The sequence below is a fragment of the Paramisgurnus dabryanus genome, chromosome 1 (assembly GCF_030506205.2).
Source record: "Paramisgurnus dabryanus chromosome 1, PD_genome_1.1, whole genome shotgun sequence".
NCBI classification, from domain to species: domain Eukaryota; kingdom Metazoa; phylum Chordata; class Actinopteri; order Cypriniformes; family Cobitidae; genus Paramisgurnus; species Paramisgurnus dabryanus.
The window spans coordinates 39,874,369-40,010,575 of NC_133337.1; the positions used below are offsets into that span (position 1 = coordinate 39,874,369).

Here is a 136,207-nt window from a genome sequence, read left to right on the forward strand (position 1 = left end):
ACAAAGCTGAGTGGCGTGATAAGCTGTTAGCAAGCTCTAGCGTCTCCCGCTGACTGACGGCTGGGCGGGGTTTTCCGGGGGACGTTTTCCGGCGGAAGCCCATATAAAGAAGTGATACGTATCGAAAACCCCTGAAACGTCAGTTAGAACCGTAATCGAAAAAAAATAGCCGAAACTTGTACGAACCCGGGCGAAGTGCATTCGGCACAGAAATACTCTGAAACACGCCCAACTGCATTTTTGACACTTTGCCTACGTATAGAATGAGGAAACAACTCTATAACTGTGTTAATAAGTCAGAATGCTTGAAATACCATTAAACCCCCCCTTTAATAACACTTCATATGTTTGTGTGTGTTTACATACATACATACAATGTTGTGGCCGAGTCCACCCCTAGTCTAAGTCAAGACCAAGACTAGACCCTTACAAAAATAACTATGTTTTTTGTTGTAAAAGTGTAGTTACCATGGTTTAATCTGGTTTTTGAAAATTTTCAAAAGGGGAGATCGAGTCCGAGGCAAGACCGAATCCAGATAAAGCTGGATGTGGACTCGAACTCAACACTCGATCTCTGGTCTTTGTCTTGACTCGGATTCAACTACAACACTGCATACATACATATCAAATAATACGCTTTTCCTAGTACTAACAAGCATGTAAAATTCATAAAGAAAAAAGTTCTAATAAAGTGAACAGCCCATGAACTATCATCCGCATTTGCGAGAAAATCTAATGTGCCAGCTTTGTAATAGTTTGTTTTGCCATTGCACGTAGCAGAAAAGCTGCAGAATAGATGATCAAGCTTCCTGCACATGGAAAACAGCAGATTTGATCCACTCCATTCAGTCACACACAGGGAGGCGCCATTACCATCGATAGACGCCCTCCCTGCGCTAGAAATGAGCAATTGACCCTGGCTGCTTCTCTCAAACTGGCGCATTATCAGAACCTGAGGGAACATGTTGTCAACCGAATGAGATAAGTTTATTTTCTTCCGTCCGGCATTTGTTCCGATAAGCAGGGAGTCTACACGGAGAGAGGAAGAGCAGCGGGGAATCTGTCCCCAACACACGCTGCGAAAAACAAGAAACGGCCGTGAAATGTTTGGCCATCACCCAAATCTCTGCCTCCACCTTCTGTGCAGGCCCCCAGCATCGGAGTGAAACAGGAGGCGGCAACATTGTGGAACAAATTTCTCCTAATGTGAACCTGCTGGTTGGGGACTCCAGGGAGGAAGGTGGGCTCTTCTGTGTCATTGCTGCTCTATACACGCACACACACAGAGTCTCTATTCAGATGTGCGCTTCACATTTTATATCACTGACTTCATGATGGTGGGATGCTTTTGGGGGCTGAGATAACCAGAAGTCTATGACTAAAGGTTAGTCAAACCCTTCATTTGTATGCCTCTCGTCTGATTCACCTGCAGGGAAACTTTGCCCTTTACATTCCCCTACAAGTCCCTATAGCCATTATAAAATACAAATTTGACCCTGGACCACAAAACCAGTCAGAAGGGTATTTTTTTCTAAATAAATAAGCTTTACAATGATTTTGTTAGGCTTGTTATAGGACAATATTTGTCCGACAATCAATTCATACATTGATTTTGTATAGACGGTTTCAGCAGTAACAACATAAACAAGCGGCTTTCGTGGTCAACACGTAACTTCCGGTAAACTCCGCTAAAGAAAATAACAACAAAGTCATTTTAAAGTAGTTACATTTATATAACAAGCAAAATAAACAACACATAGATTACCTAGAAAACCAAAAATTTTTTTACTTTCGACAAGGTATTTGTTTAAGAGTTTAGTTTTAGCAACCAGTCAGATCATTAAACAAACACAAACCGGAAGTAAAGTTCCTACCAGATGCATAATCGCACCGAACGTGCATCCATTGAAACTGTCTATAAATAATTTGAAAATCTGGAATCTGGGGGTGCAAAAAAAAGTCAAATTATTGAGAAAATGAAGTCCTTAGCGACACATATTACTACAGATTAGTGATAGACCGATATATTGGCCGGCTGATATATCGGGCCGATTTTTGCGAGTTATATGGGTATCGACATTGGTCTATATGTGGCTGCTGTGTTCGCAGATTTTCTCCGGCATTATTTACAGATAGAGTGCTGGAAGCCGCAAGCGATTGCAGGTCATGTGACTAAAAACAACCAATCTTTTCATGAAAACATCGAAAGCTCGGCCTACAGTAACAGCTGATCATAGCTGGACAAAGCGGGTTTTTATTTCTCATCTATATGTGTAGAAGTAAAGTGTTAGAAATCAATACCCTTTGCTGATAGTTCCTCGTCATTGTAGAGAGTACAGATCATGGTTCCCTAGCACCCTCACCTGTTTTTACTATTTGTTAAATATTGTTTTTTTTTTTTTTAATTGAGACTTGTAACATTTGGCATCATTGTGTCATTTTAATGATGTAAATTGAGTGAGCAAAAGCAGTATATTATCGGCTCAAGAAAATCGGTAGCCTGGTCATCGGCTAATGCTGATGAAACAAAAATTGGTATCGGCATCGGCACTAAAAAAAAAATCTGGTCGATCACTACTACAGATCAATTAAATTTTAATATATTTAAAGGTAGGAAATTTACAAAATATATTCATAGAACTTGATCTTTACTTAATATTCTTTTTGGAGTAAAAATAGATAATCAACAGTTTTGGCCCATACAATGTATTTTCGGATATTGATACAAATATACATGTGCGAAATATGACTGGTTCTGTGGTCCACGGTCACAAATTCGAACAAAATCTTACTTTCATTTTTTTTAAATATGAAATTGCATTTCACTAAACCTTTAAAAAGTTAAGTAGGAAGTTTACATTTACATGAATTTTTATAAAGCACAATTATCTATTTGTAGGAGGAAAATCGTTTGTTACAACTTTATCCAAATTAAACAAAAACAAAAAAAGAATATTAGAAATATAAAAAATGCATTAATGCTACATGCATACAAATGAATTACATTTTCTTCTGATATTATGGGGAAATGTGGGTCATGTTCTTGTTATATCAAAGCACTGAAGAGTCTAGATATTCTCCTTTTAGCAATGCAACCCTTATTAGTTCACTTGTACAGTCCAGTTATTATAACAGAAAGGCATAAGTGTTTTGTTTTTTGGGAAAAGTTGGTGAGTGTCATGGTTTTCTATTGAAACAGTGGAGACCCCAGCTGTCATGGTGTCCTGAGCCAAGGGACCATTTAACCTATAAGCACGAGTTTAACTGTGGGAGTTCAGGGTCTATCCGAGCAGATTTCTGCTTAAAATGCAAAGATGAGGACCCATGGGACCCGCAGCATCGGGGCTGTGTCACACCAGGCAGACAGGAGATGCACACTAACTCTTTAGATATAATTAAGCTTCAGGCGTGCAAGCTACTGAAGAGAAGGCAAAACAAGGAATTAAAAGAAAATCTGACCTGTGGAAAAAACAGTGCTGTTCTCTCGGCACTTATACTTTATATTCTTTACAAAAAATATTTGCACACAGCAAATAAATGAGATTTGTTAATATTGCAAGTGTTTATCGTAAGAATTATGATTAAACGGTGTTGATAAATCAATGGTAAACATCTAAACGTTGTTTTCAAAGGTTGCCTTTCATGACGTACATGTTTCAACTTTTGTCATTAAGTTTTCTTCTAAAATTCCTTCAACCGACCACGGTAAATTAATGTAAATAATATAGCTGAGATAATTTCGTTTTATTTGCATTAACCGTGGCACTCCCCACTGTCTATGAGAAACAATTGAGATATTATAGAAATGTATCATTTTAATGGAAATTGCATACAAATTCTGATTGATGCATATATCAATATCTTCAGTGTCGCTTGCGTGCCCTGCTCTCTCATAGATCATTATAAACGTGTGAAAGTGATGTTCAGCTATGCATTATTAATCTGCCTTTGTTCTAATTATCAAATCGATAATTTTAGACACTGGTAAATGGGCTGTTTGGTCAGGTCATCGGTGACAACCTCGCTCTGAATATGCAGAGAGTATTTGTGCCCTGTGATGCATTGCCTTTGACAGCTCAGACATAATGCCTCTGTTGTTTTGAAAGGGAAAACGCCGTATTGTCTCGGCCGGTCCCCTTCTGGAGTCGCTAATCAAACGGCCGTTTCTCACTGCAGCTGGTTTTCAGGAGGTAACAGGGAGCTGACCTCTACCTCCCTTTAAACCGTATGCTCTTTCTCTCTCCTCCCGTGGGACACTTCAGCCAGCTTTAGGGCTAAAATGAGGTGTAAGTCTATTAAAAGGCTGTTTGTGGCTCAGTCAGTGTCCCAGTGGGAGTTCCTGCCTTCTTATTCAGGTGCAGCTAATTTCTCTTATTCTCCTCTTGGCCTGACATACGGCAGGACAAGACATTAATAAACGATTAGAGAGATTAGACATGAAAAAGATGAAGGTCTAGGCCAGACCCCTAAAGATTATCAGAGAGATTGTCCCATCAAGCCTTTACACATTATTTGCAAACACAACACTGTTAGAAAACAAATGTGGGGTACTGTCACTAGGGCAGTACCCTTTAGAGAGGTCCTAATATGTATCTTTGGTATACATTTGGTACCAGTAAGTACATCTGAGGTACTAATATGAACTGTTTAGATTTAAAGTTTAGATACTTTTTTAATGTGTGCAGTACAGTGACAGCTAATATGGTTATATTAAGAACCTTTTTAAATCTGTTTCACAAAAGGTTCTTTGTAGAAGAAAATGTGTTTTTTTTTTTTTCGACTGAATGGTTATTTAAGAAACCAAAAATTGATCTTTTTCTACATCACTGCAAAAACCCTTTGTAGCATCTTTATTTTTAAGAAACTCATTATTCAGTCCTTCCAGAAAAACGTGATTATGCGATCGCATGATTCAACGCATAATCCGCCAAAGTCCGCATATTTATGGTGAGGCCGCGTTTTTAAATACGCCGCACTTTCGCAGCATAAATTGCAGATTTCCGTGCGCAAAATATGCTGGGCTTGCATGATTTCATAACCTCCGCATTTTCGTAGCAAATATCACATATATCTTAGCAGAAAGTTGAAAAATGTTGCATTTACTTCACACAAGCGCAGCCATGTCCCCTGTTGCCATGGGGACGTTATGAAGTGACTACCCAGTCTCACCCCATGGCGTCAATATTTGACGACACTTGACCATGCGTCAATATGTTGACGAGGAGGGTATACCTTTTGCGTCATTTTTTGACTAACTGGGGACTTCAATACTATTAAGTCCGTTGCATTCTCTTTCCTATTTTCTTACCATTTTCGCGTCGGTTTAGGGTTAGATTTACATAATGACATCCCTACCCAAACCTAACTCTAACCCCAACGCCAGGTGACAACTGTTTAATTTCGCGTACCTAACTTTAACCCCAATGCCAGGTGACAACTGTTTAATTTCGCGTACCTAACTCTAACCCCAACGCCAGGTGACAACTGTTTAATTTCGCGTACACTGTTTAATTTTGCGTAATCTAACCCTAAACCGACGCGAAAATGGTAAGAAAATAGGAAAGAGAATGCAACGGACATAATAGTATTGAAGTCCCCAGTTCGTCGAAAAATGGTCAAGTGTCGTCAAATAGTGACGCCATGGGGTGAGACTGTGTTAGAAGTGACGTGATTATATGACGTAAACATCATTGAAAGTTCCCTCAATTTCAATGCATAAAATTGCATAAATATCCCCCATATTCCATTGCATTTTTTAAGAAAATGTACCGCAAGATCAAGGATTTTTGCTCGCAACAATCACAAAAAAATTCTGCATTTTTCTGGAAGGACTGATTATTTACTCACCCTCATGTCTTTGAACCCTAAATGTTATTCCTTGTTCTTCAGAACCAAAACCGATTTTTTTTAAGTGTTGTTTGGGGTTTTCTGGTTACTATGGAAGTGAATGGTGACCACCTCGGTCACAATCCACTCCCATAGTAACCACAAAACCTTTCAAGCTTCAAATTGACCCAAAAGTGATATAAAAAAGTAACTCCACCACCCTGTATTTTAAGTGTCCTGAAGGCATTGAATCCTCTGCTTTGTTATTGTGGATATCGCTATTGTTTTAGTTGTTACACATGATTTAAAAGTAAGTGTCCTAAAACTGCCTAAACAACAAAGATGAAAAGTAATAATGTACTTAAAGTGCTCTATTTCCACACACTAATCTTGTACTTAATATACTAACAATTTTACTTTAGTACTTCTCTTGGGGCAGTTTATTTAGACCAAAATAAATGTAGCTTTCCAAACTTAAAACAACTTGCACTGACATATCTAAAAAATACATTAGTGCCCTCTGTTTTGCCTTTAAATGCACACAAGTAATGTTTTTAGTAAGACATGTTTGTTAAAACTAGTTATATTTGATCGGGCACTGAATCTTATCTCTAAAAAAAGTTCTTCACAAAAATTGAATTATCTCTTTAAGCTGAAAATTTGAGAGGTGATAAGAGAACAAATAAAGGTAGGATGAAAAGGTTTTTTTTTTGTCTTTGTTTCTTTGTTTGTAAGCGGAGGGTCTGTTCTTTCATTTTATATATTTATGTTTATTTAAAAAAGATAATTTTTCTGGAAGCCATTAAACTAAAACTGTGTGGCAGCTTTTTTTAAACGCTGACGGAGAAAAGAGTTCAGCATGCTTCTAAGCATATTTGATCATCACTTCAACAGTTGCACGATATAAATGTTAACTTATAAATTTAATGAATGTTGATTTATGAAAATAAACACCACAGTCTTTAATCAAATTTTCATTGTTTCTTTGCTGCCTCTGTGTTGCTTGTTTCAGCCACACTTGATTCTGAAGAACTACTTTGTTTGGCAGAAGAGTAATATTTGTACTATTATAATTACAACTTATTAGTGTTTTATTTTATGAAATCCTGCTATGCATATGAAGTAACCGTTTTATAAAAGCAATAAGCCCCACGGAGCAGTGGTGTTACAGGGCATTTTATAACAGCTAATGGGGGTTGCCATTGTGCCAAAACAACACCCCTTAGCTGTTATAACCGACTGCTTCTTGGTGCTTATTGCTTTAGTATATTAAGTACAAAATTAATGTGCAAAAATAGAGCAGTACACTATGGAAGTGTACTACTTTTTCACCTGGGAACAGCTTAGACACAGATAATGCTCACTGACAGAAAGACAAACCATTCTTTTTATAAATGCATATATGATTTGAAAATCAAACAAAGACAAATTTGGGGGATTTAAATGACATGAGGGTGAGTAAATAGTGAGTAGCTGTCCAAACTGAAAACAACTTGACTGACATATTTTAAAATACATCAATGCCCTTTGTTTTGCCTCAAAATGCACACAAGTCATGTTTTTAGTAAGGCATGTTTGTTATATTTCCTAAACTAAGGCCTAGTCCTGTCTTAAACTAATTCCTGTCTGGGAAACCGCCCCTTTAAGTGTGTGTGATTTTAATTTTGGTACGTAACTTCTCCTAAAGAACCACTTAGCAACAATACATTTAAAGCCATTCAGAATACCTTAGCAGCCAATGAGAGTACCTTAGCAACTGCATAACAACATCCTAAGGGGCTGAACACACCAAAACTTTTAAACGCCGCTGAAAACGCCTTGAGGACGCCGAATGCCAGCTGTTTTTCAGCTGAGTGCCAGCTTTCTTCCGCTCTGCACTTTGGTAGCTGTGATACTTCAGCTGCGAGCTGGTTGGTTGCTGTGGTAATGTCCCGCCCCTCCTCCACTGTGATTGGGCGGCCGTGTGAGAACTGACATTGACGAGCGGAGCTTTTCTCCCCAAGTTGAATCTCTTTCAACTCTCGATGCTCAGCGCCGAGCGCGGAAAAACCGCCGAGCGCCGGTTTTCAGCGCGGAAAAAACCCACTAGCTTATTTGAAAAACGCCGAGCTTCCATTGGAAACAATTGAAAACATGGGCCGGACGCGGGCGTAAAAGTTTTGGTGTACACAACCCCTTACAAAACAATGAACACCCTAGCAACACAGAAAGAAACACCTTAGCAACCCACTGGAAACCACCTACACTTTAACATGGCGAAGGCGATTTTTCTTGTTTCTCATTCTGTTTAAAAATATCATAAATCAGCCTGCTATCTTCTTGTGCAAAGTCTGAAGGCCAAGCTTATGGTTTTCATCACCTAGTTTCATTGTCTTTAGAAAAGTGGTGAACAATTTCAAAATTAAAATCATCTTTAGATCTGATCTCATGAGAATTTATACATTTACGAAGTGAAATCGTGCAAAAACATACGATTACCATGAATTAAAAAAATTACAGTGCAACCGCAACTTCACGTGGCAAGAGCAAATCGTATAGACAGATGAATGTGGTCATGAATTAATACGAATTAACCACCTCGTAAAAAATCCATATGAATTGCCATAAGATAGCATTGATTTGACTTAGAGACCTCTGGCCTGCAACATAATAAAACCCATGGCACACGCGAAACATACAGATCATATCACTCCTTCACTCACTAAAAGGAAGCACATTTATCAGGGCGAAAAAGTATAAATGGCAGCGATCTTCATTCAGGCCGAAATGGGATCCCTGCTTTATCAAAATGAAACGACTGCCAAGATTGGGAAAGTAACAATTGCATTCACGCTCCTCTTCTTCAAAGAACTAATTAAGGACAGGCAATTTTAGCGCTGCACATTCAGACTCTTTAATTGAAAAGAAAATAAATACCAGCAGGAAGGAGAACGTGAGTGAATGTGGAAGGAAGGATGAATTCAGTGACGGAGGCAGATGGCAACAAATAGCTGAGAATTATAAAGTCAATGGCCGCTCCCAGCATTGTGTGCGCTGATGACTCAAGGGCAACTCCGCATGGTATCAAAAAAAGCCAATTGAACCTTTTTGAATTCGAGCTCCAATCTGGTAAAAGTTGAACTTTAATTGAAAAGTTTATTTTCATTTTTAAAGCGACTCTGTTCTTTGAAGATTTGTGAGACCAGTAACGGGATGTGTGGCAATAAACTCCAGACTGACTTTGTCCTTTTCTTTTGGCTCGGTTTTCACTGTGTAATTGTTTGATCATTTATCTCGGAGGTCTAATTTACCCCCTGTTGGTTGGGCTGTATGTTGCTCTGTTTTTGTCGGCTGGCTCTGATATGGACCAGTGTCGAGAAACGCTGATGCTCTGCAGGTGGGCATCGATTTAAACACAACAGTCTGTGCGTCACCCATATTAACCCTTTAGGCCTCAGTCACTTATATGCTAAACATGCAGAAAGTAAGAAAGTGGATTTAACAAAGTTTGAAAAACATTACTTGACTTAAGGACGCATACCAGTCCATTTTGAAAGAATAATTTAGCACAAAATTAAAATATTGTCATCATTTACTTTTCTTTTGTAAAAAATACCAAGCAAACTATTCCCATGATCATTTCTGGTGCTTTGTTGTCCTTATAGACTTTTGCTATAAAATAACTGGATAACATCTGATTTGTATTACAAAAATAACTAAATAAAAAAATAATATGGGCATAAAATGAGGATAGACAACCAGATTGTCACTTTTGTCTAATTATATATATTTAATGATACAAAATTCACACGTCATTCTACCAATTTACATGTCTGACTTTATGATTTAACATTGTTATTTCATTATTTATAATGGTTGACGCTCTAAACTGTCCCAGTCTAACCGGAGATCCCTGCTGTTGTTTTTCTTTAACCTGTCAATCAAACATCCTCAAAAATAGACCACACCCACACTCCTCTTTCTGTCTGAACCACAGGAGGCCTATTAATCTGAAGTCAATTCTCAAGAGAACATCATACATTCAAATAACATGTGGCCCTATTGTTAACACTCATTTACATCAATAGCCTCCAAATTTATGTCATTTTATTCTGACCTTATGATACACACAGACAGAAAGATCGCATGCTTTAGATTTCAAGACTTTACCCAAGATCAACATTGAATGGTACATTTTTGAAGCTCCAGATATCCCTCTCCTCCTCAAATGCATTCGTTTTGTACAAATCTCATCAATCTGAAAAGCAATGTGTCCATGATTGGACAGCCAATCTGTACGTGTGATTGGTCTGAAAACCTCTTGACGTCAGCCGAAAATGTGACGCTCCTTACCATGTTTGAAAGATTCATTCACAATGCATAACAGGAGTTAACTTACAGGCTGTGAGTCTGAAGCGGGAGGAATTATGATAATGTCGGTCTTGTCTACATCACCAATCCCAGGAAGTAAACTGTTACCTACAATCCGTGTGTTTGTTGTAGTCCAAGAAAAGAGATTTATGTTGGAAATAATAACTTGCATCATTGTTTACCTTTTGCACATTGTTAACATGTACTAATACACACTTACAAACCAAAGGAAAAATGGTGAATCAGACGATAGTTGCTCTTTAAAAACCAAATTAACAAGTATTCAAAATTAGATTAAACAAGCATTCAAATGAGCTAAAACAACAACAACAACAACAACAAAAACATCTAGATATTTCTTAGGTGTTTGATTATTTTTGGAAAGAATATGCATTTGTCAAGCTAAAGTATATTTTATTTGCTAAAAATTGTGAGTTTGGGGGCCTTCAAATAATGTTGTGGAAAATAGGAGGGCCTTGAAGTGATAAAGGTTGAGAACCCCTGGTGTAGTGGACATGATGTTAAGATGAAAGTCACTCTCATACGGGTTTTCTGCGGACATCAGACTGTGCTTTTGTCAGGACACTAGTACAGAAAGCGGTGTGATGTGCCATTCACTAGATTTTCCAGACATTATGCAGCGTGTGTGGAGAAACGGGGCAGATTTTCCCATGAGCCTTTCACACGCTGCTTTCCATTACAAGCGACAGGATGAATTCTGAACCCAGTCGAAATGTAACGGGAAGGTTCGGTTAATGAAAGTACCGTGCAGGGAACAGTCACACATTCACATACACAGAAATGTGTTTAGCATTACTATAAAAGTAATAATGTGAGAGACAGACCTTTTTAAGGGCTGATGATATGGAAATCTAGATCATGTCCAATCGTGAACAATCTGTCACCAGGAAATGCTGGGACAGCAGAAAACACACACTGTAAAAAACCGTAGATTTAAATTTATGTTATTTACTGGCAAGAGTTTGTTCAGAGTTAAATACATTTTAAAAATTAACAAGTCTTTATCTTTACAGTATAAAACTATACAATAACAGCCTCATGCAAAGCATTCTGGAAACCAGAAATAATCATCAACCTTTTTCTGTTTTTTGCTTGATGCTGTTTTTTAGTTTTACTCGGTAAAGACAAAGACTTGTAAATGTTTAATGTTCATTTAACTTTGAACAAAATGTTACCTGTAAATAACATAAATTTAAATGTACGGTAAGTTACCGGCAACCCAGCTGCAATTTTTACGGATTTTTTTAAAACAAATAGCTGTAATTATGCAGCTGGTTGCCAGTAACTTACTGTAGAAGATAAAGGCTGAAAATGTTTCATGTTCATTTAACTTTGAACAAACTGTTGCCAGTAAATAACATAAATGTAAAATCTACAGTAAGTTACTGGCAGCTAGTTGCAGTAATACCCAGTAATACTATCAGAAACAGTATCAGTATCAGAAACAAAAACTGGCATCAAATATTTAAAAACAATTATAAAATATGGTATTATTTTTGAAACATTCTCACATACCAGCTTATTTTCCACAAATGCCTAAAACTTTTCACCGCACTGTATTTATCAGGAATGTTGTAGCTTCCACATTGGTGACATTGCAAGAAGAATGTTTAGAAACCTAATAATGATATTTTTTACTGATGCAAAAGCAACAATTTAAATAAACATCTTAAAAACTATTTTTAATAAAGCATCTAATGTTGTGTTAATGACTTTGTACAATACTATACAAGGCAACAATACAGTAAACAGTAGGGGGTGGTTTCCCCAGACAGGGTTTAGATTAATCCAGGACTAGGCTTTAGTTATTTTAGGACATTTCTACAAAAATATATTAAAAAAAATATATATTCCTGGTGTGCATTTTGATGTGCAAAACAATTGCACTGAAATATGTTACGATATGTCAATGTAATGTCAATGCAATGCATGTTTTTATTTTTTAGGCAGCTCAAATTCTGGGACTAGCCCTGTCCAGGAAACCGGAAACCCCACATAGATGTTTAAAAGATACAGTAATGTTTTAAAAAAAGGTTTCATTCTAAAGGTCACAGGGTAAATCAAAAATCTGATTAAAATTTTAATTATGATTATGTGTAAAGTGTGTATACACACCTCACAATATACTAACAGAATAAATGAAACTCAATGTTTGGATGTAAAATCCAAAATGATTGATGTTTGACTTAGATAACTATTAATACTAGCACACTGTGTGAAACTAATACAAAAATAAATCTGTTAAATTAGAAAGCAATATGGCCCTACATCCACCCTTTGATAAGAATGAAATGGTTTGCTCCACCGCTAGATTGTCTGTGTCTGGAACAAAAGAAAACTCTTATGGGGGGAGTCCCAGTGTTTCTCATTCAGACATCATCAGCGTGGTTGTAAATCTAAAGAGCGCTGGTCAGATGTTAACATCAGCATATGTGTGCAGTTTTCACAACATAAGGGGTCTGAAGCTCAACCTGAGATTATTGATCTTTCACCAGTCCATTTCAACTTAATTACCCTTGAAATGAGGTTCACTACCTGCACAAAGAAACCCTGATGGATTGAATGGTTTGATATTCCACCTTGTCTTTTACTATGTTAATTCATTCATTCAGGACAAATAACGTGGGTGCAGCCATAACAGACACACCAGTTAAAGAAAATGAAAAACAACACACAGTATTAACCTGATAACATACACAGTTTGATGCGAACTGCAGACGAAATTAGACAACACTGACATAAACAGTTAGCTAAGCCTACTAAACAATGCAAAACTACCCGCAGTATTCAAGCTTTGACTCAAAAACTAGTTTTCATCTTCTGTTAAACACAAGACTATGCTGTTTTCCATATAAAGAAAGTGTTGTATAAAACTGAATAAATTAACACTACACTAATTGTTTTGTTTAACCGAAGCTTACAGTAAACATCTCATAATGCGTTTCACCAAATGTGGTTGAGTAAATAATGACAGAGTTTTCATACTTGGGTAAATTTTCACTTTAACAGCATGTTGGTAGAATTTGACCTTACAGCGACCCGCCTGATCCAGCATAGATTCACAACCACACAAATAACCACACAATTACACACAAGTGTCTCGCTGTGGCCTGTTTAAACCAATGAATACACACAAACAAACAGCAGAGAAGCATTTCACATACACAGCAGAGGTACAGCAGACTTCACAATATAGTGGTGCAAGTACAAACATAGTACTGTATATATTATTTAAATAATACTAATGTATAAGCTTGATTATATCAAATGATAACACATGTAGCAAAATGTCTTTACTGTGGGTTCACACCAGACATAATCGTACGCACATCGTTGAATTTACTACTAAATTAACTACTACTATACGAGTTCAACGATGTGCACGAGTAGATTACATACAAAGTCAATGCAAAGACGCGATCAGACGTATCCTCGCTTGGGGCGATACAAATGACGCGATATGGGCGGCACGTTTGCCACAAAAACACATGCTATTCGCCTTAAACGCGTCTTTGCCCAAGTTGAAAATATTCAACTCGAGCGAAAAATTTGCATGACACAAAGTTAAATCCCGCGAGTAATCTAGAGAGTGAGTAACGTGATGCCCCGCTTTTGGTGTGTATGTAGCATAATCCTGTTTGGTGTGTACGCAGTGTGCACACCAAAGGCGAAGCATAGATTTTCAACTTGCACGAAGATGTGTTTGAGGCTAATAGCACATGTTTTCGCTGCAATCGCGCCGCCAAATCGCATCATTCGCATTGCCCGATAGGAGTTATCGTCTACTCACATCTTACTGTGGGTTCACACCAGATGCGAGTTCAACAATTTGCGGAAGTAGATTACATACAAAGTCAATGCAAAGACGCGGTCAGACGCATCCTCGCGTAGGGTGATGAGAATGACGCGATATGTACGGCGTGTTCGCCGCAAAGGAACATAGTCTTCGTCCAAGTTGAAAATATTCAACTCGAGCGAAAAAATTGCATGAAAACAAATTGAATTCCGTGAGTAATCTAGAGAGCGAGTAACGTGATGCCCCGCTTTTGGTGTGTATGTAGCATAATGCTGTTGGGTGTGTATGCAGTGTGCACACCAATAGCGAAGCATTGCGTTACTCGCTGTAGATTACTCACAGGATTTAACTTTTTGTCATGCAAATTTTTTGCTTGAGTTGAATATTTTCAACTTGCGCTAAGACGTGTTTGAGGCTGATAGCATGTGTTTTCGCGGCAATTGCACCGCCCAATTCGCATCATTCGCATTGCCCCATAAGAGTTCTCGTCTACTCACATCTTACTGTGGGTTCACACCAGACGCGAGATCAACGGTTTGCGTGAGTAGATTACATACAAAGTCAAAGCAAAGACGCGGTCAGACGCATCCTCGCGTGGGGCGATGCGAATGACGCGATATGGACGGAGCATTTGCCTCGAAGACACGCAAAAAATTGCATGAAAAGAAATTGAATCCCGTGAGTAATCTAGAGAGCGAGTAACGTGATGCCCCGCTTTTGGTGTGTATGTAGCATAATGCTGTTTGGTGTGTATGCAGTGTGCACACCAATAGCGAAGCATCGCGTTACTCGCTGTAGATTACTCACAGGATTTAACTTTTTGTCATGCAAATTTTTTGCTTGAGTTGAATATTTTCTACTTGCGCTAAGACGTGTTTGAGGCTAATAGCATGTGTTTTCGCGGCAATTGCACCGCCCAATTCACATCATTCGCATTGCCCCATAGGAGTTTGCATCTACTCACATCTTACTGTGGGTTCACACCAGACGCGAGTTCAACGATTTGCGGGAGTAGATTACATACAAAGTCAATGCAAAGACGTGGGGCGATGCGAATGATGCGATACGGACGGCGCGTTTGCAGCAAAAAAAATTAATCCCACGAGTAATCTAAAGCGAGTAACGCGATGCCCTGCGTTTGGTGTGTACGTAGCATTAGCATGGACTTTGTATGTAATCTACTCACACAAATCATTGAATTCGCGTTTGATGTGTAGGCACTAAACACAGTTTTCCAATTACATTACATGAATGTGGAGAAAACATAGTTTTATATTACTAGATTGGTTGTTGTAGTTTTTAGTATAAAAAAGACTAAGCAACTGAGCACAAAAGATTACAAAATCAACTCATTAAATTCATTACTAATACTTATTGTTTGTTTGTGCTGTTGCTTTCCCTCAAAAGTGATGTCACTTCCTGTAGGAGGATGTCATCGGGGAAACAGGTAAAACCTTTAGATGTATTATATAATTTTAAAAATATATTAATTACTTACAATTAAATTATAAGATGCAAATAAATAAAAAAAACTAAATAAAACAATTGAAGGTACCAGATGAAGGTAATAATAACAAAAATAGTATTGATAAAAACTTTAAAATGGATGAAAAAATAAATAAATAAATAAAGTTAAAATAAATAAAAATAGTTCAAGTGCAATTGTACTATTAAATTATTTAAATCATTAAAATCTCAGGGGGTAGGCTACCTCAAGTAAATTAAAAGGGGGTTCGGTTGACAAAAACATGTGAAAATAACAAACAGTGCTATTGCTAAACATCCCAGAATCATTTTACAAAAATAAACAAAACACCCAGATCATCAATGATGAAAACAAAGAGATTTTCGTTTAACTAAAAACTGTGTGAATCATCTGTAGATCATGGCTTTGGTGTGCACTTGACCAAACAAAGTATTTCTGTAGAGCAGGAACCCAGGGGCCACTTGTACCGCAATAATAGACATAAATAAATCAAAACATGTGTATTAGAGAAACATTAACACACACTTATACACACAGGAGGAAAGATTTAATTTGCATGGCAGATTAGGGGTCTTGTGGTGAGTTGGTGCCGCAGGCTGCCCTCCAATGTAATGGGATCTAGTCTCTTAAAATCCATTAAAACAATTGAACAAACCCAAATACAATCCACCCTGGGAGCGTTTGACTGGTAACCCACTGCGTCCCCAGAGAGAGAAACACACACACATATTGTGTTAATGCCTGAGGCCAAAGCTACTGGATGAGTAGAAGAACAGAGGATGAAAATAAAAAAGAGAGAACATCAGACTGATTAACTTCACACAAAGGTCACATTTCAATATTTGTGAACCTTTGTCACATTTATGATCCAGTTAGACAGTACAAAGTCAAAGTCATGCATATTTACAAGACAATTGATTCTGTGTTTTGGATTTTGGTTTAGCTCAATTGGAACAAAATTGGTTGGGTACATTTGTGTTTCAAATACATTTTATTCCTATTTGATCTGAATGCTTTCTCATAATATCACAGCACAAATGACAGGATTTTTAATCTACGTTTATGTCTATTTTGTCTGCAAACTATAAAAAAATGTCAAAAATGGCCCCTAGCTGTCACTGGGGCCAAAAAGGTCCCAATGTGTACCATTTAGGTACAGATATGTATACATTTGGTACTAATATGTTCCTCTGATGTACTAATATGATCTCTTTAGATGCAAAGATATACCAGTAACAGTTTTCTTCAGAAAGTGTACCTGGGACATGGGCCAGGGGCATCATGCACCATATTTTTTAAGGGGGCACAGTGTGCACAGCTCACAGAAATCTGTGCATACACAGACATCAAGCGAAATATTATAGAGCTTTCAGTCTTTTCCATGGCACTTACATTTCTAACAATTTGAGCGCATTCATGCAAAAACCTCCAAAATAAAAGTGTTGACTAACTTTTATATCAAATACTATTCAAGTGGATTAATTACATATTGGCATCATATTTACATCTGAAACGGCATGTTTTGTTTAATGACTTGTTTAATTGTGTCATTAATGCATTTTGCACAACAACTGCATTATCCTATAAAATTTATATATTTTTAAATACATATAAACAACGAAAATTACATAAACTATAGCCACATGATTGAGTTTAATGTTCAAAAATGATAAAAAATATACGTTTAGATAAAATTATTAGAGGAACGGATTTTGCATTAAATTTTACCTCATATGAGCATGTGTGTCTGCAGCGCCTGCCGTCAGAATAAAGTAATGTAACACGATCAAAACACTATCAAAATGGCAATAATCTCTGAAAAGTGACAAGGATGCAGCACAGAATTATTAATATTTTGCATATTAATGTATATGAAAAGAAGTAACAGATTAATGGATGCTTCTTTGATTTTGAGGTTACATGCAAAATCCAGAGGGGGGCTCAGTTTGAATGGGCATGATTTTTTTTTTATTTGATTTTTTTGATTTGATTTATTTAGACAGTAACAATGATAAAATGCATAACAAGATACCATCACAGCAACATTGTACACTTATTAGAACTGTCGAGGATAACACAAGAAATTTAAAAAAAAACTTGTTTCCATTGTGGTCCTCTATACGCCTCTGACATGGGCTTATCCAGACTTTCCCATCTGAACATGTTTCAGACTTTGACCAAACACACACAGATACACTGAATCATACGATAGGACTTATTTGCAAAAACACCTTCCTGAAAAACTTGCCAGTGCAAAAAAAATAGCCATTTTAGGTTTTCTAGACAGTCACCAAAAATCTTTCTCATTGTGGCCTCCCATTCAAAACCAACAGAAAAAAAGTCCTCTTCAGAGAATTTAACAATTTATATAACTCTCCAATTATCAAAGTTTTGGGTCCAGGCTGTGTTTACATGACTCTGGCACAGTGAAAGGAAAAACAGCAGTCTGGCCACATGACACACACACAACTGAACTGCTTTATGCCCCAATGCACTGCTTTTGTGAAGAGTAAAACAGCAGAAAGTCTTAAAGAGCGGTGCTAACAAAGAGAAACAATAGGAGAGTACTAAACATTGTAAAAATATAAGAGAAATTAGCTACAGTTTTACATTTTGTTTACATTTAAGATACATTCTATCAAAACATTTCTTAGTGAATTACTTCTTCAAATATGTAAAGCAATGGGCCATTGTTTCGTAAACAGCAGTGATGCTCTCAAGTGTGGAGACTTGCGATGGTCAGACATTCATCAGAGCTCCATGATGCTGTGTGTGTGTGCGTGCATGCATGCACGCATGTCTGTGTACCACTGTCTGTTTCTGGGTGGTCTAAGATCTCAAACTCTTTTGTATCTGAGAGCTCAATGTAAGGTGGTCTCCATTACCTGTGAGACATATGAATAGCACATGTCTCCATCAACATGGAGCAGAGGTTTTCTGAAAGCAGTGCTTTGTTTCTTTTGGATTTGGACTTGTAGTTTTGGATATTTTCAAAAAAAAACTTAAATAAAATTAACCCAAAATTTGTTTTTACAAACTTAAGTTAAATGACAGACTGCTGTTGGTAATATTGTGTATGTGTGCATTTTACCCAAATGACTGCTGATCAGTGGTCATCTTAAGGAAAGCACGCCCTCCCGTGGACAAAAATGGAACTGCATCATCCTCTGCATTTATGTGAGATACAAAACAGATAAAAGATCATGAAAGATTGCTGAAACTTTTAGCATCTTAGTATGTTTTATAGAGGTCTTAAAAGCTTTGAGCTGGAGCTCAGCAGAGCCATATGGCAGCTGTGTGTGCCGGCATGTGTGTGTGTTGTGCGGTCCGGCCCTCCTCCTCCTCCTCAGACCTTTGATATAGATCATGAATGAATGAATGGTCCTTCTCTTCTAAAGAGGCTCTTCCTGAATGCTAAGAGCTGTTTAGTTTGTGAAGTGACTCTTTTGAAGAGTTTGATAAGCCTCGTTATGTCCAATGAGCACCTAAAGAGCCACAAACACACAGAGAGATCAGATGAACAATTTCATTGTGTGAAAACAACATAAGAATATAATATTGTTTAATGCAAATATAGTAGTAATAGCATAGTTTTTGCTTACCTTTTAATTTGTGCCTATTATCTAGCACACTTCAGCCTTAAAAAAATGTATAAATGCTAAATCAGATATATTAAAAAATATGTGCATAATTTTATTCATGCATTGATACAGCAACGGTAGCTTTTATAAGCCTTTGACATCTTGTTGATGTAAAGTGCTCTTTTTTAGTTTATAGCCTAACCTAGAGCCAAAATGTAAGACCCCTGTGTGATCAGATAACTAAAAGACATTTCCCATTAAACATCCTTAAACCCTTAACTTCTCTTCTGTCATCATGATTCAGGAATGTTTGTAAGTAAACCTGATTTCTCTCAGCTCACAGACTTCACTGTTTGCATTTCCACCAGGAAACGTCCTAATCTGAAGAGCTAACTGGATTTTCTTTGTCTTCAAGACAACAAAATATTTAAAGCTAGAGACACAAAATCCATTTATAACTAAGCAAATACTTACACTTATTGAAACAAACACAGTCGAGATTTCACAGTGTGGCCTTACAAAAAGATCAAATCTGTAAATCTGTGTTTAAAGGCCCATAGCTGAAATGTTTGCACAGCGTAAGGAACTAAATGATGTTAGTCTCCATCTTCTGTCTCTGTCAACTTTATTTAGGAGGCAATTGCATTTTTCTTGGACACATTTTACTTAACCGCTGAACTCATCAACTTAAGATGAATCCGTTTTCAGTAAGTCACCTGATTCATGTATGCATTTTTATCCAAAGCAACTTACAATGCATTCGAGCTGTACATTTGATCAGTTTATGTGTTCCTTGAAAATCAAACCCATGAACTTTGAGCTGATAACACAATACTGTATTATCAACTGAGCTACAGGACCACGATTCATGTAATGCAAAGCTATGTCTGCCTACAAAAATTGTAGCTATGCATTGTTTAAAAAGAATAAAATGTCTTACTGAAAGAAAAGATTGATAAAAGTTTTTTCATTGAATTAGTTCATTAAAGTTTATCAGCTCACATAAAATGCAACTCACCTCTGATGTCTTCATAACAGCAGTGTGTGGTCAACTGATTTATATATACTGTCTATGAACATGTCAAGTTTTAGAACAATAAATAGATTTTTTTACTTTTTTATTAACATTTATTGATCATAATATATTTTATAGTGAAACACCCCTGTTAAACACCCTCTGGATAGTGCAGATTAAGGGGCGATATTATCCCCTTCTAACATCACAAGGGGAGCCAAATTTCAATTTCACATATTGCAGACAATGGTTTACCAAAACGAAGTTACTGGGTTGATCTTTTTCACATCTTCTAGGTTGATAGAAGCACTGGAGACCCAATTATAGCACTTAAACATGGAAAAAAGTCAGATTTAGAGTATCTGATATCTCGTTTAGGATTCTATGAATATTAATCCAGAATACTTGTATTTTATTGCAAAGTGTGGGCCAGACAATAAATATATTTCTATTGTTTTATTTTGAGCCAGATGAATTATGCTCCGGATGTATAAACAAAAAAGTTTTAGTCATATATGTAAGGAATAATTCACAACGGGCCGTTGAATTATAAGAAAATAATGCACACCCAAGGTGGATATGCAGCACAACGTGAAGCGGAGTGCCGTTACTGTGCGTTCACACCAGACGCAGTAGAGGCGGCAAAAACACAGTATTTGCGTGTAGTTGGACGCTTGAACATTTTTTGTTTACTCGCTTCATTCACACGTGAAAGCTGCATGTGAATTTCTAGTCATGTAAGACATTCATGCTGAATTGAGTGTCATGAGGAGCTCCTGCAACTCCGATCACTTCCTGTCATCACTTTACTACTAGAGGAAGCTCCTGATTGGTTGACGCGGCGCAATTTTCCACCAAAGTTTCGATTTTTCAACTCTCGCGTGCGTTTCCCGCGGCGACACTCAATTCGTGTCATTTACCGAACTAGACACGCAAATGAGACGGATTCGCATCTACAGTGCCGCGCTAAACGCCTCATTCGGACCACGAGACCTCCAGATGTAAACGCGTCTTTACATAGACTTAACATTGAAATAATTTGCGCCAGATGCTCTATTCGCATTGGGTGTGAACGCAGCATTACAGCGGGGGTGTGCATTATTTTCGAATAATTCAAAGGACTTATACCACGGTTACCAAAAACATTGCTCTGGTGCCTATATTAAAACATTTGACAAGTTAGGTGTGGCGTTTACAGAAAAATTATCAACATCAATGGAACATTTCTCCGCCAATAAGAATAAAGGATTCAACAGCCCCAGGGTATAATGAAAGATTTCACCTCTTTGAATAACTTCAGTTTTATCTTCTTTTTGTGTAGATTATTTTTTTTATTTGTTACTCACTTGATGTTTTGAAATAGTGTGAAGGAAGATTCAGCAACTCTGTTACCCTTCATGTATTTCAACCACATTCAGAAATATCGTTCTAGACATAACATCACAATCGTTTGTGTAGCTACAAGCAAAACTCACTGAACCTACAAGAACAAGAAATATACAGAGTTGTATGAATTGTTTGGTGAACACACACACACACACACACACACACACACACACACACACACACACACACACACACACGCACACAAACACACATACAGTACAGTACAGTACAGGACAGTTTCTCTCTTTCTCTCTCTCTCTCTCTCTCTCTCTCTCTCTCTCTCTCTCTCTCTCTCTCTCTCTCTCTCTCTCTCTCTCTCTCTCTCTCTCTCTCTCTCTCTCTCTCTCTCTCTCTCTCTCTCTCTCTCTCTCTCTCTCTCTCTCTCTCTCTCTCTCTCTCTCTCTGTGTGTTGAGGACAGATGCTTTGGCAGTTGTTGACAGAACTCAGTGGTGTCTGTGTGATTACTGGACTATCACACTATACACGCATCACTGTGTATGAATTAATGAGAGAAACTGCTGCTACAGAGATGTGTGAGTCTGTATGTGTGTCTGTAACAGCATATGTCACTCATTTACTACTAGATGTGATACGAATATAAAATTATACTTTTTTGCTACATTCAGAAACTTTTTCCTTAGCATATTTGTTTTAGATGAAGTGAACTGGGCCGGATTTTGCACCCGATGGAAATTGTTGCATGTAGGTGTGTTGGTTAAACTGCTGGCCATAATTAAACTAGCATTAATCTGCAATTAACCTAAAGATCAAAATCATTAACCATCATGTGCTAACCTTTCACATAAACACACAAAAGAACACACCATCCCTGAAATTAACTTTGTTTGATTTTTTCGTGTGTTTATCATTTATCCATCTTAAGAAAAAAAGAAATAAAGAAGGATTGTACTGTATGTCTGAAAAACACAGATCTCCATGAGATCAGCAAGTGAACTTTGACCTTTGCTTGTTGAAGTATACAATATTTCATCAGTAAATAATGGTATCTGAAAAACAAACAAAAAATTAAACTTTCTGTGATGCATTGATGTTATACATTTTAACTTAAATTCAACAATGATGAAAATAGATCAATGTGGTCATATGGGTTGGAGGATAGGTGGACATGGTCACACTTTGAGATGTCATTGGTCTTTTCCCATTTGTGATGGTGTTACTTTTGTTTAGGTTTACTGATCTTTACATTTCTTTCCATAACACATTTATTTATCAATCAGCGAGTCAATGAAAGTCTGTGTTCATTCAAATGAAATGTATGTGACTCTTTGACCATTCAATGTTTGTCAGAGGATCTCATGCTGTCATTGATTATTGAACAGGGCTCACAATCACACTTCTTCTAAATGTCAAAATATTTTGTGCTGTTGAACTCTGCTATAGTACCGTTTACCCAACAGCCCTGACAGAGAGAGAGACAGACGGGTTTAGAGAGAGAGAGAGAGAGAAAGAGAGAGAGATCATTTAAATGACACTAATCCCCTTTCTGGCCAAAACCAAACACTGAATTTAAAAAAGAAAAGAAAAAACCCATTTGCGTTTCAAATAGCCTACTTGGTTATTTTACTATTTATCATGAATTCTTTTGCATACTTTTAATGGATTTTTTTATGTAAATGTAATATTTATTATTTTTTATTGCTTTTTATTAGTTTAGATCATATTTTTATTGTTTATGTTGGAAGTAATTATTTTATCATTTTTAGAGGAAAATAATTAACAAGCCCACATAATTTTATCAAAAAGTTGAATTAGTTTTTGATAGAAAAATTTGTATTTTATTGGCCAAGTTATTAATGTTTAATTAAAATATAAAGTCTTGTAGGATTTAGGTCAATTGTGTTTTGTAAAATAAGATATTGATTTTGATTAAACTAACATACCACAAACACAAGAAACTGAAATGCATTCTGCATTTTAATTACAAATCAGATGTTTGAAATAAAACAAATAAATAAAAACAAGGTCTGTATACTACAAATGAAAGTAATACTAAATATAAAAATAAATTATGACTTAAGTCAATATGATTTAAACCGAAATGATGTGTTAAAGGACCAAAACTGTATTTATGCAGGACCACAGTAAATCTTTCTTGTTTTTTGAATGTTAATGTCTGATGTAAAATCACAGAAGATAAATGACCACATGACCTGAACCTGACAGACAGACAGCAGGGGAACATACTGTAGACCTTTCCAAACTATTTATTACATTATTTTACAAAAACTGATGTGCTTGAATCAAATTTGCTTTTTGTATTGATTTCAGTCAAAACTAATGATTTCTAATCAGTAACGGCTGTAATTTAGGTAAGTGTTTCTATTAAAGAGCACAGGAGACTTAAAAAAATATATATATGTGCTGGTCAAACTCAGACACTTAAAGTTTTATATTATATTAAAATAACTTTTGCGTCAGTGAATATACTTATTGCTTAGTAAAGAACTGACAATAGCAATTAGTAAATATTTTCTGAAACATTAATATTATCAATAAAGGTTTAAAATACACCTCATTTAATTGAACAAAAATTTAACATGACTGTGTAACAGACTAAACAAATGTTATTTTTCACCCAGTCTGATTCATTTGCACCAAATAAATGATGATATTATTAAATGTGCTCAGTCAAGAGCTGATGGCACCACATGTATGCCAGATGTTTCTTTGAGTTTGACAAGAATCACTCTGTGATTTTCTTCCCTACAGTCACACACATGAGTGAAACTAAAAAAAATCAAACTCAAAATTAATTCATTAAATATGACATGCAATAAAACACATATATGCATACGCACACACATACACACAAACATGTGATACATTTGTAGATATAAATGTACTTATAATGTAAAATCTTTTCTGTGATATAGCAAACAAAATGTTCTCTTATTTAGATAAAGCGTCTGCTAACTAAAATTTATTTCTTATATTACACTTTTACATTTTTTGACACAATTACAGATTGATTGCAAATGACAGTCAAATATTAGGATAAATGAAAATAATCTTGAGCCAGAGACAAGGGTAAAACAAAAAAGTTATTTGAAAAGTAGCAAAAATAAATGATGGTGATATGGTAACAAGATTATAAGACAATGTGACCTCTGTATAAATTACTGAATAAAAATCTGTTTTAATAAAAATCTGGGACAAAATGGCCAATGTTGAAGAAATGATGAGTACTTGATAATTTTATGCAAATGAGATCTCTATGATTCCAGAGAAAGATGGGCTTGTAATTGATCAGTGATTTGCCCAAGTGTCATGTCATCGACAGGAAGATGAACTAGGGAGGGGCGACCACGTCAGGACGGATACACTCCTGTACTCCATCAGCCTACCGAAATGACTTACTGGGATATAACAATAACAGCATGTTATTTTTATCCTCACTGTAGATCAATGGTAATGCACAGAAGTCTACGGATGATGGATGAACTTGGCCGTGTTTTTAGATCTTGGAGAAATTTGGTTTTACAGGCCCGTTCAGCTTCTGGTGTTTTCATTGACCTCTAGTACATCGCTCATGAGTGTACACACTTGCATGAGTTTCATACTGGATCTAAACACTCACACTTTAAAGTCAGAAAGTCAAAACAAAAATCTATAAATAATTTTAAATCTAGTATGCATTGATTGACAGCAGAAGCACACTTTCAATGCTAAATATTTAACGAAGAGATTGTTAGGTTTTAAATAAAAGATGCAAATAGGTAAGCGTGTTATACATCTAAATATGCATAATTTTTTATGAATACCGTGCATAAAAGTTGATTGTTCTGCCTATATTAAAAAAAAGGTGTAAACTTCTACTCATTTCTCTCTTTCTTAACAGGTAGTGTCTTCATAAAATGCTCAAACTTTGTAAGCTGAAAATAACTTTGCACAGCACTTTTCATACAGTTTTATTGCTTATGACAAATCGCTACTCAATTTACTAAGTCACTTATTATGCCTAAATGTAAATGTAATGTAATAATAAAAATATTTAATGTCAGTACTAGATGCTTTGGGTTTACAGACATGACATCATTAATCAAATAAACGACACCGGTGTTCACTCTGCTGGGACACCTAAAACAAATTTGCTCTTTAAGATGTGTTTAGGATGTGCTTATAATATGATTTTTTATAACACACAGTGCATCCATTAGACAATCATTATTTAAGAATCATATTGCTCAGTAAGTTTTGCTTGCAAAGCTGCAGTCAGCCGTCCTGCATTCATAAATCAAAGTTCAGGCACAAGGACACATCATTGACTCTTATGTCTGTGTTAGGTGTGGTTATAACTCTTTGTAGTGTGTGTTGTTGTTCTGTAACAGATGATACAGTGGGGTACAGGACCGCCGTCCACCCTCTGAACACAAGGAGGATATGAATCAATAAATCTCACAGCGTTGTAACTCAGTGAGATAAATCTAACCTGCTACTGTGGTCACTTCTCTGTAGCTGCTACACTGATGATGAAGACATTTCACTTGACATCTGGTCATTTATAATTTATTTCTTGACATGAAGTGGACCGAAACAAATAACGGGTTGCATTGTATGCAATTTGAATTATTAAATGTAAAAATGAAAACATCTATGGAAATGTCCTGGACATGTCTAACATTGTGATTGGTTAATTTATGTGACATGCAGTGCCGGCCGGTGACTGCGCTTCTGAGGGGGGGCGGATTCCAAATATGTGTTTGCTGTGTTATGTGAACCATGTTCATCATGCATCTTGTCTAAATACGTGCCTGCTGCACATGTGTCGAAAGGATTTATGTTTAAATGTAACACTAAACTCTGATTACACGAGATTAAGCGAGTATCTGGCAAAAGTGAGTGCTCTTTTATCATAAACCTTTTCGATGCGTCTGCAGCAGGCTTGTATTTTGACAAGACGAGTGATGCATATGGTTCACATGACGCAACGCACACATATGTTGACATGACGAGCCACACACATGTTGTAACGAGCCTCACATTGTGCACCCTCGAAAAAGAAATCACCGGCCAACACTGGTGACATGTCCTGATTATTGTATGTGAACTATTAGCTTATAAAGTTTTGTAGATTGTCACTAAACACACAACATAATAAGTCATTGTCATGTTTTAAAAATCTTAATTATAAAGGCAGAAATGAAGAGAGTTTACATACTTAAAACCCTGATAAGTTGACTGAACTCATTTGAGTGAGTGAACTCGTTCCCTCAATACAATTAAGTAATGGGTCTCCCAAAAACCTTAAGTTCACTTAATTTGGTGGCTACATACTGTAGACTAAACTTTAATTGTTAAGTTTACCAAACGTGGACTTTGTACAGTGCTCTTAAACAATTATGTTCACAGAGACTGAACTTAAATTATCATTTAACTTTATATAGCAAGATGTAATGAAAGGTATTCAGGACAAGGTTTTCAAATGTCAATCAATGAATGAACTTAATTCTTCACAGAAGCACCCAACAAACTGCAATGTTCACGTGCATCTTCATTATAGACGAGAGAAATACAATGAAGTGAATGTGGTGCATGCATCACATGCACGTGCATGAACGGTGACTTAAATCTATAATTTATAACAAAAACCATCACTAATGCTAAAACATTTTAGTATATGTCCCATCAGTTGTTATTCTTTAACCAAAATTAAATCATTCAAAATTCTCAGGCGCAAGGGCTTATGGGGATTTTTAACTGATAATTTTATGTTAATTGCACTTGCATTTTTAAGTTTACTGTTTTTGTAAGTTAAAAAAAGTTACAGGAACAAAGATAGTTAAGTTATGGATCCAAAATGCAAAATTTTGGTCATGATTGCTTGACTTTTTGAGTACAAACAGCATTAGGGCTTTTGTTAAAGCACAAATATTCAGAGCTGTCAGACCTGCTCAAGGCTTAAAGAACAACTACTGCCGTTTCACTTTAATTTAAATGTTTCACCAAAGACAACAATTACATTTAATTACACACATTCACATTCAGAAACATGCAAATGCTCCGGTAGTGACATCTGAAATATGTGCAGGTCATTATAAAGCTGCTCAAACCCACATTCACATGCAATTAAAAACCGCATGCGTCTGTCTGTGCCAAGAAAAACATTTACTAAACACATTTACTAAACACAGAAACATTTTCTAAACACAGAAACATTTGCTAAACATTCACAGAAAACCTTTATTTTTTCCTATAACATAATTTAAACATAATGAAATATTACACATAGCAACTATTATAAATGTTTAAGCTTATACTGCATTTTGATAATCACAGCTTTACTTTTGTTTTTGTCAGATTTGTTTCTAAAACTTAAAGGAACAGATCAAATGTTTTAGCTGTTCAGTATTCAGACTGCCCAACACTGCCATCTAGTGAAGAATCAATAGCATCAAAGATGCCACTGCCCTCAAATCTCAGCACATTATCCATATTTTTCAGCAGTATTTAGTTATGAGTACGGTGTCCCACAACGCAATGTGCTCAACTAATGAATAGTTTTTCTTGAATATTTAATCAGATTGACACAATTTTATAGAAGCTGTTTAACTAAAATTATTTGTGCACTTAAAATTAATTGAATAAGAAATCATTTTTGTCTCTTTCCCATGACACCAAAATAAATCGACAAAACATTATATAGAGTTCTTATAGACATCTTTATTGTTCTGGCAGGTGTCATGATGACATCATTGAGGTATTGGGTGGGGGGGCTCTTCTCTCAGTGGGCGGTCTCAGGTCAGGAGAAGATCTGAGCGAATGCACTAAAGATCAGATTTGGTCCTGTCCTCTTCAGATCCAGCTCAGCTTCTGTGGAGTTTCCTGAGGGGTCGTCACTGTGCCACCTCACTGAAGAAGAGTCTTCATTGTATGCATAAACCTTTGTTTTGTAATGGTCTGCAATCCTGAGAAGTCTGGTGTTTAGACATTGATGAGACTGAGCATATAACACGGGGATGAATCCTAAATCAAGAAAGTGCCCCAGTCATATTTTGATCCAGACAAACAGCTGCTACTTTGATGGCGTTGAAGCCACATCTGTGTGATTGCAAGATGAATCAGATACTTGTGTTATGTGTTATGATGTGCGGTTTCTTTGCAGGAGTATTGCAATATCTTGCTCCACTTCTTCAAAGGGACAATGAAGGTCATACCTGCAACACAATATTCATAGGAGATACTTAAAGTATTTTTATTTATGGCTGGCTGACTAAACACGCTACAATATATATGATTCTGGTATAGCATTTTTTTTGGGGGGGGGGGCACTTGACAAAATCTGAAATGTGAAATGTAAATCTTCACACCGTTTGTAAGGAACTCCGTCTGCATTGATGAGGAACTTCTCAAAGTTCCATCGAATGTCATTGACTTTAATGGGAGACCAGTAAAGTTTCTTGATGTCTCCGATGACAGGGTTTACAAATGGAAGAGATTCCTGAAACAACCAAGTTATGAACAATGGAATGGTTTTCCAATTGCAATGACTAAATTAAACTGAATTTAACAGAACTGGTATTATCTTTAAAAATGGAGACAGCACACTGCATAAAACAACTCAATCCTATTGCAACTAATTATCATTTTAATCTGTCTGCTACAATGCACAAGGTCAAAATCTGCACAAAAACTTACAGGGGTGAATATATCTTTATATAAATGCATCATATGTTTGTACTTTTCAACCAGTCGTTACCTTTAGAAAGACATACAGAGGACTCTCATTATCGCCATTCACCTCAATCTTACTGAAGATGGGAAACTGTGGTGTGTAACCTCCTCCTGGTCTCACACACCTCAAAACATTTAGGGTTTCATGGTTTTCCTCTGAAAAAGAAAACTTAAATTATACTGAGAATCTTCAGGTTTTAAGGTAAACAATAAAATGTATGTACACTAAAATACTGTATACTCTTAACAATTTCTGTAGAAATTACAGTACGTAGTAGCCGTTTGCCAGTAACCTACTGTAGATTAAGGTTATTTACTGCCAATAGTTTGTTCAAAGTTAAATGAACATTAAACATTTACAAGTCTTTATCTTTACACAGGGGTGCTGTAAAGGGGGGGTAAACAATGACGATTCTCGCGGCCCACGAGTAAGAGGGGGCCCAGAGAAGCCCCCAAAATAGCGCTAAATTACTGCCTGTGGACGTCATAGATAGAAATGATTGTATTTCTGTTTTTATTCACACAATAAATATTTAAACTAGTTTTAATGAAAATTCATGTATTTTTAGGAAAGGTCAGAGAGCAGCAAGGCTTTATGATTTCTTTAGACAAAGTTATTGACTATGCAAATTTCAAAACGGTCAAAATGACGCCTTGTTCATTCTAATGTTAAAGACAATTACCATAAGTTTAAATGTTGCGGTTAAAATGACTGCTGGTGGCCGTTCTAGTGTTAAAAGTGCATGATAAGGGAACTCAATTTTCTCCCCATGTTAAGTCAAGAAAATGCTGGAAAAAATAACAATACACAGTTTTAGTTAAACGTTCAACACTGCAAAAAATGACTTTCTTACTTCGTCTTGTTTTCAGTAGAAATATCTAAAATTTATTAAATTAAGATGCTTTTTCTTAATGAGCAAAATGACCTAAGTAAATAAGTCTAGTTTTAAGACAAATTAATATACAATTTAAAGTGCGTTTTGCAGGTAAAATTTTTCCACGAATTTGGGCAATTTGCTTGTTGATAATAAACATTTAAATTGTTATCCATTGTATTTTATGTTGTTGGTTATCATAAAACGGAATAAAAAACGAAAAAGTACAGCGGTTTGCAAGGATTCTCCTTTCCCCCTCAACGCACTGCATGACGTCACGTTGGGGAGAGAATTTGCCTTAAGAGCATTGAGAGTGACTAGAGAGATGAGTAAAGTACAATATTCAGATTATATCAATGCAAATTATAGATAAATACATAGATATAGATAGACTAGATAGATAGACTAGATAGACAGAACGACAGATAGATAGATAGATAGATAGATAGACAGACAGACAGATAGATAGATAGATAGACAGACAGACAGACAGATAGATGGGCTAGCTAGAGATAGGCAGAAAGCCAGATAGCCTTAGCATAACTTCGTGTAGAAAGTAAACAAACAATTAACATACTCGTGCATGCTGGTTTGAGGGGGACCATAATCCTGCTGAAATGGGTGTATGCGATCTTCAGCACAAACGAATTCAGGCAGCATGACTCAAATCCTGGAAGCTGAGTGAGGCGTCACGTCGTCACATCTGGTCGCGAGGTAAGAGCCTCGAACACCGATCAAAACGCACACATTTCCCTACAGCCAGTAGCGGAGTTTCAGTCGGGAGAGTCGGGACTTTCCCGGTTGGCCGGTCTGATAATAGTTATACATTGGGAGTTATATTAGCAACACCGTCTGTCGGTCTGATGTGCGGCCGGTTCCCGCAGCCCGCTGGTCAAACTATGCAGCCTCTCTGCTCAACAAATATAAAAGTGCTCAACCCGTTCGGCCGGTCCAATCATGTCCAGGATTTATAAAAATACGGGGATCAGTGATTGGTTTCTAGCCTGTCATCCTTTGATGTAAAAAGCCGACGAACGCCTGTTTATTGCAGTATGCGGTTGGATTCAAGCCCGCTGCAGCTGCTGACCGCTGCTTCTGTGTATAAAATGATCGTGTGATTCGTTATGATCGCATAAACAATATAACAAAACTTCCTTTTATTTCACATAAAAATATATTTTAGATATTATATGATAGACTAGTAAGTGTGGATTAAGGATGTTTAAAACTCTCTAGCCTGGTGGTCAGGACATGAATGGATTGAATCAGCAGATTTGCAAAGTTTTATTTATCTCCACATATATCATAAATAATAATTAGCAGGGTAACTTTGCAGTATACCACATTATATATTTCCTATTATGTATATATGATTTCCATATTATAAACGTAAGTATTAATAAAACGGCAATAAATGTCTCATCTATTTCTATGGCTCTGGCTGAGGCTTTCATCTACTTCTACCCAACGTGACGTCATCGCCGAATTGCTTAAAAAAACCGTTAATACCAAAAACATTAAAAAAAAGGGTCTTTAAGACCTTTTTTGAGACATTTTAAAAATGATACACATATCTTGAGTGATTTATGTACCCATTAATCAACAGTGGTGGTTAACCTGCAACACGCCCTTTAAGTGAAATTGTCCTTAAAACAAGCAAAATTATCTGCCCATGGGGTGAGAAAAAAATTGTGAAATAAGATTTCTTTTTTCTTTAACACTTAATTCAAGTAAAATTTTCTCACCCCAATGGTGGTCAAAATACCATAAAAGCGCATGATTTTATGTTAATTAATATGAAAAAAGTCTCATCTGTGTTGGGGGCCCTGTCAAGATTCTTTTCATGGGGCCCAAAATCCTTAGCAGTGCTCCTGTCTTTACACAATAAAACTAAAATAACAGCCTCATGCAAAGCATTCTGGGGACCAAAAAAAAAGAAAAAAGTTGATGATGATTTCTGGTTCCCAGAATGCTTTGCATGAGACAGTTATTTTAGTTTTATTATGTAAAGACTTGTTTATTGTTCATTTAACTTTGAACAAACTATCGGCAGTAAATAACATGAATCTACAGTAAGTTACTGGCAAACAACTGCATAACTTGTTTACAGGGGGAAACAAACAAGGCAGTACTGTATGTGATAACAAAATATTCAAACCATATTTCATTCAAATCAATAGCCTGTATTTAATACATACTAAACATTTTAGTTGACAGGACTTAGACAATTTTTTTCACTGAACTATAAGTGATCTCACATATGTTAAATCAGACTGCAAGTCTTACCAGGTGCCTGTAGTCCAAACTGATTGCAAGGAAACCCAAGGATGATGAAGTTATGGCCTTCAAACTTCTTCATAAGTGCATTCATCTTGTGATACTGTTTAAAAATAACAGTCAGAGGATTTATGTTAGTTCTGAAACAAAATACTTGCATTGCTTTTAAGGCATATATTCTCTCTACTACACAAATATCCTGTACAGTACACATTACGTGTTTCACAAAACCATCCTTACCTGTACCTAAAAGTATTATACAATGTGTAAGTATGTTGAAAGCCATTACATTGGTATTTTCACCACATAGCGAACCCCTGTTTAACCTCATGAATGTTTATCAGTACTGTGCATTTAAGGTTTGTTTAGTTTTAGCGTTTTTACAACTTTCCTTAAATCAAAATGCTTGTTTAAAATTTTGTTTTTTTTTGTCTTACATCCTCTAACATTTAAATATAAAGGGATGCACAGTTACCTCTTCAATGGTGGACCCTCAGAAGGTCGCCACATTTACAATGAGAAGAACTTTTCCTCTGTAGATGCTGAGTGGAGAAGTCTTCCCCTCCAGTGTCTCCACGGTAAAGTCAAAAACTGAATGTGATGTCATATTTGCTGTAATATCTCTTGTCCTATAAGCTTGTGTATCAAAGTGATCAATCTGTCCTAACCCGTGTCCCTCGGCTGTGTTTCATTCAGTGTTTTGTAGCTCTTGGCTCAGCAGTGGTTCTGCATGGATGAATCTTTTGTTTCTCAGCATCCCTGTGAATTGAGCTGTGCATTTTGTGTTTACAATGCCAACCCTAAAGCTCATGTATGAGGCTATTCTCATTTCCAGGTTCCAATTGTAATAGTATCATTAGTCAACAGAATCCTTGCATGAGTCAGGTTAAACATTTTTTTTTATGATTTACAGGAATAAAACTTACATTTTTCTAAGTAATATTTGTTTTTTGTAAAAAAGGTTGTTGTATATTACATACTTAATTATCAGCCAAAAATAGCTAAATTCAAACATAGTTATATGCTGTTATATAAATGTGTTTCATTATCTATTCTTTTGGTTACTAGGGCTGTTCAAAGATTCATCTTTATTAATCACATACAAAATAAAAGTTTGTTTTTGCATAATATATTTGTGTGCATTGTGTGTAATTTTTATGTATATATAAATACACACATACTGTATATGCATACATTATTTTTTTATGTATGTATATTTTTAATTTATAATATAAAATATATCAAAATCTAAATAAAAAAGAATAATAATATAGCACTAGTTATTGTAATCGTTACTTCTCTTCTGTTCAATAATAACAGGTTAAAGGTAAAATCAGATAGAGACAGCATTTAAGTAACAAGAGCGCACTTCCTCCTCCAATCCGTTAGGTGGCACCAGTGAGCTGCGCGCGTTCTCGTGAATCCAAATGAGCGCACGCAGAAGCAAAACACGGAAGCGTCAGTCAGCTGTTTGTCAATGATGACAAATAATGTACGAGTATCAGAGGAGAAACTCAACATGGAGCAAAAACCCGATGATCGCATGCCATGCAATAGGTATATTTAATCTTCCTAAAGGGAGAATAATGAAACGGAGGTCAAAACAACTGTGCATGTAGTTATTTATTTATAAACAAATACCCATCCTCTCCTGCATCCTCACTAACGCATTCATGCATTCAGTGAATAAATTAGATGCTCGTGCAATCTGGAGTGTCAGTTTAAACACTGATCTTGCACGTGACTTCACTGTTATGCATGCTCGTTTGTAAAGCGTATGTGATAACCACTTAAGTATTTTCCATATGCCTATCTGTAATGTCCATAATCTAAACTGTTTCTGTTTTGCTTGTGTGACAGCTGTCAGTCTTTACACCGAAACAATATTTATAAATATGTATCTATAAAATCAGATTAAGTTGTCAGATTAAGCTGTGTGTTTTGTGTTATGACAGCTGTCACCTTCTGGATTTGCCATGGGAAGATGTTTTGGTGACACACGTCTTCTGCTACCTGCCGCTGCGTCACCTGGTCAGCCTGCAGCGCGTCAGCAAGAGTTTTCGTTCTCTGGTTCAGGTGTACCTGGACAACTGTCACACATTTGACCCCGCACAGGTGAGACACTTTCACACCTGCATATATGAATTACATGTGGATTTTTACTGTGTATGACAGTCTGAATGTGACACACAAACTGTGGTATCTAATCTATAATATAAGAAACATGAGGAGCTGTATTTTTAATAGCTAATGTTGATATGAATAGTTAAAGGTATTTATTGTCAAAATATGCACAATACAGTAACGGTTCAAAAAAAAAAAAAATGGACTTTGTTATAATTTCACTTATAATTTCAATATAATTTTCAACAATTTTCAATAAAATTTTACTTAACATGAGCAGCGAATTGTTACTTTTGACCCTGTCAGCTGTGTTACACTTGTTTTTAGTAAATACACATGACTATGACTTTGTTAATATGTAGATGCAAATATATTTTGTCATTTATCTTTGTAAAAAAAAATGAAATTTCATTTTCATTTTAAATTTCAGTTTTATCAAAAGAAAACAGACACTACAAACTTGAATTGTTGAGAATAACAATTTTTTTCAACAGTATGAACACTATGAACTCCTGACATTTAAACCCGATTTACTTTTATTTTGGAAAAACTTTAAAAAGTCAAACTTCAGGATGTGTTAGGTCACTAAATAACCTGTAGATTGATCCGTATCGTAACAGATGAAACCAGACACACAACACATTATAAGAAAAAAATGACCACTTTAGAAATTTACTTATCATGGTTGAAAACACCTTTCTGGACATACACGCAGAAAACTATGACGAAATAACGCAATATTTGTCAGCTCTGTCAAGGTTTGTGTGCAAAAGATGATGTCATAGTTGCAAATGCAAATGTAATCAGGGTTTGGAGAAAATCACTTTGTACTTTCACCCCGGTTCTCCCCTACTGAACAAAACATCCATTAATGTAATCCAAATGACTCCATGGTTTAATATATGATTTAGCAAAATGTTATATTTGTGAGAAATTTTTTTTTTTAAATCAATAACTTTTGACTCTCTATTGCCATCTCTGTTTTAACTATAAAATTGCAGTTATCTGTGAAGTAATTTTCTGTGCTTCGACTAGCCATAATTCTTCAATATATATGAATCTGTCAATATACATCGACATGACATTTAAAAGTATAACGTAAAATATCATAAAAGTATGATATACTGTATCTGTAAAAGTCTCATTAATCTGACATCTTTGTTTTGACTAAATGAAAACTTAAATGTTTCAAAGTAAATTTTTGAACTTGGATGCATGGCCGTCGCCAGAACATACAGAAGGGGGGCATTTTGTTTCCATGGGGGGGGGGCACACTTCATAAAGCGAGAAACAGAATGAACAACTAAAACTCATTTGAAAACTCATTTTAAATAGACCAATACGAGGCTGTCCAGTCTACAATGACAATAAAACAGATAAGAGACCTCATGCCGATACATGATTTACCAAGAGTCTTCAGTTCCACAACAACGCAAAAATAATAACAATACATACCAGGTAGCAATTAAACAAACGTGATTTGTAGCACATTAAAGTGTACTCACCTTAAACTAATCTCATAAAATCTTATAAGAACTTAATCTTTCCTCTCATATAGATTTTTGCACGTGACTTTTTCTCAGACATGAGCTGAATGAGCTGATGATGGCACAGAACCACCAAAATTTTATTTTAAGTAATATATATACTGTATGCTTACTGTATAACCATCTTATATCATTTAAGTGATATAAATGGCATACCCTAACAAGGAATGTTACTGTTGGAGATATTGTGGCTGTGTGATCAGAATGCATTGAGGGGCCAGTTCAAGCTTGGAAGAGTTGTTAGTGTTAACCCTGACCCTGGAGGTGTTGTGCGAGATGTAAAGGTTGGAATCGTTCAAAGCTGTTGTGTCCCTGTTGCAAAATCAACACCCAAGCATCCTGTTTCTAAAGTCCAGAAGGACTTTCAGTCCACAATTTTACACAGGGATGTCAGACGATTGGTTGTCTTGTTGCCAGCTGAGGAGCAGCTAGGAGGCCTAGGAGAAAAGCTCTGATTAAGCCGCCATTGAACTTGCGATCTTTCCAGCGGTTTCTTGGAAAGATCGAGTGGGAGGTGTTCTGGCAAGCTACTGGCGCCCCCTCTCAGCCAGATTGCACTAGTTAGAATGCACCAGTTCGAATGCATCAGCCAGCATGCACCAGGTGAAGTTGATTCACTAATTAGCAGGGCAGACGCAGAGGTAGCTTTAGAGTAGCAGTTTTGAGTGATAACAAGAAACAAAGCAGAACTAACTGAGAACAAAGCACTGCAAGCCTGCCATTTCTTGGATTTAAAGATCCTTTGTGCAGAATTAAGCTACTACAAACAATGAAGATGTAGCCGGTGAGCTTTTATATCTTTATTCTATGGGTCATTCTTAAAGTGCATTTGGACATTATTTGTTTGGTTGAGGTATTAAGCTTTCTAAAGTAAATTGTTTTGTATAAAAGACAAATGTTTAAAGTATTAAATCTTTAGAATTTAGATGTATTTACTGTGTAAGTGGCCAAATATCTGCTGTTATTTAAATGGTCTGCTTTATGGTAATTTAAAATTAAGCATTTGATCACTGTTAAATCATGTTTGTATGAAATGGTATTTGTCTGTTTGTTTTTAAAAAATAATAATATTTGTATCTGTATTTAAAGGTTTTTCACCTAATTGGTTGACTGAATGAACACTGCATTGAATTTCCAAATAAAAAAGGGAAAAGGAGAGCAAAAGTGTGGTCAATGAGTGAAACCTAGTTGGATTCTTCTTGTAGTGGGCTGACTTTTTCAAGTGAAAGAATTCTGCATATTGTTAACCTTGCAAACAGTGAGGAAGCACTTGACACCTACTATGTACCATACTACAACCAAACTCTTTTATTTTAATAAACAGAACGTCTAAAACAAAATATAAACGTATTGAAAGGTATGCTGCTGGAGACTTGCCATTGGCTGTTGTTGTATTTGAATAAATAATGAGGTGAGTCTAAGAAAGGATTACAGGGGCTATTTTGGGGATATTTTTCTATAAATATTATTCTGTTTCATATTATTATGTCTAATGTAATAACGGTAAAATGATCTGGTTAAAATTTTAAAGATCTTTTTTTTTCAAGTTACTGATGTAGGTCCTTTCCTGTGGTTAAAGAGAGAGCGTTTATTGACCGAGAGAGAGTGAGAGCATTCATACTAAAAGTGCTTAAGTTCATGTCATATTTTTTTGTCTTAAATAATAAGTTTGACCATATGATTAGAAGGGCACACTGTGCCATCTGGGGCAGGGCACTGCCCCCTAATGCCCCCCCCCCCCCTTGGCGACGGGCCTGCCTGGATGACTTACATGATCATAGGATAAAGTTATCTCTGTGTCAGTATTTTAATCCCTTCATGTGTTGAAAAACCCTGCTGATATTGTTTTAGCTCTGCAGAATTCCCCTTTTTGATTGGAGTCTCTCTGCAGTTTGAGCTTTTATTCTTTTAACAAAAGATAAATTCCTGGATGTAATAAATTGACATTGAAATCTGACAAGATCAAGCAAATTACCATTGCAAATTGGGGTACATTATTAGCTCAATTATCTAAATCTATCATTATTTTAGCACATTTTTAATGTACTCTCCTTGTATTTCTCCTCAGACCGGACCTCACATTCCCAAAGAAGCTTTCTGCTCCATGCTTCATAACAATCAAGTTCTCCATCATCTCTGCATCAATAACTGTTCTGATTGGATCACCGATAAAGAGCTGCTGCCCGTGATTGGTCAGAACCAGAAAATGCTGCGTGTGGACATGCGTGGCTGCGTCCACTTAAGCCGTCACGCCCTGGTAGCCGTGTCTCTCAGCTGCCCGCGTCTGCAGCACCTGAGCCTCGCTCACTGCGAATGGGTTGACGTCCTGGCTCTGCGCAGTCTGGCGGATCACTGCTCGGACCTGCGCTCGCTGGATCTGACCGCCTGCAGACAGCTGAAGGATGATGCCGTGTGCTATGTGGCTGGGAAGTGTCCGGCGCTGCGTTCGCTATCCGTGGCGGTTAATGCAAACATAACAGACACGTCTGTGGAGGAAGTGGCCAAACGGTGCAGAGAGCTGGAGAGCCTGGACCTTACTGGCTGCTTACGAGTACGAAACGAAGCTATCAGGTGTGCAAACTTTAATTGAAACTAAAGTGCAAAAATTTTTTCTTCAGAAACAGCACATTATGGGGTCATGATTTTTATTATTACTGGTTCCGGTTGATAAGAAATTGTCTTTATGATTCGTTGTGTGTGTTTGCAGGACACTAGCGGAGTACTGCCCCAAACTTCAGTCTCTTAAAGTCAACCACTGTCACAACGTAACAGAGTCCAGCCTCGGTGTCCTCCGTCGACGTAATGTAGAGATTGACGTTGAACCTCCACTGCAGAGGGCGCTCGTGCTGCTCCAAGACGTTGTGGGATTCGCTCCATTTATTAACTTGCAGATTTAACAGGTGAGATAATAGACCAGAACTAACTTCCACATCATCTTCTTGACTATTTCCCCACCATTGACAAGTTATCTCATCAATTAAGAAAAAAAGTTTCCCTGCCATGGGCAAGTTTTTACGGCAATCCATATTTCCGCTATTATCCACTAAGTGGCGCTCTTACACGAGAAATAACCTACCCATATTTGAGAGGTGATAAAAAGAAAACAAAAAAAGATAGGATTAAAGTTTGTTTTTTTTTAAAGCAGAGGGCCTGTTCTTCCATTTGGTATGTTGTATGTTTATATATTTAAAGAAGAAAATTTTAGGGAAGGAATTAAACTTCATAAAAAATCCTGGTGCTGGTGGCAACATTTTATAAAAAACGCTGGCAGGGAAAGAGTTAATGTACTTTACTAGTTTGTTGTGTACACTGATTTCATGTGCATTAGGGCTGCAAGATATATCGAAATTACTAAAATAATAAAAGTGCTTACTACAATATGCATACTGCAATGCTAGGTTTTCCCAAACTGGGGTTAACGAACCCCTGGTGGTTCTGAGGGAATTGCAGGGGGTTCGTGAGTTGATGAAAAACTATTAATTAATTACCATCAAATCTTAACATGTAAAACATTACTTTATTAAAAATAACTTAAAACACTAACAAAAATATATATTTTAATTGTTTAATCTGCATGTCATGTGACCATAACATAACACTGCAAGAAAACTGAGAACTCATGCAAAATGGACAGATAAGTTTTATGTACCAAGGTCCAATAATAGTAAGGTCCAGGTACTAATAACAATAACTATGTAAAATAATACTGATAAAAACTGTAAAACGAATAAAAAATAAAAGTCTTTAAAGTTAAACATGCAAATGTATCGAGCCACTAAGGTGACATTGGAGTAAAAAATCTAAAGTTTAGTTTCATGTGCTCACGTGAAACTTTCATGTGCAGATTTTTTTTTAAGTTTAGTTTTGTGTCCTCACGTGCGCACGCGAAACTAAACTTTATTTAAATTTTGCTCCATGTCCCCTTAGGGGCTCGGTACAAATGTGCTAATAAATGATTTAAATATTTACCTAAAATCTCAGGGGCTAATTGAAGTAATGATTTATGTAAATGGGGTTCGTTTGACAAAAAAAATTGAAAAAAATAGCTGAATTACTGTAGTACTTTAACAAAGTTATGTATAATCAAAGTTTAAGTCGATGCAAACACCAGAGAGAATAGCGAGACAGAGCGAGGGATGCTTTTTTTTTTCAAAAAAAGCTAGCTGAAACATGCATGCTGGTTATAATTTTCATTTAAGTATATTCTTATATAATTTAAATGGATTTTAGAAACTAAAAGCATTATTGTGTTGTATATCATTTTATTTAACAAGTTATTGCATTGTTCTTCATTACAGTGTGGTGTGCATCATTGCAGATAACTGTTGACCTTGTAATCTTTCATCTCATGCTTTGCTGACTTCCCCTAGGCTTTGCAGGCTATTTAGGAATGTTAAACAATTGCAAATAGTTATTTTTAGACTATTGTAAGTAATTTTACTCTGCTAAAATCTTGCCAAATATTTCAATTCATAGCTATGCAGCTTTAAAATATTTCTCAAAATAGATGTTTCATCTTGACTTTAAATTCACAAACGTAATGAACCCATTTCAGATTAAATCAGATAAACATTTTATACAGATTCATTAAATTACATGAATGAAAATGATTAGATTTCTGTATTAATGTATTGTTTTGTTTTATAGGAATTCTCTCGTCCATGATCTCTGGAATAGACTGACTTTTGAACACGCACATTTTTACACCAATGCAATATCACTGGACATGAAATCCACAAGTGCTTGTTTCATTTTGTGTGTTTTAGCATTCAGAAACGGAAGAATGATGGAAAAAATTGATCTTATTTATTTATGCAGCTTGTTTGTTTTTGTGCAGAAACCAAATGCTGTATAATTTTGCACTTATGAAATATTGAAATACTTGCACTTTTCAGGACATCTGATGGATTAACCACAACCCCCAGCAATATTACCTCTCATTTCCTCTCTGCTTTATTTTACAAATCAGAAAACAGGAAGGCAATACTTACAAAAATGAATCCAGGGAACAGTTATGGTTTACAAAATGCACACTAGTTAGTAGATGTGTTGATTTTATTTTTTATTACTTTAAACATGAAAAGTAATGTGTTGCCATTCTAAGAATTCAACAACTTGGATTCTTTTTAGTTTGCATTTCAATCAATTTAATAAGAACTCAAGTGAAAAACAATCAAGTTATATTTCCAACTTCTCGATTTAGGGTAATTTTGCCCTCAATTTTCTTTCTCATTTATTACAGTGTTATAGTTTGTTCAAGTAAGACAAATTTTATTATATGTCCAAAAAAGTTCCTTTGATAATATTTTATGAATATCCAAAATGAGCAGAACTCGAAAAATAATAATCAGAAAGTGTCACAGTGTTCTTATATTACAAGCTGGGGGTCTTTCAGGACCACTATACTATATCTGTAGCTTTATTCTGAATATTTTAATAAGTATAAAGACAAAAGGGTAGTTTAGTTTTTCTTGGATTTTTGTTTTGTTTTTGATGATTTTTTATTAACATGATTTTACAGTATCACAACATTAATTGATGTTTGCACATTATGCTTGCTATGTTTTTGTATAATTCTGTGAGCACTTGTTACAAATGGTTATAAATTATTAAGTGCATAATTGTTTTATGCAAAGTACTGAGAAATTATAAAGTCTTGCAAGTCGACTAATTGGATGTGTTGTTGGGATGATTGACATTTAAACATGCAGGCTTTTATTGCAATGATTAACCACCAGAGTGCACTTTACTAGATGGATGGATGCAGTGTTCAAATTGAAGGGGGGCTTGGGTGGTCCTGGAACTTTAAATTCCATGCTGGGCTGCCACTGTCCATTATTTGTCCCGCAATTTCACAATAAAGTAATCAAAAAGATTTCTGTATGAAATAAATGTAAACTATTAAGTGTGCCTCACGCTGTTTTCTGGAGAAATTGACAGACTTATAGATTTAGGATTGGTTTGGGGGGCTCAAACTATTATTTCACACTAATTTGAGGGGCAAAATTTGTTAGGGTTTCTTTGATTAAAACATTGATCCAGGACCAACAAAAAGAATGTTGATTTAGGATCACATCTTAATTTGTAAAATCACGGTGACCCTATAATGACGAGAGGAAGGGGGCTTGGCCAGGGCAGCTTAGATGGGGACCCCCATAATCTTTGACATAATTCGAATACTGGATGGATGGGTAGATGATTGACGGACAGACCAACATTGCTCAAAATATCTTTAAAATAATTTATACAGGTCTGTAACAACTTGAGGGTGAATAAATTATGACAGATTTTTTATTTTTGGGTGAACTATACCTTTAATTTTCTCATGACGCACGAGACAGACTTGTTTTGCAGGTCTTTTGTGTGCCACTTAGACAAAGAATTAAAAATTGAACACACTGACCTTTATTTTAACAGTACAATTTTTTAATGTAAGGTCAGACCAGTGTTTTTAGTTTGTGCCTCTGTTGAGACTCGACCTGAAAGTCTCGTCACACCTGTCACTGAACTCAGCACGAGTGCGCGCACCGAGCATTGAATAATACGCACTGCTCGCACACTAGATCTAGAAATAGAGTTAGCATATAGAAAAGATATTAAGATAAAACAGGTGTCAAAATGGGCGTGACTTAGTGTCCCGTAAGTTATGTAATAGCATATGAATGACCTTTAGAAAGATGCACGTTTAATTATAGGTTTTAATTAATATATTTAATTTGAATTATTTAACTTTTCATTATGTATGCACAAAAATCAGATAGTAAGATAAATATCAAAATAAAGTAATCATGAAAAATCCACATAAAGTTTATACAAAACGCAATGATGTGTTATAATTCGTTATTAGCTTGAATTGTTCAATAATTTCCATGCCCTTCTCTGCGCAATTTAACAATAAGCTTTATTCCAATGAAGGCTTTGGGTTTTTTGAGCCTCCAAGCGCCACCTGGAGGGAATAAAACTTTATCTAACATACAACAGAAAGAGTTTGGCACACACTGCACGATTAATAGGAGTAGTGCGGTAGCGCGTAGTTACCGGCGGGGCGGGTGCGAGTGTATGCGCGTGTGTGCGCTCTCACGCCAATGCGCGACTCTGAGTTACAAACACACTCTGTACTCTCCGTATCCTTCCCGACAAACACGAATGCAGGACAGTGGCGTGAAGCAGTTCACTTCAGATCTACAAACCCAGTTAAAGACCCTGGATGATAGAGATGAAGAGGATGATGATGATGACGATGTGCGCACGCGGACTGCAGTAACAGCAGCACGGACCGCATTCCTGTATCCATCCATTCATCCCTGCACCTGAGTCCCCGGTGAGAGTTTGTGTTTTTTGCATATCTGTTGGGTTATAAATAGATCTGAGTATGATACGCATTTGTGATTGTGTTGCATGATGCATGCAGACGCGTTTGAATCAGTGTTTGGTTAAAAATCCTGTTGATTTTTTTGAGATTTGGCCTGAGATTGCATGTCTCAAAGGACATTATACACACGGCCCTAAATGCAATAATTAAATATTAATGTGGTACTAATGTTAGGGACTGGGTTTTTATTTTTTTGCTGAGAAATAAGGCTGGAAGTTCTTCAGCGAGGTTGTAAGCGTCAACCAGTTGATCATGCTAGGACATTGAGGTCATAATAACTCAGAGATGTGGGACTGATGTTCTGATGTATGATGTTTGTGTGAATAATTTGTTCAGATTATGTTCAGTTTGAGCCTGAAGTGTGTAGTTTTGAGCTGATGTGTGAATTATGTGTTGCTGATGGTATATGATGTGCTGTAGCTCACCTTGAAAAAGTGCTGCAGGTGTTTGGATGAGACTATTAAGTTTTCATAATGCTGACAGCAGGTGTTATCAGAGCCTTTAAAAATTATTTCTTGGCTTTGAATTGAGGTAGAAAACAATATGGTGAATTCTAATTCAATTTTAATGTGCAATTTAAAGAGCTCCTGCCTCCCAGCTATTTTAAGTTTCAATTTTAGGTAGGGTTGCATATAGTCGGAACTGGAAATGTAATGGAAATGTATGGGAATTATTTGGAAATTATAGAAACTATATTGTATGTAAATAAACGTTTTGTTTGGCCATAAGCAGACAGGCATGCAAGGTAATACAAATTTTGAAGAATACTGTTATGCTCATTAAGCCTGGATTTATCAACAGCCTTTCAGAAATAAATTTAATATTAACACACAGCACAAGGAAGTTTTAAACAAATTGTGTAATTTATGTAAATACATGGAAATATGGACATTACTTTGTGTGCAGGATTCAAGAAATGATCTGTGTATGTTATGAAAGAATGCAAGTACATGTAGGGGGTGTGGCCTCAATGGCCTTTCAGTACACAGTGTGCTGTGTGCATGTGACTGAGGGACGTGCAGGGTAGAAATTCAACTGATATCACATTATATCTTGTTGTTTTTAAAAAAATATATATGCTGCAAGATTTTTTTACTACATTTAAGTTCCCTGTTATAGGCAACTCTGCATTTTTTCAAATTCCCAGTTTATTCCCACATATTTCTGTTAAACCCCAATCCCGTTAATCCCCATATATTCTCCATTATTCCCCATTAATCCCCATATATTCCCCATTAATCCCCATATATTCCCCATTAATCCCCATGTATTCCCCATTAATCCCCATATATTCCCCATTAATCCCCATATATTTACGTTATTAATTCCCCATATATTCACGTTATTAATTCCCCATATATTCACGTTATTAATTCCCCATATATTCACGTTAATTCCCCATATATTCTCGTTAATCCCCATATATTCCCGTTAATCCCCATATATTCCCGTTAATCCCCATATATTCTCGTTAATTCCCCATATATTCACGTTAATTCCCCATATATTCACGTTAATTCCCCATATATTCACGTTAATTCCCCATATATTCACATTAATTTCCCATATATTCACGTTAATTCCCCATATATTCTCGTTAATCCCCATATATTCATGTTAATTCCCCATATTTCCACTTTGATTCCCCATAGATTCATGTTAATTAATTCCCCATATATTCACGTTATTTCCCCATATATTCAAGTTAATTCCCCATATTTCCACGTTAATTCTCCATATATTCATGTTAATTCCCCATATATTCCCGTTAATTCCCCATATATTCACGTTAATACCCCATATATTCACGTTAATACCCCATATATTCACGTTAATTCCCCATATATTTACGTTAATTCCCCATATATTTACGTTAATTCCCCATATATTCCCGTTAATTCCCCATATATTCCCGTTAATTCCCCATATATTCACGTTAATTCCCCATATATTCACGTTAATTTCCCATATATTCTCGTTAATCCCCATATATTCATGTTAATTCCCCATATTTCCACGTTGATTCCCCATAGATTCATGTTAATTAATTCCCCATATATTCACGTTAATTCCCCATATATTCCCGTTAATCCCCATATATTCCCGTTAATCCCCATATATTCCCGTTAATCCCCATATATTCCCGTTAATTCCCCATATATTCACGTTAATTCCCCATATATTCACGTTAATTCCCCATATATTCACGTTAATTCCCCATATATTCATGTTAATTCCCCATATTTCCACTTTGATTCCCCATAGATTCATGTTAATTAATTCCCCATATATTCACGTTATTTCCCCATATATTCAAGTTAATTCCCCATATTCCCCATATATTCACATTAATTCCCCATATTTCCACGTTAATTCTCCATATATTCATGTTAATTCCCCATATATTCCCGTTAATTCCCCATATATTCCCGTTAATTCCCCATATATTCACGTTAATACCCCATATATTCACGTTAATTCCCCATATATTTACGTTAATTCCCCATATATTTACGTTAATTCCCCATATATTCCCGTTAATTCCCCATATATTCACGTTAATACCCCATATATTCACGTTAATACCCCATATATTCACGTTAATTCCCCATATATTTACGTTAATTCCCCATATATTTACGTTAATTCCCCATATATTTACGTTAATTCCCCATATATTCCCGTTAATTCCCCATATATTCACGTTAATTCCCCATATATTCACGTTAATTTCCCATATATTCTCGTTAATCCCCATATATACATGTTAATTCCCCATATTTCCACGTTGATTCCCCATAGATTCATGTTAATTAATTCCCCATATATTCACGTTAATTCCCCATATATTCCCGTTAATCCCCATATATTCCCGTTAATCCCCATATATTCCCGTTAATCCCCATATATTCCCGTTAATTCCCCATATATTCACGTTAATTCCCCATATATTCACGTTAATTCCCCATATATTCACGTTAATTCCCCATATATTCATGTTAATTCCCCATATTTCCACTTTGATTCCCCATAGATTCATGTTAATTAATTCCCCATATATTCACGTTATTTCCCCATATATTCAAGTTAATTCCCCATATTCCCCATATATTCACATTAATTCCCCATATTTCCACGTTAATTCTCCATATATTCATGTTAATTCCCCATATATTCCCGTTAATTCCCCATATATTCCCGTTAATTCCCCATATATTCACGTTAATACCCCATATATTCACGTTAATTCCCCATATATTTACGTTAATTCCCCATATATTTACGTTAATTCCCCATATATTCCCGTTAATTCCCCATATATTCACGTTAATACCCCATATATTCACGTTAATACCCCATATATTCACGTTAATTCCCCATATATTTACGTTAATTCCCCATATATTTACGTTAATTCCCCATATATTCCCGTTAATTCCCCATATATTCAAGTTAATTCCCCATATATTCACGTTAATTTCCCATATATTCTCGTTAATCCCCATATATTCATGTTAATTCCCCATATTTCCACGTTGATTCCCCATAGATTCATGTTAATTAATTCCCCATATATTCACGTTAATTCCCCATATATTCCCGTTAATCCCCATATATTCCCGTTAATCCCCATATATTCCCGTTAATCCCCATATATTCCCGTTAATTCCCCATATATTCACGTTAATTCCCCATATATTCACGTTAATTCCCCATATATTCACGTTAATTCCCCATATATTCACGTTAATTCCCCATATATTCATGTTAATTCCCCATATTTCCACTTTGATTCCCCATAGATTCATGTTAATTAATTCCCCATATATTCACGTTATTTCCCCATATATTCAAGTTAATTCCCCATATTCCCCATATATTCACATTAATTCCCCATATTTCCACGTTAATTCTCCATATATTCATGTTAATTCCCCATATATTCCCGTTAATTCCCCATATATTCCCGTTAATTCCCCATATATTCACGTTAATACCCCATATATTCACGTTAATTCCCCATATATTTACGTTAATTCCCCATATATTTACGTTAATTCCCCAGATATTCCCGTTAATTCCCCATATATTCCCGTTAATTCCCCATATATTCCCGTTAATTCCCCATATATTCCCGTTAATTCCCCATAATTCCACGTTAATTCTCCATATATTCACGTTAATTACCCATATATTTACGTTAATTCTCCATAATTCCCCATATATTGACTTGCCATTAATTCCCCATATATTCACGTTAATTATATATTCATGTTAATTCCCCATTATTCCTGTTAATTCCCCATATATTCCAGTTAATCCCCATATATTCCCATTAATTCCCTATCTATTTCCGCTAATTCCCCATATATTCACGTTAACTCCTGTTAATTCATGTTAATTCCTATGGAAAGTTTCCAGCCTTGAAAGTTCCCAGAATTTTGTAACCCTGGACCTGCAGTTTTTCAGAATGCTGTAATTGACCACAAAGTCTTCAGAAGGAAACAAATATCATAAGATATCCATACTTTTGATGTTTTTTCTTGTAAACTAAGAAGTTTTCTATTCCTACCCGTTTTGTTGTTTTGAATGACTAAGGTTTAATGTATGTTTTATCTACAGTTCCTCCCTCTATTATTCCAATTCAACATTTTTAGGGGTGTGACCGTATTTAATTAAAATACCAACCCAATCATTAAGACTAATTCTTTAATTCAATAATGTGCCGTGCCCTGACCAGCGGATCGTTCCTGTTATCTCATGCTCTTTGAACATCTTAAATTCTGTTAGGTCTGGTTTAATCTCATTCAACAGCTCTACCTTAATTTGCTCTGTGTTAAAGAGATATAAAGCCCCGCTATCTGTCTGTTAATGGCGGGTGGAGCAGATGTTGTCCTATGAAAGTCATCTGATGCCTTAAGAATGATGAATTACAGAGCTGCAGGATCCATCGTTGTGGGATACAAATGGTGCATCTTTTAGCATACCGAGAAAGGAGAAAAAAGTGACAGACAGAGGCTTCAAACGGAGGAAATGGAGAGTGATGAAATTGAGCAAATAAAAGGTTGTGGAGTGTGCTGTCTGTCTGAAGGCCAGCAATGATGTTTTGTCTTCATTAGTTGGTGCTGTCTAAGCTTTCAGACAGCTTGAGGAAACAGAGATGTTATCCCGATGCAAACCCATCACATGACCTCTCAAAGCCAGTCAGCCTGTCATTTTATCACATTATGAAGATCAGATGTTGTGCTGGGAAAATATGCAGATTTGATAAAGGTCCGTATGTGAACCTGCCAGTGAAAACCCAGCTAAAACAACATGCGCTAAAGAGACTGCCCTGCGCTTTAGTTATCACTGTTGTTGTTATCGGCCATTAAAAGCCTTTTACTGGTTAACCACTAGTTTACATGTGCACAGAGACGCTGGATTCATAATTTCCTGCCTGTTGTCCTCTACTGTATTACAATTGTAATCAGGCCTGAGAAAGTGAGCCGTCATGAAAACCTCTCTCTCATTTTTCCGCCTGCAACCCACACGAGCTGCTTCTTTCTCCTTCACACCCTTAACAACCTTTCATAGGTTTTCATTCACACACTTTCTCCCACTCGCTCCATCTGTCTCCAAATGAAACCAATCATTCCTTTAATTTAGCTCTGAAATGCATCATGACATTAAATAAAAGAAAGATACATCAGCGTGTCATGCTACAGGTGTGTTTGATGAGATTTGTTTTCCTGAAGGATTCATTGATGTTCTGGTTTATCTGTGACTTCCCAGGTGATGTGAGTTCAATTTCATGCAAATGTGCGGGCACAACCGATGAAAGTGCAGATGGTGAAGCTCTCATGATCCTCCACCTGATATTGCAGTCGAGTAAGGGCGTACTTACCCTGTACTGAAAACTTTACAGAGTCATACCCAAGTACAATTACATCAATATGATGCGATTGTTTTGAAGACCGAAAGATATGTGGTGTCTGCACAATAGACTTCATTGTAATTATAAATTTGTGGTTGATTAGGTGTCTAGGACATTCATGTAACACGAGAGCGATCCAGGAACAGACTGCTCTTTAATATGCCTATATATTTCTCTCAAGGTTATTTAATATCATAAACTGATCGGTCTACACCTCGCGGCATGAATTCGAGCACAACTATTATTTGGGGTAATTTGGGACATGGTGACACGCTAAAGTTGAGAGGATATAAACAGTAGCTGCGTTTCCATTACCCTTTTAATTGGCGCAATTCAAAGGTTAATGGAAACGCAGCTAGTCACATAATAAACATCAAGCTTTCAGATCCGTTACCGTACCAGAGACTACATCTGCAAACATACCCGGGTACAGTGTCGTATGCATAGTGTGAGCACGCCGTAACTTTGTCTACAGGCATACAACTGTACAGTTCCTGCTAGATTCATTTCCATAAATTTAATCCGTCAACTTTGCAGTCTCCATTACTCATCCCACCTCATGTTGACAAAATGAAAGATGCGGTCTTCCTCATCTCTAGGTGTTTGATAGAGAACATTCTTAGTATTTACTGACCTTAAGTTGATTAAACACAATTAGTGACCTTTTACATTGAAACGTCTGCGGCATGATCAACGGTAATTTGATTTAGACTGTATGTTTGAGTTTGAAATGTGTTTCATCATAAATGTTAATCTATAAGAGGCTTGAGATTGTCCCGTGTTACGTCTCATTTGCGACCATGAGTGTAAATACTTTGTAAGTGCGTTTGTGAATAGTCTTTTGCGTGACTGTATTTCATTGCGGCGCCAAGTTAAGTGGATAATTGTGTTCGTTTGTAAAGTGGACGACTGGACGTTGTGCGTCATGAGGGCTTAATTACACTATTGCTGTTGTGTGTGTATTTATGTTCATGGGTTTAGATTTCGGGGCAATTTTATGTCTGAAAGGGTGTATGTGGTTCTTTGTTGTTGTGCAGATTAATTTTTTCTGCTAACAAACATGTGGCACAAATTAGATGACCCACGAACGTGTAAGTAGGAAAAAAGCACATAGATTCCGATTCATTTGTGGAAATAAATCAGATATGAATTGGATACATGCATGAAAGATCGGGTATTCCCATCTCAAGACGTGTCGTGCGTCATTAAAAATGTGACGCTGGCAAATGACGTCAACTTAGGTGGACACTGCCCGAGGTCATGTGACTTTTCTCTATAATCTTGATTAATAATTTGGTCTGTGTCCATTGCATATCATGACATTATACATCCTCTGATGTTTAAGCTATTCCAGATCAGTATGTTTTCCTTGAAATTTTTTGGCAAGTGTTTAGTGTAAATACTGATATCGAATACGAGTCGCTTTTAAAGCGTAACTAAACCCCTGGTCAGAGCCTGACTCCGCCCACTGGCAATATTTGAAAAATGCAAGAAAAGTGGGCAGATCCCAACGGAGATAGAGGGGATGAACTAAGCTCGTACCAAGTGTGTGGTGAGATCATAACAGGGGTGTGGTGAGATCATAACAGGGTTGTGGTGAGCTTGAACCTGCTTACGTCACGAGTCATTTTTTGGACTCAACATCCAATAGGAAAATTCAACTGCAGTAGCCACCGTTCAACCTGAAGAGGGCAGCACTCAGACGTTTTTACACCATATATTGCAGTATTGAAACACTTAATATCCAAATGTCAAAAAAGTTACTAAAATCAATGAACAGCACTAATAAAGCATCATTTTTACAGATCATTAACTAAAAAAAGTTGGTTTAGGGTTTAGTTACTCTTTAAACGATGATGTAAGTGGTTCGTCAAAAAAATTGGATACAGGCAACAAATCAAAATTGGACAACTTGTCAAGAACATCCCTACTGAAAAGAAAAGGCTAAAACCAGCCTATGCTGTTTGGTTTTAGCTGGTTAAGCTGGTGTACATGCTGGGTTGTTTTTAACCCAGGGCTGGGTTACTATTGGGCAGAACACATTGCTGGGTTAAAATTATCCAAAAAAACATTATTTGGTTCATTTAAACCCAGCAATGTGTTCTGTCCAAAAAACAACCCAGCATTTTTTTGACTGTAGAAGGCTGTTTTTGGCCACTTTTCTAGATGGTCAGGCTAGGAGACCCGCCGACCCACCAGCTTGACAAGGCTGAAAGGCCAGCTTGACCAGCTTAACCAACTTTGCCAGGCTGAAAGGACCATCTTAAACCAGCTACTTCCATCTTTAACCAGCTAAGAGCAGCCAACCAGCTTAGCCAAGCTGGCCAAGCTTCCAGCCTGACCAACTAAATAGTGTCCACAACCCCTCTAAAACAAGCCTGCTACACTATTTTAACCAGCTAAAACCAGGATTGAAGACCAGCTTGACAAGCTTAACCAACTTTGCCAGGCTGAAAAGACCATCTGAAACCAGCTGCTTCCATCTTTAACCAGCTAAGACTATCCCACCAGCTACTAAACCCAAGTTTTCAGCCTGACCAGCTTAAGTATCCAAAACACCTTTAAAACAAACCTGCTACACCAGTTTAACTAGCTAAAACCAGGCTGGGGGACCAGCTAAAATCAGCCAACCAGCTTAGACTGGTTTTAGCTGATCTTTTTAGTAGGGATGTCCGGGTCATAAGAGACAGCTGCATGATTTTATTGTCAATGCGCGCTGGGTTGTTTTTAACCAATGTCAGCACTTAAACCCAATTTAAACCCTTAAGATTTATTCAATAAATGAAATTAATTTTGTGTTCCACAGAGATACAGAAGTCATAAAGGTTTTAATCGACGTGAAGGTGAGTAAATCATGACAAAAGCCTAGACTTTAGGTTAATCTGATTTATTAATGAGCGTAGAAGTACTGCATTTGCTTCAAGCTAAATACAGGTCATTATATTGTACATTTTGATTTTGGTAGGTAATCTGACCAGGACATGTTTTCAAGATTCACCCAATAGGAAGTGAGAAACAGATGGATATGAAGGTGTGGAAAGGGTGTGTTTGCCCCCGGACAGTCTCAGATTAACCGTGTTAATGGAAGAGCTTGGCTCAGACCTGCAGGTGTGTGTTTGTGTATCACCGACTGAAGAATATAAATCCTATTAAGTAGAGAAAGTAGGTCTGTAGCGACAGAGAGAGAGAGAGAGATTGGCTGACATCAGCATATACTATTTTTGTCGTCTTATTTCTAATCTTTTCCACACACTTACTGTACACACTGATGCATGATGCATTTTTTTACATCACTCCCAACCCATTATACTTCTGTTATTTGATGTATTTCTGAGTAAAACAGGACAATCGGTTAGAAAAAAATGAGAGTGACTTATCCACTGGAAACTGACTGGATTGTGGGAATTTGACGTTGCATAGCAGAATAAATATGTTGGAGAAAAGCAAGACATGCTGTCAGCAGAAACAAGGTTGTTTTAGAGACTTAGCCCGGAGTATTGTCGTGTTTTTACATGTATGCGAACAAAGTATAGTTTGTATAGTGACTCGTACATGTACACAGATGTTTGACACATGCACATTGTGACAAAATGCAATGCATCCCCTGGACTACATTCACCTGTAGGCACATGCACGCATACAATGTACTAGGTAGGGTTTCAAAAATCTGCCGAAAATTGCGTCAGAATACTGTACGCAGACCCTCGTAGACCATACTGTCTATTTTTCTTTATAGGAAATCAGACTTGCAAAAATTATTGTCGAAAACCAAACATCATGCAGACCTTCAGTCAATGTCCATTTTTGGAGTTCTGCATCTATTTAGGTTTTAATATACAACCTAGATATATAAACATATACACGTGTAAAAGTTACATGGCGATCTTTGGTCACACACCTAACTTTAATTGTAGATGGTTTCAAATTGGTTCGACAATTACTGACACTGATCCGAGGACCGACTGAATTATTATGGTAATTTGGAGAGGTTTGAAATGAAAGTCACCTCCATCACCCAACTCATCCATCTTTTTGACAGCGTAGAACTGATGTGGGAATGAAATGATTAGTTATGGTTTATCAAACAGCTAGTTCTGACGTATTGAATGATTCACATTTAAAGCCAGCGCCGAACAGCCATTATTTCTGCACCTGAGTGCACATTAGTTCAATTTTATATTCATGTATCAGGTTGCTACAGATATTTTAATTTCTCACTATAAGTATTGAACTCATAAATAATGCTGTTGAGATGTGCTTTTATATTTTCTGAACTCATAACTGAACTTATTATTTCACCTGGTGAATAAAAAAACTTTGTGCTGTTATTATAGACATTTGGGTGGGCTTTTTTGACTTTAGCAACATCATGGTAATGACCCAGTACACAACCGTAACATTAAGCATCATTCACATTAACTTATATATATATATACAAATCTCATTTAATAAACAAATGATCAGCATACTGTATGAGGGAAATGTTCAGAAGTGTAAACAATTAGAGGATGTACAACATCAATTGTTTTTGAATATATTTCAGAAATGAGGGCAAGTCACGGCTCGTACACAATGACACACACCCAGACGTTTCTCCTCTAGAGTACAAGGATGGTTAATAATTGACGTGCATATTCATATTAATTTCCTGGCATGCATACTGCATGTTAATATTTGTTATGTTAGTACTGTATTGTGATTCTTGAGACATGGCAGTTCTCCAAGAAAGTGTGTTGGACTCAATAGTCTTGTTTTATAATGTCAGGTGTGAAACTCCTCCCACATGACCTGTAGTAACCTGCTCTATAGAAAGTATTTGAGATTTAGTAGTCTGTCGGTGACAGAAATATCGGTAGCACTTTATTTTACAGTACGTGTACTTGTACATATATGGTACATAAGTTGTACTTACCAACAAATGTGTGGTACTTACTTTTAGGTATCTACGTGGTAATAAATTGGTATCATTACTGTACTTACCAGTAGTGCATACTTGGTAGTTATTATGTAACTCTAGATAAGTACTGGGTAATAACAAATACATACTTATAATGTAGGTATACTGTAACTAACGAGAAACATTTATAAGTACAGTAGTGTTTTATATTAGTTATCGTATGTGTACACAATAAATACCTGTAATTTACCCTAACTTGCCTGTAAATACTAAATACTTATATAGTACATTTATTTGTAAGTACAGTAATGTTAAAGAGTGAATGACAGCCAAACCAAGAGATAAAGAGAGATGCTGTTCATTCACATTGAGTTGTCTCTATTGCTGTCTGACTTAATGTGCTCAACAGAACGGCTTTTTATAATTCAAGGCAAATGTATTCATTCATCGATCCACAGTAAAGTGCTAAAAACCCTGTGGTTTAATTTGTGTGAAGATTACTGTCATGACTTACTGTAGTATAAAGGTGCACCGTGTAACATTTAGGAGGATCTCTTGACAAAATAAGACAGCAAAAGCAGAAAATGAGGATAACCGTCCTGTATAGCTCAATTGTAGAGCATTGGGTTAGCAGTGCAAAAGGTCATGGGTTCAAACCTAGGGAACACACATACTGATAATAATGCATTGCAAGTTTGCTTTGGATAAAAGCATCTGCCAAATGCATAAATGTTAATGTAACCCGTATGTGACACCTTTGACTAGACTGTTGGGGTGTTACAGTGATTGAAAGTGCCAATTCTCTGAATTCAAACATTTGGGATAATAATACACATGTGAACAAAATATACCGTGCTAGTTGTTTTTGAAAATGTTAATGCAAAACCGTAACTATTATGCAGCATTATAAATTCATTTAATATGTTTTAAAGTAAAGAGAATGATGATTGACAGAAATTTGGTTTGATGGGTAATGTCATGCAAAGCATGTAATGTTTCAGTTTTCTTATGACTATACACAGTATGATATATAATGTAATGCTTATGAACATGAAAAAGCGATGGCTTATGTGTATAATGTGCATAACGACTTCTTATTTAGTGTAAATTGAGTGAATTTTAATTTTGTTGTCTTGAAAGTAGTGAACAGGGTTGTGTTGTCCTCAGACGTCTTGTGTCTCAGTGACTGAGAAGAAATGTCATCATGACTGTGGTCAGCTTGTCATGCAGAAGACTAATATTAGCACAGCTACTGTCCTGCTCCATATAGAGCCGTGATGTGAGACGCCCGTTCATTCTGCTTACAGTATAAACATGCAAAATACAAACACCTGGGATGTACTGATATCCTCAGGGGATCCATTAAATCCTTTGCAGTGTCTCAATGTTTCCTTAGTGAGGTGTTTTTGCATTGCTTGTTGTTATAGTGAGGTTCAGCTCAATCAAAGGGCGATGCATGGTACAAAAATAAAAGAAACTGTCTTGGTTATATTTATCTCCAGCAATAAGATATTTTGCTTACAGAAACAGCTTATTTTTAAGACCATTCACTTTATTTTCTGCACAGTTAAGTTATTACTGTAATGTGGAAAAATAATATAAGGTATAATATTTAAATCGTGAAGTGGATAAATACTATATGCTTTACTGCATTTAATTTATTCTGTTATAAATAAAATAACTTACAGTAAAAATACTCTTTTACTGTAACGAGAGTCCAGTGAGAATTACTCTTGAGATTAATGGGAGTAACAAAAATAAAAGCCCTAAAAAATTAAAGCTCCAAATTATCACAGTAATGAGAATTTAGAAGGAAAAGATGCTTAAATGTTATGAAAATAGGTTCCTAAAAACAAGTTTTTAAGGGTGAAATGACCTGACCATGATTTTATGAGCTTCATCTAAATACAGTATGTCTTAAAAGTTAGTACACCACTCACATCTCAGCAAATATTTTAATATAATCTTCTCAAGGGACAATACTATAGAAATGAAATGTGGATATATTTTAGAGTAGTCAATGTGCTCCTTGTATAGCAGTATAGATTTACTGTCCTCTAAAAAATAACTTAACATATACAGCCATTAATGTCAAAATAGCTGGCAACAAAAGCGAGTACACCCTAAGTGGAAATAGATAAATATCATTAAACCATGCAAAGCCACATGACCTATTCATAATCTTCATGTTTTATATGCTTAATAGGACCATATTACTGTGTAGGGATGCGCGATAATGCATGTTATTGTCATTGCGCATCTCGTCAGTGAAGCCGGTTCTTTGATTAGAAGTAAATCACCATCCCCTGCTTTCAGACGGAGCAGCATTTTCTACACAAAGCCATAGTTTACTGAAAATCGTTGCAATTTCGAATTAATTATCGAGGACATATTGCCTGTGATATGTATGCGATATGGCCCAGCTTGTCAGTGAACTACAACTTTGTGTAGTAAATGCTGCTCCATCTAAAAGCAGCTGGTGCTGATTTACTACTTATCAAGGATCCGGCTTTACTGACGAGATTCGCATGATATCGCATGCGAATTATAGCGCATCCCTACTACTATGTGTATCTAACGGTTTAAATTTGATGCATTCAGTACAATGCTCTCGTACTGACTAGGACTGTGACGGTTGTAATAACCAACCACGCGTGCTGCACAAGCCTCGAAAAGTGAAGCCAAAACATCTCGATCGCCCCCCAGTGACTGGTCCCAGTTTAGGTCATAAACTCCGCCTCCTCATGTTATTCAATGGGACCTGAGACCAACTAAACAATTTAACTACACTTCAATAATTTTTTTCCGAAGCTGGTTTTTGTCATTTACTGTAGTTTTTATCACGCTGATGTAAATTCAAGTGTTTAAGTAAAAATAAGTTTGTTTTTAGTTAGTTATTTAATGCTATAAAAACGGTGGTGTCAGGTCATGATTGACAGCTGTGATATGCGCATTATGCGAGAGCAAGGGCGGGGCCTCGCAGGCTTTACTTCCTGCTCAGTACTGCGCAGGACTGTTCCCGAAATCGCTACTGCGAAGACTCAAGCCCCAAGATGTCAGCGCCGTATCGGGACACTGACGGCTTCACTTTCATCAATGGAAGAGAGCGAATGGGTGTAGTCCATCGTTTTTTACAGTCTATGTAACCACCGCGGTGGTGAAGTGTGACCCGCAGTGGGGAAGTGCGCCCTGCGGTGATGTGCACGCCACAAACTGAATGTTGACCATGGCACCTCATGGCAAAGAGCTCTCTGAGGATTTGAGAATTACAATTTTTGCTCTTCACAAAGATGGCCTAGGCTATAAGAAGATCAGTAACAACCTGAAACTGAGTTACAGTACAGTGGCCAGGGTCATACAAAGGTTTTCCAAGACCCAGAGGGTCGATCAAAGAAGTTGAGTCCTTGTGCTGTGCGTCAGGTGCAGAAGCTGGCTTCAGAAATGGACAGATGGGTTTCTGCCAACATTGCTTTACAGATTGCAGAAGGTCAGATTGTCAGTGCTTAGACCACACGCAGCACACTGCAACAATTCAGTTTGAATGGCCGTCACCACACATGCTGGACACCATCTGAGCCAAACAAGTTTAAGTTTGGTCTCAACAGAACATGATTTCAATAATTCATGCTCCTCTTAGACTGGTTGTCTTCAGCTTTCTGGTGAACCAGCTTCAAAAGAGGATTCCTTCAGAGACGAAGGACATTTAAACCGAATTGTTGCATTGTGTGATGTATAGTCTAAGCACTGACAGTCTGACCTTCTTCTTCTTCTGCAACCTGTAAAGCAATGTTGGCAGCACTCGTGCGTCTGTTTTTAAAGCCAGTTTCTGCACCTGACGCACAGGTGTCAGAATAATTTTTATAATGGACCATAAATACCCGGTTGCAACAGCAACCGTACACACTAAAAAATGAGGTTATTTTCAACCCTAGGTTGGGTCAAAACGGGAATTACCTAACCACTGGGCTGTAATTTAATCTATGCTTTGTGGTTTCAATCCAAAATGCTGGGTTGTTTTTTATTTCACATTGGGTCGAATATTTGTAAACATTTTCTGGGTTAATTTAACCCAAAGGCTGGGTTTGTCTCTTTTAATCCAACGCTGGGTTGAAAATAACCCAGCATTTTTGGTGTGTAACAAGCAATTTTCTCTCATATCTGTATAATGATGGCTATGAGAAGTAGACGACATGGCTCGTGTTTACAAAAGTGAATGTGTGGAAATGGCAATGCAGGCTGTGTTATTCACGACTGTAAATAGGAAGCGTATAAAAGCTCTAAAGGAGAGAGAGATGATGCTGATAATGATGATAAAGTTGTGAAGGTCTCTGGCCACTGAAGATTTGAACTGAAAGAGCTGAGATGGCTTTAATCCTCCTGCAGTGCAGAAGAAAGAGAGAGGGGGTATTTTTGGACAGAGGAGTGAGATCTAAAAGCAGAGGGGTGATATTTAGGAACCAGATCAGAGGAATACTGTAAAGATAAGGAAAAGCTGTTGTGTGTGCTTGTACACGTGTTTGTTTGTGTATACAACAGCAGAAGATACGAACAAGTGAGACTGTCAGGGATTTGTGTGATATATGACTCAGGCTGCATCTGAAATCACATACTGTGACAGTAGGTAATGAATTAGATGAAGTATCTACTGACTGATTGTTAAAACAGTAGGTGCTACAGCATATACAGTTGTATGAATATGGATAGTATGAATGAATTCGGATGTACTACATCCACCATGTTGATACATCACGTAACATACGTTGTCATAACAAGTTAACTGGAATGACATTAAACAAGCACAATTAAAACACAAGTGACAGCTGTTTAAAAGGACACTTCACTTTTTTGAAAATATGCTAATTTTTCAGCTCCACTAGAGTTAAACATGTTATTTTGACCGTTTTGGAATCCATTCAGCCGATCTCCGGGTCTGGCTGTACCACTTTTAGCATAGCTTAGCATAATCCATTGAATCTGATTAGACTATTTAGCATCGCGCTCAAAATTAACCAAAGTGTTTTGATATTTTTCCTAGTGGTCAGACGAATGTATTACACGCCTATAACTTTGGCTGTGGTCAACATATTTTTACGGGACTTGATTTGTAGGAGTCCTGAATCGTTGCCGAATCAAACGATTCCAAAAAAGGCCTTATGGTAAGCCCTGCGCAGCAAATAGTGTTTTAAAAACATGCACAGATATCTCAGAAAGTGTTATTCCGATTGACTCGAAACCACCTTAGTACCAAGCCCCTATTGCCATTGGAGTAAAAAAATGTGAAATTTAGTTTCATGTGCTCACGTGAAACCTTCATGTGCAATTTTTTTTATAGTTTAGTTTCGCGTACGCACGTGAATCTATTGGGTGTGCACATAAAACTATCCCGTGTGCATGTGAAACCTAAACTTTATTTAATTTTTGCTCCATGTCCCCTTAGGGGCTCCTTACCATAGGCATTACTTTCTGAACAAAAACCTCAACTGGCGTTATATTAAAATTTCCATCAGAAATGGCCGGAAATTGCAAAAACATTACCTTCAAATTATGTGTTTTTTACACATAAATGATTATAACTCCGCAATGAAAAGGGATTTTTTTAACATGATTTGATAGGCTGATGTACGACACGAGTTTGAGGCCACACACAAAAAATTGTATGCTTGCACCACTAGTTGGCCTTATCATTGAAAAAAACCTTTGATTTCAAGCGAACCAAAGTGCAACCCCTTACACTTTGATAACTAAAGTGTATAGTTATAAAACTAGCAAGATTTAACACAGTCATGACCTGAGGTCGCATGCACAATTTTGTCATTGCGCCACATAGTAGTTTTGAGAGAGAAAATTTTTAATTTTTGCCTAAAACTACTGCTACAGTACATCTAAAACCTTGAGTCATCATGGATTTTTCCTTTCATGGCTTGGATAATAATCATTGGTGGGTGTCAATTCATGCCCTAGCAACCAATAAGAATATTCTAGTAACTCTTATGCAAGAGCTTTTTCTCTGTATCAGAACATTGTAGACATGGGGTGGGCTCTTTTGACTCATTTATTTTGTTGTAACATTGTGTCCCAAGATTTGCCACAGCAAGCATCACTCACATATGTTTTCTTCAGAGACCTACAGTAGTGTTTCATGATTTTCAATAAGAGGGAGACGATTGCAATGGACAAGAACATAGATTATTTTTGTGGATTTATTTAGCATATTTCTAATCTAAAATCATAAGGTTTCCCTGGGTTCTTTAAACTGCTCATCTTTACTTCATTCTGTGCCCTTTTTGGCTTGACCCTGGTAATTTGTTTTTTACAAATCCTGCTGCTTATTCTAAAGACATAATCTAATAATAATATGATGATAAAACGAAATAACTGAATTCATGTTGTTCACTGTGGATTTGTAACTCCTTTTATTCAGAAGTCTGGGAAATTGCATAAAAAATCTCTTTGTTTATTAATATTTGTTAGTTCAGCAATTTCTCATGCATGTAAGTTTGTTCCCTTACATTTGTGTCAGATGTAAAATCTATATGTTGAATGTTAGGTTTGCGTGTAGGCAATAACAATATCCGTATCTGTTGTGTGATGATGAATGAGTCGCTGTAATCCAGCTAATGTTAAACAGCTTTCTGAAACGCTTGATTGTGATTGGTCAATTACATCACACTATGATTAAATAATGATTGCTATCACTTGTCCCTGCATCACCCTTTTATATTTCTGCATAGTTTGATGTCTTGTGTTTCCCTCCAGTCACATATTGAAGTCATTTAAACTCAAATAAATATTTAATTTACCATTTGGTTGGTAAATAGCTGTGTAACAGGCAGTATAATGTACAGTCAGACGGTCATTATCTCTAAAAACACCCAGAAGGGGTTATTAAAGAAATCTCTTCTCTTCCTGTTAGGGATTTAGTTGGGCAGCTGTATTTACAGTCAGATACTTACAGTCAGCCTGTACATTATCTCAAATAAATTTTGTTCAGGGTTCCCACACGTCCTGGAAAACCTGGAAATCCTGGAAATTAAATGAGTAATTTTCCAGTGCTGGAAAACACATGGAAAAAGAAAGAAAAACAGAAATTGTACTGAAAAATCTTGAAGATGTCCTGGATTTTAAAAAGCGTTCTTATTTAAAGGGATAGTACTTGACACAAAACTTTTGTCATCATTTACATTTAATAACTTGGCAGATGGTTTTATCTAAAGCAACCTACAATAAGTATGCACTGGGCAGCAATCACTGCAGAGCAAACCGGGTAAAGTTCAGTCAGTCCAGTTCAAACTGGATGTGCACGAATGTTCGAATATTCGTTATATATGCTGTTCCATTATTCATATTTTTCATGAGAAAAGAAAACTGTGTCTCCAGGGTTAAGCTTTTATTAGAATTGTCTCGTCTTATTTAACATATATATATTTTTTAATAATATACAGAATATAAAAAAATCATTTGTAGACTGCGTTGCTAAATCTTTGTTCGCTAACATCTCAAGCTATAGTTCAAATATCTGCCAAATGCATATTAAATACACACAGCAGCCTGCAAAGAACACATGATAAAACTGGTTAGCATCAGAATTCAAGAACATTACCTAATTGCATAAAAAAATAAATACAATGTAATATTAAATGTAATATTTAACTTTATGTATTACAGTACCATAACCTATTTGAGCGGTTTTTGTGCAGTAATTAGTAAATATCTTCCTCGGATGATGGTCACGTAATAAACAGGACAACAAAAACTTTGTTTTTAGGATCTCAACAGTTGGCATGAAAGTATTAAACCATTTACTTTATTTATTATCGTTATAAAGGCAGATATTCTTGTCAGATCAGGTTTCTTACGGGGAGTTGGCAGCGCTTTTTATCCGTTGGCTTGTTCTGGCTGAGGAACAGACTTTCAGTTAATAGGCCTATATGCAAATTTTTCTTATCAAGAAAATTAAATAAACAAGAAAATGATATACCACAGACTGTCAGTATACTGTCAGAAAAATAGTGGGAACCCTGTTTGTTATAAGGCCAGACTGCAAAGTCATTCAGACTTTTATAGACACACATCATTTGTTGACTAAGAGAGTCTGTTTGTTCAGAAATACTACTGAAGGATTGATAAATAAAGTGTTTGTTTAGAAAATAATATGGCATTTGCTGATATAATCTGGGTTGATGTAATTGGTTTTTCAACTGGCAGATAATATCAGAATAGATATGCTTGTTCTGTCACATTATGTTGTTTCTGCAGAAGTTTTAAATGTTTGTTTTTCCTGCAGGCTTTCTTTTAGCTCATGCAAATTATTTAAAAATCAGCCTTTTAACTCGAAATCAATCAACATTCACAATATACTTTACTGTTGTAATATGACAGTGTGAAACAGGGCATGGGAAATATGTGGGATGAAATTACTGTAACTAAATCACAAAATGTGTCTATTTACCCTACTGAAAAGACCAGCTAAAACCAGCCTAAGATTGTTTACTGATTTTATCTGGTCTCCCAGCCAGGTTTTAGCTGGTTAATGTGGTGTAACATGCTGGTTTTGGACTCTCTTAGCTGGTCTTAGCTGATTCACCAGCTTTGCCAGGCTGGGAGGACCAGCTTAAACCAGCTTCTTTTATCTTAAACCAGATAAGACCAGCCTTGGTCAAGCTGGTTTAAGATGGTGGGTCAGCTGGTCTCCCAGCCAGCCTGCTGCTACACCAGCTTAACCAGAAAAAAACATACTTGGAGACCAGCGTAAACCAACCAACCAGTAGGGTAATACCAGAGTTTGCAGGAATACTGCCCTACTGCCTGCACTCATTGTCTGAAACTTGGCACTATCATCTGAAAAATTATGTTTAGAGTTGTTTTAAACGTAAAATAATTTACATTAAGACTAGAAATGTGTATTAAGAATTAATGTTGACTTGAATGATCAATACCAGATTCTTGATTTTAATAATACTTTTTTTTATTTATCTTTCTTTCTTAGGTGCGATGGCCTGTGCTCTCAGTCTGTAGTGTCTTCCCTAGCAGGAGAGGTTGAAGAAGAACAGAAGCTTCATGAACTGAAAATACACCAACAAAAAATACTTGAACAGAAACAGGACTTCTTTTAAGGCATTAACAACTCCATCTTGTCTCCATCTTTGTCTGTCGCCTCTTTAAACCTTTTCTTTCTTTTAATTTGTATTGGGTTGTTATGAAGTCATGTCTCAAACTGGAAAAGTCCTTCATTTATATGTGGAGGTGAGATCCCCACCCGAGCCTGATGGAAATGGTCATTCCTGTGAGACGTCAGTGGACCAAGATGGTCCTGTTGAGGCATTAAACAAATTAGCACAGGTGGCATCTGGGTTTACCTCACCTGCTGGCAATGCACACTCCTGCGGTCCATACAAACCAAACGTTAGCTTCCTACTTCAGCCCTCACAATCCGTGGGTTCACCTCAGAAATGCAGCATTCCCCAGCTGGAGCCATGCCCACAGGTGTCCACTGGACTCAATAACAACACTGACGGTAAACAGTTGAAACATGTGCACTCTTTATCGAACTCTGGACAAGCATCTGACCATGGGACGCCTTGTCAAGCCTGCAAAAAACACCTGAACTCCAAACCAGAACTTGGGCAGAGATCTGTGGTCACTTTCAGCTACATCGAGAAACCTCACATTAAAACCGTAGAGAGTCCGCGTAACAGCCCCAGTGGAATAAAGGAAGATGGGAGTTCACACAAGAGATGTAGTGATACAGTCAGACCCGGGCATGCTGAATCTTCTTACAATAATAGTCCTTTTCACCAGCACGTTGGGTCTACAGGAGTTCATCAGTCTACTTTACATCACGTTGGCCATGCTTCAACACAACGAGCCCTGAAGGAGTTTGGCTCACCCCAGCTTAGATGTAAGTATGTCTGTGGGCCAAACTGGAGTCCAGAGTCTCACCAGTTCCAGAGGACACGTTGCCAGTCCTGGGCAGGCTCACTAGTGCCAAACTGCAGTGCCCATCGCAATGATTCTGGTCCAGGAAGGGTAAAAGCTGTTTGTGACATCGCTAAAAGCTCAGCCCACACTGGACAGACCCACCAGCAAAAATCCACATCCAGGTCCCAGAAATGCTCCAAACAGAAACATTCTTCAGCGCAAGACTGTACCAGTCAAGTCAGTCCGAGTTGTGAAAGCAGGACTAAAAATAAGCTCTTATCAGACCAAAGGAGCAGCCTGGTAAATGCACTTACAGCTGGATTAAACCAACTAAGTGGAAGCAATAACTCCTCTGTTCTGAGCAGCCCTGAGGCTGCTCGCAGGATTGCAGAAGAAGCCACCAAGGTTTCGACTATTTTCAATGATGTCAGAAGTTCTCCACCTCCTGGTGTTTTTAGGGGTTCTAACCTGAACAGCACAAACTACGAGTGTCCATCTGGAGAAATCCAACATGGGTCCCTACGGCAGAGCCCAGTGCAGATGGCTGTTAAAATGAACATACCTGTGCGTGAACCCCAACCGCCTGACTGTCCTTCAACCATTGGGGTTCATCTCCACCAGCATGAAGCACCAGGTAAGCACCAGAGTTTAGGTTTAATGGAAGACCTGATTGATGAGAGATCCTCTTCTATTCCTATGGGCGGTTCCCCTGATTCCCCTGCCCTCCCTTCTCGTCTTCTTCGTCCAAGTTTGTCCAAAGTTGACTTGTGTTCTCCGCTGCGAGATCCTCGTCAGCGTAAAGTCGACCTACCGGTCTCTGATAGCCCCACACCGCACCGTCACAAAACCCCACAGTACACCGGAGAGGAATGGACTCCAGTTGACCCATGGTTCCTAGATGAAGATGAATGGGATGATCACGTTGCCACAGAAAGCGTGGAAATATCCAGGCGGTTGTTTATTGGTCAAAATGTAGACGATTCTCCAATTAGCTGGACATCCAGACAGCAGTGGAAAGAGCAAGTAAAAACTGAGATGGAGAACATTCTTTTGGCAGAACCACATGGAGGGACTTTAAAAAGTAGCAGCCCGGTTTGTAGAAAAAGTGAGAAGGTTGTCGTCACAGAAATAGGAGAAAAGCACTCGGTTAGTGTAACAAACCACAGCTCGGAGAAAAATGCAGAGGAGATGTCCACACTAACACCGCAACAGAGGCAGGCAGAATGGAGGAAAAGGCAGGCTTTGCTTCTAGGGCCGGTGGTGTTTGAGGAAGGTGATGGGGAGAGAGGAGAAGAGGAACCAGGGTTTGGAGAACACCAGGGCTTGGCGGGGTCATCACCGAGTTCCAGTGGAGTGACAGGGAGCCTTGGGGACAGAGACTGCATCTCGCCATCCAGCCAAAATAGCAACCAATCAGAACATCGATCTTCGGGAATACAGGTGCATGCATGAATTTAAAAGAATTTGTAAATCATTTGTGAAATTGTGCATGAAGTCAAATTCAATTGAACTCTTTCCCTGCCATTGACGAGTTATCTCGTCAATTAAGAGAAATTTTTTGTTGCAAAAACGAGTTCTGATGAGGTTTTATGTTAATCTGTAATACCGTGATTATCCACTAGATGGCGATTTACCCAATTAAAAAAACTGAAGCAAAAAAATTATTTACTCCTCATTCTGAATCTACGGAGCCCCTAAGGGGACATGGAGCAAATATTAAATAAAGTTTAGTTTCATGTGCTCACGTGAAACTATCGCGCGCTCACGTGATAGTTTCACGCGAGCACACGAACTAAACTTTAAAAAAAAAATTCTGCACATGAAAGTTTCACGTGAGCACATGAAACTAAACTATAGATTTTTTTACTCCAATGTCACCTTAGGGGCTCGGTATGAATCTGATCTCTAACAAAATTCCTCCAAAAAAAGGAAATTATTTCAGCTTTTTGCTAAAAATGTTTTATTTTTTAAGAAAAATTCCAATATTTCAGAGTTTATAAGCAGAGAAAAAAAAGTTGAAAGATGATTTTTTTTTCTCATTTTGTTTGTTTATTTTTTGATTGAAAGCAGAGGGTCTGTTCTTTCATTTGATATATTTGTATGCTAATATAAAATGTTTCTGGAAGGCATATTGTGAAAAATGCTGGCGGTCAGTTAAATAAAAAGGCTGACGGGGAATGGGTTAATGTGTAAATATTGTAAAACCATACTTGCACAAATATCGGTGTATGTTGTTTATGAAAGATCTCAGAAAATATAGCGTCTCAATGCATTAAACATTATAAACCCATTTGTACATATTTACAGTAAATCCAAATAAAAAGTAATATGTCCCCATGCTTTCAATAAGATCTAGTTCACTGTCTGTTGTAAGCATACGTGTGTCTTTTAATTTGTGTGTTGTAGTTGGACAGTGCTTCTGCAGTTCCGGGTCCATCTCTGCACTGTCAGAAAATCGCACGTGCCAAGTGGGAGTTTCTGTTCGGGACACCTGCCAGTGGACAAGATAAGAGTCAGTAGCCTCCATATATCTACTTTACTTACTGTAATATCATTAGACTCCCATAAAAAAGCAATTAGATTACAGTGTTTTGTTCTGATTACATAGAGATTGTTTTAGGTCAGAGATTTTAAGATTAGATCTCACTTTGTACTTTTACCCAATATGTGTTTAATGCATGAAAGGCAGCTTCACCAAACATGGTTGTATTATATGAGATACTGTGTAAAGTATGCATTCTGTGCAAATATTTGAAATATTAAGTGCATTAATTTGCTGTTTTGAAATTATCGTCCATCTAGATGTTCCAGAACCCTCGACGGCTCCTCTTAGCGGTCACTCCACCCCAATCCCACCCATGTATCTGCCTTTGGAGGAACTCGCTCTCAGAGCCAATCATGATGTTCATCATGTGGAGGTGGAGCTGGTGACTCCGCCCCCCGCCGCCCCAGGTACCTCTCCCAAAACCGGAATAATCAGACGGACTTTGAAATACTCGGAGACGGACTTGGACGCCGTTCCGTTACGATGTTACCGGGAGACGGACATAGACGAGGTGTTGTTGGCGGAGCAGGACGATGCCGACTCAGCGTTTGGGAGCAACCGAAGTGTCATGGGAACTTCCTTTGCTGGGAGCAGCCCTTTAGGAGAGATGCCAACCGAGAGAACAGATGGACGGGAGGAGGAGGAAGAGGAGGATGTTGCGAGCTGGGTGACTGTCAGGATGCAGGGGGACGTGAGGAGGCTGCTGGCTGATCAGGACTTGGATGAGGAGGAGGAGTATTACAAGGTCATGCTGAAGAGGTGTGTGACAGTAAACATATCCTACCAAACAAACAAATAAGAAACATCACACACAATATGATATACAAAGTTTTATGAGTAATCGTGAGTAGTACAGAAGTTAAGTTAAAACTATACAAATATTACAAAATAATTCAATGAAATTTATATGAAAAAATATACATTATATTAGCAGGATTTAAGGACACAATGTAAATGTGCACAATTAATTTAACCTTTAACAAACTGTTAAGAGATTTACGTGAGACAATATTTTAGAAATAGCAATCCTCTGTATTTCTCAGACACCGTGATCATTTCAATAAGGACCATCCAGCTTTAAAATCTCCTCTCCTGCTCCGAGGGCCACGAAGAAGATCCGGAGACACTCAGGACACCTTCAGCCGGCATTTTGAAAGCATCATGGAGTCTCACCGTGCCAAAGGAACATCCTACAGCAGTCTGGATAGCCTTGACCCTCTGACCTCCAGTACTCAGACCGTCCTGACCTTTGACCTCCCCACGCTGACTCCACAGGTACAGGGTCAGATCTACCAGAGCGCCCGGCAGATCGTACAACTCAGCTTTGCTCCATTGGCGCATATAGAGATGCCCAGCCTCTCAGAGTCTGCGCTGACGATAACCTGCGACACAGACGCGACGCGAGCACCGTCCAGCGAGCGGCTAAGCAGTGGATCAGATGATCGTAACGGCCAGAGCTGGCACAGTAATCCTGCACTTTCACTGCCGAGGTTAGTGGACATATTTAGAAGTGTCACTCATCAATGCTCACATACTGAAAGTAATATTGGTGAATCTTATTGAAACAAAATACTGCCACTCCATAACAAACAGAATTATTTATTAATAAAAGTGTATTGTGAAGACTCCAGACAATATTATAGAATGAAAGATGGATAGAGAGAGAAGGGGAAAGAGTTTGTCTGATAACATGTAAAAGATAGAAATATGGATGGATGGATGGATAGAGAGATAGGGACACAGATGGATGGATAGCGAGAAAGGGACACATATGGATGGATTGATAGATGGATGAATGGATTGATAGAGAGAGAGATGGATGGATAGGGCGACAGATGGATGGATAGAGTGACAGATGGATAGAGTGACGAATAGAGAAATAGGGACATAGATGGATAGATAGAGAGAAATAGGGACATGATGGATAGATGAAGAGATGGGGACATAGATGGATGGATATATTTATAGAGAGAGAGACAGAGAGAGAAATAGGGATATCGATTTATAGGTGGAGAGATGGGGACACAGATGGATGGATTAATAGATGGATGGATAGAGAGAGAGAGAGAGACAGATGGATGGATATATAGAGAAATAGGGACATACCTGTAGATAGAGACAGGGACACAGATGTATGGATTGATAGATGGATGGGTGGATGGATGGATTGATAGAGACAGATATGCATGGCCAGGGATAGAAATAGGGACATAGATGGATAGGTGGAGAGATAGGGACACAGATGGATGGATTGATAGACGGACGGATGGATGGATGGATGGATGGATGAATGGATGGATGATAGATAGATAGATAGATAGATAGAGAGATAGAGAGATAGAGAGATGGAGAGATGGAGAGATGGAGAGATGGAGAGATGGAGAGATGGAGAGATGGAGAGATGGAGAGATGGAGAGATAGATAGATGGAGAGATGGAGAGATGGAGAAATGGAGAGATGGAGAAATGGAGAGATAGAAGGAAGAGATGGAGAGATAGATGGAGAGATGGAGAGATAGATAGATGGAGAGATGGAGAGATAGATAGATGGAGAGATGGAGAGATAGATAGATGGAGAGATAGATAGAGAAATAGGGACATAGATGGAGAGATAAACGGATAGATAGAGAGATGGATGGATTGATAAACGAATGGATTGATTTATACATAGATGGATGGATGGAGAGAGAGAGAGAGAGAGAGAGAGAGAGAGAGAGAGACATAGATGTGTGGTTTGACAGACAGATGAGTGGATGGATAGAGAGAGAAATAGGGACATAGATGGAGAGATAGACAGACGGATAGATAGAGAGATGGATGGATGGATGGATTGATAAATGGATGGATTGATGTATTTATAGATGGATGGATATAGAGAGGGAGAGCGAGATATAGATGTATGGATTGATAGACAGATGGATGGGTGGATGGATTGATAGAGAGAGATATGGATGGATGGATTGATAAATGGATGGATTGATGTATTTATAGATGGATGGATATAGAGAGGGAGAGAGAGACATAGATGTATGGATGATAGACGGATGGATGAGTGGATGGATTGATAGAGAGAGAGATGGATGGATAGAGAGAGAAATGGGGACATGGAGGGAGAGATAGGGACACAGATGGATGGATTGATAGACAGATGGAGGGATAGAGGGATAGATGGAGGGATAGAGGGATAGAGAGATGGATGGATAGAGATATGGATGGATATAGAGATTGATGGATGGATAGAGAGATGGATAGAGAGATGGATTGATAGACTGATAGAGAGATGGATTGATAGACGGATGGATTGATTGAGGGATAGATAGACGGATGGATTGATAGATGGATGGATAGATTATTAGACAAATAGATAGGTTGATAGACGAATATATGGATGGATGGACGGATGGATGGACGGATAGACGGATAGATGAAGAGGCAGACAGATAGATTTTTAAATATCAAAATTTGTGCCATCACTTTTGGAGTAATGGTGCCACCCCTGGTTACCCTGCAGTCTTAAGTGTGTGTGTGTGTGTGTGTGTGTGTGTGTGTGTGTGTGTGTGTGTGTAGGACAGATGAAAGGCAAATCTGATTGCTGGCTAAGAACTATAGAAGATGCCGCATAGTTCACCCTTATGCACACAAACAAAAAGCAAGTGACCTGAAATTCATATTAATATTATTAGTAAATATTGATTCTGTGAATGCTGATTTATTGAATGTTTGTTTGTGATGTATTAAATGTGTCATGTGTTTTTTCTGTTTTTACTCTACAAAACACTCAGCACCTGCAGTACATGTCGATTGTGTTCATACAGTCACTGCTCAGCATCGCACAGCAATGAAATGTAGTAGCCAAGCTGAACCACTGGGTGGTGACAGTAACTCATTTATTTGCAGTGCTACTGTATCTGCGTCACGGTTGTGTGTCATCATGTTAGTGATTTGTACAAGCCCCTCTAGGTATTAAACTTTGATGTGTACCTCTTGGAGACTTGTGGTTTGCCGAGGAGAAGTGTGATGTCACTTTTCTTGTAAATAATAAACCGCAGGCAAAAATATGAGATGGGTTTACATTTGAGAAAGAACACAAGGCATATCTGGAAAGTGCATTCAGAAGTATAAAGTATAATGTGCATTCAAGCTATACATTTTGTTGAATGCGTGTTCCCTGTAAATTGAACCCATTACCTTTTGAACTGCTCATACACAATGCAATAGCGTGTGTGTGTTTATGTGTGGCGTCTGTTTCTTTGGGAAATTTTGCAGCACATTTGTAATGCATTATGCAATGCATCTCCATCAGACTGCTTTTGGTTTGCCTATGATGCAATTCTTCCAAATCCGCTTCATGTAGTCATGTTAAGCTTGCTTTGTGTGCTGTCTGCTCTCAGATGATCCGTCAATGCTGTTTCAGTTTAGTAAACATTATTTATTAAGAATTGAGTTGTAATTTACATTTTTCTGGAGGGTTTTGATTGTGAAATGTCTGTAAATAAAGGAAGTGAAGTGCCATTTGAATTTCGATTCTGTGTGTATAAGATAAGATAATGACTTATTAATGAAGAGGAAAAATTACGGAATTTTCAAGGCTGGAAACTTTCCATGGGAATTAACGGGAATATACGGGTATACAATGGAAATTTTAAATAACAAATGCAGAGTTGCCTATAACAGGGAACTTAAATGTAGTTAAAAAATCTTTTTTGCATAATTTTGTTTAAAACAACAAGATTGAATGCAATTTCAGTTGATTTTCTACACAATGCACACTGCGTGCTTACTGCAATTTCTTGAATCCTGCACATAAAATAACATCAAAATATCTTTGCATGTATTTACGTAAATTACAAAAAAAAAACCCGTCCTTGCTGTGTGTAAGCTAGTGTGGAACAACATTAAACCATTGTGAAGACAAAAACACTGACTGAGAAACATTTAGGTGAAATATTTAAAACAGTAGTGTCTAAAAATAGGGTGACTATACGTGCCATTTTTCCCAGATGCATCCTGGCCCGGATTTCAGGTGCGTCTTTTGGAAGTTGTATTTGTTGACCACATATGTCATCAAGGTTATCACATAACAGTTAAAAACATAAGACATACGATCATAGTTTCATTTTTACCTTGAAATGTTACTCAATGACATGTGGTCGACAAATATGACTTCCGGAAGACGCACCGAAAATCCTGGCCAGGACACCTCCGGGAAGAATAGCACATATGTCACCCTACTAAAAATGACACCCCCCCCCCCCCCCACAAACACACACTTCCCCGAAATTAAAAAAAATCCTCCCTATATCTCTTAAGTGGGGAAACCTATCCATTTTCCTGTCATTGACTACCACACTTGCTGCATTGCTTTTGTGTTACTCGATGAAATAATCAATTAAAGTTCTACTTACAATTAAATCAGTCGTCACCCTTCACAAGACGTCACTTTTAAAATTTGTATTATACCTTGCATGCATGTCTGCTTATGATCAAACAGAATGTTTATTTATGTTTGTGTATGATATAGTTTATATACATTTCCCTAAATTTCCAAATAGTTCCCATAATATCCCGTAAATTCCCGTTTAGTTGCCAATTTGGAATATTTTCAAGATTAAGTTCCCATGGAAAGTTTCCGGAAATTTATCGGAAACTTGCCGCCCCTTTGCAACCCTAATTCAGACATATTGCATACTACACTGATCCGAGAAGGTCGAGAGAGAGAAAGAGAGAGAGAGAGAGAGAGAGACTCATTTGGAAAGATATCTGTAATACAGACAATGTCAGGACTAAAGATAAAACAGACCGCTCATACAGGTGTATTCAGGTGAAGATATTTTGATCATAGCCACTGAAGATCAGATCAGGTGAAGAAAGCCAAGGTGCAACACACAGTTGTAGGGTCAGTCGAGGCCTAGTGGCTTGTAACCCGAGAGTTGCCGGTTGGAGTCTCACGTGGTGCCCTTAACCTTAATTCCTCCCCGGGTGCTGGGATCACTGCCCACTGCTCCGGGTGTGTGTGTTTACGACTTGCAACGCGTGTGTTCACTACACACTGGATGGGTTCGATGCATAGGTCAAATTTCGAGTATGCACTTATACTTTCTGTAAAAGAAAGTTCACTCCAAAGGGTCTCAACCAGAAGGAGATTTAGCAGAGGTGATCTGAAAGAAAAGACCACGATGTTGGGTTTGCATTGTTCTTCAACAGAAGATAAATACACTAAAACCCAACAGCACACTGAAATCAGGTAGAAGCATTGAAAACGGCATTGTTGTGTTGATCTGATGTTCTTCAAAACGTTTAAACACCAGACATTTTCATAACTCTTTAGCGTTTGTGTGTGTGTGTGTGTGTGTGTGTGTTTAGGGAGAAGTTGGCACATTTGGCTACAGATGCTGATTTGGATCAAGAACTGAGCGAGCGCTTGGGTTTGGGCAGTAATGAAACTCTTAGTAACAGCAACCGAGCCGACCTGGAGGCTGCCAAACGCTTGGCCAAACGCCTCTTTAACCTCGATGGCTTCAGGAAATGTGACGTTGCACATCATCTGAGTAAAAAGTGAGTATGTGCCAAATAAATACATAGAGTACAGTACAGTATGTGATCCTGGATCTCAAAAGCAGTCATATATTTGAAACTATAGCCAACTATACATTGTATGGTTTTATGCCAAAATTCATTAGGATATGAAGTAAAGATCATGTTTCACGAAGAAATTTAGTAAATTTCCTACTGTAAATATATAAAAAATGTTTTTATCGTTAGTAATAATTTGGACAACTTGAAAGCCTATTTTATTTTTTATTTTTTGCAGATTTTCAAGTTTTATCTCGACCAAATATTGTCCTATCCTTACAAATGGAAAGCTTATTTATTCAGCTTTCAGATGATGTATAAATCTCAATGCCAAAAATTTACTTTTTTTCTCCAGGGTCACATATGTAAATATTAAATAAGTGTACACGTCTTTATAGAAATATATTTAAAGGAAACATACAAATGCCATTTTGTGATCCATTTTACCTCTTTAATGTGGTGGTTGTAGGGTGAAACAGGATGTTCAATTAAAAAACAGAACTTCATTGAAATTCATTGAGAATTGTGGTAAAACATAAAAGCAGTGGCGGTTGGTGACTTCTTTTTCGAGGGCACACGATGCGAAGCTCCTCACATCATCTCATCATCACATCTAAGTTGACCAGATTTTTTAAATGAAAAGCGGGGACATTTCCTAGTTCAATGCTCAAAATATCATCAAAATCTTATTTGTTACTGACTATGAGATAAAATGAGGACATAGCCTTTTTGAACTTTTTCATCTTTATTGTTATAGGTTTGTGGAAAACAGAACACCAAAAAATGGGACTGTCCCCAGAAAACGGGATGTGGCTTGTCATGTTTAAATATGTATTTGCAGAGGTGGGGACAAATCACACATGGTCAAGTCCAAGCAAGTCTCAAGTCAAAGTTCAGATAAATCAAGCAAGTCAAGGGTTCACCCTAAGCAAGTCAAGTTGAGTCCTGATAAGTTTCACGTCAAGTCACAGTACTAAAATAAATAGGGGTACATTTGTTTTTCGATTAGGTCTAAAATGAGCATTAGGTAAAGAAATTTAATCAAATGAATAAAAGCACTGTATTTATTGTATGAATTAAATATCTTTTTTTAGAGCTACAGAATTGATTTTCTCTTTGTCTTGGGTTGTTTGATTAGCATTAATTACACAACTTGAGTAGGATAATTGAGGTTACTGTCTCTTTAAAAGAAGCACAGACTGGTTTCTGCCTCTAATCTATACATAAACTTAAGACATAAACAAATATTTTAATAGAAAAAGAATACTGTGTGGAGATCATTTTGTTTGTATGTGTCCTGTCAAGAACAGAAAGATTTTATGTTCGCTTGTTTTTGAAACGCGTCTCTCTCGTGTGTTCACTATTGAGGGCACTTAAACGTGCGCGCACACAGATGGAGGGCGAATTCCAAACAGTGCTTCATAAACAGTCGCTCCACATAAAAACTTTGTTGTTTTTCAGTGCTCTGTTCGCAAAATGTATTTTTTATGGACTACAGCGTGAGACACAGTAGCACAACTCTCTATAGTCTACACATCAAGAGTTCTGATCTTTGAAAGGTGTAGTGATGATCACCTATGATTGGAGCTAGAACAGACACATTCGGCCACATGTGCGTCTGTGCTTAGTTACAGAAAGCTGCTCACTTTAGCACCTTTTTGCAGTTTAATTGTTTAAAATCACTTGAATGTTACATTTGCAAGCCTTTGAAACACGTGCAAATGATAAACTTTCCTTATTTAAATGTGCGTGTCAATCCGCGAATTAAATTACATGCGAGCAGAACCGTGGGTCGTGACTCATACGGATCAACTGCAAGCACAATGCTTTTTATTTTTCACACGCAGTCCACACAAACACTTGAAAAGTGCACATTTAATACAGACATTATAGCCTACTTATTACACGGCTCTCTGGAATGCTTGATTCTGATTGGTCAGTTGAGACATTTGCAGGTTCGTTATTTTAAAAAAATAACCGGTCCAAAGTAATAACGCATAGCCGGTACTATTTGTACGATTAAAATCGCTCCGCGCCAATAAAGATTACTAGCTGTTTGGCGCCATCTTGTGACAAACACTGGACAACCATAATTTTAACATGTACGGAAAAAACAAAACATTTAAACAGTGGATAGAAGAACGAACAACGACAAGACACAGAGAGCTTACTGAGACTGAACTTGATAAAATAGAGCATGACAGCTACGAAGCCAACACACAAAACAATACAGAATGGCATTAAAACTTCTCAAAGACTGGCTAAAAGAGAAAAAAATGGAAACAGACAAGTTTGAAGCAAAGGGTCTTAATAAGGTATTACGATCATTTTATGCATCTGTGCAAAGTTTCGCGGAAGGATAAACATGTTAATTTAAAACAAATATGCCAATAAAATGTTTCAAATTCATATTCATGTCCAGTTTTTTTTCTTATGTGGCAAGTAGCCGTGTAATAAGCGGGATAATGTAGAGGCAGCCGGTACTTATCGGGAAATAAGCCCCGACAGTGTGATCAGGAACCGACGCGAAGCCCCTTACGTGTAATATAGAGCGACCCTCTCATTTTAAGATGCCCATCAACATAAAAATTCAGACTATGCTACAGTTATAGCCAAATTTTCCAATACATATTTACGAGACGTATCAGTAAGGATAATGGTCACATTTCTAATAAGAAAAAGCATAATATGCAATCAAGGCCAAATTATGACCAACAGGAAAGATTAATTTATTACATTTGTAATCGTTATAGAGTGAAACTCACTATAAAGAGATGCCTTGTGGAGCTCGACTTACGTTACTGTCTGCCATGTTTGCCGCGGTTGTTTGAGTTGTGCAGCGTTAAAGGCACAGACGCTGATTAGTGGTGCTGACGTCACAATAATAATTTTTATTTTAATGAATTTTATTGCTGTTTGTTTATTATAAGTTCAAGTCATTGTCGAGTCTTCCCCGTCAAGTCTCAAGTAACTTGTTCTCAAGTCAGAGTCAAGTCATTTTCATACTTTAATCAAGCAAGTTGCAAGTCATGTGACTCAAGTCCCCCACCTCTGTGTATTCGGCTAGTCGTGTAAACTTATGTGCGTTATGTCACAATAAGTGCCTGCTGCAGACACTTCAAAGGTATTTATGATAAAAGAGACGCTTACGTTTTCCAGATACTCGCTTAATATTATGTGTAATCAAAGTTACGTGTTAAGTGAGTGTCTTGCGAGTATTTCATGAACCTCTCTTTTATCATGAACTCTTTCGACACGTGTGCAGCAGGCACGTATTTTGACATGATACACATGTTTGACATGACGCAACGGACACATATTTTGAATTCACGGCTGCCACTGCATACTCTAACAGTGGGTTCACACCAGACAGATTTGAGATGTCAAATTCGGGTCTACTGAATGTAGTACATGCTTCATTCGTGCGTCAATGCCACCCGCGAAATTCTAGTCATCGAGACATTCATGCGGAAATTCGCATCATGGGAGGGGCTTCTGCGACTCCGCTCACTTCCTGTAATCACGTCACTACTACCGCAAGCTCCTGATTGGTTAACGTAGATTTTTCAACTTGCACGTTTCCCGTGGCAATGCCATTTCGCATCATTCAAGCGAACTAAACACGCTAAACGCCTCATTCGCGCAGCGAGACCTACAGACGCGCATCAACGCGTCTTTATATTTGACTTATCATTGAAATACCTTGCGCTTGACGTCTCTACCGTGGCTGGTGTGGAGCATAAGAGGGCTTGATGATATCAGTCCAAAATAAAAAAAAGAATAATTTGTTTTGGTTAATCATTCATAATGAGTCACTTTTGGTTTCACATTGACCTTCAGTATGTTTTCACTTTTCTGTTTCACTGTTTTGTCTTCTCTGTATAATTTCTGTGATGTCTGTTTGTTGTGGTATCTGTTATATAATGCATTGTTTATTCTCAGGTTCTCTTAAGAGCTTTTCTCTCTCTGACAGATGCATCATGGGAGTTTCCAGAAGAGTTGTTGTGTTACCGTATGATCTTCTCTGATTGTGTTTTTGATGTTTTGTTTTGTTCATGTTTAGTAATGACTTCAGTCGCATGGTGGCTGAGGAATATCTGCACCACTTCAATTTCAGTGGAATGACTCTGGATCAAGCGCTAAGGTCAGCACATTGAATGCACGAATGAGATAAAATATTGCCTCATATTAGATTATTATGTTTGTTTTACTTTATCATCTCATGAGGTTTACCCAATGTTTATAATCTAAAGAGTTTCAAAATACACAGTTAACCTTGTTTAGATCCAGTTTCCATAAATATATCTGGGTTAGATGTAAATACTGTTTAATATTACACTTCTGTCTATATAAAGGTTCAGAAGATTTTATTTAGCCCTCACGGTTGTTAAATGTCATTTTATTACTCAACTGGGCCGGACAGAACAGCTTTGGCTCAGTGTCAGGAGTTTGGGACGGGACGTTTTATATGAGTCATGAGCCAAGAGAAAACTGTTTATTTTAGCATTTTTTTCTATTTTGTTTGGAACCGGTTGTAGTCCAAAATGTGAACATCAAACCTTTAATTATATAAGGGGAAGTCATAGGTTAAGTCCAATAAATAATCGTTATAAAATTAGGAATGGTGATTGAACCCTTGGTTGTGTGGTCATGCCCCCAATCCAAGTTTAAATCCCAGGTGGTGATCTCTATTCCCAATCACTTTGTGTGGAATAAATTTAAAAATATAAACTAATATTAGTAATGGATTTAAAAATATATAATAACACTTTGAAGTCTGTTTTAAAATAAGCATGCAGAAAATCCTATCAGAGTCTTTGTGTTTAGTGTTGTCTTGTATTTCTTTCAGGACATTCCTGATGGAGTTTGCTCTGACGGGCGAGACGCAGGAGAGAGAGCGAATCTTAGCACACTTTTCCCATAGATACCTGCAGTGTAACCCCTCTCTCCAACTATCTGAAGGTAAACTGTGTGTTACACTAATATGTATGGTGTTTCTAAAGCTTGTGTGTGTACTGCATATAGATTTGTGTATCACCCTTTACAGACAGTATCCATACACTGACCTGCGCCCTGATGCTGCTCAATACAGACCTGCATGGACATGTGAGTATAAACACAATGAACTGATTCAAATCACTATGTGATGTGCATGCGTTTGTGCGTCTTTAATAAGAAGACAAGGAAAATGTAAACAGCATGCATTCTTGCGTGCATGCGTGGGTTTATTAGTGCGTGCCTTCATTCGTTCGTTTGTACGTGCATTCTTGCTTGCATTGCGTGGGTGCATTAGTGCGTGCGTGCGTTCGTTTGTACATGCATTCTTGCTTGCATGCGTGGGTACATTAGTGCATGCGTTTGTTCGTTCGTTTGTACATGCATTCTTGCTTGCATGCGTGGGTGCATTAGTGCGTGCCTTCGTTCGTTCGTTTGTACATGCATTCTTGCGTGCATGCATGGGTGTATTAGTGCGTGCCTTCTTTCGTTCGTTTGTACATGCATTCTTGCTTGCATGCGTGGGTGCATTAGTGCGTGCGTTCGTTCATTTGTAAATGCATTCTTGCGCGCATGCGTGGGTGTATTAGTGTGTGTGTTCGTTCGTTGTTCAATTGTACATGCATTCTTGCATGCATGCGTGGGTGTATTAGTGCATGCGTTCGTTCGTTCGTTCGTTCGTTTGTACATGCATTCTTGCATGTATGCGTAGGTGTATTAGTGCGTGCGTGCGTTCGTTCGTTTGTACATGCATTCTTGCGTGCATGCGTGGGTGTATTAGTGCATGCATTCGTTCGTTCGTTTGTACATGCATTCTTGCATGCATGCGTGGGTGTATTAGTGCGTGTGTGCGTTCATTCGTTTGTACATGCATTCTTGCTTGCATGCGTGGGTGCATTAGTGCGTTCGTTCGTTCGTTCGTTTGTACATGCATTGTTGTGTGCATGTGTGGGTGCATTCGTGATTCAGGTGTGTAAATACAATGTTCAAATCACTGATTCAAATCACTCTGTTTTGTGTGTGCGTTCATGAGTACGTTCGTTTGTTCATTCGTGCGTTAATTTGTGGGTGCGTTCATGAGTGGGTACATGCATTTTTGCATGCATGGGTGCATTGGTGTGTGCATACATTCATGCGTGCGTTTGTGTGTGAAATAAAATGTGTATGTGTTATTATGTGGTTTGCTTTATCGACCTAAGTTCTTTATCTGCATGGACAAACCCTGGAGACTCAACTCGCTATTGATTTAAAATTGATTCACAGTTTAAATCAATAGTTTTCAGTGTTAAATGGATTATAAGTTTAATTATAATAATCACTGCTCATTACTGCTGTCAATTAAGTTTTTTACTGACCTCAGCATATACTGTCAAGTGCATTATGGGATTGCTGTCTGCACAAAACATGTGACGCTGTCTTTGAATTTTAAGAAGGTAACTCGGAGTACAGAGTAATTATCTGCTTAAATATCAACAGCCTTCACCCTGTGAGCACATCTACGATGCCTTAAATGACTGTAGACAGCATGCTGGGTCTCGGGACAGAGCCGATACGCTTTTAATATGTGGAGTGCGCAAAATCTTAACATTTTAAAGGAATATTCCTTAAAATCCATCATCAGTATTTGTGTTTTATACTATAATTGAAGCCCCAAAAAACAGCGATGGTCTATAGAGCAACTGTTTGATTAACATGGAGCAGACAGTGAGAGATGATGGGAGATATATATACACCAATATTGTCCTCTAACAATCTTTTCACGGCGCTCCAGTGCTTTTGTGGAAGGCTTTAGGACTGTCATCTAACACGGGCTCGCCGTCGCCATGGAAACAGGTTTACGGTCCTGATGAGGGCTGCTAGAGATTTTTCCTTCTGCTGTCAAAACTGCTTAGAGGTTCACATTATCAGATTATTATGTATTCTGTCTGCGCCTCTAAATATTCATAAATTTCCATCACCGGTCTCTCGCACGCACTCAGAGCTTAAAACATCCCATGATAAGTTTCAGTGGTGTACTGGAGATACTCCGAATGGATTACCTCTGAAAAGATTTTATTTCAAATAGACTCCATTTTAGGCACCTAAAATGTTTGTTGAGGTAAATCTCATGGTGGATTTCTAGCTCTTTTTTAACCCAAAATCATATCCATACCCATTCCTCTATATTGCATCTATGTTTCAAACATGCAATTGCAGGTTGCTTTATGTACTTATCTTTATGTGTTGAACAAAAAGCTCAACTTATTAATAATTATTTTAAGCATATAATTGTGAATTATGATAAGCAAGGAAACATTGAATTTTTTTCTTGATCCATCATTAATTTTAGTTCATTGCATCTTTTAATAACAAACTGTTGTTTACTGAAGGGTGTGTTGGTCTTTTCTGTTGCCAGAACATTGGTAAGCGGATGTCCTCTGCACAGTTTATTGGTAACCTGGAAGGACTAAACAGCGGTCATGACTTCCCTAAAGATCAACTAAAGGTATTTTTTTAGATACACATTTATACAAAGAATATTTTCCTCAACTTGTCAATGACGAGTGAATAGAAACATGTCTTACAGGTGTGTTTTTTACATATGCTGAATAATGTGTGTACACATAAACATCCAGCAGCTACACAAATATGATTTAGAAGTGTTTTCTGATAGGAAATGGTGTTTACTTAGTAGGTCATGCATTGGTTTATGTTATTAGATTAGTGTTATAATGTCATCAGGAGGAAATGTTATGTTTCCATTCATTAACCCTGCAGGCAGATTGTTAAGTTAATCGAATGAGTCGTTCAGCTAATGAACTAAATGAGTTTCAGTTTGTTTTAAGGGCCGAGAGCGGCCGTTGTCATGAATGAGTTTTTAAGCCTGTTGGTCGATAATGTCTCACACAGTAATAAAGACCATCTTATAGCAAGAGTTCATTTAAAGTGGCCATATTATACACTTTTGTACAGGGTCATATCTAGGTAACACTTTACAATAAGGTTGCATTTGTTAACATGATTTAATGCATTAGCTAACATGTACTATACAATGAGCAATGCAGCATTTATTCATCTTAGTTCAAGTTCATTTCACCATGTGCTAATACATTTTTTCTTTAAATTAAAGGCGGGGTGCATGATCTCTTAAAGCCAATGATTATATTTGAAATCCCCTAAACAAACACGCCACTACCCCAATAGAATCTGAACCTTTTTTTGACAGACATACGCAACCCAGGCAACGATGCCGGTTAGTAGACACGCCCCTTACTAATGATTGTTTACAAGTGTGTTTTGGTCAAGTCATGGACCCTGCCTTTTAAAGTTATAACTGTTCACATAAGTTAATGAACTAACATGAATGGCATTAACAAAGATTAATAAAAAAAAATATTGCTCATTGTTAGTTCATGTTAGCTAATGCATTTAGTGATGTCAAAGGGATAGTTCTGTCACCATTTTCTCATCCTCAAGTTGATCCAAACCTGTATACGTTTCTTTTATACAGGTTCTGCTAAACACAAGTTAAGATACTTTGAAAATGTTAATAACCAAACAGATTTGTGGCACCATTCACTTTTATTCATATTCATTTTATTTCATATTATTTATTCCTACAATGGAAGTCAATGGTGCCCCAGATATGGTTTTTTACTGTACAAACATTCTTAAAAATGTCTTAATTTGTATTCAGCAAAAAAGACATTTGAAATAAATATTTCTGTCATGTTTTTCACAGTTTTAAATTTGTTGCAAGACAGTTTTACAGTAAATTGTGAAACTATATGCAATTTTTTTGATAACTACCAGAGAGTTATTGAGTAAGATTATGTATGTTTTGTTTGAATATCCCATATTTCCCCGCAATTTCACCTAAATCTACACACCCTCAGTTTTTTTACTTATTTTTTCTGTTTTAAGTTCAGATTATTATTCAAATCTGCATCAGGTTTGTTGTCTAAATTCAGCTTTTTAATTTAAGTTCATATGCCTCAGAAATCCATTACATCAATCATTCATGTCAAAAGATCAGGAGGGACATTGCTTATATTCATTATCATTTTGAGTCCTTCATGTTCATGAAACTCTTTAAAAAGGTAAAAGCCAAACACAGGGACTATTTCTCTCTCTTTGTCACTCCACTTACATTGGCAAATTCATTGGCATATTGTCATATAAACCAAAGCTGTTATTGTGACCTGCTAATTATTTCATACAAATGAACAGTGTGACTAGTAAAACCAGTTATGATTTTATGATTTGGTTGGCTGAACTACATTTATAAAACTAGCATTGGTTGCCCAAAACACTGTAAAATGTTTAAACAGCTGTATTGTTGTGTAAGATTAGTTAAGTGTGATTATTATTAGTCGTAAATGTACTCATGATTGAACATTGCAGTGATTTGTCATATCATTGTTATACATATACTTGTCTTCATATTATGATTAATGATGCTGACAATCTTGAATTATCGAGCTTGTAGTTCTGTTTTTTATTGCATATCATTAATAAATTTTTGTGTGTTGGTGTATTTTCTTAATTTATTTAACAATTTTCTTATAGCCATATAATTCATCAATATTCAATCACATTTTTTTTTTTCATTTTGCTTCAAAGCGAGAATATTGTCATTTCAATTCATTTCCACAGTCATTTCACAACAATAACATATTCAATCTTCAACCTATTTGATCAGCCATTTTTTATTTATTTGGTAATGAAAAATGCCATACAGAATTATGATATGGATATAATATTATATCCTGTATGATTGTTAAAGATCTGTCCACTTGGTTAAGATTAAGTAGTGTGCGTACTGAAGGTTTCTATTTTTTGTGTGTGTGTATATTCAGTCATAATGAAAGATTGTGCGTCTGTGTCCTGAAGGAAGTGTGTAGTTTGTGTATTGCTAAAAGACAATGATTGATTTGTGACTGTGTCACTTACACATTGGTCATTTGTGCGGCTTTGCACCCACTTGTGAAGAGTACTACAAGTGCGTCGTTGTCATGGAGACGGAGGGATGGGACTGAGATACTGTATGTGTTCATGCATGGGTCGACTGCTGACCCACTTCATTGCCAGACCATGTGCAGTGATAATAGCAGATAGTGAGAGAAAACAATTATCTTCTGTCTTGTTGAGCACCGATGGGCTGAAACCAGATGGAAAGATGATGTTTATTATGTGTTCAGAGCAGGGTTGCATAACCAGTAATCGCAACTAAACGTTTGCAGAATATTTTTGTTTGTTTATATTATATATGTGTGTGTGTACTGTGTATAATAATTATGTGTAGATAAATACACACACATGCATGTATATATTTAATAAATATTTATGTGTATATTATATTTATAGGTGTATATACATTTTTATATTTGTATATAATATATATTGTACAAAAATATTAAAAATATTTTTTCTTAAAGGTGCCAAAGAATGCATGTTAATAATATGTTACATTGTTCTCTGATAGAAGGTTTGTGGCTTTATTAAGTGCGAAAATGACCTAGAGTCAGTTGTTCATGTCCATTTACAACCCTATGATTTGCCTTTATAATGAAATTGTCTATTATTATCTTATTTGAATGAGTCATGAATAATAATGTTGAGCTCTGCTCTGATTGGCTGTTTCTCACTCAGTAGCTCTATGTGTGTAAACAGATCTGATGTTTGAGTCTGTATTAGATGAAGATACAGATTTTGAGGAATAATTAATTGTTTGGAGATTGTTAATGGACGTTTCTGAGTGGTAAGTTTTTTTTTCAGTATGGACCTGCAAAACGTAACTTTAACATCAATAGTAGAACTTCAGACTAAATGCTAGCATATAGCATTAACTAGCATATATCACTAACTCAGCAGTCACAACTTTGTTTTTAGCATTGTAATTTAATGTTGGGACTACATAAAGACTGTAACAACTGATATGTTTAGAGATGCACCGATCAGATATTCTGGATTGTTATCGGGGGAGATCCAGGATTTTTGACTCTGATATCAGACTAACAGGACCGATCCAAAATCACTTCTATAGAAACCTCAGCATGTGATTTGAGCGTCAATTTTAATGGGATGATTAATGATTCAAATAAAACCAAATGTTTTGTTCAGCCAAATCTCAAAGTTTTCTCAACAATTGTAAACCTATTAAATGGTGCTTAGTGTCAGGTGTTTGGTAAATTTGACTCAATAAATTTACTGTAAAACATTTTTTAGTAAGTCATCTTGAGCAAAATTAATCTGTGGTGTCTTTGCTCGTGTTCTCCTTCTGAATTTCTTACGTTTATTTTTATGTCCTTAAAATATTCAGAATGTTTTAGTTACTGTAATGTGCAAAACATCATATATTATTTATTGTAAGTGTTTATATGTCATGTTAAGTATGTTGGACTGCCTTTCAACTTGTGCTAAATTAAATGAAGTCATTACAGCATCATTTCTCTATTGTAATATAAAAAAATATTTTTTGTTTCCGTAACCCATAAAAAATACCTTTTTTGCTTTGATTAAATGTCATTTATTTCTCTCTTGATTCACTGCAATGCCATTTTGGGGTTTATAGTCTGAAAAACCTTTTGTCCACTACAGAAAACCTTTTGTCCACCTTTTGAAGGTTACAGCCAGACAACGATTATTTTAGGTACCATTATTTTAAAGTGCGTTTGGTAAAATGCGGCTGTCATTGGATTCACCTCTTCTTATTTCCAGTGGAAGGTTAACGCTTTGTTATTTTTATAGACCGTTCACCGCGGTCACACTTCTAGTTTTATGATGTGCTTATGAATGTCCTCCTCCCATAATTCCCTCTTTCTCTGTTCCGTCTCTTTCTCGGTGTGTTTCACCTCTGTGGACAAGCGCTGAATGTTAATCAGCATTCAAAGTAAAGCAAGCCGTGTGTATGTGTGTCGCTGGAGTGCTGCGATTGGCTGCCTGAACCTGAGAGAGAGAGAGCGAGCGGGCGAGAGAGCTCGCAGCCTCCGTCAGGTCTCTCCGTGATTCAGACACATTTTTGTCTGCAGTGACTGAGAGATAACACAGACAGGAACGTTGGACCGGTGCATGGATATTCCTTCATACGCAAACTCTGTTACCAGTGAGAGGACAGATCGTGCCAACAAATCTTCAGGGGTGAATGTATTTCAGATGGATAGATACTGGATGCAAAAAAGGAGGTGAAAAGGACATCTTCTGAAAACCGTTAGGATTCTGGTTCGCAAACCCACTGAGAAGATCAACGAGTCCATTTTTATCTCATAAGCAACAGGCTTAGAGATTTGATTGAGAGGCTTCTTTGCTGTCCACCTCTTTGTGTCGCATGCAGTTTTTGTTTGAATTTGGGTCGTGGTTTGGACCTGGTACAGGTGTGAGGGTTCCTGTGTGCCGTGAGAAAGACGTGTGGATCATCACTGCTGGATTACTGTTTATGTGGGTGTGTCTTTTGCGAGGGTGTGTGTCTGTGTTTTCTCCTGGTTTCCGTTCGCCTCATTCCATCTGTCGGTTCCTGGCTGTTCTTTCACATCTCTGAAAGTGTTACCTACCATCTGTGACATCTCCGTGTGTGTGTGTGTATGACTGGACACTCGCTGGTTTCATAGGCAGCGTTTAGCTTGTAGAAGTTGGCTCGATGGTTGGTAGCTGTTGTGAATGACTGCTGCGTACGTTAAGAGCGTTTGAAAGACATATTGAACAGTTTAACATCAGCATAGTCTGCATTTTACTTGAAATATTCAGACTTTTCTGGTTGTCCGGCTTTATTTCCATGTTCCCAGATTTTTCACAGACGGTGAAGCCTTCCTTTTGTTTCATGGCATATTTTGTACAATTATGAAATATGGACCATAACTCTTGAAAAAACTTTTGCATTGGGTCACAAAGCAAGGTGGATATTTGTTTCAAGTTCTCTTTGGGATAAAAACATTGATTTTCAGAGGAACATATCCAACACATTTGGATAGACACCACTCGTGATCTTCTCCTCGCAGGACTTCATCGTTTCTCATAGCGCGGTTTGTTCCCATCGTCAGAAATGATCGGGGTAAACAGTCTCCACTCGGCCGGGCGTTTACGCTCTCGTTCTCTTTGCTCGGTCCGATACGGCAGAGATTTCCGAATGATGGATCCGTTCCGATACCCGCGAACGCCTCGATCCCGATCTCTTAAACCTTTGGCGTTCCCTGACCTCCTGGGAAAATCTCAAGATGGGCAGAACCACCCCCAAGCCCGCAAGAGAAAGAGGGTGAGCGGTCTTGGGTATCTAACCGTCCATCTGATATACAGTACAGTAAATCTACAGTTCAGCTTGTTTATAGACCCATGAAGAAGTTTGACAGGCACAATTTTCCTTTGTTGATGTATTTGGGGTTGGCACAAACTCTCACCTAACTTTTTCAAATTCAGTTCAAATGTATTTATATAGCACTTTTACAATGATGCATTGTCTCAAAACAGCTTAAGTGGACTTGAAAAGTGACAGCACAAAATGGGGAAATTATTAAATATGTCGAATATAAATTGAAAAAAATAGATATTGAAAGTTATTCTTAAACCGTATATAGGTTTTCGGACATTTAGTCAATGAAATATGTGACTCTGGACCATAAAACCAGTCATAAGGGTCCATAAAATTGAGATTTATGCATCATCTGAAAGCTTTCCATTGATTTATGGTTTGTTAGGATTGGACGATATTTCACTGAGATATAACTATTTAAAAAAATCTGGAATCTAAGCGTGCAAAAAAATGTATCTGGATTTCAGCCCATCAGTGCTAAACCGAATGGATCTGCATGGAGCATGATCTTTACTTAATATCCTAATGATTTTTGGCATATAACATCGATAATTTTGACCCATACAATGTATTGTTGGCTATTGCTACAAATATTGCTACTTATCACTGGTGTTGTGGTCCAGGGTCACATATGATAAATAACAGGTGTGATTTTGAAACACACATGCATACATAGAAAATGGTCCTTTAGAATAAAGAGAGTATTCAAAAGTGAATCAAAGAATAAAAGTATACATTTTTACAGTTTTTTTCCCTTTGTGTGTTGCGATTGCAAATAAAAAATGTGCTTTTAAAACCTGTACTCTTTGATTATTTAATATATTTTTTAATCACATTGAAATGAGTACGGTTTGTCAGGTATCTATCAGTTCTACTGTGTGAGATTTTTTTGGCACATTTGTTATTAAATAGGAGTTTATTTTTTGATTATGATGCCACTGACACCATCTTAAACATCAACCCTCCTCACAATAATCTTACTGTATGTCGTTTTTCCTCACAGGCCCTGTACAACTCCATCAAGACTGACAAACTGCAGTGGACCATGTAAGTGTGTTATTCTTACTTGTGCTGATAACCTGTTTATGTTTTCATACACAAAGTACATTTTATTTAAGGCTCCCATAACACACGCTGTTTCTGCTTATCTCATGTTAATCTTGTGTACCTATAGAGTAGGGTTACATCCTTGGTATCTCAAAAGAGTTTATCGGATTTATAAAAGAAAGATCAGCTCTAGTGATTGTTTCTGGAAAAACACAAGATACCTGAGGCATGCAGCGAGTGAGCGAGCGAGTGAGTCACGAACAGGAAACACAAAACATTATCTCACTTTCTCTGGATAACTTATCATTCACTACATGTTCGGGTTGTTTACATTATGTGCACTTACACGCCGATTGCCAACAAAACACAGATATTTGATGCACTTTTACTTACCGCCTGCGGTTGGGACCGCCCCATTTCAACAAAATCCAGTATTAAATACAAATAGATGCAAAACTGCGCTGCTACCTTGGAAAAACTGGCTTGGCTTACTTGGAAAGCTGATCAAGGCATCTTGGTATCCAAAAACACACTTCTACTTTTGTGCCATTGTTAAGTCGTGATATAAACCAAAGCTGTTACGTCTGTGACTTTTAGTTAAAGGAACAATGCTAATGATCGTCCTCACTCTGATTGACATGTGGGCGTGCCTTTCCAGGGGAAGTGCCCATAAAAGGAATATGGGGTCACTGATACGTAATGGGTACCCATGTTAAAAAAAACTTTCTGAAACTTGTAGGAAAGAGGAGGTGTGAGTTTGGCCCAGAAATACTCTGTCAACTGCTTTTTTGACACTTTGCATTTGTTTAGCATGAGGATTACAACTTTTAAACTGTGTTAATAAGTCAAAATGCATGAAATAGCATTAAACCCTCCCTTTAAAGTTGCAAAATGCAAGAGTCACTGGCATGATGAATGGTTGCCAATGCGTTGCTATGAAGATGCTAAGCTGATGTTGTAAGTAGTAGGTAGCTATGTAGTTGCTATGTAGTTGCTAGGGTGTTGTGTCCATCTTCATGTCTTTATCATATTCTGTTTCTACAGTAGGTATAGCTTTTTATTGCAAGTCTATTTGGTAAAAAGTTGGTGTTTTGCCCCTTTTATTGTCTACCAAATAAATCTGATTGCTTAGAAAAGCAATAGCAAAGCTCTCTTCATCAAACCGCATGATTCAGAATATTTTTCAGATCCAGAAGTAGTTCATTTAAATTCATAACCTCAAGCATAAGCGACTGTAATATCGATGTCTAATAACTGTGGCACCTATAGATATTGGATGGGAACTGTGGTAACCTTGTTTAATATTTCCTAGAGGGACAGATATACAAGAGTGATGTCATAGAAGAAATATTTCTAAATCTTCACGCCTTATTATTTTCACTGTTTCGGGCATGTGTGCAAGCGTGTTGTTTGCGTGTATCACTGCTGGCCATTCTCACCCTATATTTACATTCGCCAATTAAAGACCCTTGCTTTCCGAGCACCGTTGCCATGGTTACGGTTCCATGGATACAGCTGCATAGCTACCGCTCAGCATCGTTCTGCCGATCTGATTTCACCCCCTCAGATACACACGGCCCTAACCTCGTTCTCATGTACAACACTCATACATGCGCCCACACAACACAACACAAGACTCTTATCAGTGTCCTGAGTGAAGCTGAACCCACAGACTCCTACTGCAGGACTTAAAATAACCACATCTGTCCCTCGCTGAGCCTCATGAACGAGAACAGAGAGGAAAAACATCAGCGGGGTCCTACATTGTCACTGAATCCTACAATGGGTGATGTTTTTGATTGTTTTGCAAACATCTCCATTTTATCTCGTGCTATCTGTCCTAAATAATATTCAATATTAAGAATACTCATTTCAGCAATAATTAGGGACAAATCAAATCTAAAGTACCTGGATGGTCGACTGTTTTCAGTGAAAATTCAAAGTGCAGATCTCGCAATTTAAGAAGCTTTATCATCACTTGAACAAAAACTACATAGTGAAATAAGACAACGTTTCTCCACGATCATGGTGCTACATACAGACAATAAACTACAAAGTTTATGTGTGCAAACAGTGCAACAACAATACAATACACTATGACGTGCAAAAAAATAATAACAAATAAAAATAGTGCAGAGCATTTGTTGTGAGAGTTTTGTGATGCAACCACTGATCTATATAAATGACTGGATTGCGCATGACGTCACACTTGTGAAGCCACCGCGCCGCCATGTTGGTATACCCAAACGTTCTATTAAATCAATGGACGTTATCAGATTTTAATGATAAAACATCACTTTACTCGTCTTCGTTTTTATATGTGAACTTACCCTGTACATTATTACAACACAAACGTCCAAAGCATGTAAATAGTTATTAACTGAACGTTGTACATTTTGCGTTTTAATCAGTTATTATAAATTCATCTTTATTACAGTATCAGATCAGCAGACAGACCGCAGCATATTTAGTATTAATTAATGACAATAAACGTGCTCATTCTGAAATCTATATAAATAATCATGCTTTGTACCGTGTGTTCATGCAATAATTTGCTAGTTTTGTAATTATGTTATCTAAACTTATTTAAAGAAATAACGCTGACCGTCACAGTGTAGCTGAATGTCAAAAAAACTTTATTTATACCCGTGTCCTTAACAAATGCAACAGACACACTCACCTTAACGGTTTTTTATAAATCCATTATCCTGCCCGATTAAAACATAAACATTGCAAATAACACCAGAATTAACAAATAATTAACGTACACATATCCTAAAAAATAACCTTGTGTAACTGATACGCTGTAAAGGGGGTAAATTTTAATCATGATTTTGAATGGAAGTCAATGGCGCTCTCTGCCGGTTGGGTATACCAAGATGGCGGCTCGAACTCTGCGCTGGCTTCACGTCACGCAGTTACGTCAAGCGTTCTATGCGCAATCCAGTCATTTATATAGATCAGTGGATGCAACACTAAATAAATATATGAAAAAAAAGAATGTTTTACTTAAATAATACAGTAAACTATATAGTAAAAATGATATAAGAAATTATGAATGAGAAAATAGTGTGAGTTTTTTTTTTTTTTTTGATGTGTGTGATTGATGATGATCACAAATAAATGCTCACTTATTTTGTATGATGTCCCAGCACTTGCATACTCTTTCTGTATACTCATAATCCACAGCAAAAAGAGTACATACTTTAGAAGCAAATTATAAGTATAAATATAGTGTAGTTTAAATGTAGTATGGTATAGCATAGAGTGGCATAGTATAGAGCAGTGGTCTTCAGCACCAGGTTGCCCGCCAAAGCACATTCTGTTAATAGCCTCAATTTGAATATTTTTTATTACATATTTTAGTATTAGCTTGGCTTCTTGTATGTTACAGAGTTCCCACAGGTCCTTAAAATCCTTGAAAGTTTGTGAATCTGGGGGAAAAATTCAAGGCCCTGGGAAGTTTTTGAAAACTTGCATACATAGATATAGGTCATTGAAAATGCTTGAGTTTATTTTATGCAAGAAATTTTCTGTGGAAAAAATCTGTGTAGTGTAGGATAATATCATAAAATGCTTTTTAAGCACACATGCTAAACTGTTCGCTTTAAATGCTTATATCTTCTGTATGTGAATGTTGGTTCATACCAAAATGCTTTTTTGCATAGTTGTGTTTGACACATAAAAACATTTCGGGTTACGTATGTAACTGTTGTTCCCTGAGAAGGGAATGAGACGCTGCGTCTCCCTTGCCATACTTCCTGCATCCCTGTAACGCCGCCTTTGACAATATTTAAGATGGCGATATACTTCCTGGCTCACGCGTCACCCTGTCTTTGTCGTTAAGCCTCACCATTGGTTGAATTTGATATACACATTCAGACGCACTTACCCCTGGAGGCGTCCCCAAAGTGTCACCGCAGTGACGCAGCGCGAGTTCCCTCGAAAGGGAACTGTAACAATGTATCTTAAAAGGTAACTCGATGTAACCTTGCTCTCACTTGAAATGTGTCCCCACATTTAGTCCTTGAATTTGAGGGTATTGGACCTGGAAAGTCCTTGACTAAGAAGTGGGAACCCTGATGTTAACATTTTAAACTATGATGAAACATATATCAAGTAAAAGAAAAAAATTTGAGTAGACTATATCAAAAAAGTTGGAGACCCCTGGTATAGAGCATTCCCAGACAGCAGACGACTCTGGACCGGTTCCGCACCAAAGTCAGCAGCTTTGGTGCAGATCCGGCCTGGAGTCGTCTACTGGCTGGATAGTATAAGTAAGCATTTGTCTTTAGGGATTTTTTTGTTCAAAATGTCAGCAAGTTAACATTTGCCAATACATCTGACATTTAACTCATTTGTGTTAATTTTGTAATTGTTAGTTATGAATTGAAAATTGTAAATATCAAATAATGTTTGGCATTACATGTCATCACTTTCTAGTGTTTATGAATGCATAACTTACAGAGTTACAGTACAGTAGCTGACAATATATTAGCACAGTCGCAATGAGTTTTGGACAGGGAACATAACTCATATTATTCTTTGAAATGTAAATATGTAGTAATGATTTTCCAGTTTTGGCAATGACTGTAATTGGTTATTATGAAACAAATATAAATATCATAGCGATCAGTATTTCAATATTTACACTGATTATAACGTTGTGTGTTTAGGCATACAGATAATCAATCTTTACATGAAAATCATTCTGTCCTCGATCGTCAGTGACGTTTCTTACTGTGTGCTTCTCTAGATCATTCTCTAGAGATGCTCTCTCTCTTTCTCTTTCTTTCTCTTTCTCTCTCACACACACACTCTCGTTCTCTCTCTATATATTATGTGATGGTGGTCTTTGGTTTGTTGCTGTGGCTTTGTGGTAGTGGTCATGTGATTAGCATCATTAATCTCTGTGGTTTATAAAATACCTTGTGTCGACCGCTAGCATCTCGTCTGCAGCTTCTGTCCATCTGTAATGGCTTTTGCTGTATTTATTCTTAAGGTTGCGTTTATTTCCTTTCTCTTCTCTTTTGTACCGACAGTTACTAAGCAACAGGCTTGAAGTTTTATGCACATGCTCAGTGTGAGAGCGATTGACCAGTGTTTTTCACCCATTTCACAGCAGCTGTTTTATAATAAAGTATCATAGTCGATGTGTTTGCTGTGTTGTGACTTCAGTGAGAAAAATGGGCCAGTAAATCAGGCCGTGCCGGGTTCAGTATCAGATTAGGTTTTATTGAACATATATCTTTAATTAAATGGCATTTGACACATCATTTCAAAGACAGAGATGAAAGGATACATTTGTCAACACAATCCAACCACTAAAAATGAGAAAGTCGGTGTATACTGTTTGCGTTTGCAATGTGTATGGTGTCTGTGGGTTTGAACAGAGCAGACTGGATAGTATTATACTGTATTTATTGCTTGTCCAGGACACCGGGAAGAAATAGTTTTTTATATCCTGATGTTTTGTCCTACAGTCAATGTCATTTGTAGATGGATGAGGCGGTTTGTGGAGGTGAGATGAAGGCCGGATGAAGGTTTTTGGGCTGGATGAGACTCTGTAGTTTGGTTTCTTGCAGGATCTCTAGAGAGACATCACGGGGACGGGACAGCAGTGAGATGTGCATCTGTCCTTTCTGTTCTGCTTGTCTTTTAAACTGCGTCATACAAATAAAAATGTCTGTTTAGGGGAAGTGATTCAGTTTTGCACAGTTCTGCTTTTAAAGAAGCACATGCACATTACTGCATGTTTAGTATTAAATTGACTCCTTCTGTTCAAGCAGATGAAGAAATAAAGTTAAGAATTTTTGTGTTTGTGGTTTTGGTGCGATTTGTAAAAAGTGGAAGTACAGATTGCATGCATGTGCAAAAACAAAAATGTTTTGCAGTGAGAATTTTATGTAGTTTTACATCAAGCTCTTTTATATCTGTTGTTTCACATTTTAAAGGGTTAGTTCACCAATATCGCCCTTGACCCAATACACATTGGAGACTGACTTTTATGGGCACAAAACTATTCATGGCACTTATAAAATGAAGATGAAACCACTGTAGCCACATGACATTTTAACTATGCCTTTACTGCCTTTCTGGGCCTTAAAAATTGTGAGTTACATTGCAGTCTATGCAAGCTCGAAAAGCTCTCAGATTTCATCAAAAATATATTCATTTATGTTCGCAAGATGACACACATATATATATATATATATATATATATATATATATATATATATATATATATATATATATATATATATATATATATATATATATATATATATATATATATATATATATATATATATATATATATATATATATATATATATATATATATATATATATATATATATATACAGTGAGGAAAATAAGTATTTGAACACCCTGCTATTTCGCAAGTTCTCCCACGTAGAAATCATAGAGGGGTCTGAAATTGTCATCGTAGGTGCATGTCCACGGTGAGAGAATCACAATATATGATTTTTTTTAAACTATTTATTTGTATAATACAGCTGCAAATAAGTATTTGAACACCTGTCTATCAGCTAGAATTCTGCCCCTCAAAGACATGTTAGTCTGCCTTTAAAATGTCCACCTCCACTCCATTTATTATCCTAAATGAGATGCACCTGTTTGAGGTCGTTAGCTGCATAAAGACACCTGTCCACCCCATACAATCAGTAAGAATTCAACTACTAACATGGCCAAGACCAAACAGCTGTCCAAAGACACTACAGACAAAATTGTACACCTCCACAAGGCTGGAAAGGGCTACGGGAAAAATGCCAAGCAGCTTGGTGAAAAAAGGTCCACTGTTGGAGCAATCACTAGAAAATGGAAGAAGCTAAACATGACTGTCAATCTCTCTCGGACTGGGGCTCACCTTGTGGGGTCTCAATGATCCTAAGAAAGGTGAGAAATCACCCCAGAACTACATGTGAGTAGCTGGTCAATGACCTGAAAAGAGCTGGGACCACCGTTTCCAAGGTTACTGTTGGCAATACACTAAACGTCATGGTTAGAAATCATGCATGGCACTGAAAGTTCCCCTGCTTAAACCAGCACATGTCCAGGCCCGTCTTAAGTTTGCCAATGACCATTGTGATGATCCAGAGGAGTCATGAGAGAAAATCATGTGGTCAGATGAGACCAAAATAGAACTTTTTGGTCATATTTCCATTAAATGTGTTTAGAGGAAGAAGAATGATGAGTATCATCCCAAGAACACCATCCCTACTGTAAAGCATGGGGGTGGTAGCATCATGCTTTGGAGGGGTTTTTCTGCACATGGGACAAGGCGACTGCACTGTATTTAGGAGAGGATGACCGGGGCCATGTGTTTGTGAGATTTCCCTCAGTTAGAGGATTGAAGATGGGTCGAGGCTGGGTCTTCTAACATGACAATGACCCGAAGCACACAGCCAGGATAACCAAGGAGTGTCTCTGTAAGAAGCATATCAAGGTTCTGGTGTGGCCTAGCCAGTCTCCAGACCTAAACCCAATAGAGAATCTTTGGAGGGAGCTCAAGCTCTGTGTTTCTCAGCGACAGGCCAGAAACCTGACTGATCTAGAGAAGATCTGTGTGGAGGAGTGGGTCAAAATCCCCGCTGCAGTGTGTGCAAACCTGGTGAAAAACTACAGGAAACGTTTGACCTCTGTAATTGCAAACAAAGGCTACTGTACCAAATATTAACCTTTGATTTTATCAGGTGTTCAAATACTTATTTGCAGCTGTATCATACAAATAAATAGTTAAAAAATCATACATTGTGATTTCTGGATTTTTTTAGATATAGTGAAATTGTCACCTACGATGACAATTGCAGACCCCTCCATGATTTCTAAGTGGAAGAATTTGCAAAATAGCAAGGTGTTCAAATACTTATTTTCCTTACTGTATCTTGTACCCCTGCAAAGCATTTTCAGAAAACACGTATTTTGACATCAAGCATGATGCACATAAGTTTACATGACACACCAAACACATATTTTAACATGACAAGCCACATACATAAATACATGTTGTGACTAGCTTCGCATTGTGCGCCCTTAAAAAAAGAAGTCACCGGCTGTGTTTGAGTGCCCTTGGATCGAACCCACAACCTTTTGCTAACGCAGTGTTCAAACAATTGTGCAATTGGAACATTTTCGCTTAGTTTTAGCAAAATTGACTTTTTTATAAGATGCCCTTTAATATCCTTGAGCTAAGCCTGCTGTTCATGTTGCAGTGGTATACAATAATAATGAGGACTCTAGGATGAAGCCCTTGCACAGCTGTAAAGCTTCAGACAGCTGGTGGCAGATGTGAGTGAGGAACCTGCTGAGATGAGTGATTCACTTTTAATCGATAGTGTCTGCTTCAATCGCAGGGGCTTTTTGAATGATGGGGGGACAAGCAGAGAGAGAATAAAGACTTTATTTGCTGTAGGCAGGACACACAGCGGAACGGCTCCAAAATATCAGAGTATAAAAAAGGAGCTGGTTCAAAACTGACATTTTGGATTTCTTTTATGCATTCTGGCAGAAAGAACACGGGAGGAAACAATTTGGAAGAATAATAATGTTTGAAGTTTTTGTTTGGATAAAAAAGCTTAAGAGGAAATTCAAGAGAAAACGATGATATACCTGTAAATATACTGAAAGATAAAAAAACAAAGGAGGCTTAAGCACGACAGGATGAAATTACAACCGGAAAGTGTGTAAAAATAATCTTCGTGGGGGTGTTTGCTGGAGAAAACCGGGTGATTACCATGTGAACTTCCTCTGTATTCCTCTATTTCTTTGATTCTTTCTTTAGCGATGAAGAGGAATTATGAAAGTCGTAATCAGAATAGGTTTTATTGACCATATATCTTTAATTAATTGACAATTGACACATCATTACAGAGACAGAAATGAAAGGATACATTTGTCAACACAATGCAACCACTAAAAATTATAAGGAAAGTATTATACTGTATTCATTGCTTGTCCAGGACACGGTTATATGCGGGAAGAAATAGTTTTTTATATCCTGATGTTTTGTCCTACAGTCAGTTTCATTGTAGATGGATGAGGCGGTTTATGGAGGATTTAATTTATGCATTGTGGCATAAAGAACATGATATTTTCATTAGGAAACAATTTGGAAGAAAAATAATGTTTGAAGTTTTGTTTGGACAAAAAAGGGGAAATTCAAGAGGAAAACGATGATATAAATATACTGAAAGATAAGAGTGAACCTATCCAAAAAAACAAAGAAGTCTTAAGCACTACAGGATGAAATTACAACTAGAACATGTGTAAAAATAATCTATGTGGGGGTGTTTGCTGGAGAAAACCGGGTGATTACCATGTGAACTTCCTCTATATTCCTCTATTTCCTTGTTTTTTTCTTTAGCGATGAAGAGGAATTACGAAAATCGTTTTCGGAGCTCGGGGAGCATCGAGGAGAGTCGAACTCACGGACGGTGAAGGAAACCGGCAGTGGGCTAGGATCTCCGTCTGGTGCACTTCTCTATAATACAGGCTTCCTGGTGCGGAAGGTCCACGCTGACTCCGATGGAAAGAGAAGTGAGTGTTAAAGAGGATGTGATCTCTTTCTCACATTTATTGACATTATGTGCATAAGACTTGGCCATTACTTCAAAGAGGAGACATTTATAGATATAAGCAGAAGTCTATTGGGTATATAGGAAGTTACTGTTGTCACATGGAAAAACTTCAATAAAATAATTTAACACTTGAGACGACACTTTCGAAGCCAAATCGAGCTACGGGAAAACGCATGTTTGTTTTTAAAGATGCGGGTCACGCATGCGATTTTGACATTTTAACATGCTTACCGGTATGCTTATCCTATACAGACTGTAAATAAACGCAAATAGTTTACTCTGAAATACATTAAGCATCTTCAGAGTGACAGGATCACATAGGTCTTTTGAACGAGTACTTCCCCATGTACAGCGTTTGTACCTTTATTCTGCAAGCGTAGGAGGATTAGAGATGGAACGTGCTTCTGAACGTGCCTCATTTAAAAACAAAGATAAAAACGAATTAAAAATTAATCTAAATTGAATCAGTAACCTGTTAAGTAAGATGAGGATGGGAATAATGTGATTGAACCTTCACCTGCCTGTCATGCACTTTGCAGCAGGATTTTAAGCCATCTATAAGCACTCGAAAGCAGACTGGCTTATGCCAGAAGTTATAGGGGAGCGGGGCAACAACGCTTTTTGGTTTTGGCTCAATCATTCAAAAAATATTTGAGTTTGATTAATTATATTTTTACACAAGCAACACACACATCTCTGCTACAAATTAACATTTGAAGTTTGTTTCTAGTACTTATCATTCTTAAACAATTACACCAAACGTGACGGAAGTGCAAACGTTACAACTTACCCCATAGGTGGGGTTCATTGTAACAGGCAGGGGGTTAGTTGTAACACTTGATAAAAATTAAGTTTGCAGGCAAATATTTCAATACTATTTTGTCTATATACTTGAAGTGGATATTGTTTATATATCTGTCTATAATAGACAGGTATACACAGTGTATTCATTCATCCAGCCCTTTTCTAACCATAGGTCAATTATAAATGGATACAAATCAGTGGCGGCTCGTGACTACTCATCCGAAGATGCGCTAATTCAAAATAAGTGTTCGAATTGTCACGTGTGTGGTTCCCTTTTCCAAAATATGTGTGCTGCGTGTCGAGAGATCCTGTGTGCATCACGTGTTTTGTCAAAATAAGTGCCTGCTGCACACCATCAAAAACATTTATGATAAAAGAGACACTCACGTTCCCAAAATACACGCTAGACACAGTAAACAGTAAACTCTTATTACGCATAAGATTATGCGAACCACACACATGACGAGCTACATACATGTTGTGATGAACTTTGCATCGTGTGCTTCAAAAAAAGAAGTCAGCAGCCGCCACTGATACAAATGATTAAATATGTGAGAAAAAGCAGCACAATTGTGACAAAACATTTTTATATGTGACCCAGTCTGTAATGATTTCAATCTTTGACATGACCTTATTCAGTCAATATTAAAGATATTAACAAAATAAACACACACGATTTTTGCTAAGACAGGTGCATTTATTTTGTTGGCAGCCAGCAATCATTTGTGTGTAGCCGATTTAAAACAGCGGCAAGAATTACGCTAACGTTATCAGTTTTCATATCGTGAGTGTTGAGGGGTTAGTTGTAACACAGCGTTACTGTTAATCCCCCTAGGTCGAAATATTTGAGAGCTGCAGACAGATTTCAAAACGATGCTTTGATTTAGTCAACAAGACACTGATTAATATGACATAGCATTGGATTTGGTATCTTACACACCCAACTCAGAAACTGGAAAAAAAACATGAAAAAATTAAATTGCATGCCACCAAAACACTTGTGCATCAATAAGTCTCTGAACAAACATTATACATTTCCAATAATTTGCGAGAGATCGTCTTTGCCAGCGTGAAAAAAGACTGGAAAAACAAAACATTCAACCTTGTGCAACAATGTAAACAGTCTGTGTTACAACTAACCCCGCGCTAGTAATACAAAATCAATAGATGAATGATCTTTTTAAAATGTTTTGCTTGATTTTTGCCATTCTTTGTGAATGCTATACATTGTAAATGGGAACAGCTCAGTTTGACAAACTTATTACAATTAATAGATTTGATTAGATTAGAAAAGACTTTTTACACCTGTGTTGTTATTTATGTTTACATGAAATTCAGCACCTCGCGGGAAAAGAGGATGGAAAACATTTTATGCTGTGCTGAAGGGAGTCATCCTTTACTTACAGAAGGTGAACTTTCTGTCTTTCTTTCTGCATCTTTCTAAAATAAAAGAATGAAAATAAAAAGCTTAACACAAAAGCTTATTCATTAAGTATCTACATATAATGGCGACAATAAGTCAGAAATCTCTTTCTCTATATCTCTTTCTTTCTCTATCTCTTTCTCTGACTGTCTGCCTGTATATCTGTCTGTCTGTCTGTCTTTCTTTCCCTTTCTTTTTTTCTTTCACTTTTTTCTTTCTTTCTTTCTCTCTTATTTGGGTAGTGATGTAATGAGTAGTTAATTTTATGGAGTAATAAAGTGCGTGTTAATCCTCAAAACTTCTCAGTTTCTCTCTGTCTCTCTCTCTTTTCCCCTTTTTCTTTCTTTATTCCTTTCACAATTGTCTTTGGGGGAGCTTTCTTTCACTTTCTCTCTCTTTCTCTTCTTTTTTCTTTATTTTTTCTTTCTCTATTGTCTTTGGGGGAGCTTTCTTTCACTTTCTCTCTCTCTCTTCTTTTTTCTTTCTTTTTTCTTTCTCTATTGTCTTTGGGGGGCTTTTTGCTGAAAACTTTCACTTTAAAACAATGCTGCAAACATTAGCTCAGTCTTTTGTGCTTTGTTGTGCTTTGTGTCTTATTTAAAACGTATGGTTGATAACAAATTTAAACAGTGGTTCTCAAGCTTTTCCAGTGTGCGGCCCCCCTTGGGTACAGTGCATCCCTTCACGGCCCCCCAAAAGAAAATGTATGACATAAAACATTCTAAAACTTAAACATTTAAACTAAACATTAAATTATACAACGTATTGCTGCTGGTTAGTAGCCTTATTTTTCTGAGGTTTCATTACACAGAATTTATGATAAATTAATGTATTTTATAAAATGTCATAATACTGGTGCCCCCCTAGCACCATCTCGCGGCCCCCAGTTTGAGAACCACTGAGTTAAATGACAATCACATGAATATATCAGTAAGAGGCTTTTGTGTGACATTTGATATCTTTGCTCTAGGGCGAGTATCGGCCAGATAAACAGTTATCAGATGAAGATCTGAAGAACGCAGTGTCCATACATCATTCCCTGGCTATCCGAGCCACAGATTACAGCAAACGGCCAAACGTCTTCTACCTCCGGACGGCCGACTGGAGAGTTTACCTCTTTCAAGCCCCGTGAGTCCATACAGTAATGATCATTGTGAAATAAAAATAAAATCTCTGAAATCAATCTGTGGATGTCTAGGTTGAGCATGTGATTTTATTTAGTTCACACTGATGCAGTCTCGCAGGCCTCCTGCTGTGTGTGTATGATCGTACATGAATCAGTGTCTCAGGAGAACTCCATCCGCTCCAGTTGAAGTTTGTCCCAGTTTTCATTTTCATCGCTTGTGCTGCAAAATTGACTTGTGTGTGTGTTTGCGTGTGTGCGTGTGTTTCCACTACACATAAACACCTCATTCTCTGTCAACCTCAGCAGTGATCACCCAGTTTTTCATCTGGTTTGGGTCTTGTTTAATGTTCAAGAAGAGGGCGTCAGGAATACACAGATTTTTATGTTTACATTAAATAAACAAACCTACAATCAGATTTACATGGAACTGACCATTACCTCATGATCCTGCTATGAGTTATAAAAGCTCTTGCAGCATTCACAGATCCGTTCTCTGCTTCTGTTGTACCAGGACTTCCTCATTTTGCAGTAACACTTCTGCAAGATATATGGGGCTATCACAGTCGTGCACATCAAAATATGCACATGCTAATGTTTTGCAAATCCAAATGATTTTAATACTTGTAAAAGCTGTGCAGTTAAAGTTTTAGGTCAATGCATATTGCAGAGTAATGCTTTTTTTTCCAAAAACAATATGAAACATATGTATGTTGGTAAATATTTCTTAGTTTCTACATATATTTTATTGTAATTTAAATAAATTGTGCAAACTTTAAGCACTTTTCAATACCATGTAGCCCTATTTCTTAATGTGCTCATGATTTTCATACTTCCCACATGTTGGTCTATACCTAACCTATTCATCAACACCTAATCTTATTATGGTGATGACGATTATTATTATTATTATTATTACTATTACTATTAATTTCTAATTCTTATTCTTATTCTTCTTATTATTATTACTATTACTATGAATTACTATTATTATTATTATAATTATTATTATTATTATTATTAGTGTTATTATTATTATTAGTGTTATTATTATTATTATTATTATTACTATTAATTTCTTATTCTTATTCTTATTATTAATTTTACTATTAATAACTATTATTATTATTATAAATATTATTCTTATTCTTATTCTTAGTGTTATTATTAGTATTATTATTATTATTATTATTATTATTATTACTACTATTACTATTAATTACTACTATTATTACTATTATTATTATCATTATTATTATTATTATTAGTAGTAGTAGTAGTAGTAGTAGTAGTAGTAGTAGTAGTAGTAGTAGTAGTAGTTTTAACTGTTTGATTGGTTTGTTTAGTAATGCTGAACAGATGCAGTCTTGGATCACGCGCATCAACACGGTGGCGGCCATGTTTTCAGCCCCACCCCTCCCTGCTGCTATTGGCTCACAGAAGAAATTCAGTCGACCACTGCTGCCAGGCTCCGCCTCCAAGCTGTCACAGGTCTAGTAAACAAAACTGAATGCATGATGTCATACGTACATTATTATATAAGTGCATGTGTGAGTCCTAAATGTGATGGCCCATAATGCATTGCAGTTATGCAAAATACTGTTTTGTTTTGTAACAGAACCTGTGTGTACAGTATTTGTGCTTGTACAGTATAATGAGTGTGTGTGTGTTTGTGTAGGAGGAGCAGGTGCAAGCACATGAAGCACGATTTCGCTCAATCTCCACTGAGCTAGCTCAACTACGCTCTTATCCACCCGACCGAAAAGTGAAAGGCCGTGAACTTGAGGAGTACAGATTGAGAGAGGAGTATCTGGAGTTTGAGGTAAAAGACATTTTTTGAAATATCAGTGTATTGTTTACGTAGGCATACTGAGCTATGTGCTGTATGTTTTTTAAAGCATGCATTTACATTCTTGCATTTGACAGATGCTTTGTATCCAAAGTGAATTCCAATGCATTCAAGCTATGCATTCAGGGAATGTGCATATGCATGTTATAAAAACAATACAAGTTTAATTTCTGCATCCCCCTCAGAAAACTCGCTACGAGACGTACAGCATGCTCCTGCGGGCCAAGCAGCGCTGCGGAGACGACGACCTGTCCGTGTTCGAAGCCATGCTTTTGGAGGAGGGAGCGATACAGAGAGCTCAATCCACTACCACCCTACAGGACAGCAGCCTTACCTGCAGCACTCAAAGCACCGCCGCACCACCGGACCCTCCCGCTAACGGCAACGGCTGCTCGCGCCCTCAAACCCAACGGCACAGCTATCGGCAGGCCGTCCGGAAGTGAGCGCCACCCGCAGGAAGCTTGCGAAAATGAGGCTTTTCTTATTCCTGCGTGCGCCCTTCTGCTGCGTGTGCCATCGGGAATTGCCATTGATTCAGACTGAATCTGACTCTGTGATTGGCTGATGGGTGGATGATGTCACAATATAAGGTGCTAAGGAATCGGAATGGGAGAACGTGCACTCCTCGGAGGAGGTGTGATGCAAAATAGAAACGCAGAACGGGTGCCATCCGTCATTTTTGCCTTCTAGTTATCAGTTTCTCTCATCACGCACTTCTAAGGCCGGCACAAATCTGGGCCTAAACATCGTCACGACTGTAAAATATCACTTTTTTACCCTACTATGAAACTTCACATATTGCTCGAAATTTTTCTCTTGTTATAGTGAAGGGCTTGATGCCGTACAACATTCGAGAAGGATCTGTGTATATTACACAGTTAGACACAGATTACTATTGTATGCGGGCATATATTTTGCGGTTATGGACCAGTAGAGAAGCAGATTACAGATAAACTAACTAGTCCGTATAGACTAGTCTCCAGCATTAGTAATCTGTTATTTATTTCAAATATAATGAATGATCCTTACAATCTATTTACAATCAACCCTAAATTTTGTATTTTGCACTGAGCGTATTATCAGACTGCAAAAAATCATTTAACATTTTTGTACTTTCCAATAAAAATACATAAACATCCAAATAGTTTCATTTGAGAAACTAAACTGTGCAAGTTAGTAAGACTTGTTTTAGAGAATATATCTTTAATAAAATTCACATTTAATTTCCCACGAAACTCACAAAATTAATGCTTCAAACACTGTCTTACCCCTGAAAGGATAAGAAAATAAAGATATATCCTCTAACAACTAGATGCTTGCTTGAAGTTGGATGTTCGCTTGGATGTTTATATATATTTTTACTGAAGGAAGGACAAAACTGGTAAAAATAAATGATTTTTGCATTTATATACCAAACCGAAGCTTAATATTTGTCTTTAGAGCTCATTTGCTGTTCAATATTCATATTTTAGCATTAGTTTTGGCTGAATGTTTTCATCTGCTGTGTTTAGCATGGCCGACCCATGACAATCTCTTACTGTATGTTTGGTTAAGCAGAAACCGAATCCAGTATAAATAGGAGACGCGCCGTGTGTAGTTCACGAGTTAACCCAACCTGTTACCCCCGCAGCACACTGAATGTCATTTTATTCCTGTCGAATAGTTAGTGAGTGTTTAAGACGCACTTCCCCTTAATGCTTTATGTAATCGATAAGACAAAAGTGTGTTTGTCTGCAAAACTATATCACCTATTTAAGGAATGTTCTTACATTTATAATACATGTGGTGTGTCAAAATCACTGCCACTTGCGATATACAGCATAGGCCTGTGTTTGTGTGTTAACATAGCACGCGCTTACAGTAACACTATGAATATGGGTACTTGAAAGTGTCAATGTACCGTGAATTTTATCATTGTGACGGAAGTCAAATTTGCAGTCCCGGCATTTTTCTTGATCGGTTCCTTTTGCAGAAGACCTTGTGGTCGGTTCATTCAGTAAACATGATGAAACGGTTCCTCATAAACTCGAGTCGGAAACTAAATCAAAGTATTTTGCTGTGCTAAGTCAACAAATACATGAGATCTGAATTGTTAAAAAAGTGTCACATTTCACCTCAAAAGTCAGCAGATTTAAATTGTTTTGCTTAAAGAAAGAAAAATGTGAAGCCTGTGCTTTTATTTATTTATTTGTTTGTTTATTTATTTTTGCCTTATTTAATGACAATTCTGCACACATTTCTCATTATTGTATATGGTGATTTTGGTTACAGTAACATTTATTTATTTATTTACCGTAAATAGCATGCAAATGAGAATTGGGAGGCAAATTATGTTGTAATGGTCCAAAAACTACACTGGTAAAACTTTCTGTAGAAATTACATCATCACTGGCAGCTGTTTCCCAGTAACTTACTGTAGGTTTGAATTTGTGTTGTTTATTAGAAACAGTTTGTTATGGAAGCTCATCTCCGCCACATAAGAAAAAAATCGTGCTTTGGTAAATCATAATTATGAGATAAAAAGTTGATATCATAACTTTTAAAGTCAAAATTCTTAACTAATTTTGACTTTTTATCTCATAATTTTTACTTTTACTAGAGCATGATTATTTTCTTATGTGGCGGAAGTGGGCTTCCATAGTTTGTTCAAAGTTAAATGAACAATAAACATTAACAAGTCTTTATCTTTAAGATTAAAACTAAAATCACAACCTCATGCAAAGCATTCTGGGAATTAAAATCTGAAGAAAAACAGAAAAGGTTTCCCAGAATGCTTTGCATGAGGCTGTTAGTTTAGTTTAATTATGTAAAGATTTGTTAATGTTTAATGTTCATTTAACTTTAAACAAATTGTTGCCAGTAAATAACAAACATTTAAATCTACAGGAAGTTTAACAGCTGCATAACTACAGCAATTTTTACAGTGTAGGCTATATTTCTTTAAGTAAAACATAATTTCTCATTTTAATTCTGATGAGATGGTTTGTGACGGTTTTGTTCGGTTCACTACCAGTGTTGGTTTCAAGGACCGAATCTGCTACGATATAATCCAACCAATACAGCGCTGTATATCCGGCGAGCATGATGTTAAATAGTTTTCGGTGTTTTTCGATTAAATTTAACGCTGGAAAGCCATTCTCTGCTCAGGTGTCATATATATGAACTAATTGTAACTGTTGCAATGCATTATCTCACCAGCAGAGAGTTTATGTGATGGAAGAGGTGAGCTGAAATCTTTGTGTCTGTCTGTATGTATATTTATTTATTTGTCCTTTGAGAGACGTTGGTTACTTGTATGATTTATTATGGTCTCTTTATGCACAAACACACAGAAGCAGAACGTGTTTTTGACAAACGTCTGAGCGTCTGTCGTGTCCTGCTGTGATGAAATCGGTCATCTCTGATCAATATCAATATCATGTTAAACTATATTTTTAAGCAGCACCTGAATGTACATAAACAGCATGATTTCTTCTTTGCATCTTGTGTCTTGAGGTAAATATAAGCATCTGTTTCTTATGTTGAATGGAGGATGGTGAAGGATTGCTGATGGTTGTTGTTATTATTACACACTGTATGAGGAATAAACTGATGTTGTTATAAAGGAATTGACAATGAAACACTAAGCTGATGGGTTTAGCATTTGTTCATGTTTTTCAAAGTTTCGTTTGTTTCTCTTTGTTCCTGTTCTTTCATATGTGGTTCGCTTGTAAAAAAAGTTCAATGAGAACCGTGTTTGCACAGCCTCCTCACCTTTAGGATGGCTTGGGATACAGAAATAAATAACTAAAACGATCATGAAACAGTCCTGTCTTTCTTGCTTAAGGTCTGGGATTTTCCTCAGCTTTAGTTTTAAATAAAGCACTTGAACACAAATATAAGACAGCTGTTCAAGTGATCAGCATTGGATTTGTTTGTGGAAATTCCCATAAAGCAATCAAATCCCTAGGTGGCGCTGATAGCCAGGATTCAACCTCTCCATGTTCCTCTCCCAAATTCCAGACCAGTGAAAGATACTAAAGCTATGTAATACCACACACTGTCAGGGACTTTCAGGAACGAACCCATATGCAGACTTTGATAGACACAGACTAGACTAACTGATGAAATAATAACTTCACAATAAACATATCTCTTACTGATTCAACTTGACTTGGCTAGACAGAGTATTCACAAATATAAAAAAATGAGCATAATAATGGTACAACTAGGAGATGAGGGAGCAGAGTCAAGAGACAAGACACTGAACAGGGTTCACACGTGTTGTGGAATTTCTGAAATATCATGGCATTTTAAAAGGTTTTTTCCAAACATTAAAAATCTGGGATTTTTTTATCCAAGTCATGGAAAATCCGGGATTTTTGTTTGTTGCTTTAAATGTTAGTTTCCATTTATAAAAATATTAAGTTGTCATATAAGGAAAACCATTTCCATTTAATGGTATAGCGGAAGATTTTCTTTTTCCGGGATGATCATAGTTGTCAATCATTCTGGTGATATGTTAACGTAAGGCCATCATACGTGCTCATCCCTAGGTTCGCTTTCTGCACATGGGCACTTTACGGTGTATATGTGTGGTGGACTACGCTTTCAGCCATTCATTGACGCTCGCATTCTCACTGAGATTTTTAAAAAGTCTCTTCACAAGAGAAAAAGTGTTTACGAATTGTATGACAAGTAGAGAAAGGCCTCTGAAGAAAGCAACAAGACCAGAGTGTTTGGGGGAATATTTCACATGCTGGTGTGTGCTTCAAGCACAGGTTGGGCTTCCCACTGATGCTCAGTCGCGAAGTTTCTACTCAACAGGTAAAGTTTGGGATGCTATTTGAATAAAATCACTGCTAGTAAAAGTTGATGTAAGTTATGATTAGCGATGCTAGCCCTCGCACAATTCACGAACCGCGCAGACACTGTAAGCATCTCAATGTATGAGCCATGCCAGCAGCAACTTGTAAACAAAGCGAAGAACTAGGCTCGTGCATGATCTCTCTCGTGCACCCTCTCGGGACCAGGTAGAGTGTTGCGCAATTGCATTTTTTTTTAAGTAGAGAGGTTAAATTTACAGTAAGTGGAGAGGGCGGTTCTTTTCTAATATTCGGGAAAATATTCTGCTATACCTTTTAAGGAAATTCTTCAAAACTTCGATAAGCCGTATGAACTGCCAGGCAAAACCACAATTCCAAATTTAGGGTAGTGAAGGATGCCATTCTTAAGGATCTGTAAGGATTTGTGGTCCAGTACTTATATGACCTACACTGTAAAAAGTCATTCTGCAGGCTTGTAGATTTGATGAAATTGAATATGTAAACTTTATTTAATAAAATTAATTTCATGTAGTTTGGTAATTTTTTTGTGTTAAAATTCTTTAAAAAGAACTGGAATAAAAACAACTTATTGTTTTTGTGAAGGATTTAGCTATTCTTATTGCGAATCTGCGCATGTAGCGAATACTGAATAAATCCAACGTAATACAAATGAGCTGTTTTAAATGAAAAACCAGTTCAAGTTAATATGCAGGTTGTGAGTGCTGAGCAGACGGATTTAGGAAATATTTCTGTTATTGTGCCAAAAATCAAAGTTTTGAAAACATTTCAGTCGAGAATGTATGTTTTTTAAACAAGAATATGCAGTAGGTTCATAAAGATATCGCCTATTTAAACATTTCCTTCGAGTTTTTGGCGATGGGAGCTCCATATAATCAGCCGGTGCTTAGGGCTCATATATACCGGACAACGACGCCTCACATCGGCCAGTCTCGCTAAAAATCACAGCTGGCTGTGACGTCAATGTAGTGTTTAAACTGTGGATAAAATTCCTTTCGGGTAAATTTAACGGGCAATCTTTGGTCTTATAAGTATATAAGCAGTGTTTCTTTGTATAATTTGTTTGTAATTCGTAAATATTAATTACAATAAGGATTAATATGAACTGGGTTTGGACGTAACTTCAGCTTTAGGACCTTAGGAGGTCGCATATCTAGGATGCATTTGTCATCAAGACTATTTCAGCATATTAACAAGTTGACTTTTATTCTTAGTTAATCGTAAATTGTTGTAATATGCGTATGACTTGCGAATGTAATACTTAGTTAACTTAAACAAACCAGGCTTAATGGCGTATGCAGTCTGCACAGTCTGAACCTTCGAACTCAGAAACGGGCTGCAATTGGTTGTCCAGCTGTAACTCATTTTAAGTGACAGAAAAACTGACCAATCATATTGTTCATCTGAATGGGTGGGATCTCTTAATCCACTCGCTCGCTCTGAGGACTTTCGTGTTTTAAAGATAAGTGTGACTTTACCCTCGGTCTTTTTCGGTTTATTTAGTTTTGTGTTAATTATATACACAAAGTATTCGCTTAAAATGTTAATGTAAAACTATTATCCGCTGTAAATTAATTGTGTGTTCAATAGACCCTTTTACTGTTTGTACACAATGATGACGTGGCAGCGTATGCGCGCGCATTTAGGCAACGGAAGTATCGTAAGAATCAACAGTGAAGCAACACAAACAGTAAGTTATTTAAAAAAAAATGACTTTATCAACATTTTCAATACAGCTACCAGATCCGTGTACTATAGTGGAGTGGATAAAAGACGTTAGCAGATGGCCAAAAATAAAGTTGCCAGATACATATATACGTATATTAGTATATTATATTAGTGCAACCAAACGCAACAACGGGACATTTTGATGTTGAGAAACCGTTTTAATAAACTTTCTGAGTTTCTACCACGTTAGAACCAATGGGGAATAACACCACTTCTGTTGCCCAAATGCGCGCGCAGGCTATTTGATCACGTGAGCTGTAAAAGGGTCTATTGCGAAGTTCGCGTGGCTGACTAAATTGTTTGATAAAGGCGTTACTGGAGTTGTCTGCTGCCCTCCGAAACTTAAAGCAAAACTGAAGGGAAATGTAACGTTATTCATTTAATTCCACAAAAGGTGAGGAAGATATTCGTTATCTTTTTAAAATGTTTAAGCTTTCTACATAATGTAAAATTAACATTATTAATTTTGCGAGCTATTAACTAAATTGTACTGCAATTTCCTGCAGGCAACGTGAAACATTGCTGAGGGAGAACTATATTCACAACAAAAGGTGAGGAATATTATTAAAAATATATATTGTATATATTATATTGTGTATATATAGTGTATGTGTTTGTATATACACATGATGAGTAACTTGGTTAACAAATAAATATGTGACTGTATCCTATGGTGTGACAGAAAAAATGTAGGGAAAAGATTTGCCCTAATTATATAGATTATATATCTTTTCAAACATGTTTTGATATTATTTGTAATTCTAATGAGAATTTATTATAAATTTTCTTCAAAACATTTTAATATACAAGTTTAATGTGTTGATTATTTCAGTATTCAAGCTGTATAAATGTATAAAGGTTTTAAGAAATAATTGCTGTTTAATGTTGCAGGATAATGATGAAGAGGCGGGACTTGAGCAGCTTGTGATGGCTGTAATTGTAAAGAATGGATCTTCTAGGAGTGGAAGCCCAAGGGATGCTGGAATTGTTATCGAGGCCTTAAAGTTGTTCCCAGGGCAGGCTTAATCCTCATTGGATTGGATCTATGCATTGAATCTCCATTATCCCAGGCATCTTTTCAGGTGTTTCAGAAACTTTTCTTGGAGCTGGATTCTTCAACGTTTATAAACTGATTACAGTACAGTAAGTCTAAACTGCTGTCTGATTTTCTGGGTGTGAATCAATGTAACAGAACACAAACATGGAACCTTTCGTCAGGAAATGTGGACAGTTTTCTTTAAAGACTGTCAAATACTTAAGTTTACACTGCTACAAATACACCATTAAAAATTAGATGTTTTCCTGTTCTTTTGACTGCAATAAAATAAGAATTGATTCATCTTTGTCTGTCATTCTGAAATCAGATATAATACTCATTACTAATAATATTATTAATGGATGATGTTAAATTAAAATAGTATAATTGAATAGTATTTATTGTATAGTGCTAGGTCTTTGTCCTGTATACCCAATATTTTGTTTAAATTTAAATTAATTTCTAATTCCAAATTGCAGTTAACCTTTTTGAATGGGTTACTATTAAAGAGTTTATGGTATGATTATAACTCAATTTTTATTTGGTGAATTTAAATAATGATATTGCTTGTAATCTGTTGCCACACTTTTATTGAGTAGATATGGCATAATATTTTTTATTGTATAGTGCTAGATCTTTGTCTAGTATACCCAATATTTTTGTTTAAATTTTAATAAAATTTTTAATTGCAAATTGCAGTTTGGCTTTTTGAATATGTTAATATTAAGGAGTTTATAGAGTAAATCTAAATCAATTTTGATTTGTTGAATGTAATTAATGATATTGCTTGTAATCTGTTGCCACAATTTTATTGAGTAGATGGGGCATATTATTTTTTACAGTGTAAGGATTGGCTTATATTTAAGGCCTGTTTTGGTATAGTCAGTTTATTTTGATTGCATTTTTATTTTCAGTTGTTTTTAGAAAACTTTATTGTGTTTATTTCTTATGAAGAATGTTCAGTTTATGAAAGATATATTCATTAAATAATTACTTTTAAATATGCGTTATGTGTATTAATATTTACTAGGTAAACCTAGCAAAAGATTTACTTTAAATAATCACAACAATGTGTGAATTATTTCATGAACAAACAAAATAAAATTAATTTCATAACTGTGACAGCCCTACATGAGACCGTTATTTTAGTTTTATACCGTAAAGATAAAGACATGTTAATGTTTAATGTTCATTAAAGTTTGAACAAACTGTTGCTAGTAAATAACATTAATTTAAATCTACAGTAAGTTACTGGTAAACAGCTGCATAACTACAGTAGCATTTTTACAACGCAGGTAAACAAGACACCAAACAGACTTGACAAACTTGATGAAAGACTTCACAATAAACTTAACTTAACTATGACTCACTTGACTTGACTTGGCTAGACTGAGTATTTACAAACATTACAAAACAAACAAGCAAGCTGGACAGCAAGTTGACAATCATGAAACCATAATGGGATAATTAACTAGGAGACGAGGGGCCGGGTCAGGAGATGAAAAGGGAAGCACAAACAAAGGATATGTATTACAACATAAAACATGGGCCTGTCATGATCCTGCCTCAGGACTAGAAATAAAGCAAGGACACGAGGGGCAGAATCACAAAGCCGATGGTGTAGTGGACATTGCTATGACCCGAGTTTGAATCCCAGCTTAAGGTTAACCCACTCTACACCCTGTAATTTTCTGTCGTCATTTAAAGGCAAAAATGGCCCAAAAGTGCAGAATCATGTCGTATTGTCACGGGGTGAAGAATCACTCGACAAGTAAGTGCTGTGAACACAAAGCCCCGGAGGGTGGATTTATTTACATAAAGTGATAACAGAAAAGTGAGACGATCCGGTGAGTGCAGGCTGGTGCTCAAAGTGTCCTTCAATGCTGAATTCCAGTGAAAGTGGGTGTGCAAACGTGCTTCCAAACCGTGAGGCTGTCGGTCACTCGCTGCTTTCTGGGGGAATAAAGAGAACACAGTTAGTCCAGTATTTGCGTATGGCTCAAGACCAGAGTCTCCCTGTCTGCTCAGCTCATGCGGCTTAAATGCACCGTGGATGATTACAAGCAGCTGTGACCGATCAGCCGGTGATGAGGATCTGCAGGTGTTTTGCATTTGTTACCAGGGCGACGCTGATTCCTCCAAGGACGCTCGTCACAGTATACATTGTATGTTGCGATGCTAATAAGGTTTTATCTTCACTGTTGATGTAATTTTAAAGGTCAAGGAGCGAAAGTCTAAGAGAAGGTGTGCCAAAGTTAAGGAAAGCTGCATAAATTATTTTTTTCTGATAAACACAAATATATTTTGAGGAATGTCTGAGGAGACCCCACAGACTTCCATAGTATGATATATTAATACTATGGATGTGAATGGGGCTCATGAACAGTTTGGTTACTGTATTATTCACAAGTTTCCAGCGGGGACTTACAGTACTGTAAAAAAGAAAGTGGGTAAAACTTCCGGTGAGGCGGCGGAAGCAGTATATCAATGGTATTTTGTGTGGTGTATAGTGTTTTTTTGATATTTTTTATTATTTAAAGTTGCAAACCTTTATGAGAGATGTTGTTACGGAGCTCAGGGACAACATGTGCTGTTCGTGGTTGTACATATAACCTTAACATATAGTTAAGGATTAATCCCTAGTTGCTCCAGAGGCGTGCGACCACTGACATATACAGCAATTGTAAGTCGCTTTGGACAGTGGCGGAGTGGCAATTGGGAGAGTCTGGACTTTGCCCGTTGGGTTGGTAGTGTTTTGAGGCCGTGAGGCCCGGTCTGATAGTTATACATTGCGAGTTATATAGCAACACCATCAGTGAGCGGCCCCTCCCCAAATGGCATAACCTGTCGCTGTTGATGTAAAAGGCCATCGAATGCCTGTTTATTGCAGTACATGCGGTCGGATACGTCAAGCAGATAGACTATTTGATAGAATAGTAAGTGTGGATTAAGGATGTTTAAAATCTCTAGCCTGGTGGTCAGGACATGAATGGATCAAATCAGCAGATTTGCAAAGGTTTATTTATCTCCACATATAAATAAAAATTAGAAGGGTAACTTTGATGGTGGTCTACAAAATTTCCCGGTAGATTTTTTGATCCCACTCTGCCCCTGGCTTTGGATAAAAGCGTCAGCTAAACAAATAAATATAAATCAGCATTTAGCTATTATGCCACCTGTAGCAGGAATCAGCTTCCAGAAGAGATCAAATGTGCTTCAACAGTAGACACTTTTAAATCTAGATTAAAAACACATCTGTTTAACTCTGCATTTACTGAATGAGCACTGTGCTGCTTCACACTCACTGCACTTTGAACTAAAGTCACTTTTACTCCTGTTTTATTCTTTTTAACATTTTAAATTCAATTCAATTTAATTCAATTCAATTTTATTTATATAGCGCTTTTCACAAAAGTCAATTGTTTCAAAGCAGCTTTACATAAATAGAAGCAGTGAAAAGCACAGAAAACGACAGATAGCACAACAGAATACATGATAGCATGAGCAGTTAAATTTGCTGCGGCTATGACTCAATATTATAATTGCACGTATTACTAAAGCAACGTATAGAAGAGGAAGCTAGGTAAAGCCCAAAAAGGCTGCCTCCCCGGGGTGAAAAACCACCTAGGAGAAAAAAAAAACCCCGGGCTTTTATCCGAGGAAAAATAAGTCCTAGGAGGGAAAAACCCTTGGGAGAACGGAAATGGAGATTTAGCGGAGATTAAGCGGTTCTGCCGGTGATCGTTGGTCAGGTATCAGCTGGGCCTAACGTTGAAGGACAGCCAGTAGATCAGAGGTGTGCCGACTTTCACATCTACCGGGACTGGGTCTGTTTGTCTCGTCCTCGGGTCGAGGACGAGACAGGGAGAGAAAAACAAAATCGTATTAGCGTAGCGGCCGTTCATATGTATTGAAGTGTCACACAGTGATGTGGTTTAACTCAGCTTAGTTCCAGACAGACTAAATATTGCGGCATAATTATGTTATCCACAGTTGAGGATTTAGCAAATTGGGGGCCCAATGCGAGGGTATATATGGTAAATAAGGGTCACCTTCCGATCTTTAAGAGAAAATGAAACCTGACGACCCGTTTGACTAAGGCCTAAAGCCCCACTGTCGTCGTTAATGCAGGTTCAGTGGCAAACGGGTCTATATTGTATACCATTTACAGGACCAGGAGAAAACGCCAAAAACATCGCAACCCGACCATACGTGCTAACCCGTTTGACTAAGGCCGGAAGCCCCACTGTCGTCGTTAATGCAGGTTCAGTGGCAAACGGGTCTGTATGGCATACTATTCATAAGACTTACGATAGCGCCAAAATCGCAACCCGACCATACATACCAACCCGTTTGACTAAGGCTTGAGGCCCCACTGTCGTCGTTAATGCAGGTTCAGTGGCAAACGGGTCTGTATGGCATACTATTCACAAGACACACGAAAGCGCGAAAAACGCAACCCGACCATACATACCAACCCGTTTGACTAAGGCTGGAGGCCCCACTGTCGTCGTTAATGCAGGTTCAGTGGCAAACGGGTCTGTATGGCATACTATTCACAAGACACACGAAAGCGCGAAAAACGCAACCCGACCATACATACCAACCCGTTTGACTAAGGCTGGAGGCCCCACTGTCGTCGTTAATGCAGGTTCAGTGGCAAACGGGTCTGTATGGCATACTATTCATAAGACTTACGATAGCGCCAAAATCGCAACCCGACCATACGTGCCAACCCGTTTGACTAAGGCTGGAGGCCCCACTGTCGTCGTTAATGCAGGTTCAGTGGCAAACGGGTATGTATGGCATACTATTCACAAGACACACGAATGCGCGAAAAACGCAACCCGACCATACATACCAACCCGTTTGACTAAGGCTGGAGGCCCCACTGTCGTCGTTAATGCAGGTTCAGTGGCAAACGGGTCTGTATGGCATACTATTCATAAGACTTACGATAGCGCCAAAATCGCAACCCGACCATACGTGCCAACCCGTTTGACTAAGGCTGGAGGCCCCACTGTCGTCGTTAATGCAGGTTCAGTGGCAAACGGGTATGTATGGCATACTATTCATAAGACACACGAAAGCGCGAAAAACGCAACCCGACCATACATACCAACCCGTTTGACTAAGGCTGGAGGCCCCACTGTCGTCGTTAATGCAGGTTCAGTGGCAAACGGGTCTGTATGGCATACTATTCACAAGACACACGAAAGCACCAAAATCGCAACCCGACCATACGTGCCAAACCGTCTGACTAAGGCCGGAAGCCCCACTGTCGTCGTTAATGCAGGTTCAGTGGCAAACGGTGGCAAACTATTTAATGCAATTCATTTTAAGTGTTCATGCAGAAAAGGTTTTTATTTATTTATTTGGTTGGTCTGTGTTATGACCGTGAGTGCTTTGTTCCGTGAAAATAACTATTGCGAGTTAAGAACCTTTACTAGACAAATTATGCGAATGCTTTGTTGAAGAGAAAAGTTTTAAGTCTAGATTTAAAATGATCGACTGTGTCTGATTCTCGGACATCGGTTGGTAAATCATTCCAGAGCTTAGGGGCTAAGTAGGAAAAGGATCTTCCACTTTTAGACACTTTTGATAGTCTAGGGATAATCAATAGGCCAGAATTTTGCGACCGTAGTGTGCGTGATGGATTGTATTCTGATAGTAATTCTCTAAGATATGAGGGTGCTAAGCCATTTAAAGCTTTGTAGGTGATTAGTGATATTTTAAATTGGATGCGATATTTAACTGGTAGCCAGTGTTAAGATGCCAGAATTGGGCTTATGTGGTCATACTTCTTAGATCGAGTAAGTACCCTTGCAGAAGCGTTTTGAACTAGCTGAAGCTTGTTGACCTGATTTGAATGGCATCCCCCGAGTAGCGAGTTACAATAGTCTATTCTAGAGGTCATAAAAGCATGAATAAGCTTCTCTGCGTCAGATGTAGACAGCATATGGCGTACTTTTGAGATATTTCTAAGATGGAAGAATGCTGTGCGGCAGACGTTGGCGATATGACTATCAAAGGATAAGTTGCTGTCGAACATCACACCTAAGTTCCTAACCGTGGAAGATGGCACCACAGTACAGCCATCTATGTGCAATTTGTAATCTGACATATTATGTTTGTAGCGATTTGGTTCAATAATAAGTACCTCTGTCTTATTGGAGTTGAGCTTAAGAAAGTTATGTGCCATCCAGTCACTAACATCGCTAATGCAGTCTTTTAGTTTAGAAAACGTGTGTGTTTCGCTGGGATGCGAGGAGATGTAAAGCTGGGTATCATCCGCATAGCAGTGAAAACTTATGTTATGTTTCCTGATAATGTCTCCTAGGGGTAACATGTATAACGAGAACAGGATAGGACCTAAAACTGATCCCTGCGGTACACCGTATTTAACCAGGGAGTGATATGACTCTTCCTCATTTACATAAACAAAGTGATAGCGATTGGTTAGATATGACCTAAACCAGGCTAGCGCCTGACCACTGATACCAACATAGTTTTCTAGTCTATTGAGTAGGATTCTGTGGTCTATTGTGTCAAATGCTGCACTAAGGTCTAGTAATATAAGAATTGAGATTTCACCACGATCGGATGTTAATAGGAGGTCAAGTTATTAAGTTCTCCTTGGTCAAGCTGTGGTTTTTTAATCAGCGGTTTAATAACTGCTAGTTTGAAAGCTGTTGGAACGTATCCTATTTCTAGCGATGAGTTAAAGATATTTAGAACCGGGGTTGACACTACAGGGAATACTTCTTTAAGTAGTTTTGTGGGAACGGGGTCTAATATACAGGACGATGATTTGGATGATGTGACTAGTTTAGAGAGCTCATCTATTGTGGTAGGTTTAAATGAATCAAGATGTTCGTATGGTAGTCTAGTGTTAAGTGAACTAATGGGTAGAGTGGTGGCTGCCTGGGTAGCTACGATGTTTTCCCTAATAGCCGAAATTTTGTTAGAAAAGAAGTTCATGAAGTCGTTACTATTGTGTTGAAGTTTACTATTGGTTTCTGTTTGTTCTTTGTTTCTAGTCAGTTTCGCAACTGTGCTAAAGAGGAAACGAGGGTTATTATGATTCTCATTTATAAGCTTGCTAAGATATGTAGATCTGGCGGTTTTAATAGCCTGTCTGTAGTGTTTAACACTCTGTTTCCATGCTGCGCGCCATACTTCTAACTTTGTGCTTCTATAATTTCTTTCCATTTTTCTAGCTGCCTTTTTAAGAGCTGCTGTGTGATGGTCATACCATGGAGCTGGCGGTTTTTCTTTGAATCTCTTTTTTCGAATGGGAGCAACGGCATCCAATGTGTTAGAACAGACATTGTTTAGGATTTCTATTTCAATATCTAGATCGTCACAGTTATCTGCTACATGTTTCATTTGGGACAGGTCTGGAAGAGTGCTAATAAAGCTATCTTTAGTGGTGGAAATTATTGTTCTGGCTAGTCGGTAGCATGTTGTAGATTGAGTGATCCTATCTAGAAGTACAGTGTATGACACAAGGTAATGGTCAGAAACTGCATCACTCTGAGATGATATTTCGACGTCATTAATATTGAGTCCGAGTGACAGAATTAAGTCTAATGTGTGATTACGAGTATGCGTTGGCCCTGTCACGTTTTGTCTAATATTGAGAGAATTTAGAACATCTATAAACGCACGTCCTAATGCGTCTTTTGGGTTGTCCACATGGACATTAAAATCACCAACAATAAGAGCTTTATCTACAGTGACTACAAGCTCAGATAGGAAATCTGCTATTTCATTAAGGAAATCTGCATGGTGGCCCGGTGGTCTATAGATTGTCGCTAAAGCAAAAGAAAGCTGTTTGTGGTTACGATCAGTTATTTCCATATTTAACAACATTACTTCAAATGATTTAAATTTTAGCTCAGATTTTTGGTTTACTTTAAACATTGTGTTGTATATTGTAGCTACACCACCCCCTCTCCCCTTTAATCGAGGTTCGTGTTTATAATAATAGTCTTGTGGGGTGGATTCATTTAAACTAATGTAGTCGTCTGCTTTAAGCCAGGTTTCTGTTAAACAGAGTACATCTAAGTTTTGGTCTGTAATTATTTCATTGACAATAGGTTCTTTATTGGTAAGCGATCTAATGTTAAGAAGGCCGAATTTTAAGATTCGAGATTCATCTGTTAATGTATTGTTTTCTAATTTTATTTGAATCAGATTTGTACCAGATGTAACAAGCGGTGCCCTGTATTTATTTGTTCGGGGAACAGATACAGTTGAAATGTGCTGATATTTCGGTAAGATTGACTCGAAGTGCTGGGATATAAGTGGTCTTGACATATCACGGCAGCTAACAGATGGACGGTTAAGCCGATCCGTCTGTTTCCTGACCTGGGCCCTGGATAGTCATACTATATCAGAATTAAGACTATTGATCACTTTTAAACAGTTTTTATTAAAATCACATTTATTTTCTTTAATTGTTATTTTAAATTCTCATGTATCTTGATTTTATCTTCTTATTTTACATTTTCTTTTTTCTCTTTCATATATATTGTTTTCTCATTTCTTTGTAAAGCACTTTGAATGACCTCTGTGTATGAAGAATGCTATACAAATAAACTTGTCTTGCCTTGCCTTGCTTTAAGGCCTCATGGGATGCAGAACACTTATAGTTAAGATAAAATGTTTCACTCACTTTATCACGTTTACAGAACATATGGTTTTGTTTTATAGTCTCCCCCTGAGAGTCTTTCAAAGCTCCTGTGTAACCCCATAATAAACTGAGCATTACTGTAATTAATTAACACATTGTTTTCTATGAGTGTTTGCACACCGGTGCTTACAGGTGGCGCCTGTCCGCGGCGCCCAGCTACGACTCACAAAGTTGCTAAAATCCCTGTCGCGCCACTCAATTGTCCCAAAAATGCTAACGTATATTTTGCATTTTGAAGTAGATGCTATCTAACTAAGCTCACGCTATTTAATGTGCACTTCTGTTGTACAATACCTACGAGATGTCCTAGACGCGACGTGGTGCGGCGCTGAGCTGCGCGTCCGGTGTGCGACCCCCTTTAGATTGAATTTAATGTGTCGATCTTACTATATGCACATTATTCAAATTGTCAATAGAGGTTAAAGTTGGCAACCAAAGTTGTCCTCTGGTGATTGCATAATGCTTTATTAAATGAAATATTTAATTTTTGTCATTTCACCTTTGTGATCCACAGTTTGGATTGAGGTCACGGTAAGTTAAATATGTTGTTCCTTTAGTACTCTGGTAAGACCCTGAAACTCAACTCTGTTAACCGACACTTAAAATTTCCACTACTTAAAATAATCTTGGCAAGCCTTTAGTATTTTGTTAAATGCTGATATGTTGTCGCCTGCAATCTGACTGGGAGTTTCACTTGACTGGGAATGGATCCAAGTAAAAGTCCCTGTCTCTTGCGTACTGTAGAGAATGAATGAAGAGGTGATGTAACACATTGAATTTAACCGTGAGATATTTTGCAATGACACGCAAGCAGGTTTGCACAATAATAATTCATTTTTTTTTTGCATTCATCACAGGTGTTTAAAAACAACTTCAATCCTACTTATCAAACCAAACTATCTGATGTGTTTACATGCACAACAGTGAAACCCCCTTATACTTGACACTCAGGATAAGAATATGATTAGTATTTTATAATGCTGTAGTAGAGGTAGGTCCAGTGACATACTTATATATGTAGGATTTCACTTTAGTCTGAATCATGTTTTATTGAGTCAAGCTTCTTTCGTGCCAGTGCAACAAAAGCGTCTGATAAACACAATAAATGGCCCTTCCTTCCTTACACGTGAGCACAGCCAGTGTTGGCACTGAAATTGGCAGGAAATCAAACATCTGATTGGGAAAAAAACACAACAAAATTATTTAGTTACGTGTACAAACAATTTTAGTAATTCTGAAAGTGAAAGTTTTGTGTTTATTGATTTACCTGCATAAAAATCAATCTGGCTTAAACTTGCAAAGGGTGAAGACAGAAAGACACAAGTAAGTAACAAGACTTGCTCTCTTACTTAAGCCAATGAAAATAATAAATATTTTAAAGCTGCTTTATTGATTTATAAGTGATTTTATTAATCAGAATATAAAGGAATCAAGTATAATCTATGTCAAGTAGACCATTTGTATGTACAAGTTATTTTACCATTATATTGCTGTGGAGAGTAATACTGTAAAAAATGTCTGTAGAAATGACAGTATCACTGGCAGCTGTTTTTCAGTAACTTACTGTAGATTTAAATTGATGTTATTTAATGGCAACAGTTTGTTCATGGTTAAATAAACAATAAACATTAACAAGTCTTTATCTTTACAGAATAAAACTATAAAATAACAGCCTCATGCAAAGCATTCTGGGAACCCACATCTGAAGGAAAAAACTGAAAGGGTTAATAAGGATTTCTGTTTCCCTGGTTTTGAGAAATGAGGCTGTTATTTTTATAGTTTTATAGTTTAATGTATACAGTACATTTAAATAAACAATAAACAGATGCCTATACTAAACAAACAATAAAAAACGAAAGTTTACAACACGACTACTCACATCTGGTTTTGATATGGCAAAAGGCCACACTAGAATGAATGCCTTTTTTTTTGGTTTGGTCAACCACTTTGAGGTTAAAGTAATTATGTATGCTGTGCAAGCGAGTTGCTTGAAGAAAGGGAGAGATCTCAAGATGGTTCTGGAGAACTGGCTCGGTTTTGTCTGACAATGTTGAAAATGAAACCAACTTCTTTAGATTTATTCTTAAAGAACCAAAGAAAAAGCCACATGATAGCAGATGGACACCACTTGAGTATTTTAGTTACAAGCATCTGTGCTTTATCAGAGTGTTTGTCTTGGGAAAAAATTTACTTTACTAAAAAATTTTCACTAAAGCATAGAATCATACTGTGTATTCCTTTTATACACCTAATTACATATAAAATGTGTACTTTTACTTTTCTTGAGTAAAAAATATCTTTTATATCAGTGCCACTGTTTTGTGGTAAGATGCACACCAGGGCTGCGTTCAGCCTCGACAACACGTTGCACAACGTTTATTAAACAGAAACGGTGATGCGTTGAACACCCTGTTGTGATGACGCAAGAGTTGCAACTACAATAGCTGAGAGGCCATTCTTTGTGTAATGAAATCATTATAAATGTGTGCTGTCTCTTTAGTACTGCGTGGTTACATCTTGCCGCTGATTGGGCCGACATTTCTGACACACCAACCAAACAAGAGAAAACGCTTCTAAAACCTGTTGCACACCATTGCACACCGTTTCCAGGAAACATGTCGTTCAACTTGGAAACCGTAGCAAAACGTTGCACACTGGTGTGAGCTTGAACGTGCCCCAGTATTGTTTTTTGTCACTGTAAAAAATTGCTGTAATTGTGCAGCTGGTTGCCAGTTACTTACTGTAAAAAATAAAGACAGAAAATGTTTATTTAACTTTGAACAAACTGTTGCCAGTAAATAACATAAATGTAAAATCTACAGTAAGTAACTGGCAGCTAGTTGCTTGCAATACCCAGTAATACTGTAATGTCTACAGAAATGTTTTACAGTGCAAGGTTTGTTTTTTAAAACTATATTTTAAAAACTTTTTTTTTAAAGATATATCAGTGCAATTTGTTTTCATTTTGGACACCTCTTACATTTATTTTAGTCTAGGACTAGTCTAATCACTGTCCGTGAAACGGCCCCTTTATCTTTACAGAATAAAACTGTAAAATAACAGCCTCATGCAAAGCATTCTGGAAACCAAAATCTGAAGGAATAAAGTTGATGAGTTCCCAGAATGCTTTGCATGAGGTTGTTATTATTTTAAATATTTTATAGTTTTATTCTGTAAAGACAAAGACTTGTTAATGTATAAAATACATTAAGTTACTGGCAAACAGTTGCCTAACTACAGCAAAAAAAGTAAGTGTACGACTACTCTCATCTGATTTTGATATAGCAATAGGCCCCACTAGAATAAATGAACTTTTCTGGTTGGGTCAAGCACTTTGTTTTGAAACTAAATGTTAAGATTAAAATAATTGTTATGGATAACATGCAAGCGAGTCTTAAATATATTTGGTGGTAGAAAGGGAAAGACATTGAGAACCAAAGAAAGGAAACCGATTTCCCAGACAGGGTTAATCTTAGGGCGTTTTCACATTAGCACTTTTGGTGCGCACCCGGGTTCGATTGACATCAGAGTTAGGTACATTTGGATGATGTGAACGCTGTCTTCCGAACTCGGGTGTGCACCCGCAAAACGTACTCGAGTCCGCTTAAAAAGGGTGGTCTGGGGTCCGGTTCATGTGAACTCCAGATCGGTTCGCAATCGTACCAAATCACGGAAGTGAACCACTGTTAATTACGTATTATATGGAATGTCCCACCAAAACAGACGTGTGTGTTTGTGTGCGTGCACTTACCTTGACATCAAAATGCATAGAATGCTTGCTTGACTTTCGTTCTTATTTTTTTAAACGTTTGGTTTTGTTTTCAAAGAAATAATACAGAAACGCACTTGCGTCTATCTGGCCCAAACATACTAAAGTCGTTTCGATGACAACGGTCTGTCCGCCGACGTCAATTTTTGCGGAGGCATTCAGAAATCATCTCTCTGCTTGGAGTTCGTCAATCACGCTTGTCGTCTTCTCGTTTACAGCGGTTGCCAAGCAACATGAGAACGCGCCGGCTGCAGCTTAATGATAGCGTACCGCGGTTTGGATGCAAAAATAATATGTGAACACAGTCCATGGGGGGCATGGGGAGGGGAAAGCAGTCGAACTCTGGTTCGGACCAGGCAATCGCACCAAATGTGACTGATATATCAGTCCCACTGTTTTGTATGAAGATGCACATTAGTATTGTTTTCATAGGTTTGTTTGTTAAAACTACTTAAATGTCTGTAATTATGGGTCAGTTTCCCAGAATAGGTTTAGATTAGTAATCTGAATGTGGGACAGGTAGGAATGCATTTATTTTATTTAAACATTTTGATGAAAATAACAGAATACAAAAAAAGTTACAAAACAAGTATTTGTCTTAACACGCAGATTCAGTAGATGTTCATTAAAGCGCTCATAAGCATCATTTGTGTGTGTTTACAAGTTTACTTTGTACTGTATGTGAATGTTTGTCTACAGATAAAGAATCATGAATCCTGTAAGATTCGTGTTACTGGTCATACTGGTTTGGACAGCTACCTGTGAAGATGACCTTGGTAAACACTTCATTGTTTGAAATATATCTCTATAGTTACATATCATTTTCATAGAGTTGTTGTCTATACGAAACTATCTTTGTGTTTTGTGAAGTAAAAGTGTTGATGATGAAATCAAATATGATAGAATCTAAAATTGCATTGCTTAAAATAATGCTTCAGTAATTATAATACAAAAAAACAACAATATTTTATTTTTATTTTTGAGATGAAATAAAAAAACATTCATGTATTGATGTCGCATCTTGTCACATTTATGCCGTACACTGTTAGACATTTTATTGTATATATGTGGTAACTCACTGGCAACATGATTATACCCTGCTCCTCTAGTTCACGCCAGCGAGCGAATCCTGGCCCAATATTGATCCTCATCCTTCCTTTTATTCTGTCACTCCCGTTTTCTCTTTCTGGTCTCCTCCGACAAAACCTTGGGTTTCTTTTTCTTAGTTAAAAGCATAACAAATAAAATGTATTTCATTTCATATAGAGATATTTAATTTTTCCATTTTATATGCTTTTATAACATTGTTTTATTCAACTACAGTAGCACTACTGCTGTTGTTTTACAGCAGTCTACCACAAATTTAAAAAATACAGTAAATCACTGTAAATTAAATGTTAATACCCATAATGCAATGCATATTACAGTTATGAACTGGAAAAGAAAATGATGGTATTTTACTGGGCATTTTGTGGTAAGTAACTGTAGAAATTACAGTTAAGTCTAACAGTGTATTTATCATTCAGTTGGTAACCAAGTGTTTCAGTTGCTGAGTGTTTATGCTTAATATAATCTGTTATTTTGCAGCAAATTTTTGTGAAAATGTGACGGCACAGATCGGAGAAAAAATCAATCTCACCTGCAAAGTCTATCAAAGCAAAGAATGCTGCATGAAGATGTACAAGTTTATTAATACAGCAGCGGATGATGATTCAACAATCTGTAAAGAGGAATTCACAAACAATTCCTGTGTAAAGATGAGCAGTTTCTCGTGTCCTTACACTGCAGATAAAGCCATGACGACAAAATTCAAATTCTTTATGCAAAACAAATGTGCACAAAAAAACACAGCATTCACTGTGAACATAACAGGTACAGATGAACAGACTTAATGCTTTTTTGATTATGAATGAAATACTTGTTGTTGTTACAGTAGACTATATATGAATCTCTTAACAGTGGTTTTATCTGTTGACAGAGCCTCTTGAAGAGGAAAATGACAATGAAAATCTTCATCCTGAATCAGGTATCTGTTTAAATGTTGTTTAGTCTATTCACATATAGCTGACACATGGGATGGTTTCCTGGACAGGGATTATCTTAAACCAGGACTAGGCCTTAGTTTAAATAGGAAATATAACTAGTTTTAACAAACATGCCTTACTAAAAACCTTACTTGTGTGCATTTTGAGGCAAAACAAAGGGCACTGATGTATTTTAAGATAATGTCAGTGCAAGTTGTTTTCAGTTTGGACAGCTCTTACATTTATTTTAGGACTAGTCGGTTACACTTTATTTTGATAGTCCACTTTAGACATTCTACTAACTATAAACAACTTTGCAACTACATGTCAACTAACTTTCAATAATTTGCAACTATACGTCAACTAACTGTCATTAGAGTATTAGTAGACTGTAAGGGCTGGGGTTAGGGAAGAGGTTTGGGTTAGTGGAATAAGTTGACATGCACCTGCAAAGATACTTATAGTCAGTTGAAAGTCTGTTGAGATATCATCACAATAAAGTGTTAGTAGATATTAAGCAGACAGTCTACTAATTCTCTAAAGATTGGTAGTTGATAAGTAGTTGCAAAGTTACTTATAATTAGTAAAATGTCTAAAGTGGACTATCAAAATAAAGTGTTACCGACTAGTCTAATCCCTGTCCAGGAAACTGCCCTTATAGTTTGTTCAAGAATCCTGGGATAAAATACTCTTTAAATCTTTCTCATCAACGCCACAGTTCACATTACTACATTCTGCTGGGTTATTTTTAACCCAATGCATGGGGAAAATATTGCACAGAACACATGTTGTGATTCTCAACTTATGCTTGGTTCTCACGGTTAAGGCCAATTGTGGCTGGTGATTTCTTTTGCGAGGGCGCTCGATGCGAAGTTCGTCACAACATGTATGTTTAGGGTGGCCATTCGTGCCAGTTCCGCCGGACACGCCCCGAACATGTTTTCGGGTTAGTTCTCCGAAAGTCGCGTTGGTCGACCGCATATGTCATCAAGGTTCGGGTTTAATTTAAAAAAAGCAACCGTTACATTTCAAGGTAAGAATGAAACTACAATGATTGTATGTCTTAAAATAAATAAATCTTAATTTTCCAATGTATTTTAACTGAAATGTGAGAACCTCGATGACGTATATGAGGTTGAGCAACGTGACTTCCGGAGAACGAACCCGAAAACATGTTCGGGACGTGTCCGGCGGAACTGGCACGAATGGCCACCCTATGTATGTTGCCCGTCATGTGTGTGGTTCTTTTCAAAATATTGCTGCGTCCGAAACCGCCCTACTTCCATACTATATAGTAGGCGAAAAGCAGTACGCAAGGCGAGTAGTATGTCCGAATACATACAGTAGTATTCCAAAAACAGTATGCGAAAAGTACCCGGATGACCTACTACTTCCGGCTAGATTTTGCAGCGTGCATACAATGGACACTTCACTATCCCATGATGCCCCGGGAGCGAAGTTATGCAGCAAAGAAGAAGAGGTGAAAGCGGTGATGTGGCTGTTTTTGCGCTGTTATGACGTATGTCATAAGTCCTTCGTTCGCAAAATATCCCATATACAGGAAAATATGCATATGTGTATCCTTCGCACTCTTCGCAATCTCAAATCACCCACAACCCTTTGCGCGCAGTGCCAAAAGCACATCTTTTTACTGACGTAATGACACAATGACGTGCACCACCAAAAGTGCGACCTTGTTCAAAAGAGGAACAGAAAGTGATTTGTTGCTGTTGTTGCCATTTTTGGGATTCTGATTGGCTTACGTGGGCTTGAGCTTCTTGGTACAGCGCTACCTACAGGTTTGGCATGCTTTTGACGGCATATATATGCGGGTATGTGAATGAACTCTTTCCTGAAAACTGACATGTGTGCACGATGTTCTTTTTGAAACCGGAGAGGTTGAAATGTCCGTTTATAAAAATAGCCGCCTATGTGTAAACGTAGCCTTAGTTGCTGTTGCCCTAATGTTTTATTGTAATCACCTGTCACCAGTTTGTATCATCATTATTTTCATTGTCTCCACCTGTTGTCACGTGTATATATTCCCCTTCTTAACTTTGAGTCGTTGTCTCGTATTGTTGCCTGTCTGTGTGTTGTTTGGTTGTATTCCAAGTTTTTGTACTCCTTGTCGTCCTTGTCACCCTGCACCAGTAATACTATAACATGTTTGTTATTAACCCAACCATGAGTTGAAACACCCCATCATAGGTTTAATTATTAATCCAATATGTGATCTGTCCAATATTTACCCAGCATTGGATTAAAACAAAACTGTGAACAAAATGTTATTCAACTGATTTAAACATATATTCAAATACTGTAAATATATTTCAGTCAATAGATTTTAACCTGCGTGTGTAATGAAATCACAAATAAAATGTATTTTGAATGAATGAACAGTGATTTAAATCTGTTCACAGGATCCATTCAAGATGCAGCTGCCTCTAAAATCCTTCGCTCTGAAGCAGGTATTGTTTAATCTATTCAACTAATAATCACTGCTCAAGAATACTTAAAACAGGCCAAACCAGAAATTAACTTAAGATATATTACTGTGTTAGGTCTAAGTATCTATAAACATTATACTGTGTGTCATCCGAATGGAGACATGTCCAGATATTTTGAATCAAAATGATTAGATTAGATATATGCCCTGTGTTTGTTTTGAAGTCACTATTAATAACTATATATTGTATGATTCCTACTGTCAGGTTTTATTATTTAAATAAGGCAAAAATAAAGGCTGTACAAATAAAGAGTCTTCTTAATAATTTTAGGAGCAAAAGAACCAGCAGGTCGTGGATTTCGAGTCATTGTCATCACTCTTACAAGCGGTTTTATCATCATTATAATTATGATAAAGATAATCATTCGCAAAAATATAAAATGCTGTCGCAGCAATAATTCTGGATTCTCATGAAAAACTTACATCAACTCCGTCTGTGGAAGAGAAAACCACTGAGAAAGATGAAGTTACATCATCTGAAAAACAATTCACTGTTTTCTGTATTGTACTGTTTTTTATGACTTATACATTGTTAATGATCTGTTATGTTTGCAGTTGTTTGATATCTGTATTTTTGTTGATTTGTTGGACACAAGATGAAAGGTTAAACAATACTTTATTCACAGCATTCTTTGCTCATATGTGAACCTTGACCACAAACCAGTCATAAGTTGCACGGGTATATTTCTAGCCATAGCCAACAATGCATTGTATGCTCCATTAATTTTTTTTTAAATAAAAGCTTAATTATTTAAAAAAGACCATTATGACTGGTTGTGTTTCAGGGTCACATAATGTTGCCATATTAGTGGAAGGCAATGTACTATTTGGATGCAAAACAACTATATTTGACTCAGTCCTGTTTTTTATAAACATTTTGGGGTTACGGTTTAAAAATCTTGTAGGAAATGTCTTGCATTTGGTGAATGGGAATATATAGTAGTTAAATTTTGCATGTGTGTGTGATATTGCTCTTTTGTCTTTTCAGTACAATGCAATAATAAACAGTTTTACACTTTAAGTCTGAAAGCTGTTTACTCGTATCAATCAGTTTTACACAGGGTAAAGATTAAGTTATACTTGTTAAACCAGTATAGTTGTTGAAGGCATGTCACACAGAGTAGATCAGATATAGCCTACAGTGTTTGTGTAAAACAAGTGAAGACTCATATTACAGAAGATCTGGCATTTGTTTAGATCTCCTTATGCCACTAAGATTTGGAGGAATAATTATTATATTTTAAGATGACTTTTAGAGGTTGTTTACAATTTAGTCTCTCTGACCCATTTTAATTCCTTTCATTGATAAAGGGAAATACTTCATATTCAATAACAACATTCAGTTCTGAATGAGATGCCCCAGGTAAAATCATTTGTATTTAAGGAAGCAGGTGTGTTAACATTAACATGAACAGAACAATAGTGGAATGAGAAGAATGCATCAGTTTGAAGGTTCATTTAATGGAAAGTATGACCTTACCTGAACAGGTATAGGCAGGTGAACATGTTGAAACTCATTTTGAAACTGATCTATTTTAAGGATTGCGTGTGCGTAGAGTATAAAAGGGGCACGTCTATGGAAAAAAAAAACATTTATGAAAAAGAAGTGTTTGTGTGTGCGTTTATAAGTGCACAAGTGAAGACAAACTTCAGCATTTTATTCATGCATTTGCATTTTGTGCACAAAAACTGAAAAAACTGATGTGAAATTATTTGACAGCCGGATGCTGCATGGTTCATATCCTTTTTCTTTGTTTTGTCTGAGTTGTGTGTGAATATAACGTGTAAAAACTCTAACAGTCTCCTTAATCTATGAAGATTCTGTAAAGTTATATTATGACCAAATGGGGACAGTTTTTGGAGACCAATGGGTCTTTGTACAGACTGACTCCACCCTCGGCTCCAAGTTCTGGGCAATGCTTTGTATTTCTTGGAAGTTAATTCTGCTGGTCTGGTGATTATATGCTTGTTACGTGTGAATCTTTTTTTTCTTTCTTTGTTCTTTTAGTTTTATTTTTAAACACAAAATCATTACGCAGAATATGAATAAAACCAGACTTAAGATACTACAGATCATACTGAGATAATAAACTACCTAACATTTACATATTTGTTTAATAAATGCTGACAGATTTTAAGCAGTTAGCTGTAATATAAATTTACAAGATCATTTAAAAGGAAAAATAATGATATAGGCAAAAAATAATGACGAAGAAGGCACGTATAAAACGTGTGTGTTGTGGTTTTTTAAGTATATGTTCTGCAGCTAGGAGGCAGTATTGGATTAGTTTAACTCTGATGGATGGAAAAGTGGGAGAGATGAAACACGAGCTCATAATCCTCATTAAATAGTTTAGTCAGATTGAAAGTGAAAGTACTTTTAGTCTTTAAATGCTTTCGCGCCCTGCAGAAGGAACATTGGGATCTTAAACCTCCGCATGGTGAAGACAAACAGTAAGTGAACACCACTAAACCTTAACCTTTAACCAAACTACATGACAATCATTGCATTTATAATTGCTAACATATAACCGCATTCAATAATAGGCTATTATGAGTGCATGTTTTATTGTGCTTTAAACATCTTGATTCGTTTTTAATGGTTTTGTTGATTACGTCTTTTGTATCTTTGCTTATAGACTTACAAAATCATCTGTATTTAAATGTTGATCTGATGTTTTATTATACAGATTTATTATTGTGCATGGTGTTGCTGAAGCTCTAAAGGATGTTTTCATTTTTAATATTGTTTTGTGTTATCCTATTTAACACATTATGTATTATTTCGTGTTGATTTTGTGTTTAAATAAATAAAAGGGACAACACAAGATGATGTGTTAAAAACACAAAGCTGTTGTTCCAATAATAACACGGAGATGGTTTTGGGCAACACATTAAATGTGTACTCCTTAACTAGACACAACATGTGTCGTTTTAACACATTCGTTTTAAGATTGTATAAATAGGCAAAAGTTAAAGGCTGCTAACCTGGTAATGATGGTTAAGCGCCGTTACAAGGTTACATCGGTGTATTTATGTGTGTTGTTTAATGTCGCTGAATGTGATTGACAGCTTATTTAATCAAATAATGTGATATAAAAACAACACGAGCATAAAATAAGATTGTGGTGCATGCTTTTAATTATTGTTTAATATTATATGACTTAACTTGACTTTACATTTAAATGTAATTAGTTTTAATTTCTGAATTGATATATGTCTTAACAGGAGCTGGATGATGGGTGCTGTTAATGTTGTGCTACTGGTGCTGCTGGTTTGGACTTTCACTGCTGTCTGTGAGGAGAAGGATGGTAATATAATAAATGCATCTAAGAAACCCTGAATTGCAGTTAGTCACTTTTACTGGTGAAGTTTTTATGGTCAGTTTGCTGGTTTAACAGTGTGTGACCTAAATCAATTTAGTCCTATAACAAATAAACACTCTCAATCACTTGCAGATTTCCTTCCTGTTCACTCTCATGATAAGACTCAAGTGTGTTTAATGTTTAATCTGAAGTCTTTATCTGTACATGTGTCATGAGGCTTTGTGTTAATGTATTAAAGTTACATTATCAGTCTTGTGTTGACGGATGAGATGATTGAGTAATGGATCATAAATGAATAAAAACAGAAATTACTTTTTCATTAATTTTAGATGACAGTGATGATTTGTGTTGATGTTGATATGTGCTCATGATAATGTATTAAGTTACATTAATATTAAAAACTGTCACAGATTTGTGTTTAAATGAAGAAACCTAATTAAATATAATCTGTAATCTTCTTGTGTTACATTAATTTGATTTATTACGATACAAATGATTATTTATGTTCAGTTGCTGTGTACATTAAGTTTAATATTATCTGTTCCTTTGCAGATATCACAGTTAACTGTACAGATGTGACTGCACCTGTGGAAGATAAAATAAATCTCAACTGCACAGTCACTTATCTGAACAAAGGATGCTGCCCTGTGTGGTACAAGTTTATGACTACAGCACCAGCTGATGACACAACAATCTGTAGAGAGGACTTCAATAAGGATCCCTGTATAGAGATGAGCAGTTTTTCATGTCTCTACACTGCAAATAAACTCATGACATCAAAATTCAAATTCCATTTACAAACCACATGTGGAGCAAAGAACACAGAATTCAGTGTGATCATAACAGGTACAGTTTAACAGCTTTAATATATTTAATATTGTTTATTATGAAATAAATCCACATTTGTTCATCTAATCATGAATATATTGATTTTAAAATCTGTTTACAGAAGCTGTTAAATATGACACAGATATTCATTCATTTAATATTTATTGATCACTGATTATTGAATTCATGTCAGATTGAGTTCTGTTTTCATTATAGCAAATACTTCATTTAAATACTTTAAATAGCAAATATGTAATAAATTCTGAAATTCATGCTAAATAATTAACCCTTTTACTCTCACACAATAATGATGATAACAGTATATAAACATTGTTTTTGTTATATATTATACTGTATATTTGGGGTTTATTAACAATGTTTTTAAAATCTGTCAAAGAAAGAAGGATTGAACCTACAAAGAAACCTCCTGTCCAAACAGGTATTAACTTATTCAAGTAATTATTGATCACAGATTAACTCATTGAAAAATAAAACATTTTAAAGAGTTGATCGTTTTAAATACATAACAAGTTGTAATATAGCAACCAATGATCAAAGCAACGTTTCTAAATATTAAGAAAATTTTGTCTCATAGTTCACTTGCAATATATTAAAGAGATCCAATCTAATACACTGAGATTGTTTTTATGTTTTAAACAATGTCATAATCATGTTTAAATGCACCTCTTAATATATTTTATATGTTTTCAACAAGATAAAACAACGATTCCCGTCATCATTTGTGTCTTGAGCTGTTTCGTCATTGTGATCGTGGCATTGTTTCTCTGGAAGAGACAGAAGACGTCTAGATCTCCACCAGATTATGATATGGGTGTTTCTAGACCTCCGCAGGATTGTAATATGTGTGTGTGTGACAATAACATCAGTGAACCTTCTGATGAAGAAGCAGTGTTAAAAGAAACATCAGTGAATGTTCAGATAGAGAAACAGTGTCAGTGTAACTGTAACCACAACATCACATCAAGCTAATGTTCATGTTTTAACTAAAGCTCATTCAGGATTATGAATCTTTAATGTCTTTTAAAGTCTTTTGTGTACCAGATCAAATCTACTGACGGTTAAATGATAAACAACAGTAGTGAATTATTATAAGACTGTGATTGTATGGTTTAATAGGACTAAAGCTATGTTTTCTATTTTGTATATATTTCTGTGAAATGTGTTTATTATTGATCTGTTTACTGTACAGATTGTATTGTATATACAGCTGAAGTATGAACTTGCTTATCTTCTGTGAATATTCATATGTTAAAGATAATCATTTTAAATGATTAGTACAACTAATCATTGTTAATACATTAGTACAACTTTTACCCTGATGAAGGCCTAGATGTAGGCTGAAACATGTTTGTATTTTTAAGTTCCATTATGAACTAGCACCTTTATTAAAGCAGTTTTATTATTAAGAAGAGTGCCTTGGTGTCCTTTTGTTATTTTTGATTTTGCTTATTTGCCAAAGAGCACCTTTGATTTTTATATACTTTTTTTGACATTCTGGTTACTGTTTTGAACACTGTAGCCCTCCAGCCCCTTCTTTGTGGGTGATTGTTTTTGTGCTTTATTTTTTTTGCATTTGGTGTTGTTGATGTGAATGTCTGTTTTGAAACTTTGTAACATTCACCGACCAGATTTGTCATCATTATATTGCCTAACTGCATTTTTTGGAGGGTGGGGATGACATGAATAAAGTTTTGTGATACACTGTAATGATTGATGTCTCTTCTTTATACAGTTTTAAGTTTTATTGTATTATAAATTGTATCATCACAAAGGATGAACAACTGAATTTATTGTTTGTATTCTGAAGTTTTTCTGCTGATGCTCTTCACTTTAACACTTTAACACTTTAGTTTATCAATCTTTGTGTAAGCACATTTCATAGACTTTAAAGATGATTTAAACATCTTTATTTAAAGACTGAGGTCTTCACAGAAATATGACAATGTAATGATATGCATAACAACACAAATGTATTTTTTAATAAGCAAAAATGTCTTTAAAATAAACCACTCAAATGTGTTAATATTACCATAAATTGTAAATGCACAAAAAGTATTACATGAACATAACATTACCCGAATAGGACAGCTGAACAAATGTTTGATTGTAGTTCTAAACGTAGGTTCGAAAGGGAGCCTAAACATTTAGGTCTGTCAATCATCATTATCGGCGCATATAAGGCAGCCTTCCGGCCTCCAGGTCCAGCTGCAGTTTTTCTGGCATTCCTCCTCCTCCCCATCTCCTCCTTCAATGCTCTCTTTCTTCCTCTGTGCAGTTCTGTTGCAGGGGGTTAAACTTGGGGAACGAACCCTGACCTCAGGTTCACTCTCTCTAAAGGTTCAGAGCTCAGCTGCAAGCCAAGTTCATTTAGCATTAATCATTCAAATCTGAATGCGCAGGCGAACTAGTGAAATAATATGTAATGTTATTCATTATCTTCTGTGATTTCTTAAGATTCTGTTACTTAAAAAAACTCAACAGCTTGTGTTTAAACCCTGTAAAAAAATCTTTGCTGCCTTAAAAATTTTTTTTGTTGAATCAACTCAGATTTACAAGTCATTTCAACTTACTATTATTTATCTTGACACGAGATGAGTTGCTACAACTTATAAAAAAGAGTTGAAAAAGTCAACTTAATTTATAAGTTATAACACCTCATCTGTAGTGAGGATAATAATAATATGTTGAAATGACTTGTAAATCTGAGTTGATTCTACAAAAAAAAAATAAGGCAGCAAAGTTTTTTTTTACAGTGGAGTCATTGTAGTGGTGTTTGATGTAGTCTGGGTTTTTACTTGGTGACAGGTTTTGACATCACGTCAACATATGAAATGTTTCTTTAAAAAGTTGATATATTTAACTTAATATTTATTTTCTCTGCTCTCTGTGACATTTTTTTTATCAAGAAAGAATGAGAAATTGGTAAATATCCTTATGTATTCTGCCCATCTGTGGCAGCAGTACAGTATGAGAAGCATGCAGAAGTTTTATGTAGCTTATAATGATTGCATGCGATTGCTCCTTGGTTAGAACCAGACCATTCTCAGTAGAAACTAAGTAATGGTCTGGCAAAGCTTCATAGACAGATCATTAAAGGGGTGTCACCAATGGATGTCTCTCAAATGCCTCTTTGTCCAATTGGATAGACCTAAAACCAATCATAGCGATAAAGGAGATGACGTATGCAGAGCTATCAGACTATTGCCGGATCCAAGACAGCGATAACATTTTTTTTAGATATGAAGGGTTCGAGTGTTGTTCTTTGCTCGGGTTTTAATGAAAAGGGAAAGTTTGAATCGCTTAAAACAGATGCTGTAGCTGATTCGAATGAGTGATGTTTCACGGCGGCATTCATCTTTGTAATGTACAAAATCTGCTTCACCGTCGCTGTCGTCATCTTGTAAAACACACCCCAATGTTTCTGATTGGTGCCGCGATTTCTCGGCATTAGAAATGGGCTTGAATGGCCTCTTTGCAAGACTACTTGCAGAGCAAATCTAAATTTGACAGAAGTTGTCTGGGTTTTCCCATGATGGAGTAATGCAAGCCACATGTTTGTCAGTGCTGGTGTGCCAACCTGCTGTGTATTTGTAATTGCTGCTTTTGACCGAGAGAGTGCCCATGATAAAGTTTGGTTGATTGATTTAATACGTTTAACACTGATCAGATAGTTTAAAGCTAACTATATGCAATTGGTTTCATGGGATATTACTACAAGATGTCTAAATGTAACCCTCACACAAAGCACAGAGAGACCAAAGCAGAAATCTTTTCATCACAGACAGCATAAATCTGTCCTGCCTGAGGTCTCTCAGACTACTGGACTTGAAGTGTGGAAGAGAAAAAAAGAAAGACATCATGAGACCAGAAGCAAATACCAATCTGAAGTCATCATCACTATGCCCTATTTCCTGTCTTGATGCAAACTCTGAAAGGGAGCTGCCGCTTTTCTCATGTTGCTGTTAAAAATACACTTGGAGAAGATAGCAATCTAAACAATGTAATTTTCTCTTTATTTACAGCGACTAGGAAAGTGGGAACAGTTACTTTACTAGACAAAGCTCTTTACAGATTGACTCCAGAGCTCAAAATTCTTCCTCCTGGCACTGATCTCTGTATTACTTGCCATTAGTTTCTGCTAGTCTGGTGAAATCTGAGTCCTAATGCATTCAATTCCAAAAACAGAGGTAACTTTAGGGTTATGTTAGTAACCATAGCAACTGACTGTCTGGGGATAACCTGCTCTGGAGTAGGGGCTTGTACTATGAAGGTGGTTGAACAAACTCAAGGTTACAGGATTAGTTTCGAGTTGACAAAACCAAAACAATATAATCAGGCTTTATTGGTCTCATTGAGCGGCTTATCAACTTTCTCTGTCAACTCAGGCTTTGATCATTATGATTACTCCACGCGCGTGCACATAAAAGAATGATGTCAGCGCCGATCAACCAATTGCATTTACAATGAAAATATCAAGGTCCGTATATTTTTCTGCGGAGAAGCAAGAAATAATTATTCAAAATATGACAAATATTAAAGGGATCATTTCACAAGATGTTTTTAAGATGAAAAATGTATCTTTGGTGTCCCTAGAGTACGTATGTGATGTTCTAGCTCAATAGATAATTTATAATAACATGTTAAAATTGCCACTTTGTAGGTGTGAGCAAAAATGTGTCTTTTTTGGGGTGTGTCCTTTAAAATGCAAATGAGCTGATCTCTGCACTAAATGGCAGTGTTGTCGTTGGATAGTGCAGATTAAGGGGTGGTATTATCCTCTTCTGACATCACAAGGGGAGACAAATTTCAATTACTTATTGAAACTGATTTATACAACACTGAACTCATGAGGCGTCTTTCTGTCAATCAGTCACTCAAAGCCAGGTAAAAAAATCACAGCTTTTTGCAAAGATGGCAAGAAATGTTGACAGTGAGAGTGACAGGTGTGTCTGATAAATGCATGGCCTGTATATAATGTGAAGGAGGTTGTAAAACTCTTTATTGGTATCTGAAAATGTCTCTCATTTTATAACCTGCTCAATGAGGGATAACACAAATGAAATGCAAGTGTGTTGGCCCTAAACTCTGCAGGACACGTACAGTAGCCCTCCAGGACCCATGAGATCAAC

General features: G+C 36.9%; 4 protein-coding genes across 6 annotated transcripts; 3 read left to right on the top strand and 1 right to left on the bottom strand.

The window, feature by feature from the left end:
- Positions 1-28,427: 28,427 nt before the first annotated feature.
- On the bottom strand, positions 28,428-32,411 carry gpx9 (glutathione peroxidase 9). The gene is made up of 4 exons (XM_065260613.2): positions 32,316-32,411; positions 29,180-29,310; positions 28,791-28,921; positions 28,428-28,637 (listed from the first exon to the last, which is right to left on the bottom strand). The coding sequence occupies exons 1-4, from the start codon at positions 32,398-32,400 to the stop codon at positions 28,562-28,564; spliced, it is 423 nt and encodes a 140-aa protein (XP_065116685.1). The 5' UTR covers positions 32,401-32,411; the 3' UTR covers positions 28,428-28,561.
- A 1,333-nt stretch (positions 32,412-33,744) lies between these two features.
- fbxl15 (F-box and leucine-rich repeat protein 15) lies at positions 33,745-42,085 on the top strand. The gene is made up of 5 exons (XM_065272251.2): positions 33,745-33,863; positions 34,262-34,421; positions 38,046-38,548; positions 38,685-38,877; positions 40,625-42,085. Exons 1-4 carry the CDS (start codon positions 33,784-33,786, stop codon positions 38,872-38,874), a joined length of 933 nt encoding a protein of 310 aa, XP_065128323.2. The 5' UTR covers positions 33,745-33,783; the 3' UTR covers positions 38,875-38,877; positions 40,625-42,085.
- Positions 42,086-43,045: 960 nt separating this feature from the next.
- Positions 43,046-104,620, top strand: LOC135743125 (PH and SEC7 domain-containing protein 1-like). Of its 3 annotated transcripts, none has more exons than XM_065260679.2 (17): positions 43,046-43,298; positions 63,150-65,521; positions 66,488-66,593; positions 66,884-67,385; positions 67,670-68,116; positions 72,989-73,180; positions 77,262-77,342; positions 78,048-78,160; positions 78,246-78,304; positions 80,589-80,678; positions 87,478-87,521; positions 96,907-97,079; positions 99,263-99,333; positions 100,318-100,475; positions 101,817-101,961; positions 102,149-102,292; positions 102,505-104,620. In XM_065260679.2, the coding sequence occupies exons 2-17, from the start codon at positions 63,368-63,370 to the stop codon at positions 102,760-102,762; spliced, it is 4,737 nt and encodes a 1,578-aa protein (XP_065116751.1). In that variant the 5' UTR covers positions 43,046-43,298; positions 63,150-63,367; the 3' UTR covers positions 102,763-104,620. The 3 variants fall into 3 exon arrangements, with proteins under 3 accessions (XP_065116751.1, XP_073671086.1, XP_065116752.1); XM_073814985.1 differs by lacking the exon at positions 43,046-43,298 and adding an exon at positions 52,356-52,374; XM_065260680.2 differs by lacking the exons at positions 43,046-43,298; positions 63,150-65,521; positions 66,488-66,593; positions 66,884-67,385; positions 67,670-68,116 and adding an exon at positions 72,012-72,869.
- Positions 104,621-129,170: 24,550 nt separating this feature from the next.
- LOC135743130 (uncharacterized) lies at positions 129,171-132,785 on the top strand. The gene is made up of 5 exons (XM_065260692.2): positions 129,171-129,357; positions 130,132-130,214; positions 130,782-131,075; positions 131,455-131,496; positions 131,773-132,785. Exons 2-5 carry the CDS (start codon positions 130,139-130,141, stop codon positions 132,045-132,047), a joined length of 687 nt encoding a protein of 228 aa, XP_065116764.1. The 5' UTR covers positions 129,171-129,357; positions 130,132-130,138; the 3' UTR covers positions 132,048-132,785.
- The last annotated feature ends 3,422 nt before the right edge of the window (positions 132,786-136,207 follow it).

Bases quoted from the DNA above. Each gene is read 5' to 3' on its own strand.
- gpx9 (XM_065260613.2), bottom strand. From the start codon at position 32,400: ATGAATGCACTTATGAAGAAGTTTGAAGGCCATAACTTCATCATCCTT. The intron at 28,922-29,179 runs GTAACGACTGGT...TGGTTGTTTCAG, and splicing joins CTCTGTATGTCTTTCTAAAG to GAATCTCTTCCATTTGTAAA. The intron at 28,638-28,790 runs GTGTGAAGATTT...ATTGTGTTGCAG, and splicing joins GACGGAGTTCCTTACAAACG to GTATGACCTTCATTGTCCCT.
- fbxl15 (XM_065272251.2), top strand. From the start codon at position 33,784: ATGATGACAAATAATGTACGAGTATCAGAGGAGAAACTCAACATGGAG. The intron at 33,864-34,261 runs GTATATTTAATC...GTGTTATGACAG, and splicing joins GATCGCATGCCATGCAATAG to CTGTCACCTTCTGGATTTGC. The intron at 34,422-38,045 runs GTGAGACACTTT...ATTTCTCCTCAG, and splicing joins ACACATTTGACCCCGCACAG to ACCGGACCTCACATTCCCAA.
- LOC135743125 (XM_065260679.2), top strand. From the start codon at position 63,368: ATGTCTCAAACTGGAAAAGTCCTTCATTTATATGTGGAGGTGAGATCC. The intron at 77,343-78,047 runs GTCAGCACATTG...TATTTCTTTCAG, and splicing joins ACTCTGGATCAAGCGCTAAG to GACATTCCTGATGGAGTTTG. The intron at 78,305-80,588 runs GTGAGTATAAAC...TTCTGTTGCCAG, and splicing joins ATACAGACCTGCATGGACAT to AACATTGGTAAGCGGATGTC.
- LOC135743130 (XM_065260692.2), top strand. From the start codon at position 130,139: ATGATGGGTGCTGTTAATGTTGTGCTACTGGTGCTGCTGGTTTGGACT. The intron at 130,215-130,781 runs GTAATATAATAA...GTTCCTTTGCAG, and splicing joins TGTCTGTGAGGAGAAGGATG to ATATCACAGTTAACTGTACA. The intron at 131,076-131,454 runs GTACAGTTTAAC...AATCTGTCAAAG, and splicing joins ATTCAGTGTGATCATAACAG to AAAGAAGGATTGAACCTACA.